The sequence below is a fragment of the Alnus glutinosa genome, chromosome 11 (assembly GCF_958979055.1).
Source record: "Alnus glutinosa chromosome 11, dhAlnGlut1.1, whole genome shotgun sequence".
Classification (NCBI taxonomy): domain Eukaryota; kingdom Viridiplantae; phylum Streptophyta; class Magnoliopsida; order Fagales; family Betulaceae; genus Alnus; species Alnus glutinosa.
Genome location: NC_084896.1, coordinates 7,272,511 through 7,416,689, shown reverse-complemented (window position 1 = coordinate 7,416,689; position 144,179 = coordinate 7,272,511). Strand labels below are relative to the sequence as shown.

General features: G+C 36.3%; 10 protein-coding genes and 1 long non-coding RNA gene across 17 annotated transcripts; 4 read left to right on the top strand and 7 right to left on the bottom strand.

Moving 5' to 3' along the window:
* Positions 1 to 680: 680 nt before the first annotated feature.
* Positions 681 to 1,904, top strand: LOC133881060 (putative F-box protein At5g55150). Its single transcript, XM_062320023.1, has one exon. It carries the CDS (start codon positions 681 to 683, stop codon positions 1,902 to 1,904), a length of 1,224 nt encoding a protein of 407 aa, XP_062176007.1.
* Positions 1,905 to 19,516: 17,612 nt separating this feature from the next.
* Positions 19,517 to 21,268, top strand: LOC133882593 (uncharacterized). The gene is made up of 6 exons (XM_062321798.1): positions 19,517 to 19,606; positions 19,709 to 19,942; positions 20,053 to 20,145; positions 20,266 to 20,367; positions 20,459 to 20,912; positions 21,018 to 21,268. Exons 1-6 carry the CDS (start codon positions 19,517 to 19,519, stop codon positions 21,188 to 21,190), a joined length of 1,146 nt encoding a protein of 381 aa, XP_062177782.1. The 3' UTR covers positions 21,191 to 21,268.
* Positions 21,269 to 32,874: 11,606 nt separating this feature from the next.
* LOC133881802 (histidinol dehydrogenase, chloroplastic) lies at positions 32,875 to 49,222 on the bottom strand. 5 transcript variants are annotated; one of them, XM_062320835.1, is made up of 15 exons: positions 49,066 to 49,222; positions 48,707 to 48,836; positions 42,823 to 42,953; positions 42,653 to 42,705; positions 42,441 to 42,513; positions 42,191 to 42,292; positions 42,009 to 42,110; positions 41,815 to 41,886; positions 41,678 to 41,740; positions 41,525 to 41,566; positions 37,984 to 38,043; positions 37,707 to 37,817; positions 34,623 to 34,793; positions 33,989 to 34,079; positions 32,875 to 33,492 (listed from the first exon to the last, which is right to left on the bottom strand). In XM_062320835.1, the coding sequence occupies exons 2-15, from the start codon at positions 48,828 to 48,830 to the stop codon at positions 33,209 to 33,211; spliced, it is 1,479 nt and encodes a 492-aa protein (XP_062176819.1). In that variant the 5' UTR covers positions 48,831 to 48,836; positions 49,066 to 49,222; the 3' UTR covers positions 32,875 to 33,208. The 5 variants fall into 5 exon arrangements, with proteins under 5 accessions (XP_062176819.1, XP_062176822.1, XP_062176824.1 ...); XM_062320838.1 differs by having other exon boundaries at positions 42,823 to 42,944; XM_062320840.1 differs by having other exon boundaries at positions 42,823 to 42,970; positions 48,707 to 48,822; positions 49,066 to 49,214.
* A 10,822-nt stretch (positions 49,223 to 60,044) lies between these two features.
* On the bottom strand, positions 60,045 to 62,689 carry LOC133882661 (protein DMR6-LIKE OXYGENASE 2-like). The gene is made up of 3 exons (XM_062321866.1): positions 61,927 to 62,689; positions 60,831 to 61,158; positions 60,045 to 60,472 (listed from the first exon to the last, which is right to left on the bottom strand). The coding sequence occupies exons 1-3, from the start codon at positions 62,400 to 62,402 to the stop codon at positions 60,212 to 60,214; spliced, it is 1,065 nt and encodes a 354-aa protein (XP_062177850.1). The 5' UTR covers positions 62,403 to 62,689; the 3' UTR covers positions 60,045 to 60,211.
* Positions 62,690 to 82,285: 19,596 nt separating this feature from the next.
* Positions 82,286 to 84,328, bottom strand: LOC133882632 (protein DMR6-LIKE OXYGENASE 1-like). Its single transcript, XM_062321839.1, has 3 exons — positions 83,818 to 84,328; positions 82,901 to 83,231; positions 82,286 to 82,546 (listed from the first exon to the last, which is right to left on the bottom strand). The coding sequence occupies exons 1-3, from the start codon at positions 84,285 to 84,287 to the stop codon at positions 82,286 to 82,288; spliced, it is 1,062 nt and encodes a 353-aa protein (XP_062177823.1). The 5' UTR covers positions 84,288 to 84,328.
* An 11,529-nt stretch (positions 84,329 to 95,857) lies between these two features.
* Positions 95,858 to 98,302, top strand: LOC133880974 (uncharacterized). Its single transcript, XR_009902471.1, has 4 exons — positions 95,858 to 96,056; positions 96,134 to 96,199; positions 96,939 to 96,995; positions 98,010 to 98,302. It is a non-coding gene; the product is annotated as an uncharacterized LOC133880974 (long non-coding RNA).
* A 600-nt stretch (positions 98,303 to 98,902) lies between these two features.
* On the bottom strand, positions 98,903 to 127,155 carry LOC133882896 (protein DMR6-LIKE OXYGENASE 2-like). Of its 3 annotated transcripts, none has more exons than XM_062322131.1 (3): positions 126,594 to 127,155; positions 99,691 to 100,018; positions 98,903 to 99,340 (listed from the first exon to the last, which is right to left on the bottom strand). In XM_062322131.1, exons 1-3 carry the CDS (start codon positions 127,061 to 127,063, stop codon positions 99,080 to 99,082), a joined length of 1,059 nt encoding a protein of 352 aa, XP_062178115.1. In that variant the 5' UTR covers positions 127,064 to 127,155; the 3' UTR covers positions 98,903 to 99,079. The 3 variants fall into 3 exon arrangements, with proteins under 3 accessions (XP_062178115.1, XP_062178116.1, XP_062178114.1); XM_062322132.1 differs by lacking the exon at positions 126,594 to 127,155 and adding an exon at positions 105,793 to 106,412; XM_062322130.1 differs by lacking the exons at positions 98,903 to 99,340; positions 99,691 to 100,018 and adding exons at positions 115,857 to 116,277; positions 116,628 to 116,955 and having other exon boundaries at positions 126,594 to 127,143.
* LOC133882897 (uncharacterized mitochondrial protein AtMg00810-like) lies at positions 122,981 to 125,975 on the top strand. Its single transcript, XM_062322133.1, has 3 exons — positions 122,981 to 123,080; positions 123,953 to 124,814; positions 124,952 to 125,975. Exons 2-3 carry the CDS (start codon positions 124,795 to 124,797, stop codon positions 125,445 to 125,447), a joined length of 516 nt encoding a protein of 171 aa, XP_062178117.1. The 5' UTR covers positions 122,981 to 123,080; positions 123,953 to 124,794; the 3' UTR covers positions 125,448 to 125,975.
* A 2,220-nt stretch (positions 127,156 to 129,375) lies between the features above and the next one.
* LOC133882420 (protein DMR6-LIKE OXYGENASE 2-like) lies at positions 129,376 to 132,358 on the bottom strand. Its single transcript, XM_062321591.1, has 3 exons — positions 131,751 to 132,358; positions 130,336 to 130,663; positions 129,376 to 129,830 (listed from the first exon to the last, which is right to left on the bottom strand). The coding sequence occupies exons 1-3, from the start codon at positions 132,212 to 132,214 to the stop codon at positions 129,570 to 129,572; spliced, it is 1,053 nt and encodes a 350-aa protein (XP_062177575.1). The 5' UTR covers positions 132,215 to 132,358; the 3' UTR covers positions 129,376 to 129,569.
* Positions 132,359 to 133,083: 725 nt separating this feature from the next.
* On the bottom strand, positions 133,084 to 137,330 carry LOC133882594 (uncharacterized). The gene is made up of 5 exons (XM_062321799.1): positions 136,879 to 137,330; positions 135,996 to 136,232; positions 135,465 to 135,548; positions 134,183 to 134,312; positions 133,084 to 133,706 (listed from the first exon to the last, which is right to left on the bottom strand). The coding sequence occupies exons 1-5, from the start codon at positions 137,148 to 137,150 to the stop codon at positions 133,371 to 133,373; spliced, it is 1,059 nt and encodes a 352-aa protein (XP_062177783.1). The 5' UTR covers positions 137,151 to 137,330; the 3' UTR covers positions 133,084 to 133,370.
* Positions 137,331 to 142,290: 4,960 nt separating this feature from the next.
* On the bottom strand, positions 142,291 to 143,292 carry LOC133881890 (germin-like protein subfamily 1 member 7). Its single transcript, XM_062320957.1, has 2 exons — positions 143,100 to 143,292; positions 142,291 to 142,962 (listed from the first exon to the last, which is right to left on the bottom strand). The coding sequence occupies exons 1-2, from the start codon at positions 143,227 to 143,229 to the stop codon at positions 142,427 to 142,429; spliced, it is 666 nt and encodes a 221-aa protein (XP_062176941.1). The 5' UTR covers positions 143,230 to 143,292; the 3' UTR covers positions 142,291 to 142,426.
* Positions 143,293 to 144,179: the final 887 nt, after the last annotated feature.

Genomic DNA, 144,179 nt, shown 5'->3' with positions numbered 1-144,179 from the left:
ACGGACAGAATTCGGCCATTTTGTCCAGATTCGGCCAAACTTGCTCGCCGGAATCCGTCAACGACGACGAGACGTTGCCGGATTCTGGTAGCATTTGCCAGACTTCGATTTTCGTCTTTCGTAATTTTTTCGTGCGATTCAAACGGTGAAAAATATTTTCAAAAAAATTATTTTTTCTGAAAATGATTTCGCCAAAAACATTTTATGACAGAAATCATTTTACGTCGAAAACAAAAATAGCATTACATTCAAATAATCAAGGCCCAATGAAAACATATATATATATATAGAGAGAGAGAGAGAGAGAGCTGAAATATTCATTTATATATCCTAAGTATTCGTGGAAACTAATAATACTATATATATATATATATATATATATATATATATATATATATATATATCAAAAATATAAAATAAAAGGTACACGTAAACTCAAATAAAGAAAATAAATTAAGACATATATATTCCTCTCTGGAAAGCAGGAAGAAATTTGTTCCAAATACGACTCTGTTTTGAGTCGACTTCTTCCAAAGAGGAAGACCAGTACTTAAAAGACTTGTAGTTGTGATGGAAACCTAGACTGATACGAATTCCTATCTAAACAGATCGAACAGACTTGTCTATATATATTCCTCGATCTCTTTACAACTCCTTTTCTTTCTTCATTGTTAACAACTATGGCTCATGAATTGATAATCAAACTTTACGGTAACCTTGGAGAATATCTTTCCTTCAGTCTATCATCCTTTCTCAAGCAGATTTTCTACCAAAAGACCGACGAGCCAATTGTGTATGCCGGCTGGCACCAACTTCCAGACGATTTGATGGAGGCCATCTTACGGCGCCTGAATCTGATCGACGGCGTTCGCTTAGGCAGTGTCTGTAGATCCTGGAGAGCAGTTGTGAAGCAAGAACACATCCGAACTGCTCCTTCACTATGGCTGCTGCTCCCTCACTGTCCAGACAGCAAATCCTTAAATTTCTTTAGCACGTCTGAAGGCATCGTCCGTACCATAAAGCTACCTAGGCCCGCACGGGGAGGGTGGTGTTTTGGATCTTCCAGAGGTTGGTTAACTTTTGCTAGGTGGGAAAAAGGTAACCCACAAGTTTTTATTTTCAATCCCCTTTCAGGATTCCGACACCATCTTCCATCCTTGACAAAAATCCCATCTTTCGACGATTATGTCGGTGGCGCGCAGGATCGAAGCCGCCTTACATCTTTTATTCGTAAGATTGAACTGTCCTCTACAGACCTTTCAAAATGTATTGTTGCGGCGACGTTTAGGGAGCCGGCTGACGTATTAGCGTTATGCAAGCCCGGCGACAAGGAATGGAGCGTCTTCCAAGGACTAAAGGGGCAAAGTCCTCGTTACTTGGACATCATATTTCATGAAGACAAGCTGTATGCTTTAATGCATAAAGGCGCTTTTTTTGCAAGTTATAGCATAGAATTGGCGGAGAAGCGTGAAGTGATCTTTAGAGTAATTCAAAATATTGTTGTACCCTTAATCCACACATGGTGGCGGCGGACGTTGGAGTCACACTTTGTGGAATCCGACGGTGAATTGTTGATTGTCAAGTCACAGAAGTATGCTTTCAACAAAAGAAGAAGATTTCAAGTGTTCAAGATTGGATTTGGGTATATATTTTCCAGTATCCGCCCCCGGTTCACTAGGCTAACTAGTATGGGTGATAAAAAATTATTTCTGTCAAAAAGCAAATCATTATCTATTTCAGGGCCGGATTTCAATGGGATTGGCGGGAATCGCATTTGCTTTGCTGACTACATTAACGATTATTGTTTGGAAGATGATGATGATCCAACAGTTTCCCGTCAAACCAGAGAAGTTTTCTACCTTGATGACGAGAGGCCGATGTGTTGGTTTTCACCACATCCATGATCCATGCATCTAGATTAATTTGTTGCAATGTATAATTTATTTTATGTTTTTATTTTACTCATTTGGTATTCAATTTATCTTCACCTTTTAATCTGATCGCTATTGCTCGATCTCCAACGCTAATATATATTGGTTTTAAGATTTCGGCTACACCTTTTGCATTGGGGTATTGACTGACTTTTGCCATGACAAAACATTAATGAGTAGAATACTGATCTGTTTATGCTAATCTAATCCTGTTGGATCCATTTATATTCCTAGTTTCTCTGTTTGTGCATGCTAGTTTTTGGCTGCTGATCGAGAGGAGAGGAAGCTTGGGTGGCCAAACCACCCCCACAATCTGTAGAGGTTGCTCGGTGTAAGGGTGATTTCTGTGGGAAGGATATGGAACGGGAAATGGAATGAAGAAGAAGATAGAGTTTTCTGAATAATACTGAAGAGCACTTCGAGAGGCTCAAACTCTCCAAAGATTGATTACAAGCCAATTCCAAGTCTGCTCTCTCCCTCTCTTCAGAGTCTGTTAATTAATAGACAATTCGATCGGTTAGAATATATATTTCTAACCGAATTTAGCCTTTCCCGGCCCTCTCTCCTAGAACGGCTACCGAACTAATTAAACGCATGATAAAAGATGCTTATAAACGCATTTGGATCTGTGTGAAACGCAGATCGATCTCTTAAAGCCTAAAACAGTAAAATAACATAGGTTATTTTTATTTTCTTTACTCGCTTTTCATTTTATTTTTCTATAGCACTATTTTTTCTTTAAGCGTCCCTTATTTTCTGTCACTGATTTTGGTTGGTCCGTATCTAATAGTTTTTTTATTTTTTATTTTAAAAAAAAACAAGTAAATCCCTACCACTCTTGGTCCACATCTAAGAGTTGTTTTTAAGTAAATATCACTTATCTTCTTTAAAAGATTTTGATCCTGAAGAGTAAATAATATTTAAATTTTCAACAAGAAAAAAAAAATTATAATGAAAAAAAAAAAACCGTGTTATATATTTATAATAAAAGGTGATCAGCATCCCAAACATTTTCCTTTTGTATCAATTGTTGAATTAATGGGCTTGCCCCGGTAGATATCAGGCCCAAAGACAATTAAAACCTACCCTTGTTGACAACTGTAGAAATGCTGGCCTTAACAAATTGTAGATAAAACTGATCGAACAACGTACATGAAGACTAAGAGCCATATATGCATGATGAGGATGAAGACTAAGACGTAAGAACTTGTGAAATTAATGTAAAAAATGTGCGACAAAAAAAAAAAAAAAAAAAAAATTGCCCAAATCCATTTTAACTCATAGTATTCGACAAATTGGACTATCCTCATATGCGGCAACATCAGGAATTGGAAGTGTTTCTGTCTCAGACTGCAACAGTGGCACCCCTTTGGACCGTTGGTCATCATCTAGTCTCCGCTCTGCAGCAGCCTTCTTCTTGGCATCCTTAATGGCCAGGATTATGAAATCCACCTCGTCAATCTAATATATTAGGTTAAATCACTAATTAAATGGTCTTAAAAAATGAATTTAATTGTTTAATTAATATTATAAAATTAATTAAAAATCCTAAATTAAAGAAAAAGAAATAGATCGATGATGGAGAAACAATAAATAAATAATGTACGTACGTACGTACCTCTGTATTCATATCCAGTTTCTGACGCTCGAATCTCTCCAAGTGATCAGTGATTTTCAAGGTGGAGAGATCATCATTATCTTGATCAAAACCCCCATGCCGAAAGTCATCCCATCTTTTCGACCTAAACTGCAAACTGAAACAGTCGAGTTTCTTTTCAATTGTCTTGAAGATGTCCATTTCTTGCTTTTTGCTCTCTTCTCTTAGCATTGACCATTCCTCTAACTGCTCATTCAATTCTTGATTCGTTGATAACCACAAAAGAAACTCCGAAGCATCAAACTCCATGCATTTTTCCATCAACTCTCGGATTTGTTTCTTCTTTCGTCTTATTTTTTTGGATGTCTTAACTCCCGAATCTTCTTCTACTTTTAGAGCCCGTTTGCACTCCTCTATTACTTGTGTGTAGTCTTGATATGTCTCGCGTCTTGCCAACTCGTAAAGAAGAGTGACGTGGAGTTTGGCGAAGAATATTGAGTTGGGGGTCGACGCTGCCAGAGCTTGTCTGGCTGAGTCAACCGCCTTCTTCAAGCGCTCATATCCTGCAGTAGAGAAGTCGGTACGAGCCATATTGTACAGAATATTTCCACGCGCGTAGTGGAGGATGCCGCAGCTGTGGCGGGAGAGGGATTCGTCGATTATATCCAGAGCTTCATTGTGCTTTCCTTGAGCGTGGCAAGCATATGCAGCCTCACATTCGCTCTTGATGGAGTAGTTGATGGATGAGGAGGAAGAGGCCGCGCTCATGTTCTTTCTGCAACCCATTTCTTGAAGAAAATTTAATGGCGGGATTTTTTTTTTTAATTTACAGCAGGGTTTAATTGCAAGATACAGGCGTTTATAAATATATATATATATATATATATATATATATATACATCCTTGCCAAAGAAGGAGATGGACTGGGCGGGAGGGGCAGTTAGAAGTTAGAGGCTAACGGACGGATTCTTGGTTTTCTTTACTTCTCCGCAAAAAGTAAATAGGTATTAGTTTTTTTCTTCTTCTTATTTTTGGGGAGGTACAAGTATAAGCAGAGTTCGATCCATTTGTGCGTTTTGTTTTGAAGTATTGAGGGAGCTAGGGTTGCGTTTTGTTGAGTAGTTGGTGTCGTTTTGTCGAGCAGTAGTAGTCGTAGCTTGCGTGACTGAAGTGCATGCAGGATTTAACGTCCACGTGGCAGCAAAAGAATAGAGCTTGGTTCATTGTGGAGAATAGCTAACTGGCTTACTTTAGTATTCTAGAAGCTTGTTGATCAAGCAGGTGTGCAACAAACGCATGGCCACATGGGCTTTTCTCACGCGTGGCAGATTTGAAGGACAGGAAGCAGTCACTTGTCCTTGAAATTTTGCTGCAGTATAATGGTCTAAGGTTATAAACTATTATGCCTGGAATTTATTTACTATATATATATATATATATATATATATATATATAAATATATAAATAAGTAATGCTTTTCATTAAGAGTAATGCTATAGAGGAGACCTTTGTCCGTGCTTCTCTCTTTTCATGATTTTCGCCACCCATCGGAGCACCATCTATAGTTGTTTGGTGCTAAAGTTTAGGCTTTTGTTCGATCTTTTAAGTATTGGGTTTTAGTTTAGCCTTAGGATTTTTCAAAGTTTCGAGCTTTAGTTTATGGGTCATTTTCTGTTGGATCTATCGTAAGGCAGATTTGGTTTCCGAGAAAACTGGGGAAAAGAAAAGGGAAAGCTTCTAGATAAAGCCTTCATAACAGTTTGTGGAAAAGAGTGTTCTCTTTTTTTTCTTTCTTTTATGATTTTAGGTTGTCGCAGTTTTGTGGATTGTTTAGAGCTTTGAATCAACTAATGTAGAAAGTTTGTTTGGATTGCTTGAGTGGAAGTTTTTGTTTCCTTCACAGCAAGTTATGACAATTGTTTCTATTTTATTCATCTAAAAAACATAATGGCTTTTCTTGTTTTTGCTTAAATGGGTCAATTTTTTATATTGGGTTTGTCTTAGTTCCTTAATGCTAGCTATTTGTGACAATTGTATATGTAGTTGCTCATTGTAATCTTGAGTGTGGATGATGAGGTTCGAGAATGAATGACGCAGCACAATCGTAACTTGAAGAATTCTGGAGTCACACCAGAAATCTTGGCGTCACACCAAGAAGTAGTCACTACTTAGAGAACTTTCAATGGAAAACTGAATTGTATCTTCTATATTAAAATAAAAAGGTTACAGGGTCCTTTTATAGTGCTTATTCCAAACCAACGTAAATAAGGAAAACAAAATAAAAGTTCTAGTTCTAGAAGTATTAGGACTACTTTTACTACTTGGAAAAGAAAAGGAATCCACCGACTAATAAAAAAGATGCTCGACACATGCTCTGCTGGACACATGTTCTAGACACATGCTTCGTCATATTCCCTCCCTCTTTAAAAAAAACTCGTCTCTAGCGAGTTACGGGACTGATAGAGATCATAAAGGTCTGGGTTGAGCCTTTGCACTTCTTCGGTTTGTAACCAACAAGAATCTGATAAGGGACGGTTACGCCATTTAACCATAAATTTTTGGTAACCCCCACGCCGAGTAGACACCAACTGATCATCCAAAATAGCTTCAATTTCTTCCTTTGGTTTGACATAATCTGGGATATTGATAGGAGGAGAATTTAGAATAGGGTCTTCCATATGGCCATTATAAGCAGTTAAATCTTCAATATTGAACACGGGACTGATCTGAAGATTGGAGGGAAGTTCAAGATGATAGGCATTTGGACCAAGCTTTTGGAGAATCTTGAACGGTCCGGCACGGCGGTGGTGTAATTTCTGAAATACTCCTTAATTTTGAAAAACATTCAGGTCTGAGCCATATTAAGTCAAGATCACCAGGTTGGAATTCTACAAAACGCTTGTGCAAGTCTGCATATTGCTTATATTTGTTGGAACTGATGGCGAGGCGCTTTCGGACTTCAACGTGTACTTCTTGCATATGTTTGACAAAATCCTCAGCACCCTCACAAATGCGAGGAGGGGTGGGCAATGATGATAAATCAAGGGGAACTTGTGGTTTTGTTCCAGTCACAATCTCAAAGGGAGACAAACCAGTGCTTCGATTAAGGGAGCAATTATATGCGAACTCGGCTTGTGGTAAGAGAAGATCCCAGGTAGTATGATAATTGGTGACTAAACAGCGAAGAAGATTACCCAAACTTCGATTCACCGTTTCGGTTTGACCATCAGTTTGTGGGTGAAAAGCACTAGAGAATTTAAGCTTTGTACCCATTTTTGCCCATAAGGCATTCCAGAAGTAGCTCACAAACTTTACATCTCTATCCAAAACAATAGATTTTGGGAGGCCATGTAAACGAACCACCTCAGAAAAAAAAAGAAAAAAAAAGAAAAAAAAGAAAAAGAAAAAAGAGAGAGGCCACACGTGAGGCATCAAACGTTTTAGCACATGCTAAAAAATGAGCCATCTTTGAAAAACGATTAACTACCACAAAGATGGAATCATGCCCCCTAATGGTCTTGGGAAGACCAAGAACAAAATCCATACTAAGATCTATCCATGGACCTTCTGGGATGGGTAGGGGAGTGTATAACCCAGCGTTTGTACGAGTTCCTTTTGATAACTGACAAGTCCGGCATTGTTTAACAACATTAGAAACTTGTTTCTTCAATTTCGGCCAGTAATAGCGGTCCTCAACTAACACAATAGTTTTATCTCTACCAAAATGTCCTGCTAAACCCCCTGCATGTAGTTCTTGAATCAGAAATTCTCGTATGGACAAATCAGGTAGACAAAGTCTTGTGCCTCGAAAGAGATATCCGTAAAAAATAGAGTACTGGCCGTCTAGAGTATATGGGCCCAAGAGCAATGCTTTGTAGATTGGGCCAAAATCAGGGTCAGCCCTGTAATGTTCCTTAAGATCCTCAAAACACGTAATGTGAGCAGTATGAGTTTGTAAGAGGCAGATCTTGCGGCTGAGTGCATCAGCTACTTTGTTCTCGGTGCCCGCTTTGTGCTTAAGTACAAAAGTATACTGCTGTAAAAAATCCACCCAATGGCCATGCCTCGCATTGACCCTCTTCTGAGAATTAAGATGCCTTAAGGAATCATGATCCGAGAAGATGATGAACTCTCGATGGATAAGGTAATGTCGCCAGGAAAATTAAACATGTGCTAAAACATTAAAAAAAAACACGTGGCAAATTGGTATTTTTACACGTGTAAAAAACATGGATAAGGTATTTTTACACGTGGCAAATTGGTATTTTTTGCCAAATTAAACATTTAAAAAAAAAAAATCAGTGTTGTATTAATTTTTTAAAATAATAATAAAAAAAATTAAACTCATTATCTTATTAATCATACAAATATTTGAAAATACGGTGTACATAACTTATGCACATAAAATTAAGTTTGAAAACTATATGCTATATGTAAATTTTATATTTGAAATTTATACTTTTTAGGTTCTTTATTTATATATATATAGTATACTATATTGTACTATATACATAATTAACCAAATTTGGTGCTATATATCTAATTAAACCAAATAGTTCAAATTAGGGTTCAGTTTTGTACACCATCTACGTTTAGAAACAAAAAAAAAAAATTTAAACATAACAAAGTTAAAAAACCTATAATTAATACTATATATATAGATATGCATGCATGTAAACGGTTTAGAAATTATATACAGTAACCTTTTTATTTATAGCTATATATAGTAAATGCAATTATTTTTAGAATTCTGCGCTACATAATGAATTAAATACTTATAGTTTAGTCCCTCATATAGTACATACATTTAGGGTTTATGACTATATATAGTACATACCCTTAGGGTTAGGGTTTATAGCTATATATAGTATATACACTTAGGGCTAGGGTTTATACCTATATATAGTATATATACTTAGGATTATGGTTTATCGATATATATAGTATATACACTTACGGTTTGGGTTTTAGGGTTTATAGGTATATATAATATATACACTTAGGGCTATGAATTATAATTTAATTGATTTTACGTTTAATGAATAATAATGTCAATATATTTTTCACGTTTCATTATTGTACACTTTTAAATATATATATATATATATATATATTAAATCATGAGCAGTTCAAAATTAAATAAAACCGATATATATAGTATATACACTTAAACTTATGATTTATAGCTATATATAGTATACATACTTAGGGTTAGGGTTTATCGCTATATATAGTATATACACTTAGGGTTAGGGTTTATAGCTATATATAGTATATACTTAGGGTTAAGGTTTATCGCTATATATAGTATATACACTTAGGGTTAGGGTTTTATGTTTTATAGGTATATATAATATATACACTTAAAGCTATGGGTTATGATTTAATTGATTTTACATTTTATGAATAATAATGTCAATATATTTTTCATGTGTTATTATTGTATACTTTTAAATATATATATTAAATCACGAGGATTAGGGTTAGGGTTAGGGTTTATGACTATATACAATACGTACCATTAATTAGGATTGTAGTTTATAGCTATATATAGTCTATGCACTTAGGGTTAGAGTTTAATTTTATGGTTAGGTTTTAGTTTTTATTTTTTATTTAGCTATATGTACGGTATATACATTTCAGGCTGCATGGGTTTGTATTTTTTTTTATGTGGTTAAATTATATAAATACACACACACACACATATATATATATATATATATATATATATATATATTATGCATGCAAATACATTTCGGGACGTGTATTTAAATACACGTCCCGGATTGGACACGTGTACTCAGTACACGTGCCCAAACCCTATAACAAAACAAAAACCCTAACCCTAACCCTAAACCATTTTTTTAAAAAAAATCCCCTAACACCCTAACCCTAAACACGGAACAATAAACCCTTTTTATAAAAAGAAGAAACACCCTAAACCCGTATTTGTTTTTGTTTTTTAAATAAAGAACATTCAACTCTTAAAACAAAACAAAAACTGTATCCCAAAACTTTATATCCTAAAATCATAACCATAAAACCAACACAATAATAAACCCTTAAATAAACTCTGAATCCTACACGTTCTTAAAAAAAAACCCTTACCCTAAACCCCAAACCTTAAATCCTAAACCCTAAAAAATTAAAAATTCCTACACTTTCAAACCCTAAAAACCCTAACCCTAAACCCTAAAAACAAAAGTCCTAACCTTAAACCCTAAACCCTAAACCCTAAACCCCAAAAATATCGTACACTTTCTAAAAAAAGAAACCCTAACACTAAAAACAAAATTCCTAACCTTAAACCTTAAACCCTATACCCTAAAAAAACAAAATATCCTACACTTTCTAAAAAAAGAAACCCTAACACTAAAACAAAATTCTTAACCTTAAACCCTAAACCCTAAACCCTTAAACAAAAATATCCTACACTTTCTAAAAAAATAAACTCTAACACTAAAAACAAAATTCCTAACCTTAAACCTTAAACCCTATACCCTAAAAAAATAATTACCCTACACTTTCTAAATTAAGAAACCCTAACACTGAAACAAAATTCCTAACCTTAAACCCTAAACCCTTAAACAAAAATATCCTACACTTTGTTAAAATTTTTTTCCTAACACTCAAAACAAAAATCATAAACTTAAACCCTAAACCCTAAGAAAGTAAAACCCTAAACCCTAAACCCTAATCCTAGATCCTTAAAAAAAAATTTAAATAAATAAAAAAAATCCTACAATTTCTAAAACCAAACCCTAACCTTAAACCATAACGAACCCTAAACCCTAAACCCTAAGAAAAAAAAAACCTACACTTTCTAAAAAAAGAAACCCTAACACTAAAAACTAAAATCCTAACCTTAAACCCTAAACCATAAACCCTTAAACAAAAATATCCTAGACTTTCTAAAAAAAAAATTCCTAACACTAAAAACAAAAATCCTAACCTTAAACCCTAAACCCTAAGAAACTAAAACCCTAAACCCTAACAATTTTTTACGTTGTTAAATTATATATATATATATATATATATATATATATATATATAATTATTTTTTTTTAATTACATACAATTTCTACAATGGGGACGTGTATTTTAATTACACGTCTCCCACGCGCCGCCATTTTAAAATTCAAAATAATATATAGTACATATACTTAGGGTTAGGGTAGTATAGTATATATACTTATACTTAGTGTCATGATTTAAATTTAGGGTTTATATTTAGTTTTAATTTATAGTTTATGTTTTAGTTTTAAGTCTTAGGGTTTAGCAATGTGTACATGCAGTGCATACACGTTCTGGGTTGCATGGGTTTATATAAAATATATATAATATATTAAATATATATATAATATATAAAAAAAAAAATGAAATTTGGAGACGTGTATTTACATACACGTCCCCAATTGGGCACTTGTACTACGTACACGTGTCCAATTGATTGGCCAGGTACTGCGCGGGAATTCTCCCGCGCGCCACCTGGCCAATCTGAGGATATAATTTAATATTATATATTATATTTAAATTATATATTATTCAAATTATATACTTTTTTAAATATATTTTATATTTTATATTTTATATTTAATTTATATAAAAGAAATTGGTAGCTTCCAGAGGAAGCTACCCATTTCTTACGTAAATCTCTCTCTCTCTCACTCTCTCTCTCTCTCTCTCTCTCTCTCTCTCTCTCTCTCTCTCTCTCTCTCTCTCTCTCTCTCTCTCTCTCTCTCTCTCTCTCCGTCGAGCTCTGGCCAGCGACAGCCCATTCCGGTGCCTCTCTGCCGGCTACCCTCCCTCTCTCTCGCTCTCCCTAGCTCTCTCACCTCCCGTTCCGGCCAGTACTGGCCGGTACCGGCTATCTCTCTCTCTCTCTCTCTCTAGCTCTCTCTCTCTCTCTCAGCTCTCGCCACTGTCCCCCGCCCACCACAGCCCTCGCGTCCGGACCGGTATTCCCTCCACTTCCTCTCACTCTCACTCATCTTCTCAATCTCTCTCTCTCTCTCTCTCGGTTTACAGTGCATATATGTTCTAACATTTTCAGCTCTTTTTTTTTTTTTTTTTTTCTGTCAAAAATTCCAGGTACACGTACAAGCTTGGACTACAAAAATCACTGTGAGTTATTTTTATTTTTGTTTTGAATTTTTTGCTATAAGTTTGTATATTTTATTAATTTTTTTTTTGTGATATTTGTCTAATTTTTTTCATTGTCTAGTTTGTGGAAATATGGAATATATACTTGTAGATTTTTTATTACTGATTTTTTATTACTGAATCATTGTCTAGTTGGTGGAAATATGGAAAATATGGAATATGGAAATATGGAATTTATTGGTGATTATATTTAATTTTTTTTTTTTTATAAACTCTTGATGTGAGGATATTTGAGATATATTTTAGTGTGCTACTATGAATTTAATGTGCTATTGTGAATTTTGGTATTTTTATGAAGTGGCAAAAAGAAAAAATATCCGCTATCATTTTAATTTTATAAAAATATGATCGTGAGCAATAATGGCAAAGTAAAATTAAAATACAAAATTATAATTAACATATTGTGCTATGAATATATATAAATTGTGGGGAAAATAAATTGTGCTACTAATATATATAAATTGTGGTATTTTCGGGAAAAAAAAAAAACAAAAAAACAAATATTCCACTGTCCACCATTTACAATCATATTCGTAAAAAAAACCTTAAAACAAACGTCATAAATCATCAATTGCGACGAATTTGTTTTTTATCTTCCATTTTTAACGTTAACTATTCATGTGAAGAGACTACAGATTTATAACAAGAATTTGGTATCTTCGGATAAAAAAACTAAAAAAAATAAAACTAAAATTTCTCTCATATGCATATATAAACTTTATATCCTAAAATCATAACCATAAAACCAACACAATAATAAACCCTTAAATAAACTTTGAATCCTATACGTTCTAAAAAAAAACCCTTACCCTAAACCCTAAACCCTAAGCCCTAAAAAAAAATCCTACACTTACTAAAAAAAACCTAAACTGCTAAACCCTAAACCCTAACAAACCCTAAACTCTTATAAAAAGAATAAAATAAAACCCTAACCCCTTAAAAAAAAATAAAAACTTACTACACTTTCGAAAAAAAAAACGAAAACCCTAAACCCTAATCCTAAATCCTTACAAAAAAAGATTCCTACACTTTCTTAAAAAAAACTCTTAACCCTAAACCCTAAACCGTAACAAACCCTAAACCCTAAACCCTAACTCTAAACCCTAAACAAAATAAAACCCTAAATCGTAAACCCTAAACCCTTAAAAAAAAAAAAAATTACCTAAAACCCTAAACCCTAAACCCTTAAAAAATAAAAACCTAAAACCCTAAACCCTAACCCTAGACCCTAGACCCTAACAAACCCTAACAAACCCTAACCGTAAACTCTAAACCCTAAACCCTAAACCCTAAAACCCTAAACCCTAAACCCTAATCGCTTAAAAAAAAAAAAACCCTAAATCCTAAACCCTAAACCCTTAAAAAAAAAAAAAATTACCTAAAACCCTAAACCCTAATCGCTTAAAAAAAAAAAACCTAAAACCCTAAACCCTAGACCCTAACAAACCCTAAACCCTAAACCATAAACCCTAAAACCCTAAACCCTAGACCCTAACAAACCCTAAACCCTAAACCCTAAAAAAAAAAAAAACCTAAAACCCTAAACCCTAAACCCTAACCCTAGACCCTAGACCCTAACAAACCCTAAATCCTAAACCCTAAACCCTAAACAAAATAAAACCCTAAATCGTAAACCCTAAACCCTTAAAAAAAAAAAAAAATTACCTAAAACCCTAAACCCTAAACCCTTAAAAAATAAAAACCTAAAACCCTAAACCCTAACCCTAGACCCTAGACCCTAACAAACCCTAACAAACCCTAACCGTAAACTCTAAACCCTAAACCCTAAACCCTAAAACCCTAAACCCTAAACCCTAATCGCTTAAAAAAAAAAAAACCCTAAATCCTAAACCCTAAACCCTTAAAAAAAAAAAATTACCTAAAACCCTAAACCCTAATCGCTTAAAAAAAAAAAACCTAAAACCCTAAACCCTAGACCCTAACAAACCCTAAACCCTAAACCATAAACCCTAAAACCCTAAACCCTAGACCCTAACAAACCCTAAACCCTAAACCCTAAAAAAAAAAAAAACCTAAAACCCTAAACCCTAAACCCTAACCCTAGACCCTAGACCCTAACAAACCCTAAATCCTAAACCCTAAACCCTAAAAAAAAATAACCTACACTTTCTAAAAAAAATACCCTAACCCTAAACCCTTAAAAAAAATCCTACACTTTCTAGGAAAAAAACCCTAACCCTAAACCTTAAACCCTAACTCCTAAACCCTAAACCTTAAAAAAAAAAAAAAATAACCTACACTTTCTAAAAAAATACCCTAACCCTAAACCGAAAAAAAAAATTCCTACACTTTCTAGGAAAAAAACCCTAACCCTAAACCTTAAACCCTAACACTAAACCCTTAAAAATAAAAAAACAAAATCCTACACTTTTAAAGAAACAAATAAAACCTAACCCTAAACCCTAACAAACTCTAACCCTAAACCCTTTAAAGAATAAAAAAAATAAAAACACTTACACTTTCTAAAAAAAAACTAAAACCCTACATAAAATAATCCTACACTTTCAAAACAAAAAATACCCTAAACCCTAACAAACCATAACCCTAACCCTAAACCCTTAAAAATAAAAAATGAAATAATCCTACACTTTCTAAAAAATAAAACCCTAATTAGGGTTATAACCCTAAACCCTAACCCTAAACCCTTTTTTAAAAAAAATAAAACAATTTCTTACACTTTATAAAAAAAAAACAAAACTCCTAAACTCTAACCATAAACCCTTTAAAAGGGAAATAAATTCGTACACCCCATGTTGCGTGACATGCACTATATTTGTACACGTTTATACTGTAAGCCGTATGATTTGTCTTGTCCTCTTAACCCTATACAGATAAACACGGACAAGTCTTGGATGTCAACACCTAGGGGTACGACACGGTATAACGATGGGTGTAGGGCGTTTGTGGCATTTGCCGTTAGTAACTGTACGGCTGGCGATGGAAAAATTTACTGCCCATGCAAGTATTGTCGAAATAACCAGCGTCACACTCCTGAGTACGTTCTTGCCCACCTGACTGGAGGTCGGGGGATGAATCCGGGATACAATTTGTGATATATGCACGGTGAGACTACGACTGGTTCCGCTATTCCTGGTCAGTGTTCGAGTCATCACAGTGGAACAGAGGCCGCTGACCGTAGCACTGAACATGGTGATCATGTCACAGAACAGAAGGGTGTCGCCGTGGAACAGGATGATAACATGCACGCCATGTTGCGTGACGCCTTCGGCGTGCACGATGTTCCTGAAGGGGTCAGTACTCTTCCGCAACAAGTTGATGAAGATACCTCGTGCGGGGACGCATTGAAGTACCAAGAGCTGTTAAAGACTGCCGAGAAGCCCCTTCACCCTGGTACGAAGTACAGTAAATTGAGTGCTACTGTACACATGTACAACTTGAAGTGCGTTGGAGGTATTAGTAACAAGATATTTTCAGACATTCTCGAATTCATCAATCAGTTCTTGCCTCCTTGCGATGAGGCATTGCCAGATAACACGTATGAGGCGAAAAAGTTCCTAAGTGGCATGGGTCTGGGGTATGAGAAGATTCCGGCGTGCCGTAATGACTGTATGTTATTCTGGAAAGACAATAAAGAATTAGATTCATGTATCGTATGTGGAGAGTCTAAGTGGAGGGCTGATACACATGTAGATGATGATGGTGAGATCATATCAGCGAGAAAAAAACGCCCGGTGAAGATCTTGAGGTGGTTTCCACTCATCCCACGGTTGCAGAGGTTATTTATGTCTGAGCATACTGCGCCCCATATGAGATGGCATGCAGAAGGCCGCACTAGGGATGGCGTATTGAGGCACCCGGCCGACGGTGAGGCATGGAGATCGTTTGACATTTTACACCCAGATTTTATGGCAGAGAGTAGGAACGTCCGGCTTGGTTTTACAGCAGATGGATTTAATCCATTTGGGAACATGAGCACATCCCACAGCACATGGCCCGTAATGCTTGTGCCATACAATTTGCCACCTTGGATGTGCATGAAACAGTCGTCCTTCATCCTTTCCATGGTTATCCCTGGACCGAGCTCACCAGGTATGGATATTGATGTTTACCTTCAGCCATTGATTGATGAGTTGCTGGAACTGTGGAATGTAGGGGTACGAACATTTGATGCTTCAAAGAAGGAAAATTTTATTATGCGATCTCAGTTGATGTGGACGATAAACAACTTGCCAGCGTATGCAGATTTATCTGGTTGGCCTAACAGTGGTGTGAAGGCATGTCCTTGCTGTATGCAATCGACGCGTTCTATACGCTTAAAGAACGGATGCAAATTTTGCTATATGGGGCACAGGAGATATCTGCCGCCTGAACATCTGTGGCGGCTTAACAGGAGGACATTTGACGGTACTGAAGAATTTGACAGCGCCCCGATTGTGCCATGCGGATACGAGGTTCTCCAACAGTTGGACGGAGTTGCGTTTGGGGATGAGACCGCGGGTAAGAAGAAGAAACGGAAGAAGCGGAAGAAGGGTGCAGGGAGTTCCGATGTTATATGGAAGAAGAAAAGTATATTTTTCAGATTGCCGTATTGGGAAGACAATTTGCTTCGGCACAATCTTGATGTTATGCACATAGAGAAAAATGTCATGGACAATATACTTGGCACTATTTTGGATATAAAAGGGAAAACGAAGGACAACTTGGCAGCTCGACTGGACTTGCAGGAAATGGGGTTGAGACCTAAGTTGCATCCGTTCACGGCCGCCAATGGTAAAACGTATATTCCCGCTGCCTGTCACCATGACTAGAGATGACAAAGAAAATTTTCTGAAGGTTCTTCGAAATGTGAGGGTCCCGGACGGATACGCCTCGAACATTTCACGATGTGTTCGGCTGAAGGACCGTATAATTTCCGGGTTGAAGAGCCACGATAGCCACATACTGATGCAACAGCTTCTTCCAATTGCACTGCGTAAGTCATTGCCTGATAAAGTTGTTAGACCTCTTGTGGAGATTTCGGCATTTTTTAGAGGCATATGCTCAACAAAGCTATCACAAGAAGATATGGACCGACTGCAGGGTGACGTCTGTATCACTTTGTGCAAACTAGAACAGATATTCCCTCCAGGGTTTTTTACGAGCATGGTCCACTTGGTCGTGCATCTTGTGCGCGAGTGTAGACTCGGCGGACCCGTGCAGTATAGATGGATGTACCCGGCAGAGAGGTAAAATTCGGCGTAATATGTAAATATATAATTTGATTTAAATGTAACCATAATTGACGACAATTAAATTGTCGTGTATGTGTGTACACCAGGAGTCTGGGGCATTTCAAGTCTACTGTGCGCAATAAAGCGGCTCCTGAGGGGTGCATTGCGGAGGGGTACATAGCGACCGAGCTGGTAACGTTCTGTTCAAGGTATCTTAATAACGCACCAACATTCCACAACAGACCTCAGAGGAATCCTGATGGATCCAAGGGGGCGGGCACGCGTGTTACCATGAACCGGTTGATAATGCACCAGATTCATCGTTATATTGTGTTCAACTCTGAAGAGTTTCACAATTTGCGGACGTAAGTAGTGTTTATATATTTAACAGAATTCGAATAACGCAATTAATTGATTTTACTACATAATTGTATACGCTGAATGTAGGATGCACAAAGACGCGCTTAGGCGATCATGCATTAGAGGTCGCATTACGGAGGCTCTTATTGAAGCAGAACATCATGAGCAGTTCTGCGAATGGTACCCTGCATATGTAAGGAAATAGTTGTAATTTTTAAGTTGGATAAATTTATGCGGGTTCAATATAATTACCCAATACACGTGTTTAATATTTGTAATTATAACATAGGTCGATGGCCTTGACGATCAACGTAGGGAGGAATTGGGCCACAACTTGGTTATGCGTTGTAGAGGGCTGAAGGAGACAGCGGTCAAGTACAACAGGTACGTGGTAAATGGGAAATTGTTTCGCACGCTTGCCCATGATGTGGGAAGGAGGACTCAGAACAGCGGCGTATGTGTTCCTACCGTTGAAGGCGAAACGTACTACGGGCAGTTAACCGATATAGTTGAGGTCGAGTACTATGACAGGACTACGTACGTCCTATTTAAGTGCAATTGGGCAGACCCCACGATGGAAAGAGGATTCACAATAGACTAGTATGGCCTAGTGTTTGTCAACTTCAATCACCTCGTCCACAGGGGAGAACTGATTCAGGACGAGCCGTACGTGCTTACATCTCAGGTGGATCAAGTATTCTACGTCGAAGATGGAAGGAACCCAAATTGGGTTTGTGCGGTTAGGACCAAACCGCGCAACGTGTACGACGTTGGCCAGGGGGATGGGAGTAATGAGGATGGTACAACCTACCATGAGTGCGTACCGCTCGTACTAGCCACTGATGACCTACCCGATACGAATGATGAATTCGAGTACGACAGGCCCGACATTGATCTGATTGAAGCTCCCGTGATACAATGATTGATGTATTTCTTGTGAGTATAATTAGCTTGAACTCAACACACTTGACTGATATATATATATATATATATATATATATATATATATATATATATATATTGTTTGTACAATTCGCTTGAACTGAATACGAATTTCTATTATTTGCATAAATTTCGTTGTATAATTTGCATATTCATTAAAAATATATTACAAAAAATTATTCTAATTAATTTGTCTACATTTGTTCGCAGGTATTGATCGACCAGGGACGCCATCCTTATGCATATCGGGCACCTCGCCCACCCGTGCCCCCCATGACCACGCCCACTGATTCGACGCCAGTATATACTGCGGCGTGGCCACACCACCCAGACGGGGCTTATAGACCATTGTTGCCGGGTATGGTGGCCGTGCCCACGTCAGATCACGGGCAGACCAGCACAGCTGGACCTTGCAGCTCTCCATTGTCGGAGCTGCCGACATTATCTCAGATAGGGTTCACCCAACCGGGTAACGCCTATCGATGGTGGGTGCGAGAGGGGATGGGGTCACAGGGTTATGCGCCGTACTTTCCGTATACGTATAGTGGACCGTCGACGTGTAACCCTGATAGTGAGACACAGGATGGTAGATTTCCACTGTCACAGACCGGGGAGATGCAGATGCCGGCTGTGGGGTTGGGACAGATACCGGCACAGGCGGCGATGCAGGGCCAGATTTTGGGGCCGAGACAGATGCCAGCATCGGGGGCGAGTCAGGGCCCGGGGCATGTAGAGAGGCAGATGCCGTTACCTGGTGAGAGCCAGATGCCGCTTTCCGGTGAGAGTCAGATGCCGCTTTCCGGTGAGAGTCAGATGCCAGATGTGGGGGGGAGTCAGACTACCCATGAGGAGGACGTTGCGATGTTGGGTACCGATCAGTTGGCCCCCGGTAGCCCCCAGGGTATGGATTCAGATGATGATCAGCATCCTCCACCAGCCGGAGAGGTTGGCGAGGAGGTTGCAGGCGACCCAGCGACGTAGCACATAGGGACTGGGCAGATTCGGTTGATGGGTAAGTACATATGTAGACATCCTTAAAACTCATATTATGTTACCAAAATATTTTTTTTGGTTTGGAAAAAAATAACTATTTGATTACATTTTGTTTATATATGTGTGTGTGTGTTATTTAGTGTTAACCAATTTAATTAATGTTGAATATATTTTTTTCATTAGGGTACAACCCAGACGGGACCATTTATTATGAGGTGATTGACGACCCAGCGAGAAACTGGGTGCTCCCGAGGGGGAAGAAGGTTGTATTGCAGTACAATGCTGCTATACAACCTGTAGGACGAGCCTGCAATCGTTTTCGGCGGGAAGTGCGCAAGATGATCAGGAGTGGGTCCTACATACACATGCGGGACGAATGGGCGAGGGTAAATAAGCAGATTAAGCAGGCAATGTGGAACGCGCTGATGGTATGTTTATGAATATAATTTAATTATTTATTTGAATTAAACTTGAGCTTAATGTTTAGGTTGAAGTTTTTAAACCTATAATGCTTTGATTGAAATGTGCAGGAGGAGTTCTATCTACCTGTATCAGTAGACATGCGCAGGGCACAACAGGAGGCGTGGAATGATATTGGACGTAAGCACCGCTCGTGGAAGTCGAGGTTCAAAACCCAACTACGAATTGGAGACGGTGACACGCCCGAGAGTATCCGTGCGAGAATGCCGGAGAAATTTTTTGAGGAGTATGATGCAGAAGATGTAGAATTCCTGCTGAGAGATTGGTGCAGAGAGCATAAAATCGTATGTAGGCCAAAAAATTGTCAACTATTTTTTAATAACAGTTCATTTAATTTTAGTTTTAATTTAAGTGTGTCAATTGTTACATGTTTATTTTCATGTTCAATGCGTAGGCAACCTCTGAACGGATGAAGAGGTTGCGGGAGCGGAATGACCTACCCCATTGTGCGGGATCTAAAAGTTATGCCAGATTTAATCACGAGGAGGTAATTAAATATATATGTTTATGTTTTTAATATTTGTTGGTAATTGTTTTTCTTTTTCTTTTTCTTTAAAGTATTTTTATCGCTATCTGTTTGTTATATATGTCAACTGCATGACGATAGACATGTACATCTAGCACGCCCCCCACTCGCGCCGCGTCGTTCGTGAAGACCCACACAAGGAAGGACGGCACTTTCCTGAACGATCGTACACGGGTCTTATGCGTATGCTACTGATTTAGTTTACATATATTTTTAAATTATGTGTGATATGTCATTATTCAATATATGACTTTTTCATGTTGACGACGTACAGGAGAGGATGACGCAGAGTTTAGCCAGTGATCCAGCCGCCACGCAAAGCGTCTCCGCAGACACGGTGCGTTGGGCACCGAACGACGCTTACGAACAGGCGATTGGGAGGCCTGAGTATGCAGGGAGGGTTCGGCAGGTTGGGCCGAACGTCACACCTGTTCCAGGGACATGTTTTTCATATAGGCCTCGGTCACAGGGGGGACCATCTCAGGGGACGTCTCGGGATTGGGCCGAACAGTCTCGGAAGATGGAAGAGATGCAAGCGGAGCTACATGCTGAGCGAGCGAGGAATGACCGGTTGGAGCAACGCGTGCAACAGTTCGACGGCATAGAGCAGCGCTTGCGAGAGATGGAGGTCTTCATGTCCTCCATGGGAGTACCTGCACCATGTGTTGGTAATCAGTCTTCTCCTGCACACGTAGGTAGTACGTCGTCCGTTGGTAGTGCATCTGCAGGTATGATTTATATTGTGTATAGGACAATTAATTTCAATTTGTTTTCATTACCCCTTTAATTTTGCAAGTAATATTATATACTTTAATTGTCTATATTATTTGCAGGTAATTCGACAACGGTTGGTACGTTGTCGCCTGTTGGACGACAGCTGAGCCAGCACTCCACTGTCGCTACACCTTCGCCCGCTACACCATTCATTGCGCAGCAATCGCCGGTGGGCGAGAACACGCCTGGGACGGTACCTCGTGATTCGCAGAGACGCCTTTCAGATTTGTAGATATTTTGTGTAATTATTTTTTGTTCGTAAATATTTGCTTGTTAACGAATATGTTATTAATTATTTGTTTGTGTAGTATGATTTCGTGTTGGTTTTGGGTAAAATAAATGTTGCGTTATTTGTGGTCGAAAATTACAAAATTTGAAAAATTCAAAAAAAATTTTAATTAACCCAAATAAATTTTAAAAAACAATAAATAAATTATTTTTTATTAAAAATACAATTAAAAAATTAAATAAAAATTTTAATTAAATAAAAAACTGAATTTGATTTTTTTTCCAATTAAAAACAGTTTGACATGTGTATAGGAATACACGTGTCAAATTTGACACGCGTATTCCAATACGCGTGTCAAAACATTTTGACACGCGTATTGGAATACACGTGTCAAATTTGACACGTGTATTCAGATACACGTGTCAAAACATTTTGACACGCGTATTGGAATACGCGTGTCAAACTTGACACGTGTATTCCTATACACGTGTCAAAAAAAATTTGACACGCGTATTGGAATACACGTGTCCAATTGTGTAGTTTGTAACATGCACATTTGACACGCGTATCAAACTACACATGTCGAAATGTTTGACACGTGTACGACACTGTACACGTGTCAAACTGCACGTGGCTATTTAATTCGATTTTTGTAGTGCGATGTGTTGGTTTTCACCACATCCATGATCCATGCATCTAGCTTAATTTGTTGCAATGTATAATTTATTTTATGTTTTTATTTTACTCATTTGGTATTCAATTTATCTTCACCTTTTAATCTGATCGCTATTGCTCGATCTCCAACGTACGCTAATATATATTGGTTTTAAGATTTCGGCTACACCTTTTGCATTGGGGTATTGACTGACTTTTGCCATGACAAAACACTAATGAGTAGAATACTGATCTGTTTATGCTAATCTAATCCTGTTGGATCCATTTATATTCCTAGTTTCTCTGTTTGTGCATGCTAGTTTTTGGCTGCTGAGAGGAGAGGAAGCTTGGGTGGCCAAACCACCCCCACAATCTGTAGAGGTTGCTCGGTGTAAGGGTGATTTCTGTGGGAAGGATATGGAACGGGAAATGGAATGAAGAAGAAGATAGAGTTTTTTGAATAATACTGAAGAGCACTTCGAGAGGCTCAAACTCTCCAAAGATTGATTACAAGCCAATTCCAAGTCTGCTCTCTCCCTCTCTTCAGAGTCTGTTAATTAATAGACAATTCGATCGGTTAGAATATATATTTCTAACCGAATTTAGCCTTTCCCGGCCCTCTCTCCTAGAACGGCTACCGAACTAATTAAACGCATGATAAAAGATGCTTATAAACGCATTTGGATCTGTGTGAAACACAGATCTCTTAAAGCCTAAAACAGTAAAATAACATAAGTTTGAGTCGACTCCTCTAGAAGTTTCCTAATGAGTCACCCACTGCTACCAGATTCCTTCCTTCCTTCGTAGCTTCACTGCTCACTGATGGTGTCAAGGCTAATCCACCCACCAGGCCCATAACACTGGCCACCCCCCAAATGCAAAAAAGGGTGACTAAAACTTATGGGTGGTTCGGCCACCCTTTGTTCATATTTCTTTTCTTTTCTTTTCTTTTTTCTTTTTCTTTTAAAGGGTAAATATGGTTTTTCAAGGGTTAAAATGGGGGTATTTTGGATAGTTTGTGGTCGACAAGTTTACATGCAAGCTACATGACCACTTTTTTATCCATTAATTCTAACGGACAGCGCTAACGTAACTTAATTTTATTTTTAAATTATAAAAAATAATAAAAACATATAATTTCAAAAATAACAAAATAAAAAACCAGTTTCATATATTAAAATATTATTTTATTAAGAGCGACATGTGTCGCTTTTTTTATTGGACCTAACGACGCTGACATGACAATCTAACGGTTTCTATCAAGTTAATGGACGGAAATTGGCCACCACTAGGTTTGCCCGCAAGCCACCCCACTCCCCAAAGGAGGTAGCTGCCGCCACCCACCAAACCCTTTTCTTTGTTTTTTTTTTTTTAATATATATTTTAAGTTTTTAATTTTTAATATATTAAAATATTTTTTATTAAGAATGACACATGTCGCGTTGTTATTGGATTTGACGACACTAACGTGGCAACCTAGCGGTTTTTGTTAAGTTAGAGAAAGAAAATTAACTTCAGGGAGTAATTGGTCAATTTCGCCTACCATAGGAAACTCTTAGTTAATGTTTATACCACATAGAGTGATTTATAAATTAGGCGAACCTCAAGAACCAATTTTGCATTTTTCCATTTTTGTTTAATTGTAAAATTAAAAAACAAATAAAAGATAAAAAAGAAAAAAAAAAAAAAAAAAAAAAAAAAAGAAGATGAATTTTAACCTACGGGTCAAACTAGTTACCCATGGGTTAAGCAGGTTGCCAAGAGAGCTTGCCACGTGACATTATACACCAAGGTTGGGGTACAAGCCCCAAAGGTTGGATTTGTGTGATTATTCACAAATGAAGATTTTCTCATATGTACATTGTGCAGTGCTCCTTGAATGTGATGAAATAAATTACTGACATAATACCATTAGTGGGAGTCGTTTAGTGGTCTCAAGGCAATTCTCATTTGGTTAGACACACACTAGGACACGAGTTCAAATTCCGCAATGAGAATCACTCACTCTTTATTAGTGTTAGTCACCTTAAGTCTCATTAATGCTCTGGTTGGGTTGGGTAAGGCTATAATTCAATTGATCTTGAAGGAGCGCATGTGGCTCTTCACCGTCTAGACTCCTCCTGAACAATTTCCAGCGGGTAGGTGCTACCATGGTAACTTCCAGGTAGAGTAGTCACAGGTGATCACCTTCTATTACCCTTTTTATTTTTTTTCAATTTGGCCCCCCAAATTGCAAAAGCTAGCTCCGCCTCTGCCGCCAACTATTGTACAATGCCAAAAGGCTCAAAAAAGTTTACTCTATTATCTAATATTGTTGGCCCATGTGTAGTTACTACCCTAATAATTATGTAAAAAGAACTTTGTAACTCTCTGGAGTATTGTATTGGCATACCTTTTGAGTTACAATTTTTAGTTATAACAAGAAATGATGAAAATCATGAATGTTAACATCTAAAATCTGCTTGAAAATGCAAATATGATTTAACACTCCTTTTGTTACCACAACCCTTGACCCAAAAGACTGACTATCCAATGCAGGTGTAAGAGCTAGTCATGTAGTTACCGGATAAAAGAAGAAAGAGAAAAGGACTGAGAATTCCTTTTCTCAATAAAGTCAAATATCTGTTATTATGAATGAATAGAGATGTCATTGGCAATTTGGGGTCAAATTTAAAAAATAATAATAATAATAATAATTAGGGGGCAAAACTAATAAAAAAAATTAGGTGTAAAATTATAATTTTTTCTTTTTGAAAAAAGTACGGGGCATAGGGGTCCTGGCCCCTGAATAGATCCGCCCTTGTCTCTATTAGTTTCATTCAAAATAGATATAAGTTTACCCTTCGTGCTTTTTCATGATTGGTCATTGTTTTCCTGTATATCTCGTGAAACTTCTTGCCATCCTCAGAGCAGAAATCCAAGTCCACTGAACCATTTGACTTCAAAATAATTTTTCTTTATCAGTAATTCAATTTCATTAGAAAGTGCATAGAGGCGCAACTCTAGCATACAAGAAGTATATAAGAGAAACACCTAATAGGGAGAAAAATAACATAAGTCCAAAAATTCTGAAAAACCAAAAAAATGCAGATTATTGTACGCTAGTGTCCATGTATAGAGGGATTTGAACATATCGTTCTTTAGCTCTATCACCCAAATCTCACAATCTTCAAAACTCCTTGCGTTTCACTCTCTAAATGCACCACATTAAGCACAAAAGTGACATCCTCCAAACTTCTAAGATGTCACGACTTCCCATTTAACCTCTGTTAGAAAATAATCGAAAGCAGAAAAACGAAATGCTCCTAAGGCGCGTTACAACGTCGCTTTCCTTAAGAAATTATTTGCCCCCACCAGAAAGGTATGCAAAAAGGTTACAGCAAATATTTCTCCAGGATACAATGGAGCCCAGAAACCTCTGTTTGTTTAATCTCGTTTTGCACTCACGAAAAATTAAACCCGAACACTCTCAGATTTTTCTATTATATCAAGAGACAGACAGAGACTCTTTTTAATTTTAAAATACAGAAGGTATCAGAAAAAGCATTGAAGATAAAAGAAATTTTATTATTTCTTTTTAAAAACACTGTACAGCAGTTATTTCTGTATATTTCTGATAACTGGACAGCAGTTACTTCTGTATAATATTTAAATAACTGCTAATCTAACCGTCCATAACTGCTTCCATAACAGTCATAAACTGCTGTTTCAACAGACACTTAAATCTGACCATCAGATCAAATAACTGTCTATGATTGATTAATAATAACCATTAGATCGTTATTAATTAATCTCAACCATTAGATCAAATGTGATTTGACCTCACAATTTATTTATTTGATTGTCCAGTAAATCCGACCATTGGATCTACCTAAGAAGCATCCTATGGTTTAGATTAAACCACTAGATCAATTGATCATGACCATCCAAAATCGAAAGGTCATGATTAGATCGCTCCGAGCTCCGATGCTTCGTGCTAAGTGCCAAGTGCGCCATCAAAGCGCCACTAGCGCCCTACAGCCCACTGCCACGCGCGCGCGTGCGTGCGTGCGTGTGCGTCCGGTGCTTCGCACCGTACTATAGTATACACATAAGAGTATACACCTAAGCATTACTTTAAATGCTTAAAGTATGTTGGGCCTTATAAATGCCAACTTCGGTTTCTCTTTTTCCCATGTGGGACTATCTTCATTTAATGCTTTTAAATACCTTCCTTTTAAATCATTCCCAAGACACAAAATAAATATTTATATACATATTAATTTTGAAAATACTTTAACAACCTCTTCAACTTGCCAACAACTCTATTACCCTTCTAGGCATAACCCATTCTACACCAAAAAGATGGAAAATTAAAACCCATAATTCTCTTGCCACTTCACAATGAAGAAGAAAATGATCTATTGACTCCACACTCTTCTCGCACATACAACACCAATCCAACATTATAACATTTATCTTCCTCAAATTATCCAAATTTAAGATCTTCCTTAATGCGGCTATCCACTCAAAGAACACCACTCTTAAAGGGACCTTAACTCTCCAAATACTCTTTCAAGAAAATGGAGAACTAGTAGGAATGGATTTCAAACTTCCGCTTTTCGGAGGGGATCCAACATATTTTATCCACCACCTTGTCTCAATGGAGAACTAGTAGGAATGGATTTCAAACTTCCGCTTTTCGGAGGGGATCCAACATATTTTATCCACCACCTTGTCTCAATTTGAAAGGGTACAAAAGATCGAAGAAAGCATTGACCAAGTCCACCTCCCAATCATGCACTGGTCTGGTAAAAGAATATTTCACTGGACATTTCTATTAAAGAATTGCATATGATCCATGACCCACACCTCCTTACAACTATGTATTCTATCTCTTATAGTTATTGTGGCATATTCAAACTATATTCCACACATCTATATAATGACACATTTGAGCTTTTTTCACACATTCAGTCTCATAGTGGGGAAGATTGGGGGATAATAGATGGCAGTATATATCATGGCACTGATGAAACTTCAATAAAGGAACAAAGCGGATAGACTTAGTAAATTTGAAGAACTGTTTACCCAAATTACCCTAGACTAGTTGAAAGGATATGTCTCACCCCTACTCTCACTACAAAAAACTCTGCATTTAGTGGCGTGTATACAGTAATATACTTTTTAACACTTCGCTAATTAGTGGCGTGTCAAAAGTAACACCTCACTAAAATAATTAGTGGCATGTCTCTCTGACACGCCACTAATTAGTGGCGTGGTGAATTTAGCACACCACTAATTTTTTCGTTTTCCCTCCTTGTTTTCCTACTCACCCCCTATTTATTTCTTTTTCCCCCCATTTTCTCCTTCTATCTTCTCTCTTTTCTCCTACGCAGGTACTCCTTTCTTCATTTCTTTTTTCTTGTCTTCCTTTCTTCTTTTTTGTCTTCCTATTATATGTGTTTAGAGATAAACAAATTTTCAATAAACACATAATTTTCACGATGGGGAGCTATATAAGCCTGTGAAAGCTGACGATTGCTTTTGGAGTTTGGAGGATCAGAAATCAATCCCCATTCTTATGAGCAAGAGAGACCGGACAGACTGGTGGAGGTCTTTGTTCAAAGGGGGCCAAGAGATTGATACCCAGAAAGTGGAACCGGCGCCAAGCAAGTTGTCTGACTTGGACTCAGAAACGCGTTCTGCTGTGGAGAAGATGATGTTTGATCAGAGGCAGAAGATGTTTAATTTGCATATTTATTTCTGATTTTTCTCGTCAAATGGGTGAATGTAACAATGAGGATAATTATATCTCTAAGGAAGAGTCAGAAAAATGTTTTTATTTGAGGAAACGTTTGACTGAATGATGGCTTAGGACGGCTAATGTCAATTTGAAAGAAACAAAGCATACGTTGTTTTTGGTTTTTCCAGAACAATTTTGGCTTCAGTGACTAAGTCCAAAGCATATCCACACAATTGTACAAATCCAAATCTTTTGTTTCTCAGCACTTTTAACTCATCGATAATAATAATTTTTTTTTTTGCCACGCCACATTAGTGGCGTGTTTTTTTGACACGTCACTAAACATATAGTGGCGTGTTGTTCTGACACGCCACTAATAATTAGTGGCGTGCCAAAACAATACGCCACTAATTAGTGGCGTGCCAACCAGTGACACGTCACTAAATCTGAATTACTGACCTCCTGATTACTGACCTTCTAGAAAGGCCACTAATCAAAGGTCACTATTTTTTAGTGACCTTTTAGACATCTTGAAAGGCCACTAAAACTCTGTCACAAAACTCATTTATTTTTGTAGTCTCTTCCTTTTTCTTTCTCATAAGTAACGAGCCTAGGAGGCAAAGCCCAAGTACAAAAGAAGCTTAATTACAAGAAAAGACAATGAAGACAAACTAAAGTTTGGAAAGTTAATTAAGTCTAGGAAAAAGAAGAAGAAGAAAACATGAAGTTCAAAGAGAATCCACCAGCCACACATATAAGGAGCAGAAAAAGGCAACATTACAGTGTGTTTGGCAATTTAAGTTAATTGGGAAGAGAAGTGAGGTGATCCGTACGAGGTGATTATATATATAATGCTTTTCATTAATAAGCGCGTAAGGGTGCAATCCCATTATGCCTGGAATATTATACAGCAAAGTGAAATATGTAAGCCAAGTTGCAATCTTTGAGGTTCCAAATCAATAAACCAGTTCCTCCAACTATTGTATATGCCAAAAGGCTCAAAACAGTCTAACTCTATTATCTAATATTGTTGGCCCATGTCAAGTTACTACCCTAACAATTATGTAATAAGAACTTTGTAACTCTCTGGAGTATTGTATTGGCATACCTTTGAGTTACAATTTTTTAGTTATAACAAGAAATGATGAAAGTTTTGAATGTTAACATCTAAAATCTGCTTGAAAATGCAAATATAACACTCCTTTTGTTACCACAGGCCTGGACCCAAAAGACCGACCATCCAGTTCAGGTGTAAGAGTGTATTTACCTGATAAAAGAAGAAAGAGAAAAGGACTGAGAATTCCTTTTGCAATTGGCGCATTTGCTAAAATTCATATACTAATACTTAACTTGATTAAATCGTATTTTATTGAATTCCTCATATGTTTATGCTTGATCATGATATACATGTGGTATGAACTTGTTATTTATGTTAATTTGGATGGCTGAGTCTTGGGCATAATAGAGTAACAAAAAAAGTCCTATCATAGGTTCTTAAATTAATCAATATGAAAAACCGGAAGTAGATGCTATGCTCTTGCTTCCATGTGTTTGTCGATCTCCACAATTTTATGATGTCTTAAAGACGTTAGAGTAGATACCATGCCTAATCCATTAAGAAAGAAAAGAATTAGAGTAGATGTCATGCCTAATTCATTTCCTAGGGAGATCAATAGCCTAAATAGTAGATGCCATGCCCTTAGATATGATTGACAACATTAAGTATCAAGTTATAAATTGTAACATTAGCATTGTGAATCTTAATTGAGTATGATTAGCGGTGGATATCGAAACCCTACCTTACTTCTTATTATATCTCATCAATATTTTTATCTCTTTTCTTATTATATCTCATTAATATTTTTATTTCTCTCATTCATCTCTTTAAGCATAATTTGACAATTCGCGTGGGAATGATCTCGTATTTGTCTACTATACTATTGTTTTGATCTTGTGCACTTGCGAGTAAAATGTACAAGTATTTATCTATTTATTTAGGTAGATATTTTTCACAACAGTTGCGAGTAAAACTTGAGTGGGACGCTGGTAATTATGGGTCGTGGGTACGTAGTGTGAATTTTGGTAGGAATGGGGGGGGGGGGGGGGGGGTTGGTTTTGGTGGAGGTGGCTGAGGAGGCCATTTGGTGTTGCTGGGGTGTTTGAAGAAAAACTACAAAGAAGAAAAAAAAAAAGTGCAAGGAGAGAAAGGAGGGAGGAGACGACATGAGTCGCTCGTTAGGGCTATGATACCATAAAAAACTAAGACCTCGTTTGGTTCGCGAAATAGATCCTTGAAATGGAATGATTATTCTTATGGAATATTCATTCCTACGTTTGGTAGGGATCTATTCTTTGGAATAGTTATTCTCATTGGAATAACTATTTTCTTACGAAAAGGAATATCTATTCCTTTAAAAAACTATTCCAATGGGAATAGACTAGATTTTCCAAAAAAGAAAACACTGTTATTTTTTATTTTCTTTCAATTTTTTTTTTCATAAAAAAAAAAAAAAGAAGAAGAAGAAAAGAAACCCCAACCCCCCTTTAATAGTGGCTGGCCGACCACCCATTGGGGTGGTCGGCTAGCCATACATGGCACCGGGGGTGGTCGCACCACCCCCGTCGCCATTTGTGGGTGGCACAGGCCACCCCCGGAGACCACTACGGGGGTGGTTGCGGCCAGCCACTAGTTATTTTCAAAATATATATATATATATATATATATAATGTGGGAATTTTTTAGTAATTTTGATTGGATTCCAATTAAAGTATATGAGTTGTTACCAAACTACATATTAGGAATAACCATTTCATTCCACCACCTTCTATTCTCAGGAATAGCTATTCATTTTCCTAATGGAATATATAGCAATTTCGCAAACTAAACGATGCCTAAGATAATTTGAAGAATGTTTTACACTGTTGTTCCATTCCATCGTTGGTTAATATATACAAGATATTTGATGTTTTACAGAAGGGAAAATAGTTCATGCAATATATAGAATTGATGAGGCTAGCCGTTGGTGTTGATTTAATTGGTGAGTAATGATTCAATGCCACCCAAAGATACAACTTTTCACCATCTTACCTATGTGGCAAGGTGGTCCCCTACTACTTTTTGAGTTTTTTTATTTTTAAAAAATAAATTAAGGTGGAGGACTACCTTGCACATAGGAAAGGTGGTGAAAAGTTGTATATTTATGTGGTAGTGAATCATTACTCTTTAATTAGTTGCCTTTTGTAGATGATGTAGCCGTTGAGTTGATTTGATTTCCTTCTTGAGTTAGTGCTAGCTATTGTGTGTTTATTTGGTTGCCTTATATGGAGTGCTGACTTGAAGGGTCCTGGTTTTCCTTTGATATTGTTGATGGATCATTAAGAAGGAAGGAAGAAAAAAATAAAAATAAAATAAGGTCGTAGCCGCCGGTGGTTGATGGGTGGTTGTTCATCTTTCTTTCCTTTGATGTTTGTTCTTTCTTGGAAATTGTAATTTCAAAAGAAAAAGGCAAAAAAAAAAAACCCGAGAAAAAAAAAAAAAAGAGGAGAAAATTTGGTTGAAAAAGAAAAAATCAAAAGATGCCTGGTCCCTATTATTTTGGCCGATTACTTAGTATATTATTAGTCATGTTGTTGACCTAGACTCATCTCTTGGCCTTTGTGGTATTCTTTTAAAGAGCTGGGCTTGGACTTTGGCCCATCTTTTTTTCTTTTTTCTTTCTCTTTTTCTTTTGGCATTTTATGTTATTGTGTAAAACCCATGCCAATTTTAGGCCAATTAGTTTGATTTTGGCCCATAGTTAGCCTATTGAAATTTAAGACACATTTCTAATCACCGTTGCTGACCACCTCGAGTTATTGTTGTCGGCCATCGATCGGAAGGAGAAAAAGAAGAACTTATTGTAAACTCATGCTTTCAGATTTTCCACCTTGAAGAGGATGTTAGAGTATATTAAAATATTTATCATATGGACGTAGATCATACACCAAATCACGCAAATCCTTATTTTTATTTTCTTTATTCGCTTTTCATTTTAAATTTTTATAGCATTTTTTTTTTTTAAGCGTCTCTTATTTTCTGTCACTGATTTTGGTTGGTCCATATCTAATAATTTTTTTAAAAACCTGCACCTTATGGGCAAGCTGCTTTGAAAGAGTGGGTAATGTAATAGAACCATTAGTAGTGGATGGCTGGGTTTTAGTAGTAGGTTGGATGGGATTGGCCCATTTCGATTGTTAGTTTGTTAGGTTAGGGGCTATGTGTATATAAGGCCTAAGAGTCTAATTGTAGGAATGTCAAAAATGGATAATTGTACCATTAATCCCTGTGGTTGGCCTAAATTACAAATCACTCATTGTGGTATCAACATGATTTCAGAGATCCCTCTGGTTAGCTTAATTTACAAATCGATTCCTAGAATCAAATTCTGTTAAACGCAATGTAAGCGTCATATTAGCGCTAATAAGATGGTGACACGTGTCCATCTTAATAAAAAAAAATATATAAAATATAAGATCAAATCAAGGAAGAGAATCTTTTGGGATCCAAGAGATGGAGAGTACATCAGGGGTGAGATATTCCCAAACACCAGGCCTTGGATGAACCGGTTGTCTGTGACTGATGAACTTAACGGCAAGAGAGAGGGAGTGACAGACAACTCAGACAAACAAAGTGAGAGTCTGAGAGACCGAGAGAAGAACTGAAACGGCATTTTTTTTTTTATTCAAAAACATGTAGTTAGTAACAATAGTTGCTTACTTTATTTTAGATTTAGTGTTATTTAAAAAAAAAAAAATAAATAAATAAATAAAAATTCCTAGTTTTAGCATACGGGTCAAACTGATCACCATGGATTAGACTCCAAGGTTGGGGTTCAAGCCCCTAAGGTTGGATTTGTGTGATTATCCACAAATGAAGATTTTCTATGCGTACATTCTCATCAATGAAGTGGCAAGAGTAGTGCTTCTCGAATGTGAAGAAATAAATTACAGACATAAGTCCACATGTGGCGATGGTTCAGTAGTCTAATGGCAATCCCTATGTGGTTAGACATGCACTAGAAAGCGAGTTCGAATCCCACAATGAAAATCATTCTCTTAATTAGTGTTAGCCACCTTACGTCCCATTAAATACTTGGTAGAATTGAATTAGGTTATGGTTCAATTGGTCTTGAAGGAGTGCATATGGTTCTTCACCGTCTAGGCTCCTACTGAGCAATTTCCAACGAAGTAAGTGTTACCATGATAACGTCCAGGTAGAGTAGCCACAGATGATCGCCTTCTCCTACCCTTTTCATTAGGGAAAAAAAAATCAATAAATACTGAATATATATAATGGAAAACATACCTATTTTGAAGTCAATCATCCTTTCTGTTTAAATAAAAGATGTATAGATATCTCATTAAAATACATATGACCACCAGAAATGCAAAGCTGTCTCGACATTGGATCAAACTACATATGGCCTTAACCAGATATTTAACTACATATGGCCTTAACCAGATATTTGTTTGAAAAACCATTGTTACCCTGCGTGGCAACAGTCCAACACCCCAGGGGTGGCAACAATGTGGCCAAGGAATTTGATAAAGGTGAAGTTCATAAAGGTCTCATCCCGAAAATGACAACAGTTCAGAATTGGCAGTTATCTCATACCGGAAACCTGCCTAGCTTCAATATCCTGAAGCCTCAGAGTTACAGCTCTTTTGTGGCCTTCCAATCCCTCGACTTCAGCCATTGCTGCCACATATGGGCCAAGGTTTTTCAGACCTTCCTCTGTCAAAGATTGTACTGTCATATACTTCAGGAAGGAGTCCAAAGACACCCCGCCGTACATCCTTGCATACCCATACGTTGGAAGGACATGGTTCGTCCCGCTTGCATAATCTCCCACGCTCTCTGGCGTCCACTGCCCTAAAAATACAGAGCCTGAAAAAGTATTGGACAACAGATTAATTCTATGAGAGTTACAGGGCAAAGATGAAGATAGTGCTGACATTCTCTGCTACAACTTGGATCTTCTAGAAACCATTAACTTGTTTCCGAAGGATCTATTGATGGTCCTTTACTATAATTAGGATACTCTTATGAGAAATCTACCCTCAACAGTGTTTCTAATATCACAAGAAAATCAAAGGGGCTGCGGTAGGAATTGTGAGCGATAGTGGCATCAAATGCAGGGTCATTGCCTGGTGCAATGGAAAAATTTCAGGCTACAAGCACAATACAATGGCTTGAGTCTTCAAAGCTGCCACTTGAAGAAAAAATGTAGAAGGATAGTTTGTATCCAAGCATTCCTTGGAGAACTTCACTTAAATGGAATCAACCTTGGGAAACAACCCTAGTGCGCTAAAGTGGTTGAACATACATAAAGATGAAAAAGTAGCGTAAAAACAATTATGATGTTGAAATCACAAAAGTTCACCTGCGTTCTCAATGAAACTCTCCCACTTTTCTGCATCCTTCACATTAATGATCAGATGCTCAGGTGCATATAAGTTTGAAAAAGCGATTGCCTGAAAATGCCAATTTGATGTTATTCCAAATAATCAAATCTACAAGTTAAAAAATATACAAACAAACAAATTTTAAGTGCAAGCGCATGTAAGTTTGTGTGCACTCAAATCAATAATGATAAAAAAGGTTAAAGTAAAGACTTTCTCATATTTTACTTGCACGTTTAAATTTCAAAGTATAGCTGGAGTATATATGTGGTCTGAAAGGATGTAGACAATCACAATTCACAATTGGGCCTGAACATAGGTTCCACTCGTGGGCACTAAGCTAAAACAGACAGTTTTTGTAAATAAAAGAAAAAAGGTCAAGAAACTTTGACCTGTCAAAGCAACAAAAACCAAACTGATACTCATTTGATTAATTTATTCAACAGAACACCTTAACTTCTGAAACCTTTTAAGAAAGTTTAGCATTTTATTCACAAAAATGGATGCTACAACAATAACACCACCCCAATGATGACGCAGAATGGGTTTGCAACAACGCACACATAAAGGTTTGATAAAGGCTTGGAAACATCCAGTCATGATAAAAGGACTAACCTCAACCATATCACGGGCAAAGACCGTGTAACTGTGGCTCAATGCTTTTAAAGCAATCTCTCCCCTTGGAAGGCTTTGGCACTGCTTGCTGATTTCCTCCTCTATGGCTTTTAAATCAACACCATCCCCAGAAACAACAAGAACAACCTGACTGTCAGGACCATGCTCGGCCTGACAATTGACTCAAGGCATCATGGTAACGTATGGGCATTAAACAAACAAAAGCAGGACCAATTTTTTATGCATGTGTTGTAAAAGGACTACTGAAAAACATGTCAGGCAATAAATACAAATGAAGAGAAGGAGTGTCCATCTCAAGACACAAAATTAAGGTTTTGTGAGAGATCCAACATTGATTATAGGTGCACATGACAACAAAACGCATGTCATACACATAAGTAAATAAAATCTAGAAAAAAATTGGTAGCTGTTGCAAATCAAATCAACCTCAACTGTACTTAATTACTGTAGTTACATTACAGACACATACAAGGCCAATTAACTACAGTTGTAATAGTCCTATTTCATATCTCAAACCAGTATCATTTTTTTTAAAAAAAAAAGCATTTAAGTACTTGCTATAAGATTCAGGATAATAGGAAGAGGGAAAAAAGAAAAAAAAGAAAGAAAAAAAAAGGCGGTTCAGGATGGTCTAAGGTTATAAACTATTAAGCCTGGAATTTATTTACTTTATATATATATATATATATATATATAAGTAATGCTTTTCATTAATAAGCGCAGAAGGGTGCAACCCCATCATGCCTGGAATATTATACAGCAAAGTGAAATATATAAGCCAAGTTGAAATCTCTGAGGTTCCAAATCAAAAAAGCAGTCCCTCCAACTATTGTACAATGCCAAAAGGCTCAAAACAGTCTAACTCTATTATCTAATATTGTTGGCCCATGTCTAGTTTCTACCCTAACAATTAGGTAATAAGAACTTTGTAACTCTCTGGAGTATTGTATTGGCATTCCTTTGAGTTACAATTTTTTAGTTATAACAAGAAATGATGAAAATCTTGAATATTAACATCTAAAATCTGCTTGAAAATATATATATATATATATATATATAACACTCCTTTTGTTACCACAGCCCTTGACCCAAAAGACCGACTATCCAGTGCAGGTGTAAGAGTGTATTTATCTGATAAAAGAAGAAAGAGAAAAGGACTGAGAATTCCTTTTCTCAATAAAGTTAAATATCTGTTATCATGAATGAATTGAGATGCCTCTCTATTAGTTTCACACAAATTAGATATAAGTGTACCCTTTGTGCTTTTTCATGATTGGCCATTGTTTTCCTGTATATCTAGTGAAACTTCTTGCCATCCTCAGAGCAGAAATCCAAGTCCACTAAACCGTTTGACTTCAAAATAATTTTTCTTTATTAGTAATTCAATCTCATTAGAAAGTGCAGAGAGGTGCAACTCTAGTACACAAGAAGTACATACAAGAAACACCTAATAGGGAGAAAAAGAACATTAGTCCAAAAATTCAGAAAAACCAGAAAAATGAAGACTATTGTACGCCACTGTCCATGTATAAAGGGATTTGAACATATCGTTCTTTAGCTCTACCACCTAAATCTCACAATATTCAAAACTCCTTGCGTTTCACTCTCCAAATGCACCACATTAAGCACAAAAGTGACATCCTCCAAACTTCTAAGATGTCACGGCTTCCCATCTAACCTCTCCAACTTGCCAACAATTCTATTACCCTTCTAGGCATAACCCATTCTACACCAAAAAGATGGAAAATTAAAACCCATAATTCTCTTGTCACTTCACAATGATGAAGAAGATGATCTATTGACTTCCCACTCCTCTTGCACATACAACATCAATCCAACACTATAACATTCATCTTCCTCAAATTATCCAAATTTAAGATCTTCCCTAATGCGGCCATCCACTCAAAGAATGCCACTCTTGAAGGGACCTCAACTCTCCAAATACTCTTCCAAGGAAATGGAGAACTAGTAGGAATAGATTTCAAACTTCCGCTTTTTGGAGGGGATCCAACATATTTTATCCACCACCTTGTCTCAATTTGACACATTACGAAAGATTGAAGAAAGCATTGACCAAGTCCACCTCCCAATCAGGCACTAGTCTGGTGAAAGATATGTTTCATTGGACATTTCTATTAAAGAATTGCATATGATCCATGACCCACACCTCCTTACAACCATGCATTCTATCTCTTATAGTTGTTGTGGCATATTCAAACTATATTCCACGCGTCTAATGACGCATTTGAGCTTTTTTCACCCATTAAGTCTCATAGTGGGAAAGATTGGGGGATAATAGATGGCACTGATGAAACTTCAATAAAGGAACAAAGCGGAAGTACTTAGTAAATTTGAAGAACTGTTTACCCTAGACTAGTTGAAAGGGTATATCTCACCCCTACTCTCTTCCTTTTTCTTTCTCATAAGTAACTAGCCTAGGAGGCAAAGCCCAAGTACAAAAGAAGCTTACAAGAAAAGACAATGAAGACAAACTAAAGTTTGGAAAGTTAATTAAGTCTTGGAAAAAGAAGAAGAAGAAAATATGAAGTTCAAAGAGAATCCACCAGCCACACATATAAGGAGCATAAAAAGGCAACATTACAATGTGTTTGGCAATTTAAGTTAATTGGGAAGAGAAGTGAAGTGATCCGTAAGAGGTGATTTTATAGGGCTTTGATTTTGTGCTGCTTGTTTGTATGTCCAGGTAAGAAGTGAGAAGTGAAATTTAATTTTCTTGATTAGGAAAACTGAAACGAAGTGAACTTGATGTGATTGAACTTAGGTTCTAACTAAAACTTTTTTTTTTGATAACTAAAACTAGACTTGCCATAATGTAGAACTTCATAATGCAGGTTGCAGGATGGCCTTCAGTCTTCATGCAATTGAACCTTTCAGCTTCAACGTTTAAATAATTTTGAGAGACAAAAAAAAAACACAAACAAAATGAAGCAACAGCATCAACCTTTCATTATGAAACTGCTCCATCAGAAAGGAACAGAACCATTTCAAAGCAAGTAAGCACCTGGGAAGTTCAAAGACCAAAAAAAATAGAAAGGTAAGCACCTGCGAAAGCAAATCCGAAGCTACATGAACAGGATTGGCATGTCTGTCAGCAATGACTAACACTTCTGAAGGGCCTGCGGGCATGTCAATTGAAATCATGGCTTCACTGTTCTGCAAGGGAAATCGAAAAGGAGAGAGAGAGAGAGAGAGAGAGAGAGAGAGAGAGAGAGAGAGAGAGTCAAATTGAGATGAGAAACATATGCATATATAGTGGGAGTGTTCACTTATATTTAAATATCAAATTTATACAAGTTGCAGCCATGATAAGTGTGCATACTTGGAGAATCATTTTTGCAGCTGTGACATATTGATTTCCAGGGCCAAAAATCTTCTCGACCTGCAAATTATAAGAAAAAAGAGAAAAAGAACTGTAAAAAACTTTAAAATATATTTAAAGAAATTAAAGAATTCTAACAAATATAAAAAGCTTTTGAAGTTTTTGTTGGTATTTTTCATTAGAATGGACCAATTGTCTTGTGCAAATAACAGAATTATCACTCCAAAATAACTCATTAGATATTGTATTCCCATTTAGCGATGCAATATTAGTACTATATTTTACGACATGGTAGGATATAACCAGTTGGAAGAGGTCACAGCCGTGCAAATCAAGAAATGAAGACAAACAGTAAGGTAGAACGAAAAATTTGTCTTGCTTGTGGAACTACCTCATTACATCTTATCTCACTACCTCATTACATCTTAACTCCTACACAAGAAATCTAGCCAACTTATCTCGTCCAGCCTCCATTTGTGCCACATTCATCGCTACGCAACGTAGGAGTTAAGACAAACTCATTCTCTATTCCGCTCATCAATGCAATCAACTTTCCAGGCAAACTTGACGCAGCTTCTTAAACTTAAGCAAATAATACATGAGTACATTCTACTAAGTGTAATGTGTTTGCGCGTCTGAGTTGTGTATTGGTGTATGGACAGTTAAGTAAATGAACCTCCCTCTGTCTGTTATATGCTTTCTTTTCTCACCTAGTCTCATTTTTCTCCCCTGACGCTAAAATTCTCATACTTGAAACTCTTATAGATCCTCAACACCCCCACCCTACGGATCACGATCCTCACTATTTCAAGTGAAATGGAGAGGATCTATTTCATGGTCCATAATAGATTTCACAATTTAATAATATATATGTTGCCATATGATGAATATGTTACCATGTCATTTAAAAATTTAAATGGCGTGGCAACATGTAGACCGTAGATGCAACCAGCCAAAATCTGGACCGTGAATGGATTTTCTCCATTTCACTTGAAATGGAGAGCTTTTAAGAAGCAGAAGATGATGCCAACAAAAATATCATATTCACTTTCGCATTGCAGAGAACTCGAATCAACTCCAATTTTGGCTGATGATATTAAGATGGGCAGATTGGATCTATGTTTTAGAATTCAACGTGACCTAATAGTCAAAGGCAACATCATGCTTCAAATCACTCATTTCTATATTTGATATGTGCCTTCCACTTATCTAATCAACTCGAGCCCACTCAAGCTCAACAGATGAATCCAACGGAAACTTGAACAAGTCAGCGTAGTGGTTGGGTTTATTTTAAATCTAGGCTCCCATTCATCTTTCTCTTATAATTACCTTGACTACTGCTGCTTTACTTGTCTGCTAACACTAGAATGAAAATTTCAAATAAGGATCCTAACCCTCCATACCTGTGGAGCATTGAGCACATATCCTGAATAAGGTGTCACTTAGCATAACCTATTGCTGTCTTAAATTCCCAAGTTGGTAAAAATTAAGGAGTCAATTTTTTCTTCTTTCCTATCTACTTACAAATATCATGAATTGCTAGGCGCATCTCCTTCTGCTTCTTTTTTTTTTTTTTTTTTAATTTTTCTTTTTGATAAGTATGAACCAGGGGCATCTTCCATAAACTAAATACAATTTGAGATCCAAGGTGTAGTAAAGAAGAAACTAATTGCAAAGAGCAGAAATTATATCTAAAAGCTGTGAATTTGATGTTAAATCCTATCATAAACCCTTTGGGTAGGATTCAGGCATTATTTCTTTATGGGAATGAAATTTGGCATTATTTGAGAAGCAACCATAAACTAGTGTTCCTTACTTGGATAGTTTCTCATTAGAAAATTCTAAATAAAGACAACTTAGCTAAGGAAAAGCAAACAAATCACTAACAGTAACAATAAATGGGAGGATGAATTAATCAATCATCTCCTGTTGCATTGCACTTTCACTTGCAAATTCTGCTAAATATTCTGTGACATCTCGAAAGTTGAGTCCCACATTAAGTGGGTAGATTGTAAAGGTGTTGCATGGTGCTAAGTCCACATTGATTTCTTACTAGGTAAGATTGAGCTATATAAGTGACTCTAGGAGCTCCAATTGTAACATTGACTAATCTTTTTGGGATAATAATATTGATGTGGCTAACATTTTTCTGAATCGTAATAGATGGCATCAAAGTCAATCTAGTAACATTATGTGGCGCTGAGATATTGCAATGTGATTTAGGCCCTGATGAGGATGTTGGGGATTTGAGTGGGGAAGGCAGTGACACATTAGAAAGTTAAGTCTCACATTGAGTGGGTGAATTGTGAAGGTGATGCATAGGTACTAAGTTCTACATTGATTTCTTACTAGAAGAGATCCTAATACAAGCGACTTTAAAGAGCTCCAATTATAACTTTAACTACTTTTTTAAAATGAATAACGCAGGTATAACTAGTGCTTTCCCTGGTCATGACATGTTTTACTCTTTCAGTGATTTGGATTTTGCTATAATAGTTTTGAAAAGATTTACACCTAAACTTACATTTTTATGTACTTTATTTGCTTGAATGGAAGAGCTTGCCCATTTCTCTCATTTTTCTCTTCACAAACTCTTTACATTTTTATTTTCTTTTTCTCACTAAGGCGGTTTTTTTCTGTTCTATACTTCTTGTTTCTCTCTATGCACTCGCTCGGAATCTTTTTAATAAATTTCAGACTTTCCGAAAAGGTAGACCGTGTAACTTCATGAGCTAATAGGGTACTCTCAACGAGCAATACCAAACACGCTCCCACTTCCCCACACCCATTTTTACACTCCCATAGATGGTTTTACAACCACCATTGGATTAAAATTCATTAAAGACTCATCCCAAATCCAATGATGATTTTAAAGCCACTTAAGGGAGTGTGAAAATAGGTGGGGGAAAGTGGGAGTGTGAAAAATTACTCCACTTTCAACACTGTTCACATTCCCATGACAAATTAATACAACCATCCATCCTTCAGCACAGAGAAGTGCACGGGTTATGAAAACTGACAAAAAAATTTATATTCTAGAGAAAATTCACATAGATTATATGTTGGACTGATATGTTAAACAGTATACATAGACACTTCTTATGCACGGGACCCTCATAGTATCCCTAAGCATCAGCTTGATAAGCAAATACCCCAAACAGCTTACAGGACAAGTTCAACGCTCACCCAGGGAGGAAAAAAAAAAAAAAAGACCAGCTCAAAGCAAGAAAGGTCTTTTTTTTTCTTTTTTTTTTGATAAGTAAGAGAAATTTTATAAAAGATAAAGGCTTTAACAAGAATAAAAAGCACAAAGGTCTTACCACTGACATTTACACTTATATGTGTTAAAGAAAAAGTATAAATGCTACTTGAATTATCTATAAATGATTAATAAAAGGACATCATATATTATCAGCACAAGCTAATAGTAGTGGAGGGACAAATTCTTAAAAATAAAATAAAACTACAATTTTTTTATTATTATTATTATTTAAAAAATAAATAAAAAGGAGAAGAGAGAGAGAAGAAGAAAGAAGAGTACCTTAGGGCAGGATTCTGTCCCCCAAGCCATGGCAGAAATTGCCTTTACAGAAAAAATTTTAAGGCTTTAGAATTCAAAGTATGCAGAAACATAAGTCTGCGTGAGAAAACAGTACTCTCAACACACATTGGCATTGTTTTAGATATTTCAAACCTGAGCTCCTCCAGCTTTAAGGATGTGGGTCACACCAGCCTTCTTTGCACAATAGAGCACCTCCTACAGAAAAACATTCATCAGCACTCAATATGTAATCTCCTCCTAAGAAATTTTCATCTAAAGTAAACAAATACCTTGCATATATTACCATCATGACTAGGAGGAGTTGCAAGAACAACAGTTTTACACCCAGCAATCTGCGCTGGCTGGAGTGCAAAATAAAGTAAATGTCAATCAAATCTGATGACCTAGATAGTCGCAATAATAAAATTATAAGCTGAAAACCATTGAAAAAAAGTAATTGAAACAATCCATCCAATCAACTTACAACTGAAAGCATCAGAGCAGTTGAAGGTAAAACTGCAGTTCCCCCAGGAACATAAAGACCTACAGATGAGATGCTTCTTGCAACTCGTTTGCATTTGACACCCTGGAAAATTCAGTAAACTTAAGAATTACATAAATAGAGAGTAAGGTAACTGCAATAACCAATAAGCAATATCGACATACTTTCATGTTCTCAACACTTTTCTCAACAGATTTCTGAGCAACATGAAATGCATATATATTGTCATATGCCACATCAAATGCTTCTCTTACAGTTGGATCAAGCTGCGATCGCACAAAGACTAGAATGTGTAAACATTAAGAACAACAAAACCACTATTTTAACAAGAAACCTAAATCATATGTAAATGGCTAGATATTAGACCATAAAGATTAAAAACTTTCTTGCATGAAGAATGTCTATTTAATATACCATTGGATCTGGGAGCTCAGATACATTTTCAACTATCTTTTCCAGTTCAACTTTGTCAAACTTTGCAGTATATCTGGAGAAGAAATACAAACATCAAATTGTCTCATGACTAAAGGAGCTTCACAGCGAAGTGAAGCCTTGGTAGATAACACAGAAAACATGGCGTAAAGCAAAAATGTAAAAGGTAACAAAAAGGAATGAAGAGCACCAACTCTTTAACTGCAGCATCGCCTCTTTTTTGAACATTATCAACAATGGGCTGGACCTGATAGTAGATATAATCAATCTATCAAGTACTTCATAATGAACACACAACAAAAAACAAACTTTTTAGTTATTAATGAACTTTAATTCAGACTATAGGAAAAAGCCGAAAGCTTACTGTGCTGAAAATGGAAGAGAAATCTATACGAGGACGAGCCTTTAGGTGTTCAACCTCAGTTTGAGTAAGTTCTGATAACTTGTAAGACTTCATTGAACACTTTATCCCGTTATAAATGAATCCTGTCACAACTAATAACCCTAAGAAACTGAGAAAAAGAAAAAAGTATATGAAGACACAATTATTCATCATTGAAGGGTCTTAAAATAGAGTAAGGATTTCAAAGCAAACTATCTTCACATAAAACAAAACTATATAAACCTCAAAAGCCTATTTTTGAATTTTGTCCACCAAATTGTGCTCCCACACACAATAATGTATAGAGATACTATTATAGTGGGAGAAGAAGTCGCCTAAAATGTTTACAATCTAAGGATAATTCTTCCCACAGGCATCAATTTTTTATTATTGGTAAGTTACACATGCACTAAATGAGTTTTGCACCCATGACCTTGCCCCCTACCTTGTTCTTACAAGGATAGGAAACATCATTGGAGCTAGAGCTGATTAGAATGCCCCCTGGCATCAATATTGACATTCAAATAAAAATAAAGTGAAAAACTTTTCTAAAGATAGCTGAAAATTTAATAATTTATCAATACCTACTCTTGCTTTTTTACAGGTGTCTTCCACATCTAATCATAGACATCTACTGATGTTGTACCTTTACAAACAAAATTAGTTAGTGAGACCAAAGGGATAATCTACAACCATCCACCCTATCCAAAAAGCAACCTTTTGGTGCTCAAGTTTGAGGTACATTAAACTATACCCACGACTAGATCTCTATCACGCCACAACATTGATATCTTGAAACTTTGTATTCTCCTAAGAGCATTCCTAGTAGCCTCACTAAATTTTACTAACCAAAATAACTAAAAATCATTTTTCTCTATTTTAACCATCAACTTTTTTAAAGCACCCCCAGCAGCCTCACCATTCTAGCTATCCACTATCACTATTCCATTTTAAAAATATTTTTTTCAGATTTCTTTATTCTTTTTCTATAATCTTTTTTGAATGTTTATCTTTTCCTAATGATTATTTTTAAAAAAAAAAATTGGTCATATTTATGAATACGAAAATGTACTCTCATATTAGAATTCCAGAAAATTTCTGTTTGGATGCTAAGAAAAACATAGGAAAAAGCCTCCCAACTAACTAAAACGACCCAAGACCTCAAAAACCGTAAGATTAAAAAATATATTCAACTTTTTCATCAATTTTCTCATCAAGACATTACTCAGCAATCAGCATTACAAGCCCTAGATGCCACAATATCAAGAAGCCGTAAATGAAAAAGAATAAAAATCGGAACATGTGTTTCATATGACTACAGTTGAATGCTAAATTACATATACACCAAAGACATTTGAGTATCATTTCCTATTAGAAGTCAAAAAATAAAAAATTGAATTCAAAATCGCACATGAACGCGCACACACTCACAGACGTTCAAGTAGCAATTCCAACCAGAGCTGGAGAACATACATATACAAGCATAAAATCAACTAAAGCTGAACGCCAAATAACATCTCCACCAAATAGACATTTCACTCAATTTTTTTTTTTTTTTTTTCTTTGTAAGTTAAGCAAATTCATTAAAAGCGCAAAGGGACACAACCCAAGTATCCATGACCTATACAATAGAAGTTTTTGTTTTTATTTTATATATATATATAAGTAAACGGAATATCATTAAAGGTGCAACTCAAGTAGACAGGGTGTATAGAAGAGAAACACCTAGGTAAAAGATAGAACAAGTCAACAAAATTATGAAAACTAAGCAAATTAAGATCTAAAACAGCTATCCAATGGTAAAGAGCTTTTTTGATAAGTAAGAAGAAACTTTATTAAAGAAAGCGTAAGGCGCCCCTAAGTGCACAGGAAGTATACACAGGAACAACTAATGCTAACCCGCAAAAACCCACAACACCAAGGCCCCAGAACATGAAAGAACCAAAAACAAACTACAAAAGAACCCAACTAAGAACAAGACAACCCACTACCCGTCAAGGCACAACAAACCTACAACATGTGTACCTTGCCTTTCCTACGCCTAGAGGGATAGTTTGCGTCACCATAATTGATGGAACTACGCAAATTCAGAAGCTCCCTTTTTCTTTTAGACTTCTGGCGCGCAAAAAACTGGAACTCCTCTTCCATGGCATCCCGAATAGCCATAGCCTCCTCCCCAAAATCCCCATCCATCACCCAATCTAAGGGCAAACCATCCCAATAATCATCTTCTTCCTCTTCCCACACCACAATCTCTCCGTTATGATCAAAACCAACTGACCAATTCCGAGATTGGGAGAAACCATTTAAGCAACCACTCGAAGGGGAGGGAGGAGGTACCACCCCGTCATTGATGTCCACCTGAGGCGACACTGGAGGGACTGAAACTATCGGGAGAAGGTTGAGAAACCCCTTCCTAAAAAGGCCCTGATTCACTGGCATCACTGACCTTCATTGCAGGAGGCTTTGCACCCGTAACCCTCTTATCACCCTTGCCAAAAGACATCTCCATGGCTTCCAGGGAATCAGAAAGTAGCACATCACTTCAGAGACTGCTCTTCCCTCAGTTTTTTCGCCCTCCTGTAGTAACACTGAAAAAGCTTACAAACCACCACAGGGAGGGGAGAACGCTCACCCAAAATAGCTGCTCCAGCGAGAGACGGAGGGGCAGAAAAGGTTTTAGGAATCTGAAGCGTCCCCAATGGAGTGAACTTAAAGACAGAAGCCGAATAAGGAGCAAGATCCCCCGTAAAACCCAGATCCGGTGCCGGAGAAGGGGGGAAACCGAAAAGATTAGAGGCTAGAGTCCGGCTAGAAAACACCAGAACCACCTGGGGACAGCTCGACTCACCCCCAGAAGAAGATTCCATCCCTGTTACTGCCGTCGACGAGGGCTCCGATCTAGAAGAACCCCCAACAAAAACCGAAGAAGCTGGACTCACGCCTGCTTTGGCTCCCAAGGCTATAACCTCCAAAACCCCAAGAGGAAGCCAATTCAGAACCAACCCAGAAGACACCTCCATTGTTGTCTCCGGTGAGGATGGCAGCGGACAAGAAACTTTAGGTTTCCGCATGAGTTGGGCCACGCAAAAACCTAAGGGTTTTCGATACAGCCCCGACCTGGCAAACCGGGCCAGAAGTCTCCTAACAGCCCGGCCCAATGCCAAATAAAAACCGGGACCCAATTTACGCCACGTTCGCAATCTCAAATTTTCAAAATTCAAACGAGAGTACTTACCCTGTGGACGTACATTCTGGTCTTTGTCCAACAGATCAAGCGGGTGAGACTCCAACGAGAAGCAATCCACCGCCGATCTCGGATCAACCTCTGCATGCCACACCGCCGGAAGAAGATCAAGCTCGCAAGGTTTCGCCAACGAAGCCCTTAACCAAGAACGACCATCACCCACTATGGGCATCGTCTTCGCAACAGTGGTTGAATCCGACCTCAAAACCTCCACAAAAGAAGGCCCCGTCCACTTTGGAGCCAATCCCAGAATTGGCCGAACATCCTTCACAGCCTTCTTCTCCGATGTAGATGAGGAACTGAGCCCGCAACCCACCAATACTAAGAGAAAATCTACAACCTTTCTCAGCTCGTCAGAGAATTTAAGCCATCCCCACCCTCCACGGCCCTCGGGGATAAGAATGGACCCTTTCCGACCGCCCAACCAAAACGTTGTCGCCTCTAAGAAGCGCCCAGCTTTATTCCCACCTCTCCGAGCAATTAGAACCTTCGATCCTTCTCTGAACGACTTAACAAAGTCTTGCTCTTCCGAGAAACCCAACAACACTTCCAACGTCGACGCAAGCCACTCAAAGCTCTGAGAATTCAAGATGACCACACCCAGGAAATTTTTCCTCTTCTCCTCCACCCTCAACGTCGATGTCCCACCCAAGACCGAGAAGGTAAAAGACTTTGACTCCACTATGAAATTCTTATCCATCTCACGACACACCCGGGACTAAGACGAGCAACCCAAAGAACTACATCGCCAAACAAAGAACCACCCAACAAATCAGAGGACCGAAACACAAAACTTGAGGACCAAGCAAGAGGCTATAAGAGATAGAGAATGCGAGAGGACAGAAAAGAAATTGAGCCCCTAGCTGGACGCGCTCTCACGCACCGTCACTAGAGCAGAGGGAGAGAGAGAGAGAGAGAGAGAGAGAGTCATTTTAAAAGACTTAAGTTCCGCCATCGTCCTCTCACGATTTTCAAAACTTCTATCATTTTTTTTCCTCAAAAGGCAGGATAGAACAATCTTCTACACTGCTACACTCTAAGAACTACCTCCCAGCCCTCTCCAACAAGCAAAAAGGTCTACTACTCTTTTAGGCATGACCCCAGCTAACCCAACATGGCTGAAAATAGCACTCTACATGGCACTAGCTGTAATGCCCCGGTCCCATATTGGAAGGATAGGTAGTCTACATAAAGTAGATAGTTTATAAAGATAATCATGAGTGTTAAGTCTTACATTGCCTAGTTACTAGCTGGAATTGGCCTTTATATGAGATTCTAGGGGAGCTTCAAATTGATTAATATTTTTAAGTTGATTGCTTGGATGTAACTAGCGCTTTTCTCTAGGTTGTTACACTAGTAATCTCATAATGGAGGAGAAGATGATCCACAGACTCTTATTCCTCTTACAGATACAACACTAGTCGATCACAATAAACATGTATTTTCCTTAGTTCATCCATGATGAGGATCTTCCTTAGGGTGGTTGTCCAAGCAAAAAACACAGCTCTTAAGGAGACCTTATTCTACCAAAAACTTACAAGAGAAATACACCCAACAAGATCGGAAAGAGAACACAAAAATCTACAAAGGTAAAGATATTGAGAACCCGTTGACAGAGATCCATTCAAAGAGTGATTTAAGAAAACAAAGTTGTACCTCTGAGCTCGTTGTCTTGCAATCTTTTAACTTTGAGCATTCCCTTTTGTCCAAATGTACCACATTTAACAAGAATAGATTACATTCTAGACAATCTTAAAATCATTCCAACAAAACCCCCATTTCTAGCACACTAAGAGCTCCACCACCCATTTGGGCATAACTCACTCTACCCCAAACATCTGAAAACCCAAATCCCACAACTCTCTCTAAATATCACAGTGAAGAAGGAGTTGATCAGGTGTTCTCCCACTTTTTTTACACATACTACACCAATCCAACACTATGATGTGGCGCTTGCAGTTTTGCAGAGATTATCCATAATGAGTATTTTTCCTAAAGATGTCCAAGTGAAGAAAGTCACCTTGAAAGGAGCCTTAGACCTCCAATTGGAAAATTGGGAACCCCTATATGTCCAAAAAGAAATTAAAAAAAAAAAAAAAAAGTCCCCTAGAAATTGAAATCATCCACTATCAAAATATCGTGAACCGCGTATCCACAACGCCCACCAAAAGTACAGGAAAAAAAAAAAAAAACACTAAATGAATAAAGCAAAATCAGTCTTAATAAAATCTTACAATGACATACCCAAAGCAATCAAATACACATCCAAAACCCATTCAAAAACCAAAATTTCAACAGGCCATTCCACATATCATCCAAAAGCAATAAGTAGAAGGAAAAATCCAAACCGACCAACGACACCACCGAGAACTCACAGAAGGAAAAGCCACGTTTTCACTTTAAAATATTTTACCATCACCTAATTCCCATATTCACAAAAGCGAAATCCGAAACAATCTTAGGTACCCTTTAGACATGCATACAATCCCATTAAACGAAAATCACTGAGAAAATTGGAAATCTTTACCAGGATTCAAGCATTTTTCAAGTCAGCATTAGAACCAAAAATCAGATGTTTTTGAAATAGAAAACAGAATCAAAATGAAAAAGCAATTATACCTGCAGGGAAGCGATAAGACCGGCTTGAAATTTTTTTCGGAGTACTGATTTGGTGAAAAATTCGGATTGGGTTGGGTTTAAGCGAAGAGATGGTCCGGTTCAAGCAGAGAAGCTGGCTGTCCATAACCACCTTCAACCAATCAATCAGTCAAATGTGTAACACTACTACACAGAAGTATTACACACAAAAATAAGAAGAAGAAGAAGAAGAAGAAGAAGAAGAAGAGTAATTACCCTACAAAGACGTATCAATAAAAAATTAAAAAAAAAAAAAAAAGACGTGGTCAATTTGAGGTTGTAGAGACTAGAGAACGAGACTAAAGGGTGCAATTGATCGATTGCTGCATGAGCTGGGTTACCTGGTGGCCCTTAGGGCAGAAAACTGAAGAAGTGAAAAGGGTGCTCTGCTTTTGCTTACTGTCTGGCCTCTTCGGTGCTGCCCAGTCCAGAGCGGCAAAAAACCATTTTATTCTTCTTAAGTTATTTGATTTCTTTTTGTCGCTCACACCTTTAAACCAAATTGTGCATTTCTTATTAGGAGTTGCACGATTTTAAAACTTAAATTACCACGTAATTAAACGCTTAACTATTTTTTAAAAATTAAAATTACATTTTCAAGTTATATGTTTTAAATGCAAACCCAAAAGGTTAGTTGTTTATTTAGTTCGAGTACATGGCACAAAGTTTCGTCCGAACTCGCTTGATGATTTAAACGTGCGATTCTTATAGGTGCAATTTTTAATGTGGGTTAAATATCTAATTGGTCACCTTGTTTTCAAAAAGTATCACATGGATACCTATCGTTAATGAAAATACTCACTTGATACTTTCCTCTAGGTTTTTTATTTTTTATTTTTTTTTTATTTTTTTTTATGGCCATCTACGTCATCACCCTTAAAATGGTGACACATGTTCCGATTGCCACATATTTAATCCAACTCAGACTATCATCCTATGAGTCGTGTATCACAAATGATACTTATGCTTGTACTGCTAACGAATGATGAAAAAAAATATTTTAAAAATTACATAAACTTTTTTTTTAAAAAAAAATAATAATAATTAGGAACAAAATAATGGGGGTGGCTCAAGCTACCTTCATTTGGCCTGGGGTGGGTTCGGCCACCCCAGACCGAGCGGTGGCTTGGCCCCCCATATCTCTTGGAGGTGGTTCGACCACTCTCAAAATACCAAATAGGGGTGGCCAAGGGGGTGGTTTCGGCCATCCCCAATAATTTGTTCCAATTTTTTTTTTCATATATTTTTTTTTTTAAAGTTTATGTAATTTTTTTTTTTAATATTTTCTTCATCATACATGACAATAAAAGCATAAGTATTACCTATGATACACACCCAAGTTGGATGATAATATGAATTGGCTTAAATATGTGGCAATTGGTACATGTGTCACTATTTTTAAGGGTGATAACGTGAATGGCCAAAAAAATAAAAAATAGAAGGAACCTTGTCAAAAGTACCAAATAGGTATTTATATTAACAACATGTACCACATGTGATACTTTTTAAAATACTCACTTGATACTATTGTCTAGATTCCATCTTTTTTTTCTTTTTTTTCATCTTTTTTAATTTCTTTTTTATTTTTATGGCCGTCCATGTCATCACCCTTAAAATGGTGACACATCTCGATTGCCACATATTTAAGCAAACTCAAACTATTATCCTGCGTGGTCGTGTATCACAGATGATACTTATGTTTTTATTGCCATGTAGGATAAAAGAATATTTTAAAAATTACCTAAACTTTTTTTTTTTTTTTTTAAAAAAATTAGGAACAAAATATGGGGGTGACCAACTACACCCATTTTGGCCAAAGGGTGGCTTGAGCAGCCCCCATTTGGCCTGGGGTGGCCTCTGCCCCACCCCCCCCCCCCCCCCAATGGCCCTTGGGGGTGAATCGGCCACCTTCAAAACATCAAATGAAGGTCCCCAAGGCACTTGGGGTCATTTTGGCCATTCACAATATTTTGTTCCAATTTTTTTTTTTAAAAAAAAAAAAATTTAGGTAATTTTTTTAAAAAATATTTTCATCATCTTCCGTGAGTGTAAAAGTATAAGTATCATTTGTAATAGATAGCCAGGTTGGATGATAATTTGAGTTGGCTTAAATATGTAGCACTTAGTACATGTGTCAGTATTTTAAGGGTGATGACGTGAACGGCCGTTAAAAAAAAATAAAAAAAATTGAACGACGTACACTTAGGCAGAAGTATTACCAAATAGGTATTTATATTAATGACAGGTATCGCTTGTGATACATTTTGAAACCGAAGCGAGACCATTTAATTTTGACCCTTACCACAAGTATTTGCGAGATATTTAACCCTTTTTAATTAATAATACGGTCTATTAGTTCTCACAAATTTTATCCACAGCTTTAGACAATCATGGCACCAATCATGCACAGACGACAGACCGATGAAAACGGGAAGATTTTCATGGAATGACGAAGCAACAGCCGCCTTTGAAATCATCAACGAGAAGTTTAATTACTACTAAACTTCGTTACTCGTGCTGCGTGCTAGATTTTTTACAACCTTTTGAGTTGCAATGTGAAAGTTGGAATTTGAGCGGTAAACCAAGGTGGGAAGCCGGTGGCTTATTTTCAGCAAGAAGTTGAGCTGCTCAAAGCTTAACTGTAGCATCTACAACATGGAATTCTATGCCTTGATATAGGCCTTAATTAAAGCATTGGAGTTTATACTTGGTCGCCAAAATATAATATATTTTTTTAGTGAGTTAATATTTATTTTGGCTGCTTGATAATTCGGCTATAAAGAAATTCTTCTCACAAATCCTGCAATATATCACTATATAATACAATGTGATGACGTATTAATACTAATACATAACATTGTTAACTCTAAATTCCCACTTATCTGTTATATTATTCAAGAACTAAAACCCATGAAAAATTCATAAATTTTTAGGGTTCCATTTATCAACCTAATAACTTATAATGTTAACCCATAAGATTATCTTAGGGTTAGACACAAAATTCATCATCTTAAAATACTTAGATAAAAATTAGGGTTTTGAGTCTTACTTTGATTTCTTACCAAAAGTGAAATCCAACGCTTGGAGATGACTTAAAACACTTCAAAACATACAATACTTAAAGAAAATTGAGAGATCAAGCTTGAACTCTCAAAAATCAACACAAATCCAAGGAAACTAAGATTTTCGGATTTACCTCAAAACGATAAGTGAAAACGTATATCTTGCTATGATGATCACATTTTCGGTGTCGAATTTGAGTTTGAAAGCTTCAAACTACAAGAATCTAGGGTTTAAGATCAAATCCTAGGAGAAAGAAGAGAGGTTTTTCGGAAAAATTGGAAATGAGGCGAGAAAATGAGCTGAAAAACTCACTTAGCTAATTTTTACCCATGCTTGTTTGGACACGCACTGAAGAATATTGACTTTTTGCCAAGCTTGTCCGGACATAGAATTGGTCCGTCCGGACACACAACTCAAAAACTCAATTCTAAATGTTTTGTAATTAAGTGTTATTTTTTCTCATTTCACCTAATTGTTCAATTAATTAGTCTAATTCATATTTTTAGCACTTAATTAACCTCTTGGACATTACACCATGGGTCGCCATTGTCCACAGTTTCTGATTGGTGCACACAGTTCCTTAGCAATTTTTTACAGGTGCATGTGGAGACTCTTTTAAAACTAAGCTAGAATTTAGTAGTTTCTATCGGATCCGGCTTCGGTGCTGTAGTTTTAAACTACAGCACCTGTGCTGTAATTTAATAAACGGCCCAGATTGTAGCATATTTTCTGTAATTTAATAAAGGGCCCAGATTATTCCAAAGTTAATGTCATCGTTTTTTGTAAACTCAAAACTTCTAAAGGAAGCCTAGACTTGACGCCGTTTGAGGGTTGGGAACGTGAAAAGCCTTATCTCTTTCGTCCCCTTCAAAACCATCCCCACCGCTTTACCCATGCTACCACCACCACCACACCCAAACAGTACATTACCACCACCAAGTCATTCATCGGTATGTATTTTCGTCAAGTTTAATCTTGCCTGGACAGCACCGGTGCCCGACCAGTATGTCACGAATTCATTATATTTCTCTGTTGCCTTGGACAGCACCGACCCTTTCCATTTCTTTCTCTGTAATTTATTCTTCCACCTTCACAAAAGGTTTCATTGTTAAAAGTAAAGCTTAATTTTTGGTACGAATACTTGAGGTCTGTTTTAGAGTTTCGAATTAGGTGTTGAATTTTCATCTTTCCTCCACACACGAAGAGTATATACTTCTTCCTGTTTTTGTTTCTGAATTCCAACCATAGGTTCTCGACACAAAAGATAGCAAGAGCCTAAACAATCATGGGTTTTGATTGGGTTAAAAAAAAAAAACAAAAAGTTGAAAAACAAAAAGCATATCCTATAATCCTAAGATCTTATTCCCTGGCACCATGACCATTAGCAACAACGACAGCATCAATGCTTATATTTATCACAGCTGTAGCATTAGATCTGCTTAATGAAGAATTAGAACAAGAGAAGAGGATGACGACGATGTAGATGAAGATGAAGAAGCTGAGGCCGTAGCTAAAGAACCAAGATAAGGAAAATTCTTGGCCATCAAAATTCTAGCATATTGAACCGTGGACCTTGCTGGGTCCTGCAAGTACCACCAAGACTAACCCAAGACCCAACTCAAATTCAGACTCATCTAGGCAAGAAGAAGAAAATTACAATGGCAGACCAAGAGGGCATGACCACGTGTGAGATGGTCATGGAGTGTGGCCTCTGTTGCTGGGCTTGCGCGTTGCGCCAAGAACCAGATTGCACAGATGTGGACTCTTAAACGGCGTCAAACACAAGACCGCAAGAAACGTTTGCTTCGATCAAGTTTGAGTTTACCAAAAACGACGCCATTAACTTTTGAGCAATCTGGGCCCTCTATTAAAATACAGAAGATGTGCTACAATCTGGGCCGTTTGTTAAATTACAGCACCAGTGCTGTAGTTTTAATTACAACACTGAAGTCGGATCCGTTTCTATCATCCTCGAACCGATGGACAAATAGAGTTGGTCAATCAATCTTTGATCACTTGAAGTCATGAGATCAGAAGTTGTATCAAACAAAATTTGCCTACAACTGATCTACTAATCGGAGCACCGGGTTTAGTCAATTCGTCATTGTATTTGGATTTAATACTTGGGCACCGTTGGACCTTGCACTAGTTCCTAATTTGAAGATGGTACATGGAGAAGTTAAAGACCTAATTACACAACTTCAGGAGATTCATGAAGCGACTATTCCTAGTTTACAAGATTTAGTGGCAAAGTACGAGCTAGGCAAGTGCAGACAAGAAGAGGCGAGCTGTGGAGTTTGAAGAGGGTGATTTTGTATGGGTTTTCTTGACAAAGGATAGATTTCCATTGGGTGAGTATAACAAGGATGTTGCTGGTATGATTGGATTGGTGGAGATTATTGAGAAGATAAATTCAAATGCATACCGGTTGAAACTACCAAGTCACATCATGAAGGCCGATGTTTTTAATGTCAAACATCTTGTCTTGTTAATGGGAGATACTTCTAATGAGGACGTGTATTCGAGGGCAAAATCTCTCAAACTTGAGAATGATGTAGATTGGACTGTGAACGAGTTTATGAAGAAGACCGGAGTAGACACAAGCATTCGAATGAGGTCCCTTACTTGTTCGAGCCAGCTAAATAAGAAGTTGCTGGAAACTTCCAGTAGAGTGCATTCCAAATCTCAGTTCAAATTGGATTTGGAATGAGGTGCTTCATGGGACTTCCAGAAGCGCGGGTTCCAAATCTCAGTTCAAATTGGATTTGGAATGGGTGATCTAGGGGAGTTACAACAGCACGTGTTCTAAATCCCAGTTCAATTTGGATTTGAAACGAGCTAAGTGATCAAGGGGAGTTATAGTAGTGCGCATTCCAAATCTCAGTTCAAACATGATTTGGAACGAGATGAAATTTTTACTAGTTCGAACTAGTAAATGGTCTAGTTCAAACTAGTTGCAACAGTTTTTGTCAACTAATTAACTTAATTATCTTAGTATTCTATTAGGTTTAGGAATTTGTTTACTATAAATACATGTTATGGGTGACCTAAGTGTTGGAAACTAAACAAATCAAAACGTAAGAAAGTTTTAAAGCTCATAAAGTTTCTTTAATAAATAATAACCTTTAGTTTACTAAACTCATGTTTTTGGTCTCTTAAATTGAAGTATTAATTTAGGGGAGTTATTGGTGTTTATTGTAATAAAGAGGGAGAAGAAAAGGCTTGACGTTTGCTTGTTTTGTATGCCTATATATATGGGCTTTGTAAGGTGTTTTGAAATATAAGAAAAAGTGAAAAATATTTCCTCTACTCTTATCTATTTTCTCTACTCTTCTCTAAGTCTTATTTTGTCTTCTAGTAATAAAAGAGAGAAAGAGTGAAAGAGAGATAGAAAGGTGACTAGTTAGTAAACTAGTTTTTCTTTCAAATTGGTATCAAAGCCCTGTACGTTCCGCCAATTCCCATTTTCATCCATTCTAGAAATGGGTTCCAACGTGGTCCAGCAACAAATCCCTAGATTATCAAAAGATAACTATGGGTCGTGGTCTATCCAAATGAGAGCCTTGTTTGGGTTTCAAGATCTGTGGGAAGTCATAACCGACGGATTTACGGAACCCACAAAGGAGGAAGAAGCTGAATACACAGCTGATGAGAAGAAGGCTCTTAAGGAGCAGAGGAAGAAGGATAAAAAGGCTTTGTTTCTACTCTATCAAGGGTTGGACGAGCATACCTTTGAGAAAGTTGCTGAAGCAACGACAAGTAAACAAACATGGGAGATTCTAACTTCCATTTTCAAAGGAGATGAACGGGTGAGACGGGTCCGTCTCCAAACATTACGAGGCGAGTTCGAGGCTCTTCACATGAAGGATGGAGAATCGGTGTCCGATTATTTTTCATGATTGTTGGTAATCGTCAATGGTTTGAAAAGAAACAATGAGAAGGTTGATGACATCCGAGTCGTCGAAAAGGTACTTCGATCCCTTTCCTCTAAATTTGAGCATGTAGTTGTAGCTATCGAAGAGTCTAAGGACTTGGAGAATCTTACAATTGAGGAGTTGTTGGGTTCATTACAAGTACATGAGCAAAGGATGCAGAAGAATGTTACTTCTGGTGTATTAGAACAAGCACTAGAGTCAAAAATGACTCTAAATGATCAAGGCAAATTCAGCTCCAACCGTGGTCGTGGTAGAGGCCGAGGGCGTGGTATTTCTCAACAACCACGTCAAAGTCAGCAGGAGACTCAAAGCTTTAGAGGTTGGGGACGAGAAGACTACCGAGGAAGAGGAAGATCCACATATGGACGTGGAAACTCCAAGAATATTCAATGCTACAACTGCAAGAAGTTTGGACACTATGCCTCAGATTGTTGGCACAAAGATGATGAACAAGCCAATGTTGCAGAAGCAATAAATGAGGTTCGTAGTGATTCTATTTTACTTCTGGCTCATGATGATTCAAATTCAATAGATGAGGTTTGGTACCTTGATTCTGGCGCAAGTAATCACATGTGTGGGAAGAAAGATCTGTTCGTAGAACTCACAGAGGGAGTTCACGGAAATGTGAACTTGGGGGACTCCTCCAAACTATCAGTTGAAGGCAAAGGGAATATAAAATTTTGCCAAAATAATGGTAAGAAAGGGTACATTTCAGATGTTTATTATGTGCCTAATATGAAAAGCAATATTCTTAGCATTGGGCAACTGCTCGAGAAGGGGTACACCATACATATGGAAAATTACTCTATCATTTTGAGAGATACACGTGGAGGTATTGTGGCTCATGTTCCAATGGCCAATAATCGCATGTTCCCGTTACATCTTAACATAAAAACCGAGAAGTGCTTCTATGGACTCAAGGAAAGTGAGTCATGGAAGTGGCATCTTCGGTTTGGTCATCTACATTTCAGCGGCCTAAAGCTACTATCATCATCTGGCATGGTGCATGGGTTACCAGTGATCAAGCCAACGAGCAATGTTTGTGAAGAATGCATACTTGGCAAGCAGGCACGACTTCCTTTTCCCAGCGGCAAATCTTGGAGAGCATCGTCACCATTGCAGCTGGTTCATACTGACATATGTGGACCAATAGAACCCATGTCATTAGGAGGTAATAGATACTTTATTACCTTTATTGATGATTTTAGCAGAAAACTTTGGGTTTATTTTCTTAAAGAAAAGTCAGCTGCCTTTATTGTATTCAAGAACTTTAAAGCTCTTGTTGAAAATCAAAGTGGTCACAAGCTTGTAACTCTCCGCTCAGATCGAGGTGGTGAATACACCTCAAAAGAATTTAACAAGTATTGCAGGGAACAAGGAATAAAGCATCAGTTTACTGCTGCTTACACACCATAGCAAAACGGGATTGCAGAAAGGAAGAATCGTACAATTCTCAATATGACTAGAGCCATGCTCAAGGAGAAAGGACTGCCAAAACAATTATGGGCAGAAGCTGTGGCATGCTCAACTTATCTACTCAATCGATGTCCTACCAAAAGTGTCAAGAATATGACACCTCAAGAGGCGTGGAGCGGTTACAAGCCAAGTGTTGGACACCTTAGAATCTTTGGGTGTCTTGCATATTCTCAAGTTCCCGAATCCAAGAGGAAGAAGCTTGATGATCGTGGTGAGAAATGTATCTTCCTTGGATATAGCGAAGAGTCGAAGGCGTACAAGCTCTACAACCCACTAACAAAAAAATTAGTGGTTAGTAGAGACGTTATCTTTGATGAAGAAAGTGTGTGGAATTGGAGCGATGAAGACAAGGCCAAAGAACAAGTGTTGGAGGAGCCTGAAGAGCTCTCAACAGAAGCTCCACCAAGTACCCCACCATCTTCTCAGCCTACCACACCGTCCACAACACATAGAGACTCTACACCTTCTATGGGAGGTAGCAGCAGCAGATCCTCCACAAATCAAAGTAAGATGAGAAGTCTTAGGGAAATCTATGAGCAAACTGAAGAAGGAGAGACTAATCTTTTCTGCCTATATGCTGATCATGAGCCTCTTACCTTTCAAGAAGCTGTTGAAGAAGATTGTTGGAGATCTGCAATGGAGGAGGAGATACATGCTATTCAAAAGAATGACACTTGGGAGTTGACAACACTCCCATCAAACCAAAAGGCTATTGGTGTCAAGTGGGTATACAAGATCAAACGCACTGCAGAAGGTGAAGTTTCTCGATACAAGGCAAGACTAGTAGCTAAAGGCTACAAACAAAAGTACGGCATCGACTATGAAGATGTTTTTTCACCAGTTGCGAGACTTGACACAGTAAGACTGTTGATCGCACTTGCCGCTCATCATAATTGGAAGATATACCAACTTGATGTCAAGTCAGCTTTTCTCAATGGCATCCTTGAAGAAGAAGTATTTGTACAACAACCAGAAGGCTTCATAATGGAAGGAGAAGAAAGGAAGGTGTACCGCCTTAAAAAGGCGTTATATGGCTTAAAGTAGGCACCAAGAGCTTGGAATGCACGCATCGATGGTTACCTTCATCAGAATGGTTTCACCAAATGTCCATATGAGCATGCTGTTTATATGAAGAAAAACTATCGAGGTGAATTTCTAATTATTTGCCTATATGTTGACGATCTGTTATACACAGGAAATAGTAGTGAAATATTCAAGGAATTCAAGCAATCAATGTTTAGGGAGTTTGAGATGACAGACAACGGGTTGATGTCCTACTTCCTTGGCATTGAAGTGAAGCAACAACATGATGGAATTTTCATATCTCAAAAGAAGTACATGAAGGAGATATTAGAAAAATTCAAGATGGAAAGCTGCAACTCTGTGAGTACTCCAGTTGAAACAAGCATAAAGTTGTCAAAAGAAGGAGACGATCGAGTTATTGAACCAACTCTTTACAAGAGTTTGGTTGGAAGTCTGAGATACTTGACGATCACAAGACCAGACATTGTCTATGGAGTTGGACTTGTGAGTTGATACATGGAGAAACCAATGCAGACTCATTGGCTAGCTGCAAAAAGGATTCTAAGGTACATCAAAGGTACTATGAATCTTGGTTTATTCTATGCGTATGGTGATGAAGCAAAATTAGTTGGTTACTCAGACAGTGATTGGGGATGTGACCAAGATGAGAGGAAAAGTACTACTGGATATGTGTTCTATTTTAGTTCTACAGCATTTTCTTGGACATCCAAGAAACAAGTAATTGTAGCCTTGTCTACCTGTGAAGCGGAGTATGTGGCGGCTTCATCAACTGTTTGTGAAGCTATATGGCTAAGGAATCTCTTGAAGGAACTAGAACATCCACAAGAAGAACCAACTGTGATTTATGTGGATAACCAATCGGCAATAAAGCTAGCTAAGAATCCAGTACAACATGGGAGGAGCAAACATATTGACACTAGGTTCCATTTTCTTAGAGACCATGTGAAGCAGAAGACAATAGAGCTCAAATATTGCCGCACCACTGTACAAGTAGCAAATATATTTACTAAGCTATTATCAGGTGCAATTTTCATGAGGCTAAGAGACATGCTTGGCATGAGGACAGTTTTGATTTGGGGGGGCGTGTTGGAAACTAAACAAATCAAAACGTAAGAAAGTTTTAAAACTCATAAAGTTTCTTTAATAAATAATAACCTTTAGTTTACTAAACTCATGTTTTTGGTCTCTTAAATTGAAGTATTAATTTAGGGGAGTTATTGGTGTTTATTGTAATAAAGAGGGAGAAGAAAAGGCTTGACGTTTGCTTGTTTTGTATGCCTATATATATGGGCTTTGTAAGGTGTTTTGAAATATAAGAAAAAGTGAAAAATATTTCCTCTACTCTTATCTCTTTTCTCTACTCTTCTCTAAGTCTTATTTTGTCTTCTAGTAATAAAAGAGAGAAAGAGTACTGAAAGAGAGATAGAAAGGTGACTAGTTAGTAAACTAGTTTTTCTTTCACTAAGAACATAGCTTTCGAATATTTTATCAGTTTTCTAATAAGAAATACTCGGTGGTTGAGTTTTTTCCTATTTTGCCGTATGTAATTCCTTTGTTGAATATTCTTGGTTTTTAGAAGAGTTGCGAATCTTGTGTTGTTTGTCTTTGTGAATCCACTACACCACGCTACATCACTTTCAGGGGTTATATTCATGGTGATATGATAAATTTGAATATATTAAGACCAAATTTCTTGAAATTAATGTACTGCGGCGCAAACATTGAGAACTTCTATGTCCTGCTATTATACTTCATATATTATTATCTCATAAATAATAACCCAAATGATTTTAAGAGGCAAGTCAATATTGAAGCATAGTCCATTATTCTTATTTACAGCATTGCTTATATCTGCAACGTAACGAACCACATCATGCTTCCAAAGTCTCTACTCCTTTGTATAACGTAGTACTACAAGAAGCTGAAATTTATTGCTTGGCAATACATAATAATACTGCCTCCAATCAGCTTACTCTGATATCCTGAAATGAGAGATTTGGATGTTTTCAACATTGAGCTTCTGGAAATTACTGCGCTTTCTGTTAGTTATAAACTTTCCCCAGCTGTATGCCCTATATTTTGCAGGCTTTTGCTCATTTGTCAGCTCCTCCAAGGGCTTAACCATGGTGTAGTGTGCAGGGTTGAAGAAAAATGGAATGGAGAACCTTTCCCTCTTTGAGTTCACCATCACCCTGTGTTCGACGCTCTCATACTTGTCATTGCTCCAAACCTGAATAATTGCCATTCCCTATATAAGTGAAACTGGCCAACAATAAAATTGCCTCCAAAGACAATATAACAATTATATCAATAAATTTGAATATATATATATATATATATATATATGCATGCATGTATGGACTGCGCGCATAGGTCAGAAAAAGTGATATACTTCCATTACACGTACATATACTTGGATTGAGACATTGTAGACAACTTTCTTCTGTCAAAGTGTTCTCATTTCCTGTTATGACAATATTATAAATTTGCCAAGGAACTTGCTTGTAAATGAATCATTGGGTACTTGACAGCAGAATCTTGGCTATTAACAAAATGTGAATGATTTGGAGATTGAAATTAAATGGTACCTGAATGATGTCTCCGACATTGATGATATAAGCATTCGCGGTGGGGTTGACCCGAAGCCACTCTCCATCCGTTTTGCGCTTGACTTCCAATCCTCCAACATCATCTTGAGCAAGGATGGTTAAGGCACCACCGTCCTTGTGTCGACCAAGGCCAAGCGCTAATTGAGGGGCAGGGCAAGGCGGATAGTGATTGAACCGGATAAAGCTAGTTTGGTCTTTGAAAAAGCCATGGAACTTATCTCCTGGCAAGCCTAGGCTCAGGGCCACAAGTTCCATTAACTTGTAAGCTAGTTTTACCATCTCTTGAGCATAGTCCTGGCATGCCTCCCTGGTAATTAAGTGGCATGGTCAAGGGAGTCCATCAAATCACATAGATGTTAGTTACTTGGATTAGGCCTCAAACCAGACATTAATTTCATGATTTTTTTAATTGAAAGAAAAAAACCATTTTCTTTTGTATAACATTTCCATTTAGTTAGTAGTATTAATAGGATGATTGACCACACTCCTTCAAGGGGGAAATGATAGGCGACTACTCGCTACCTTACCGACCACTCCCAATCACTCCAATGAGGTTTTGACCACTTTTTAAAGGATAAAATGGTACGTGGTTGAACACTCTTAAGTAATGGTCCGGCGACCCTTTAATTACTTTATTTTTTAGAACTTTCATGGCACAAACTAGATAGTTTATTTTGAATAATTGACATGGATATTTAGAATTGTAGACCTGATTTGGCCGGAACCTCAAATCCCTTAAGAGGGTTTCTCGATCATCACCATGGACTAGACATCAAATGAGCAAAGTATGATGCGTACGTGTACGTGTTGGCAAAATTGATGCAAAAAAAAATTCTTTTTTATTTTTTTTATTTTTTTTTATTTTATGAGCATATTCACCTAATATATATATATAGGTTTGAGCACTTATCTCCTACATTTTAAAAACTTTTAATTTACTATATGTTTCAATTTTTTTCAATTTCTTTTAATTTTTGCTAAATTTTTTAAAATATCCATATTTTAAAAAGGATATGAACCTACTCTTAAAATATGGATTATGCGATTTAAAATATGATCGTGTCAAATTAATTACCTCAACTCAGGCGGGTAGTCAGGCCACTGATTAGTCCACTCAGTCACTTCCTTGTCATCAGGCTCATGAGAAACCGGGATTATGGTGGGTTCCTCAATAGTAAAATCAAACACCTCCTTCCAGTCCCTAACATTCTTGGTGTGCTCAGTGTCATAGTAGCCCAATACCTCCTTGTCGTTCCTTCTCACCTTCCTCTTCTCCTCCAAACTCTGCGCAAAGAATTTCCTCGACAGATCCTCGATCCTCTGCCGCTTCTCCAAAGGCACGCCGTGGTTGATTACCTGGAAGAAACCCCACTCCTCGCATGCATTCCCTATCTCTCTAACAACGCCCTCATCAACGGCAGAAACTCCGTCGGAGGAGGGGTGTAGAGCTATGGGAGAAAGATCGATCAATGGGATGCCTTCAGCTTCGGTGAAGGAGATTCTGGGCCTGTGTTCAGGGTCTTGGATGAAAGCTGGATCTACCTCTCCCATGGTTGGTGATTTTTGTTAGTGCAAGGAGAAAACAAATAGATGGTTTTTCTTTTTTCCTCCAGTACGAAGAGGAATGGTGGGTTTTATAGCGTGAGATTGAGTTTGCTGTTCATTAATTGAACCTGGACGGGTTTTGGTATTGTACGAGGAGATGGTGACTAGGTTACTTAATTTGTTTCGAGTACTTCTGCTATTTTAAGGTCGTGTGACGTTTGCGCTTGCATGGCTATGTTTTGGTATTCCAATCCCCTTCTTCCTGCTCGTATTATTTCTGCGTCCAACAACACCCAGAAGAATCAGAGCCACCACCTCTTCAAGTTGAAAATGAAGTCATTGAAAATGAAGGGAGCAACGAGTACGTATGTAAGATAGAACCGTGTTGGAACAGAAGTATTAGAAGAAGATAAGGGAACATCTCACCAACCTCAAGAAGGTCAACATACACACGACAGATAAGGATCGGAGCAGAGACAATCTGCTGTAGTGTATAGTAACGAAAATGAAGATGTGGTTGTATTCGTCCAAAAAAACAAAAGGAGAATGTGGTTGTCAAGTTGATGATTTTTACTCGCCTAATAAAATATCCAAAAATCTTTCTTTCCTTTTTCTTCTTCTTTTAATTTTTTTTCACTTTGAGTTGTCTTTTATCCTAAAAATACCAAGAGAAGCATTTTTTCTTCGTTGAAAGTTATCGTCGCCCTCATCTTCTTCTTTTTTTTTTTTTTTCGACAACTGTGTTTGGGATTACAATTTTGCAATGATAATCTAGGATTTTAAGAGAAATTGCAAATTATGAAGCGTTTGGATTTGCATTTTAAAAGTTGAAAGTTCTAAAAACGTGAAAATACCGCGATTTCTAAAAGCAAACTGAGGGTGCTTATTCAAAAACAAGGGATTTGAAACCAAAATTACGATTTCAAACAGTCAAATATTTATAAAGATTTCAAGCGGGGAATGAGACAATCCAATATATATATATTAGTGGCATGACTACATACCATGAATCAAACATCAATTCTAAATGTCTCATAACAGGAGTACATCATATTAGAGAATACACATAGCATCAGAAATACCTGTAATTATTTTAGACTATGAATTGACCTAATAAATATATCAATAAACTAACCGGAGCCTTTGTATCACTACTCAACATCATTACATCTCAATATACTATTACAATGAATAATCACTACCACATAATGAGGGATTGACTTAGATTAAGTCAAAGCCTCACGAGACAGCAACTCGAAGGAATCCCTTCAATGACCTCTAAGCTCGCACGTGAACTATGACCTACGACACACTTACCTGCAACATAATCAATATCTATGCAATCGTGGAACCCCCAAAAAAAAAAAAAGAAAAAAAAAAGAAAAAAAAAGAAAAGAAAAGAAGAGCTTTTCGAACCGTTATTGTTGGAGCCGTTTTAACAAAACGGCAAAGTGGATCCAATTAATTTGAGCCGCTATTCTAAAACGGCTTTAACTAGAGTCGCTTTTGAAACGGCTCCATTTTGAGCCATTTTAAAAATTAAAAAAATAAAATAAAATTGGCTTCATTTATAATAACTCTAACTCTATATACTATATATAACATTAATTAATATATATAGCACTAATTATATATATATAGAGTGATGGAGGTAGAAAAAAAAATGGATTCATGCTCTGTTACATATACCCATCCCGTGATTCCGAATCAATAGACCCCATTACCATTATATGTATAAACCTATATATATATATATATATATATATATATATATATATATATATATATATATAGCACGACATAAGTTGTATTTACGGTTGTAATCATGACAAGGCGAGCTTTGAGATTTCAAGTCTGACTCATTTATAATTTGAGCTTAATTAAATAGTTGATCTCGAACTAGAGCCGATCATAACAGGATCATAGGATCAATAGAAGATCTGATACGAATGTTTGATCAATCAAACTTGACACAGTGATGGTTCGATCTAATGTGCGATTGAACTTAAGTACTAGTCCAATCGATCATGATAGGATCATAGGATCGTGCGATTGATCCTAAATACTAGTCTCATCGATCATGATAGGATCATAGGATCGATAGAATCATCCAATCGATCCTTGTGTATTACTCCAATCGATCCTAGTACATTAGTCTAATCGATTGTGATACAATCAAATGATTGATCAAACTTGACACAATTGAAGGTTTAATCGAATATCTAATTCATTGTAGTGCATAGGTTCGATCTATTGTGATACAAATGGTTGATCAATCAAACTTGACACAGTGAATATTCGATCTAACGTGCGATTGATCCTAAGTACTAGTCTGATAAATTAAAATAGGATCATAGGATCGATAGAATCATCCAATCGATCCTGGTGTATTACTCCGATCGATCTTAGTGCATTAGTCTAATCGATTGTGATACGACTAAATGATCGATCAAACATGACACAATTGAAGGTTTGATCAAATATCTAATTCATCCTAGTGCATCGGTCCGATCTATTGTGATACGAATGTTCGATCAATCAAACTTGACAAAGTGAATATTTGATCTAATGTTCGATCGATCCTAGTGTAATTGTCGAATCAATCATGATAGAATAATATGATCGATAGACCATCTGATAAACCCTAATTAAGTAACTATAATTTTAGCAAGTAGTAAGTCTAATATATTTTATATAACTAAGTAGCTATAGTGTTAGCAAATAGTAAGTCTAATATATTCTATATAACTAACTATAATATAAGTATAATGTATATGTATAACTAATTATGTTATATACTAAGTATTAATAACTAATTAATATGTTAGTTTAATATACGATATAAATACTATTATCAACGTATTATAATTAATATGTAATACTATATTTAATTATCTAGTATACTATATGCTTATTTAGTAGAGATATATATTGAATAAAAAAAGAAAAAAAAAGTATATGTGTATATATATATAAAAAAAAAATTAAAAAATAAACGAATTAAAAAATAAAAATAAGTAATTGGAGCCATTTTTGGCAAAAACGACTCCAACTAGAGTCGTTTTTGCCACAAAACAGCTCTAGTTAGAGCCTTTTTTGACAAAAACGACTCCAAGTCGTTTTGAGGGGGCGCGCGGGACATGAAAATTTCGTGTCCCGCGTGCACCCTCCATCTTTTTGTTCAAAAATTTTCAAACTCCTTTTATTTCTACTTCTCTCTTCTTCCTTTCTCGCTGCCCTTTGTATAAAATGTACCCACTGGCCACTGCCTTTATGAAATTCACGCAACTTCTTTCTCTCTTCTTTCTTGTTTATCCTCTTCTCGCCCGAACATAGAGAGATGAAAGAGAGAGTTTGAGAGAGGGTGAGACTGAGAGATAGAGATTGAGAGAGAAGAGAGTCTAAGAGAGGGTGAGACGGAGAAGGAGAGACTGTGAGTGATGGAGTTTGAGAGAGAGAGCTGGGAGCCAGGAGAAACGGAGGTTGGAGCAGAGAGGAGATCCGACGAACCAGTGGAGCCAGAAGCATATTTCCGGCAATTAGGAGTGATTTTCGGCGATTGGGCAAGGGCTCAACGGCGACAGAACCAATGGAGGCTTTCGGTGGAATTTTCGGCAGCTTGAGACATGACTTTTGGTTGATTTTCTAGGAAAACCATCTAGGTAAATAACTCTTGTAAATTAGTTTGATTTATTAGTTGATTTTATGATTTAGTGTTTTGGATTTCGATCAGCCATGTAAGATTGTTCGACCGATTACTTGTGATGGCCGGTTGGGTTTTGTTGGTTGTATGTGGATTGGACCGAATAATTGGATATTTTGGTGATGCCCCTGATTTGAGTTGTTATTTTGGTTGTTTGTTTTTAGCATGATGTTTCTTTGTTTTGGGGTTCTTGATGTACTGAGTCGTGAATGTGATTATGGTTAATTTGATGGTTTTCTGGTGGTGTGGTGTTTCGACCAGTTGTATATTGTCGGTTGTAGTAATGTAAGTAACCTAATGGTCTTGATGCTGCGATAAATTTAGATGAGTATTTGTCGGTTTGGTTTGTGACATTTGTTGATGGGTATTTTGATTTGGGGTTATTCTTGATCGGATATATAGTGTACTGAAAAGGGGTTTTGATATATATATATATATATTATTTTATTTATTTAGAGTCGTTTTAGAGACCCTAAATCGGCTCTAAAAAAAATAATGGTTTTTTTTTTTTTTTTTTAAAAAAAAATAAAAAAATTTAGAGCCTTTTTGGGGTTTGAAAATAGTTCAAACCGGTTTGAGCCGAACCGTTTTTACCAAAGCGGCTCAAACCGGTTTGAGTCGTTTGTGCTAAAACGACTCGAACCGATTTGAACCATTTTTACTAAAGCAACTCAAACTAGTTTGAGCCGTTTTTGTTAAAATGGCTCAAATTATAGCCGTTTTAGTTCAAAACGGCTCAAACCGAGACTTTTATATGCGATATGTTGAGCTGTTTTGAAAACGGCTCAACATATTTTGAGCCATTTAAAGGCCTTAATACAGCTCCAAAAAAAGGGTTCAAAACACTTGGTGTTTTTTTTTTTTTTTTTTTTTTTTTTTTTTTTTTGTAGTGTAACATATGCGAATTAATGAGTCCACGGTCTCAATAAGTATATAAACTACTAGGTGTTTGCATATGATAAAGTCCATATATTGATCGTTACTCTTCTACAAGAAGGTACCTTAAGGGAAGAGGTTTGCTCAAGTCTTATAAAGCTCACAACCCATGCATACGTTGGCAATGTGGAACTCTTAACACGCCCCCTCACGTGTGGCACTATTGTCCAAACACATGTACAACGGAAGGGAAAGCCCAACATTGTTCAAAGCATTGAAGCTTTGATACAATGATAAAAGTCCATGGGCCTTACTTACTCTCAAAAGACGCCTTAGAAAAGTGAAACACTTAACACGCCCTCTCACATGTGGCACTAATGTCTAAACACATGTATAGCACAGAGTAGCAGTGGGAGGGAAGGGCCAATCATCTCTCTAAGATGCTTTAAGAGTCCCACATTGCCAAGGTATACCTGGGTTGTAGGCTTTATAAGCCTTGAGCAAACATCTTCCCTTAAGGTGCCTTTTGTGGAAGAGTATGGCTCAATGAACTTTATCAGCATAGAGTCGACTTTTCTTTCTTTTTACCATACGTTTACAATTTACCATATAGATTATGAATACATCTCTTTTAAAAGGTTTCGTATAGCTGATGAGGTAAACACTGCATTTTTTCAAATACGCGAAAGCATATTACTTAGCTTTGAATATATGTATATATTCCAGTCTTCCGCTTGGAAGCATACACATATAAACTCAACTATACCATACATGTCTGTACATCATATGTCTCAGTTATACTCATATACATGCACTCCATGACTTTTGAGGAATATAAGCATACATGTATATCTAAGCAAGAAACAATTTAAATCTTCATATGCAAACCAGCATATCGATACATCTAGCATGAAATTTCATATAAAATATAACATATAACTTCATCATATAATACTATGCCATGTAGTGGTGGAGTTAGGATTTAAGTTCAGCTGGGTCAAGACTAAAAAAATAAAGTTGAACAAAAATTGATTAAAAAAAAAAATTGAAAATAAAAGTAACGAAATAAAGAAACAATTCAACAAAATTTAATTATTGTTTAAAAGATATAGATAAATGTAACTTACATTTTTTTTTTTGGTCATGCCAAACAAATATTTGTAACTTAGATTTATCGTTATAGAAGACAACATTTTATGATAGTAATAATAAATTGAGTAGGAATCCACCAAAAGAGAAAAAAACGTTTTACAAATAATTATTATATCAGCAGATATGCAAACCTTGGCCGTCCACAGGGGCGGAGCCATTCAGGGGCTTGGGGGGGGGGGGGGGGGCGCCTAGCCCCCTCAAGCCCCAAGGCTTTCCCAAAAAAAATTAAAAAATTTATCCCTAATTAATTTTGCCCATCTAATTTTTTTTTCTTTAGTTTGACCAACCCAAGTTGCAAATGCTGGCTTAGCTCCTGGTCGTCCATTTTGTTGCGAATTTAACCCTCGGGTTTAATTTTATTCTTTCAAACTTTTTCAAATTGAAATAGCAACTATTTATATATGTAGTATACTAATATGTCGATCATCTTTTTATATTTCACTTTTTAAGGACTCACGGGTTTAATTTTAATATGCCTAATTGTCACTTCACTTGCTTTAAAGAAAAAAAAAATGCCCTTCACTTTTTTCACTTTTTAACTTTATAAAGACTCACTGTTTAATCCTAAAAAGCTAAATGAAATGGTGCGTTTTTTACTCTTAAATTGTCACTTCACGCAACGAAATTCTTAGCGCAATAATAACACACACAACAATGGCTTTAGAGAGAACAATTCAGCTCAATAACCTCACAATATAGCTCTCTAAGCACTAATGGAATTCAATACCGAATTCTTGCAGTTCTCAAGCCCAGGGACCTCTATTTATAGGCTGAGGGTTCAAGTGAGCATCTGGCTTGATAAAACTGGGCGCCGTCTGGACGGTGGTCATGGGCCGTCCGGACGGACAGTTGTGGGACCGAAATTCCGAAAATTTTGTTGAAAATCTTTCCTGTTTGAGAGCCGCGTCCGGACGGTGTTGCCCTATTGTTCGGACGGTCGCACTTCTGCTGCAAGGAATTTCCTTATAAAGGCTTTGCGCATCCGGACCAGGAGGATGGCCATCCGGATGGTTGATCTTCTACATGCAATTTCCATATTTGTTGAACGCGCGTCCGGACCATGGTAGACTGGCGTCTGGACGGTTTGATTTGAATTGCGATACTTGCCTTATGGATGAGTGCGTCCGGATGGGAATCCACGTCGTCCGGACGGTTGCAGCAATCTTCCCATTCTGTGTTTGGAAAGAAATCCTGAAACTTGATCGAACACTGAGAGTCGTCCAGAAGGGTTGCTGAAACGTCCAGACGGATGCAAGCTGGAGCAGTTTGAAGCTTCTCGACACAAAGGAAGGTCCGAACGGGAATCCACGTCGTCCAGAAGGATGATGCTATGAACACTCTAGCATCCGGACGGAAATCCACATCGTCTGAACGGATGGTGCTATGGACAGCTGGGCGTCTGGATGGTATGACACGTCGTCCAAACGGCTGGCAGAGAACCGAATTTTCTGACTTGCAAACTGTGCAGAATCTTCTGGAAGCACTTCTGAATGGCAGAATCCTTGTTAAAAAACATCATTACAAAGAAGTGATTTTGTCCAACAGAATGTGGCCAATTACAAACTAACATGGGTTTTTGCAGGTTAGCGTTGGTTGTTCCTGTGTACTTAGGAGCGCCTTACGCTTTCTTTAATAAAGTTCTTCTTACTTATAAAAAAAAAAAAAAAAAAAAATACGACTGGAGTACCTACAGCCAAAGAAACATTATTTATACAGTTGTGGGGGTTGCCACATCCATATAGGTGAAAGAATGAGTTCATCGTCTCAGTACATAATACCGACACCTCAATGATATTAAATTGACTGAGTTTTTGCAAAGAACTAACTTTTCCTTTATAGCCTTGTGAGCACTATAAAGGCTACCAATTTTATAAACTTTTGTTTGAAAAACTCCTATAACTGATATAGCAAACACCGACTAATAGAAAATATTTAAAGCATACTATGTAGCTGTGAACATATATAGAAGTTTCTGTCATTCCACCTTGGAAGCTTCTACATATTGACCCATCTACAATATATTAGTTTGTGCTTTGTTTGCTTAGGTTTACATACACGCGAGGTCATTCGCATGCACATAACCCTCAGGCTTAAAGAATGACATTTAGTCTGTTGCATCAAAACACAAGCATCCAATGCATAAGAATTACTAACACATTGTACATTGCTGCTCAAGGCATATCTATACAGTGAACTAGCATCCTTAAGTTAATGAAACACCTGCCTCCCAATACATTGGAGCTTAATATATTTTGGAAATACTAAAACAAGACATTTAGCTTAGCTATACAAAGACATTTGCATCCCTAGTTATTGGTAACACACGTTTGAATACATTGAGACTCATTGCCTTTGAACGTCAGTGTGATCATGCGAGCATGTTTGCTAAAGAACAAAGAACAACTACCTACTATACCAAGACATAACATTCCAATCTCTGAACAATGTGAACATCTAGGCACAACCAAACTCAATGCTTCTTAAATCATGCAACTACTATGTCTAGCAAAACTACAATACACATATAATGAAAACAGCACACACAAATACAACACGATACAAGTATGCATATGTAATGTTCCTAGAGCCCCTGGCTCAAAAAACCGAGTCCCTGACTCAAGAAGTCGTGTCCCAGACACAAATTGCCGAGTCGCAGACTCAAATAGCCTTGTCCCAGACACAAATAGTTGAGTCCCAAACTCAATTAGCCGTGTCCCAGACACAAATATCCGAGTCCTAGACTCAATTAGCCGTGTCCCAAACCCAAATATTTGAGTCCCAGACTCAAGTATTCGAGTCCTTAAGATTGTGTAACCATGTACCAATGCAATATGCTCCCAAAATGGTTTATGATAACATTCCCAAAATCCACAAACATGTTACAACACCAGTTTCTCAAACACCATTTACAATATTCAAAACTCTCAACTGCAGCACACACTCACACGATTCATTTCACACTCCACATACAATATTCAATTCTCCAAAATATCATTAATAAAGTTCAACATACTCGAAAGTACTCAAATCATCCAAAACAGTTTTATTTAACATACAGTTTGTTCGAATTTATAAAACAACATATATATTTTACAATTCATTAATATGTGAAAATAATAGTTTTTCAGTGAGTAGAATACTCACCTTGGTTGCATTAGACTCTTGACTTGAACATCCCTTTGAATTCTAGTTACACAAACTCTACATTGGAGAATCAATTAAAGCCTCCAATCTGGACACGATTATGCAAATATTGGTATCGTTAGATTATACTATTGAACCTATACTCTATGACACATATATACTACCCACATGTTCACACGTTGCGTTACCCGCTTCTATGAGTATTTAGGTATCCTAAACTATTATTAGGTTAATCATTGGTTGTAGGCTCACATCTTATCTTATTTATTTATTACGATCATACCTTATTATCATTGTTAACCCTTTAGCTTGTTTATCCTCTTAAATTAACTAAGTGCATTCGGTCCATATACATATATGTATACACATATACATATATGTATAGAATGCTTATTAAGCTAAGCACCACCTCATAACGCACTTAGGTATTTTATAATACATAGATAAACGCAATAGTTATATAATTACTTTGTCAAGTGGCTTAATATCCTAAATAAGTGTTTCGAAAATACCACATACTGATTTCTAATGCCTTAGAGTTATATTGCATAAATTATATTTCTATGACATTTCCATTTTAAAGAATTTTATTAAGTACTTTATTCTTAAGTCAACTAATCATCTAAGCATCATTCGGTCCTCCCTATGTGCCACACTATAAGCCACACTTTAATCAAGGAGAATCCAATATAGTTAGCCATCCTATAATCTTTCTACTAATAATACACACACTATCACTTATATTGCCTAGCCACCAAAACAACATCAAAATTGAAAGCAAGCCAAACATCTACTCAAACTCAAGCTACCCATTACTAATATTCTTCTACAAAGCTAACATCCTATACTCCCCAATCGGTATGTCAATAAGAGAGAGCCAACAATCTCAAAAGGAACACCCAAATCCTTAGATATCAATAAATCCTATATAGGTTCAATCCTCTAACACCACACAAGGATTAACTATGATTTGACCCCCCTCTAATTTTGTAAACAACAACAATTCATCTAGATTAAGCCATTCACACAAGAATAACAATTACAAATGCAATCTTCCTTAATAACCCAATAAGCATTTGGCCATTACAATGATTCCAACCTCTTAACACAAATGTCACTTCTCTATACAAAATCAACACACCTAAACTCAAAACCTTCACAAACTAAATCCAAGGAACCCATAATTACATTGTAAGCTTAAGGTACCAAAAACATAAGCATCCTTAATCACTTGTTCACTAAAAAAAAAAAACCAGAGGGAACCTCAATCCAATAAAACCCAAGCAATATTCAACAATTAGCACCATCATCCAGCAAGACATCAATAAAATATGTTAATCCACAATAACAAATCATCTCAATAGTACAACAAAATCCTTAACCCCATCAGCCAAGGATTACCAATCCAAAACACCCAATGTCCACAGCCAAGAAACACCATCAAAATCAATTCAACTCAGCCTATTAAAATTATTCCCAAGTAGCATTTCGGCATTTCAACCAACCATGAGCATCAACCAAAACAGAAAATTAATCCAAAGACCCATTCGAATTTTGCAATCAAAAACCCTAAACAGAAATTGTAACCAAATCTCCAAACAAATCGGTACCAATCAACCAAGAAAAACCCATTAATCCACAATGATCAGTTCATATTTTAACAAGAATAAACCAAATAACCCAAAATCAAACTCCAACCAGTTGGTACAAAAACCCCAAAGAGGAAGACCCATTTGGTCTAACCAACCAAAACACCATAAAATTATTCAAACACCCAAACCGTCTCCTCTCAATCACCAAAATAGGGGAAATAAATTAAGCTCCAAAACCTGCAATGATTTGGCCAAGACCTACACAATCCTAGAAATTTCATACCCAAAAATCCAAACAAGAGAAAATCCATTTTGAGACCTAAATCTTAGAAACAAAAAATCTATTTCAAAATCCATATCCAAGAGCTAAAGGGGAAACATGATTTTTACCTTGCAAAATATCGGATTTGCTTTTCTGATTTCGCTGGAAGTCAGCTCCTAAAACCCATCGGAAATTAGTTCTAGCTGATGACCCAGACTGAACCGCCAAAAAATCGGGTAGATCCACTGAACCCAGCTCATGATCGGCTGCTCATGGCTCACGGGTTCACCCAGGTCGACGGGTCCTCGCACTTTCTTCTCTCCCAGGTCTCCGTTTGGGTCACTCTCTCAATCAAGCTCTCAAATCTCTCAGTTTGTAAAAGAAAAGGAAGAAGGGATGGGTTTCAGTTGAAATGAAGAAACTAGGGAGAGGTATGTATTTGTGCGTGAACTGAAGAGAAGAGGAGGAAAGGGAGAGGGAGAGCTACTAGAAACAAAGCAAGGCTAGTTGCAAAAGGGTACTCACAGTAGCTTGAAGTTGATTTTCATGATACTTTTGCTCCTGTAGCTCGCTTGGATACAGTAAGAGCTCTAATTTATTTAGCAGCTGAAAAGAGTTGGTAATTGTACCAAGCTGATGTCAAATCGGCCTTCTTAAATTGAGAGTTGAAAGAAGAGGTGTATGTTGAGCAACCTCAAGGATTTGTCATCCAAGGAGAAGAAGAAAAAGTATACAAGTTGAGAAAAGCTTTGTATGGGCTAAAACAAGCTCCTAGAGCATGTTATAGTCACATTGACAACTATTTCAATGAAAGTGGTTTCAAAAGGAGCAAGAATGAGCCAACCTTGTATGTAAAGCATCAAAGTATGTGAATTTGCTTATTGTTGCACTATATGTTGATGATTTGATTTTGACTGGAAGCAGTACTGAAATGATTGAAGAATTCAAGAAAAATATGGTGAAAAAGTATGAGATGAGTGATGTGGGACTGCTACACTACTTTCTTGGTATTGAAGTGTATCAAGACAAAGAAGAGGTGTTCATTTCTCAAAAGATGTATGCTGAAAAAATTCTGAAAAAATTAAAAATGCTTGGTTGCAAACCAATGGCTACACCCCTTGCTGTCAATGAAAAACTAAAGAAAGAGGATGGAGGAAAAAAGGTGGATTGCTACACTCTATAGAAGTTTGGTTGGAAACTTGCTATATCTCATAGCAACAAGACCTGATATTATGTTTGCAGCAAGTTTGCTATCAAGGTTCATGCATTCTCCAAGTCATTTTCACTTTGCAGCAGCAAAAAGAGTGCTTAGATACATTCAAGGCACCACAAGTTATGGAATTAGATTTTGCAGAAAATCCATTGTGAAGTTGATTGGCTTTTGTGATAGTGATTGGGGTGCATGTGTTGATGATATGAAAAGCACCTCAGGTTATGCTTTTTCACTTGGATCAGGTGTGTTTTCTTGGTCCTCAAAGAAGCAACAATCAGTTGCTCAATCTTCAGCAGAAGCAGAATATATTTCAGCAGCTATAGCAACATCTCAAGTTATTTGGTTGAAAAGAATCCTTGAAGATATTGGTGAGAAACAAGAAGCGGCTGTATATTTGTATTGTGACAACAAATCAGCTATAGCAATGGCAAAGAATCCAGTTTATCACATCAGGACTAGACACATTGCAATCAAGCATCATTTCATTAGAGAAGCAATTGAAGAAGGAGAAATAGAATTGAAATTCTGCAGGTCAGAAGAACAAGTAGTTGACATTTTCACCAAAGCTTTGCCAAAGGAAAAGTTCCAGCAACTCAGAGAAGCATTAGGTGTTCAAGAACAGCACATTAAGGGGGAGAATGTTATCTACTAATGTGCTTTGACTAGTTACTTGTTTACCTTGGTTGTGTTTTTTTTCAAACCTTGGTTTGTAGTAGGTGAAAATAAGTGGGTGTTATGTATCCCCGTAGGCTTCTAGAAACATGTTTGTAAAAGGCTCTTTTTGTTTTGTATGTAAATGAAAGAAGCTACTGTATGGATATATGAAAAAAAAAGGAAGACTCCCGAGAATAGAAGAAGAAAAATTCTGCAGAAAAAACCCCTTCCACTTCTCTGTTTTTAGCTCTGTTTTTTTACCTTTGTTTTGTTCACTTTTCTGCAGAAATTCTGCACCAACCTTCCCTTATTATCTTGTATTTTCATGTCATAATCTGCAGCCCTTTGAAGTGAGTTTTGCTGGAAACATTCAGCCAACACATAAGCTACTGCCCTTGAAGTGTGTTCTGCTGGAAACAACCGGCAAACGTATTATTATCTCATAAATAATAACGCAAATGATTTTGAGGCGATCGAGTCAATATTGAAGCATATTCCATTATTCTTATTTACAGCATTGCTTATCTCTGCAATGAACCACATCATGCTTCAAAAGTCTCTACTCCTTTGTACAACATGTTAGAAATAATTAAATAACAATTATTTCTTTAACCTAACATGCGCAGCGGAAAATAAATAAGACAGGATTCAGGCTTACCTCTAGCCATATTTGCTCAAGCTTTTCCACGATCCATCTGAAGAACAAGAAAAGATTATTTGAGGGATCTTCTAACCTATGCCTATTGCTTGATGGCTGTACTGATGGTGTACACAGGCACTCTATTTATAGGCTAGGTTAGGGACCCTCAAAACGGTAAACACTGTATTGTTTCCTTCCATCAAGGAAACAATATTGTTAATTGATTTTTAAAATCAATTAACCGATTCCATATTTACGGTAATCTAAATTAATAGAAATAATCATAATACCGATTCCATATTTACGGTAATCTAAATTAATAGAAATAATCATAATACCGTATATGTTTATTAAAAAATAATAAACATAGCAAACACCGTAAATGTGATATAAAGGCCACATAAGGGAATAATATCTTACATTCTCCCACTTGGCCTTTATGACACATGACCTTATGGTATTAGGTTCTTTAGTTTGGCCAATCACTTATGGAATCCTCCCACTCAGATAAGAAATGTTTCACACGAATCATGGAGGTAAAACCATTATAAAATTAGGTCGTCCCTTCCATGTATCACAATGTAAAACACTCCTTACATGAGTACCTTATGGATAATCAAGCTTTATGAATGAACTTCCTATAAGTCATTCGGGTCCAACTTTATTTATCCTCATGGATAAAATAACAAATGTGCACAAAATCTTTATTATCATAACTTTATGTCTATAGACCAAAAAGAGACAAACCAAGCGAAAATGAATTAATGAGTCTCATATATTCCGCATGACTTTATCCTTTCTTTACCGGTAAACTTTAAGTCATGGGATCCACAATCATTAATTCAGTACTTATATGCTCAATAGACCCTTTATGTCTCTTAATGTTATCTCTCGTACTGAGATACTTGATGTCGATTTACTTCTACTTCTACTCTTTATTCTTATAAAAGAAGATTATAGTAGAATTACCGCAGAGTATCTTTATGGTCTAACTGTAAAATCGACAAGATTGAGACTTTCAACAAATGTCTCAACCATCATGCATGTGTACTAAATTCATAGCACGCTAGACTTTTAGCTTTCTTGGTAGACGTAGCAACTATAGTCTGCATACTGCATCTCTAGGATATATCCTTCAATAAAAAGATATATACCCTAAATTAGACTTTCTACTATCTACACAATCAGCAAAACTCAAATCTGAACAACTAACCACCTTCAAATGGAAAGTGTATCCTTAGGTTAAGTTGTACTTCTTGGTTCCTTGCATATACCGCAAGACTTTATTTGCAGCACTTTATTGACCCAATATTCTTATTTTCAGTCATATGGTTATGCATAATGCAGACGCTTTAAAAAACCCTTTTATCTGCCCTTATTCCAATACCTTTTGGGACATTAATCTGTATATAATTGGTCCCTCTTAATTGCTACTGAAGGTGCAAATCCTTCATTCTAAATTTTTCCAAAACTTTTTCAATGTAGGCCTTCCGAGACAATGTTAATATTCTTTATGTCTCTGTGAATCTCTATGTCAAAAAACATAAGAGGTTTCACCCAAATCCTTCATTTCAAAATTTTGTGAAATGAACTTTATGTAGCAAACCTAAATCACCACTTGCAAAAAATAATATCTACATATAGGACTAGAAAGATTACTGTACTCCCACTGACCTTAAGGTATATATACTAATTAACAAGGTTTTCAATAAACAATAAAACAATAACCTTGTAAAAAGTATATTACCATTGAGAGATCTATCACAGCCCATAAATAGAATTCTTTAATTTGCAAGTTTTCTGACTGTTATTTATAAAACCCTTTTAATTGTTTCATGTAAACCTCTTACTTGAGATCCCTATTCTCAAAAGTTGTTCTCACATCCATTTGATGTAGCTCTAGGTAAAAAAATGAGCTACTAATGCTATGATTATCTTGATGAACCATTCTTAGACACTGGAGAGAATGTTTCACGATAATCAATGCCTTCCTTATGAGTAAAACCATTGGCTACTAGTCTAGCTTGACTTTTGAGCAATGGATTTATCTCTTACTTCATAGCACTAAATCTCAATGTGGAGTTTTCTCCACTCATAGCATGTGAAAACAAATTTGAATCATCTTTATGTCCAATGTCAACATCAGACTCTGGGAGATATACTACATGATCACCTAAGAATTGTTTATCTCCTTATTCTATAGGATTTTTCCTAATTCTACTTCCTCTGCATTTTGCAATGGGAGAATAAAGTTTGAACCTGTTCTGTATGAGTTGGTTGTTCTAGAAGTGATTGTGGCTCAGGATAATCAATCTGATTTTTCCTGAATACAATCAATCATCCTTTATGAGGAGGAGATTTGGCCAACTCTAGTGCTTCCTCAAATTCTAATTTATGTGAATGAGCACTCCCACTAGGTTCCGTATCCTCTAGAAATTTTACAATCAACAACTCTAGGCTTATATGAAGGATAATAAAACATTAAAACCCTTTAAAGTTTACTAGATAGCTTATAAAAGATCCGCTGGTTGTCCTTGAATCTAATTTCCTAAGGCGAGGATTATAAATCCTCTCTTTAGCAAGGCAACCCCATATGTGTAAATAATTTAAACTAAGCTTCCATCTATTTCATAAAATGTGTCTCAAGGACAACCTTAGATGGAATCTTGTTTAACATATATACAACAGTCTTCAAAGCTTTACTCTATAAGGGTAATAACAGATTAGTATTACTAATCATTTCCCTTTTGTGTATACCTACCTTAATACTCTATGCCTATATTAGATCTTATGATCTTCATGTTGTTTCTCCTCTTCTTCCTTATAGGTATTAAAAACATTCAATACCACAGCTTTAATATTTAGAAGATAGAGATACATAAACTTTATATGGTCATCACTAAAAGAGATAAAAATATATCTGACCATTTAGGCAATGAGTATGGAAAGGTTAACACCTTTCAATGTACATGATCTCAAGAATTTTAAAAGGCTCTCTTTGGCACCTCTAATGGTCTTGTTGGTATGCTTTCCCTTATGCAGTCCACACAAGTACCAAAGTCAGTAAATTACCGACTTTTATTTTCTGTATAGAGATATATTTCAATCTCCAAAGCCATAACAAGAGTATTTTTAAATTCTCAAAGACTCTACTTTACGTCAACATCAGTATGCAGAAACAAACAAATAATTTTGTTTCAAAAGTTGGGATGTAGGTCAATTTTAAATAGACTTTAAATAAACCCCAAACTAATATTCCACCCAAAAATAAAAAAAAATTCAAGTTTAAAATAAAATTGAAATTTTTAACAAACCAAACTAGAAAATAAATTTCTAAAATATATGGAATATAAATCATTTTTGAGGTAAAAAAAAAAAATATAACTAAATCTCAAAATTAACCCATAGATCCCAACAACCTCAAATTATAAACACGTGTTATTCATTTAAAAAAAAAACTCTACATTTGTGTTGACAACGTGGATTGTTAAACCATAATCAATCCACAACATATTTGAATGAGTCACTAAAAGAGATTCACGACATACTAGATATATGAGATTATCTTTATTTTAAGTCATTTCTCATACTTCACGCAATCTTTCTTTATATGCCTTTAATTTTCCTTATTGCATGAGAAATAGGTATCTTGCTTGCCATAATACTTTATTGGCACCTTATTCTCATGCTTTAAGTGTTTGGCATGATTGCATTTATCGGTCTTTCCCTTAACATGAGTAATCATGTGAACACTTTATAGATTCTCTTGAACACACATGGTTAGAAGTTCACTTACTAACCATTTATCCTTATGTGTATTAAAAGATAAAATTCTACACTTAGAAGAGAGAATTCAAAAATGAAATAGACCAACAATGACTCAAAAATCTTAATCTTTAGGAACTTAGGCTAAGCTATAATATCCTTTATTCCCATAATGAGATTATAAACATTTTAGAAACTGTAAAAGGTTTATCTTTAAAGCTTTTTCTATTAGGGTTCTGGCCAAGTTTTATTTGAACTTACTAAATGTTCATAAACAACCTTTATAAAACTTTGGCTCTAAAACATTCAGGAATAAATCCCTGATGACTTTAGTGACATGAGATTTCATGATCATCTAACTTAAGTGATTAAATCACTCCCACCGTTCATGCTTAATAATCTCACGCGGCGTACTTAATTCCGCGGGAGTAGGTGGTTTGTCCACACGGAGCACCAAAATTTTTAACACCCCAAATGAAAAAGCATATTAATATTTTTTCAGTCAGAAAAAATATTACCATAATGTATTGGAATATGAAACTATCAAGGTAGAGTAATATGAATAGCTGCAATAACCCAAAAATAAAATAAATACTTTAATGCTATGAATTAACTTTATTTTAAATTAGCCAATGCCAATTTAAATAGTAAATTTCAACCTACCTGTGGGCAGAGGTTGCATCGCGCATGAAATTTACTCTTTATTAATAAGACTAAAGCAAATTTAAATATTAATAAATAAAATTCTCCGTACCTGTGGGCAACCGAGAGAAATTTTACTTTCAATACTAAATTTGTCATCTTATTCTAATTAAGTCATAAAAATAAAAACTTCCCTGTGGGGATAAGTAATTAAATTTATGAATTAGTTACAAGACGATATTAATTTTTCTATATGAAGTTCACGTGTACGATCTTTATGCAATTATTATAAAATCGAGATATTGTGGCTCTCCCAAAATCATAATAATCATGCTGTAATTCATGAACATCTAATAAATCTTTATGAGGTTCATGCGTGTAATCCTGATGTAATTATCATTAAAATTTGGGATGCTGTGGCTCCCCAAAATCATAATGATAATTACGTGTGTGTGTAATCTTGATGCAATTGTCATTCAAAATTGGGATGCTGTGGCTCTCCCAAAATTATCATGATAATTGCTACTTCATTAACATCTAACAACTTTATAGATGCCCCCTTAATAGCCCCAGGAATATAACAAACCAATACTTAAATGGGGTAAACAGCATTTTCCAAGGTGCAAGCAGATGAGCTCCCAGGAAAGTGAGGGGGGTCACACCGGACACACTTAAATCCCAAGACTTTCCTTGCCAGAACTTTCCCCGACATTGCATTCTTAGATATTACTGTAAACACACCAGTATATATGGTATTGTTAATTATTCTTAGGTTTAGGCATCAAGCAATTTATATTTAAACAATATAAATTTAAAAATATATTCCTCAATTCATGTATTAAATAAACAATAATTTTAATACACAGTACTGTAAATAATAAAGGGAATAAAACCTTAATGTGAAAGCATAAAACTAGGCTCAGCTCAATGGTTTGAAGCTTGTCACTTTATGGACAAGAAGGTCCCAAGTTCGAACCCCATATGAGCCAAATCTTTTATTTTATTGCTACTGTAATGGGCTACTATATTGGGTTGGGCTTCTGGGTCACAAGACTCCAAATGGGCTACTGTATTTGGGCAATTGGGTCAACCCACTTAATCGGGTCAGGCCTCTGGGTCTATGTATAGTGCTGGCCCAAACTAGGTCAGCCCACTTAAATAGCCCAAAAACTGCATGGGTTTTAAAAAAATCCTACCCGAAAAATATATCCAACCCAGAAACTTTAATGGGTCGAAACCCTACCCAGTCACCAACCAACCCGACCCGTAATGTTCCAGATGGGTTGAAAACCCTAAAAATGGAACCCTAGCCGCCACCTCTTTATGAAAATACCCATATCAAAATTACAACAACTCAAAATTAAGCAGTATATCATAATACACAAAATAGTGATAAAACAAAAAATAGTTTTATCAAATTTATGGGTTTTCACAAACAGTACGTGAACAACAAATATTCACAAAATAATCGCTAATTGCGTTTCTATCATATCACAAAAGACGAAATATTGCTCAAACAATATTGACAAACAGAAGTGAACAATACCAAATAGAATATACTTGATTCAATATTGATAACAAATAAAAATACTTGATTCAATATTGATAACGCATAGTAAAATTATATGCTAAGCAAAATAGCACAGAGGTTGGCTCTGATACCACATGTTAGAAACATATTGCTTTGATACCACATGTTAGAAATAATTAAATAACAATTATTTCTTTAACCTAACATGCTCAGCGGAAAACAAATAAGACAGGATTCAGGCTTACCTATAGCTATATTTGCTCAAGCTTTTCCACGATCCATCTGAAGAACAAGAAAAGATTATTTGAGGGATCTTCTAACCTATGCCTATTGCTTGATGGCTGTACTGATGGTGTACACAAGCACTTTATTTATAGGCTAGGTTAGGGACCCTCAAAATGGTAAACACCGTATTGTTTCCTTCCATCAAGGAAACAATATTGTTAATTGATTTTTAAAATCAATTAACCGATTCCATATTTACGGTAATCTAAATTAATAGAAATAACCATAATACCGATTTCATATTTACGGTAATCTAAATTAATAGAAATAATCATAATACCGTATATGTTTATTAAAAAATAATAAACATAGCAAACACCGTAAATGTGATATAAAGGACACATAAGGGAATAATATCTTACACAACATAGTACTACACGAAGCTGAAATTTATTGCTTGGCAATACATATTATACTGCCTCCAATCATCTTACTCTGATATCCTGAAATGATAGATTTGGATGTTTTCAACATTGAGCTTCTGGAAATTACTGCGCTTTCTGTTAGTTATGAACTTTCCCCAGCTGTATGCCCTATATTTAGCAGGCTTTTGCTCATTTGTCAGCTCCTCCAAGGGCTTAACCATGGTGTAGTGTGCCGGGTTGAAGAAAAATGGAATGGAGAACCTTTCCCTCTTTGAGTTCACCATCGCCCTGTGCTCCACGCTCTCATACTTGTCATTGCTCCAAACCTGAATAATTTCCATTCCTGAAGTGAAACTGGCCAACAATAAAAGCCTCCAAAGACAACAGTTTACATATATGTATAGTAATTTTAGTTCGACCAGTAATTATATCAATAAATTTGGATACATACATGCATCAGCATGCATGCATGGTTTACATATATAGAGAAAAAGTAATATACTTGTATTGAGAATTGCAGACAACTTTCTTTTGTCAAAGTTTACTCATTTCCTGTTATGACAATATTATACATTTGCCAAGGAATTTGCTTGTAAATGGTTCATTGGGTAATTGACAGCAAAATCTTGGCCATATATATATTAACAAAATCTGAATGATTTGGAGATTGAAAATGGTACCTGAATGATGTCACCAACATTGATGATATAAGCATCCGCGGTACTGGAGTTGACCCGAATCCACTCTCCATCCGTTTTGCGCTTGACTTCCAATCCTCCAACATCATCTTGAGCAAGGATGGTTAAGGCACCAATGTCCTTGTGTCGGCCAACACCAAGCGCTAAGTGAGGGGAAGGGCAAGGCGGATAATGATTAAACCGGATAAAGCTAGTTTGGTCTTTGTAAAAGCCATGGAACTTATCTCCTGGCAAGCCTAGGCTCAGGGCCACAAGTTCCAATAACTTGTAACCTAGTTTTACCATCTCTTGAGCATATTCCTGGCATGCCTCCCTGGTAAGTGGCACGGTCAAGGGAGTCCATCAAATCACATAGATGTTATATACTTGGATTAGTTAGGCCTCAAACTAGACGTACATTTCATGATTTTTTCCAATGAAAGAAAAAACCATTTTCTTTTGTATAACATTTGTTAATCGGATGATTGATCGACCACACTCCTTCAAGGGGAAATGATAGGCGACTACTCCTACCTCTTTTTAAAAGATAAAACGATGCTTGAACACTCTTAAATAATGGTCCGGTGACCCTTTAATCACCATGGACAAGACATCAAATGAGGAAAGTATGACGCGTTCGGGTTGGCAGAAGTGATGCAAAGTTTTTTTTTTTTTTTAATGAGCATATTCACCTAAAATATAGATTTGAGCATTTATTTCTTAAATTTTAAAAACTCCTCATTTTAGTGTACGTATCTAAGTTTTAATTAATTTCTTTCACTTTCTCTTGACCTTGGTCATTTTTTTTTTTGTTAAATCGTATCAAAATACTTAAAATTATGATATTTTAAAAAGGGTATGAACCTACTCTTAAAATATGGATTATGCGTTTTAAAATATGACCGTGTTAAGTTAATTACCTCAACTCAGGCGGGTAGTCAGGCCACTGATTAGTCCACTCAGTCACTTCCTTGTCATCAGGCTCATGAGATACCGGGATTATGGTCGGTTCCTCAACAGTAAAATCAAACACCTCCTTCCAGTCCCTAACATTCTTGGTGTGCTCACCGTCATAGTAACCATACACCTCCTTCTCGTTCCTTCTCACCTTCCTCTTCTCCTCCAAACTCTGCGCAAAGAACTTCCTCGACAGATCCTCGATCCTCTGCCGCTTCTCCAAAGGCACGCCGTGGTTGATCACCTGGAAGAAACCCCACTCCTCGCATGCATTCCCTATCTCTCTAATAACTGCAGAAACTTTGTCGGAGGAGGGGTGTAGAGTCTGAGCTATAGGAGAAAGATCGATGAATGGGATGCCTTCAGCTTCGGTGAAGGAGATTCTGGGCCTGTGTTCAGGATCTTGGATGAAAGCTGGATCTACCTCTCCCATGGTTGGTGATTTTTGTTAGTGCAAGGAGATAACAAATAGATGGTTTTAGTACGAAGAGGAGTGGTGGGTTTCATAGCGGGAGATTGAGTTTGCTGTACATTAATTGAACCTGGACGGGTTTTGGTATTGTACGAGGAGATGGTGACTAGCTTACTTAATCTGTTTTGAATTCTTCTGCTTTTTTAAGGTCGTGTGACGTTTGCGCTTGCATGGCAAAAGAAAAGACAGTAATGTTAGGTAAAGATATTTTTAAGTATAATATATATATATATATATATATATATATATATATATATATATTTGAAATAATAATAAGAAGTTATTGATGTGATATAAAATAAAACAATTTATATAGAAAAGTGAAAAATTTTATATTATAAGAAATTTTTTTATTTAAATAGTAATAAAAAATTATTGATTTGATATAAAAAGTGAAAAAAATTAGAATGTTTGAAGTGATTGTTTTTGAAAAAAATAAAAATAAATAAGACAGTGGCAGAGCCAGCATTGAATAGATCCGCCCCTAGTCCCTGAATAGATCCGCCCCTGAAATAAGGGCAATTGTTATGTTGCTTACCAAACATAAAGCTGACTTGCCCATCAGCCATAATGGGCAAGTCAGGTTCACTTATTGATTTTGCCCAATATACCCATTTACCTAATCATCATTTCCACGGTCGTATATAGGGGTAAAATGGGAAAAAAAATGAGTAAAACATTTTTTTTTACCCATTCTACCCCTGGCAAGAAAAAAAATTGTAAGTGTAAACAGTTGTGTACAAGGGTAAAACAAGAAAAAAAGCATGGCCTATCTTGAAAAAGTTGGTTGATTTTTTTAAGCCTTTGCCAAAGACTTGTCCTGTCAGGAAGCACGTGAGGAAATGGAGGAAGGAGATATCAAACAAGGCTATAACCATGAATACAAACTTCTCTTCTGTTGGGACAAACAGTAGCTTTGTTTTTAGATTCTTCTAGACCAGTTTGACAAGAAAAAGAAAGAACATGCTCACTGGGATTCGACCCATATGAAGGGAAACTTTCACGTATAGTTTGAAAGAGATACGGGCTAGCCGACAGCTCAACTCGCGTAAATGGTATTTTAATTCTTCCCTATAAAGTAACAACCAACCATAGTTTATTACATTCTAAAAGGTACAAACTATCACGCTTTTTAGCAAGCTGTGACTCAGACTAGCAATACTCACTACAAAATAAGTTGCATTTAGTGACGTGTCTACAGTAATGCACTTTTTGGCATGTCACTAATTAGTGACGTGTCAAATTTGACATGTCACTAAATTTTACACATATTTTTAATTTAAACATATTGAAATTTAAATAATTAGTGACGTGTCAAATCTCACATGCCACTAATTAGTGACCCTGTCAGATTAACATGTCACTAATTAGTGACTCGCTAATTTGGCACGTCACTAAATTAGTGACGCGTTAAATTTTACACATCACTAAATTTTACAAGTATTTTTAATTTTAAAAAAATATATTAAAATTTTAAAAATTATTGACGCGTCAAATTTGACACGTCACTAAACCTCATCAGGAAGGCACAGGCCAACTACCTCCCTTCCCCACCCCACCCCACCCCCCCCCCCCCCCACCTCCCTTTTTTCCTTCCTCCTCCCGATGCCCCTTTTCTTCTTCTCTTATTTTCTTTTTCACTCTTCTGTCTCTTCTCCCCAACTTTTTCTTTCTTCTTTCTTGTCTTCCGTTTATTTTTTCTTTTCCTCCTTCATTTCCACTTTTAATTCTGTAATTCTTTTTCTATTTGTAGGTTCTTTTAGACATCACATTAAGCTGATCAACATGAGGCAAGTTCCTTTGCTCTTTACATTTTGCTTCTTTTTCTTTTCTGGTAAACTTTGATAGAGAACTAGGGCTTGCTCTTTGTTTGTGTCTTTTGCATGCAGGGCTTGATCTATTTTTCACACACACACACACACACACACGCACATATATACTGTTATTTTCATGGGTTTTGTTTCACGGGTTTGTTGAAAGTTTGGATTTTTTGTCGTGGGTTTTATCGTAAAGATCAATGGCGAACGTATTAAAGGGCCAACAGGGGCCACGACCCCTGCAGGAAAAAAAAAATAGTAATGCACTTTTCCTTTGGCTACCACCTTTTTCTTACTTAATGTAAGGTCTGGCCCCACCAACTTGGCACATTTTCTTTGTTTTTCTTTTTGTAACAAGTCATTAAGTGTAAGACCAACTGGTTGACAGAAAGGCTTCTCTTATTCCCCAAATCGACACCATTTTTTTTTTTTTTCCCTTCCCTTGCTTTCTACTACCTAATCCAAAACTCAGGCAAGGCCTCCCCATAAAAGTTCTCAAAGTTTTGGTAAGAGGAAATATCAGTTTTTCATGGGCCATGGCTAGGGTTGTATTCGAGCCGAGTTAAGTCGAGTATTGAATGTTCAAACTTGACTCATTCAATTTTATTTCGAGCACGAGTCGAGCTCGAATTTAACACTGAACGAGATATTCTATTCAAGCTTGGCCGTTTAATTTTATTTTGAACACGTCAAGCTCGATCTTATCACGATCGAGCTGCTTAATTAACTTATTTAGTTCTTATATAAAGTAAATATCATGATTGTTTACATTTTCGTAAATCCATACTAATCATTAATTAATTAAGTATTGTTAAAATTTTATCACTTGAGTTCATTAAATAAATTAACTTGAGTTCATTAAATAAACCCTAAATGAATTCATACAAGTTTATCCGAGTCGAGCCAAGTTTATACGAGTATATCTCGTTTAATATTCGAACATATTATTGTGTTTACAAACAACTCATTTATTATTCAAATCAAGACTGAATCGAGTTTAACCGAACCGAGCCGAATGCATGACCAGTTGGACTCATCTGACACCCTAACCATGGCCCCTCCAACCACAATTATCTGGGTCCACCACTGGTAAAGATGATGCTTTTTTCTTGAACACTGAGTTTGGTTGCAGAATAATCTTGAACAGTGTTGATTTTTGGGTCCTTTTTTTTTGTTCATTTTCTTTGATTTTTGTATTGAATTTCTTGGTGTTTTTTCCATTTCGCGTTTAAGCTATTTTTGTCCAAAGTTGAGATTTTTTTTTCGGTTTTGATCTGAGATTTTGGGTTAGTATCATTGAGAAGGGATTTATAGGGTTTGATTGTCATTTGTTTGGGAAGACAGGGTTTAGAACTTCCGGTATTGAACTTCCATCTTCTTCTTCAAAAATTGGCACGTTACTAAATTTAGTGACGCGTATAAAAAAAAAAATCAAATCAAATTAGCGACACACACATTAACCACGTGGCAGACACGTCACTTTTTGCCCGTCGTTAACATTTAGGGACGTGTTAGAGCTCTTGACACGTCACTAAACCCACGTTAGTAAATTAATATTTTTTTTTTAGTGACTTTGAGCATCTTCTTTCTTTTTCTTGTCAAACTGCTCAATAGGGATTGGTCACTTCATTTAGGGCTGTCAATTGTTAACATGACAAGCGAACTTGACACGAAATTAAAGGGTTAGGGTTAAATTTAAAATGGTTCGGGTCATCAAAGAGTCAACCCATTTAATAAAATGATCATTAACATGTCAACTCGTCTGACCCATTTGATCCGTATGCTAATTTTTTTTTTTTTTTTTAAAAAAAAAATATAGAAGAAATAAAATTTTATAGTTACCCCTCTCTTTCAAAAGTAACAAGACGCTAGAAATACTCATAAAACACAAGATATACACACTTTTAGTACATTTGACTTTCAATTTTTCACTTTTAGTTTTAAAACTTTTCACCCACTTTCATCACTTTCCAACTAGATTTTACTTTTGCTTGCAAGCCTTGCATGATTTCAACAAGTTTTCACTATGTTGCCTACGGCCTACGCACACGTCGCACAGTAACACGCCTATCAAATAAGACAAATATCCATCAATTATCAATCTGAAAGTTTGATCACCTCGACCTTGAGCCTTGTTTCACGCAGATACACAATCTCTTAGCTGAGAGTTCAAGTCTTCGAGACTCTTCACTTCTTCAGTCTTCTCTAGTTCCCCTTTACACTTTCATTTCATCTAGCTTTTTCTTTGTTATTTCTTGCAGATGGAGCAAAATTCAGATAGTAAGCCAGGAAAAGTTGATCGCAAGGAAACTCTCCCTTTCTCTCACCGTGACTCAGCACTTCTATGGCACTGTGGGTGTCTTTGGCTGTTTGTCTAGACAAGTTAATTTTTTTTGTAATATTTAATAGCATATTAGCATTTTAATGACAAAGGTAATCGCTGATAGTTGGCTCTTTATAGCCATTTTTTTTGTGTTGAAACAATGAAACGTGCAAGTAGTAGCTTATCTTTTTTAGTTTATATTTGTCTTTCTTTTTTCTTTCTTTTTTTTTTAAATTTTTTTTTTATTTTTTTATTTTTTTATATAGAGTTTATTATATAATGGGTCAAATGGGTCGTGTCAACCCTACACGACCCGTTTAATAAACGGGTCAAATGGGTTGTATCGTGCCAACCCGTTATTTAAGTGAGTTGTGTTAGGATTGAAGGGTCTGACCCTTTTAGCTAAACAGGTCATGTCAGAGTTGATCCTTAACGGGATGGCCGGTCAAATGGATTGTGTTGACCCGTTTTGACAACCCTAACTTCACTCCCTTTAAGCCAATAAACATATTTTACAAACTATTCTACCAGTAGTTCTCTCTAAAAAAAAGCAACAATAGTAGGCAAAGGCATGACATGGACAGAATAGTGAGTTGTTAGTGAGTAGTTAATTTTGAAATTATAAAAAGTGATAGATGTAATATAAAGTAAAAAGTGTTTGTATAGAAAAGTGAGAATTTTTATATTGTAGTGAAATTTTTATTTGAATAGTAATAAAAAATTTATTGATGTGATATAAAAAGAAGAAAAAGTTGAAATGTTTTGATGTTGATTGTTATTGAAAAATAAAAAAATAAAATAAAAAAATGTAAACTCTCTCTCTCCCACTACTCTGTCCATGGCCTGCCTTTGTCAAATATAGCCAATATGTTTTGGTCTTCCAATCCCCTTCTTCCTGCTCGTACATATTATTTATGCGTCCAACAACACCTAGAAGAATCAGAGCCACCTCCTCTTCAAGTTGAAAATGAAGGGAGCAACACGTATTACACAAGTATTCAACCCATGCTAAAATGACTCCCAATGCTTGGGATGTTGACTTGTAAAGCAACGCAAATATTATTCGAGGCAGCAGTTCACAACTTCAGTCTGCCCATCAGTTTGCGATTGATAAGTGGAACTCATTTTTAGCGTTGTACCTTGAAGTTTGAAGAACTCCTTCCTAAAAGAACTGATGAAGATGGGATCTTTGTCACTTTCAATGGAACGAGGTACACCATGGAGTTTCATCATTCCAGAGAAAAAAGATTTTTGCGATTTTGTTAGCCGAGTAGGGGTGACTCAGTGCATAGAGATGCCCATATTTCTCTCTCCCTCTCTCCCTCTCTGATTCCTCTTCGTCCCTCTCTGTCACTATTCATCCCTCTCTGTCACTCTTCGTCCCTCATCTAACAATGGAAGCAACAGTATGAGCCCCAATCTTCCATGGATCGACGATGGGTGATGTCCGGTGGATGGGTCAACGCCAGTAAAGCTGGAGGTGGATTCCGCCAGGGTCTTGATCGGCAGTATGAGCCCCGATCTTCCATGGATCGACGATGGGTGACGTCCGGTGGATGGTTCGACGCCAATGAAGTTGGAGGTGGATTCCGCCGGGGTCTTGATCGGCTTCAGTTGTGCCCTTTTTTTCGGTGGATTGGTCTTGATCGGTGCTAATCAGTGGTTCCGTTGCTCTGGCCGTGGGTGGATCGACGTCGTGTGTGCGGTGGTTGAACGGCGTTGATCCGGTGGTTGAGTGGTGCGGTATTGAAGTAGAGAGTGTGGTGCGGTGGGTGCTTCTTCTTCGTCGTAGTGCAGTGGGTTGGGGTTGGGGGAGACCGGGGAGAGTGAGAGAGAAATGAAAACAAAAATTAAAGAAAATGATTAAAAAATAATATTTTAAAAAAGTAGAGAGTGAATTGTTGGAGAGAAAATAGGATAAACAGTGGTTAAAGTAGAGAGTTGTTTTTTTTAATAGCTATTCTAACTTTCATTGCTGGAGATGGCCTAAGGAAAAGTAACTCCTCCCTTACCTTGTAGCGAGGCATTAATTCTGGATGTTCTTCAATAATTTTTTGTAGAGGCCAAGCAGGTATGGGTCAGCCACGTTGAGTTGTTTTAAGGGAAATCCTCTATTTTCCAAATTTTTATCCCCAAAAGTGGTTCCTAAATGATGGATGATGACATACTTTTCAAAATGATAGATCACATTAGACTATGACACATCATTTGAGAACTAAATTTTGAGAAAAAAATTTGAAATGTGTAGCACTTCCGTTGTTTTAAATCCTCCTATAAACTCAAGTGTGGTTCAAATATGTTGTCAATTGATGGGGCTGTTATGGACAGCAGGAGTGGGCTGTGTTGCAATCGAGACATGGCATCTGCTGCTACGTTGGCGCAACCTGGGCGATACACGATCTCATAGTAAAATCCCACCAATTTGGACACCTATTTTTGTTGCTCAGAAGTGACAATGTGTTGCTGATCAAGAGGAATTTGAGACTTTTTTGGTTAGTTTTTATTTGGAATTTGCTGCCCAGCAAATACGTTCGCCATGTTCATATCGCTTCCATGATAGCTAGTATTACTGTGGAATAGATTGACCATGCTCGTTTATGGTACGTTTGGGAATTGAATTTTTAGAACTTAGAATTGAATTTTAATTCACTGCATGAATTTCAAGGTTTGATTTTGTGAGATAAAATTTAAAAAAATTTGAAAAAGTTGAATAAAATATGATTTATTTTTTAAAAAAGTAGAAAAGAATAGAGACCATTAATGGGCCCAAGAACCTTGCTCAGATGGGCAATGGGTCGTCCCCTTTGGTCGAGATTGCCCCCATTCCATAGTCTGATGCATTTTTTCTGAAAAATTCGGTAAGGCCAAGATTTGCGCCGTCACCATTGCCATATTTACACACCCAAAATACAGGCTCACAAAATACATATGCCACGTAGGGCATGAGCCAATAAACCAAATACCCAAAATGTGGATTACCCATGAGTCCGTGATTTATGACTGTCGCGATATGCTCCAATCATAGCATCTCATACGCTAAGTATGCCAGTCTTCATCTATATCTGCTAAACCTGCAACCAAAGCATCAATGTCTGCACGGTTACAGGGGGTTGCTGCATCCGCACATGTGGAATTATGAGCCCACCATCTTAGTATAAAACATACCGAGACCTCAGTGATATTAAACTAATTGAGTTTTCGCAATGAACCAACTTTTCTTTTTTTTAGTCTCGCGTACATTATAACAGCTATCAATTTATAAACTTTTGTTGAAAAACTCCAGTAGCTAATGTAGCAAACACCAACTAATAGAAAACGTTAAAAGCATACTATGTAGCTGAAATTAAACGTAGAAGTTCCGTTGTTGGGAACAACTACATACATTCTCACCTACTATAATACTTTTATAATTGATAGCTCAATGGTACAAAGACACAACATTGCCAAATGTGAGTAACTTCGTGTCGAGTGCATTACAGTGGAACTCTAATATGCAAGCACGTCTTTACTAAAGAACAAATGACATTCCACCTATCTACCGCAAGACACTTACATTACCAAAATCCAGTAACGTAGTAATCTAAGTACATCAAGCACAAATCAATGGCATCTTACTCAGCAATACAAGGATAAAGCGTTGCCAAATGTAAGTAACTTCGTGTCGAGTGCATTACAGCTTCGTGCCTTGCTGATCATGCGAGCACTAGAGTGGAACTCTAATATGCAATCACGTCTTTACTAAAGAACAAATGACATCCCACCTACCTACCGCAAGACACTTACATTACTCAAATCCAGCAGCGTAGTAATCTAAGTATATTAAAGCTCAATGTCTTTAAATCATGCAATAGAAATATACATATCATAAAAACAGCACACACATGTAAACTTTGCTATGCATGCTCATGATAGTCTTATTATTCTTTGTGAGGCTTACCCTCTCGTCATTATTATGAGGCTTACCCTCTCTTCGTTATTAAGTTCATGCTTTATGCTTTACAATTCAAATTTTATAACCCACTCTTTGCAAAATATGCTTTTTTCAAACAATAAATCAATCAACATGCATTGTTATCATTCTACTTTACATAATTTAAATTCCAACCGCAGCACACATTCAAAAACTTTAAATCAATTCAACACCTTTCATTCATGCATCATTTCATAACATCATTGGTATGATTTGAACATAATTGAAACTATTCAAATCAACCAAACTAGATATATCAACATACAGTCGGTTCGGATTTATAAAACTATATATATATATATATATATATATTGCAATTCTATAATACATAAAAATAATAATTTCTAAGTGAGTATAATATCACCTTGGCTGCGCGGATATTAAGCACTAGGTTTCATAGACGCCACCTTGCAATGCGTCACTGAAAAATAATACATTGCACATTACTTGACATTTTTTAACAGTAGACTCACATTTAGTTCTTAAATTGCCTAAGAGCTAACCCATGGAAAACCCATAAAAATTATAGGGTTCCAAACATCTACCCATAAATTCTAGACACTAACTAAACTCAAATAATACTAACCCAAAGTATTTACTAAGGGTTAGACATTAAAATCACTATTAACTATTTACTCATAATATTAATTATTAACAAGCAAGTAATTTCACTAGCCCCTAAATTATCTTCACTAACATTTTTATAATAATATTAGCCCAAAAATATTTTCATTAATCTCTTTTTATAAAAATTATAGCTAATTTGGGATTAATCATCACAATAACCACAATTAATCTACAAATTAACAATCTAGGTTTTAATTACTTTAAAAACCCTCAAATTAATTTAACCCATCAAATTAGGGTTTCCAAACTTAAAACCATAATTTATTTTGGACTTTCAAAATATTCTCTTGCATTTTTAATACACCTAATTAAGTTTAATCAATTATTTACTCAAATATTTATACTTTAATTATTAAATAATGTCTCAGACATTACAATTGTGGCCTAACTTGAGTGTTCATGTATTGTGTATGCTTATTAGGATGTTTTATAGAGTAGTAAGGTAGGGAGCATTAATCCTCCACACCTTTGGTAGGGTAATTGTTTTTTTTCATTGTGGTTTAAATCTTTACGTGGTAAATGTTTGATGTGAAACTAGGTGCTTTATTATTACGTCTTAACAAAAGTATTTTCATGTCGAGGTCATCGTATGGTTAACACCCATTACACGCTCATATCATGCATGTTAGGAAGATCCGTTTAGACTTTAAGCATTCCATTGGTTGATGATTTGATAAGATCATTATCCTAAGTTTTCTTTTAAGTTTGTTTTCGTTTTTCTTTTTTTATCACTTTACTTGTAGCTTTAATTCTATAACCTTTATCTTTTTTCTTTTATCTTTTTTTAATTTATTTTTAATTTATTTTTAATTTTTATTTTTAAAGTTAGATTGAATACGGTTCCTTGAATATCCCGTTATGCAAAACAATCCATCAATCCTTGTGGTTCGATAACTCTTACTATAGTACAATTGATTCATGCTATTGCGAATAGTAAAACATATAAATTTAAAATTCACGTAGTCGAGTCAACTACAAGCAGTGAAAGAAGAGATCTAGCAAAAAGCTATGGAAGATGAAATTGAAGTTGTTGAGAAAAACAAAACATGGAAGCTGGTTGACAGACCTTAAGACAAATAAATTATCAATGTGAAGTGGATTTACAAGGTAAAATACAATGTAGATGGGTCAGTTCAAAGAAACAAAGTAAGGCTAGTTGAAAAAGGGCACTCACAATAGCCCGAAGTTGATTTTCATGAAACTTTTGCTCCTGTAGCTCGCTTGGATACAATAAGATCTCTAATTTCTTTCGCAGCTCAAAAGGGTCGGTTATTGTACCAACTCGATGTCAAATCAGCCTTCTTAAATAGAGAGTTGAAAGAAGAGGTGTATGTTGAGCAACCTCAAGGATTTGTCATCCAAGGGGAAGAAGAAAAAGTATACAAGTTGTGGAAAGCTTTATATGGGCTAAAACAAGTTCCTAGAGCATGGTATAGCCACATTTCCAACTATTTCAATGAAAGTGGTTTCAAAAGATGCAAAAGTGAGCCAACCTTGTATGTAAAGCATCAAGGTAAAGTTGATTTGCTTATTGTTGTATTGTACGTTGATGATTTGATTTTGACTAAAAGTAATACTAAAATGATTGAAGAATTCAAGAAATATATGATGAACAAGTATGAGATGAGTGATATGGGGCTGCTATACTACTTTCTTCGTATTGAATTGTATCAAGACCAAGAAGAGGTGTTTATTTCTCAAAAGATGTATGAGGAAAGAATTCTGAAAAAAATTCAAAATGCTTGGTTGTAAACCAATGGCTACACCCCTTTTCAATGAAAAATTAAAGAAAGAAGATGGGAGATAAAAGGTGGGAGAAAAAAGGTGGATGCTACTCTCTATAGAAGTTTGGTTGGAAACTTGCTATATCTCACAACAAGAAGACCTGATATCATGTTTGCAGCAAGTTTGCTATCAAGGTTTATGCATTCTCTAAGTCATTTTCACTTTGCAGCAGCAAAACTAGTGTTTAGATATATCCAAGGCACCATAAGTAATGGAAATAGATATTGTGGAAAATCCACTGTGAAGTTTCTTGACTTCTGTGATAGTGATTGGGGTGGTTGTATTTATGATATGAAAAGCACCTCAGGTTATGCCTTTTCACTTGGATCATGTGTGTTTTCATGGTCCTCAAAGAAGCAACAATTAGTTGCTCAATCTTCAACAGAAGAAGAATATGTCTCAACAGCAACAGCAACATCTCAAGCTATTTGATTGAAAATAATCCTTGAAGATATTGGTGAGAAACAAGAAGAATCTGTATACTTGCATTGTGACAACAAATCAACTATAGCAATGGCAAAGAATCCAGTTTACCACAGTAGTACCAGATGTAATGTCCAAGACATGTTGTAGTAATTAAAACATGAAATATAAGTAAATAATTGATTAAACTTAATTTGATGTATTTAAAATGCAAGAGAATATTTTTAAAGACCAAATTTTATAAAATGGTTAATTAGGATTAAATAAAAATAAGTTTATTTAGTGTGATAAAATAAAATAAAGTATTTTATTTTTATCCTATTGACTTGTAAATGGTAGCCAAGAAAATAGATTGCTAAAGAATATTTAAAAAAAGAAATTGAAAATGGAAAATAAAAAAAAAAAGAAATAAAAATAATTAAGAATATAAATAAATATATATATAAAATAAAAGGAACGTGGGGCGCAGACCTGCGCCCCACATTCAAAAAGAAAGAAAGTGAAGGGCATTTGCCCTTCACACAAAGTGACAAGGCCATGTGGCCATTAAAAACAAGAAGGCCGAATAGTGTTTTTTTTTAAAGGTGGACAGCATCAGTTTTTAATAAAGGGCAGTGACTCCATTTTCCAAGTGCAGTCCGGATCTCCTTTACCATTTCTTATTTTCTCTTTTAATTTTTCACACAAAAGCGTTGATCCACGAAGATCCAACCGTTCAAACTCAAATATAATTTCAGAAACGTGATCTACGAGACCCGATCTACGTTTTTACCGATCATTTTGAGGTAAAACACTATATTCATGATTTCGTAATTTTGGGTTAAAATATTGAAATGTGAGTTTAATCTAGTGTTTTCTTTAGGTAATAGGTTACTTGGAACTTGCTTGAGACTACCCAAACCATGGGTTTTGGTTTGGTGAAATTTTGGTAAGTTCCCTAAAGCCTAACTTTCGGGTATTTAATTTTAGTGGTGTTTTTATGTGATTAACCCTTAGTAAATGCTATTGGGTTAATAATATTGTTTTTGGGGTAGTGTTTTATAATTTTGGCTTTAAGATTAGAAACTCTAGTTTGATGGGTTAAATCAATTTTGGGTTTTCAGTATTTAAAACTTAGATTATTAATTTGTAGATTAATGGTAGTTATTGTAATGATTAATCCCAAATTAGTTATGAGTTTTGTAAAAATAAGTATTTATGGGGATAGGTTCTAATGTTAGTAAAAATAAATAATTATGAGTATTTAGTTTAAATAGTATTTGTAGGTTAACCCTAAGACTTTCTTGTAGGTTAATGCTATTTTAAATGTGTTAATAAATTATGTTAATAAGTTAATAATTATTGTAAAAGATTAATGAAAATAATTTTAGGGTTAATAATATTGAGAAAATATTAGTGTAAATAATTTTAGACTAGTGATTATAATTTGGGACTAATATTTGGTGTTATAGGTAATTATTTTAGATGATGATTTTAATGTCTAACCCCAAGTAAATACTTTGGGTTAATGTTAATTGAGTTTAGGTAGTGTCTGGATTTATGGGTGTGTAATTGGGACCCTTCAAATATTATGGGTTTTCCAAGGGTTAGCTCTTGAGTAATTTAAGAGCTAAATGTGAGTCCAATATTAGAAGTTGTCAATAATGTGCAATGTATTGTTTTTACAGTAATGCATTGTATGAGGGTGTCTAAGAGACCTAGTGCTTAATATCCGCGCAGCCAAGGTGAGTATTCTACTCACTGAGAAGTATTATTTTCATAAATGATGAATTGCAAAATATATATTGTTTTACAAATCTGAACCAACTGTATGTTGATTATGAATTGTTTTGGATGATTTGAGTACTTTGGAGTATGTTGAAATATTGATGATGTTTTGAACTATGAATATAATTGGTGAGTTTAAAGTGAGTATAAAGATTTAAGTTATGCAAATTGTTAAAGAAATGACATGTTGAATTGATTATGTCTTGTAAAGAAAGCATGTGTTAAAGTCATGATTATGAAATTAAATGTATAGTATTTGAGCACGAGCATTGAGCATGGCACAAACAAGACCGGGGTTCAATTCCCTTAGGCATACGATACGAACAAGACCGGGGTTCAATTCCCTTAGGCATACGATACGAACAAGACCGGGGTTCAATTCCCTTAGGCATACGATAAGAATAAGACCGGGGTTCAATTCCCTTAGGCAAACGTACGACACGCATGCACAGCATTTGTTCCATGATAATTGAATTGTTTTCATGTTTTTGATATATACGGTAGTTTTGCTAGACGTATTAATATGCATAAGAATCTCAATGGAAAAGAGCTTATGTATGTTTCTATCGGATGGTTGTATGTTTTATATATATGGTAGTTTTACTAGACGTATTAGTATGCATAAGAGTCTCAATGGAAAGGAACTTATGTATATTTCTATCGGATGGTTGTATGATTTAAATGCTATTGTTTTCTATAACAGAACTTCTACGTATAATCTTAGTTGCCTAGTATGCTTTAAATGTTTTCTATTAGCCGGTGTTTGCTATATCAGCTATGGGGGTTTTCAAACAAAAGTTTATAAAATTGGTGGCTGTTATAGTGTACTCACGACTAAAAAGGAAAAAGTTGGTTCTTTGCGAAAACTCAGTGAATAGTATACCTCTGAGGTCTTAGTGTATTGATTTATGCTAAGGCGGTGGGCTCATAATTCCACCTGTACGGATGCGGCAACCCCCGCAACCGTGCAGACATTGATACTTTGGTTGCAGGTTTTGCGGATATAGATATTGACTCGTCCACCTAGCGTATGGGATGCTATGATTGGAGCATATCGCGACAGTCATAAGTCACGGACTCATGGGTAGTCTGCATTTTGGGTGTTTTATTTATGGCTCGTGTCCTACGTGGCACATGTATTTGTTGCGCCTGTATTTTGGTATGTAATTAGTGTAATGTGTTTATAAGCCTTAAATAGATAGACTTGTAAATGGCTCTTGTTGTTGATAACAGTTATGTATTAGATGTAATTCCGCTATTGATATGTGTTCCGCTGCACATTGGTATTTATATTCCATTGTGTTAGATGTAACTCTGAGTATCAGGTACATGTTATGGAACGTGTACGTTATGTTGGCTGAGCGACAAATAGTCGTGCCACTGTGAAGATCCGTTTGTATGTTTTCAAAAAAAAAAAAAAAAAAAAAACGGGTCGTCACACCAGATACATTGCAACCAAGCATTGAAGGAGAGAATGTTACCAATTAATGTGTTATGAGTAGTTATCTTTTACTTTGGTTGTGTTTTGCTAACCTTGGCTTGTGGTAGGTGAAAATGTGTCTGTCGTGGACCCACGTAGTATTCTAGAAACTTGTTTGTAAAAAGGCTTCTCTTCATTTTGTATGTAGAAGCTGCTGGAAAATAATTGTATGTGTAAAAAAAGAACCGAGAAAATAAGTAGAGACCAAGTTCAGAAAATTTCTCTTCCTCTCCCCTTTTTTTTTTCTCTGCTTTTCTCCTCTGGTTTGCTCATTTTCTCATTATTATCTTGTTTTTCATTACATAATCTACTGCCCTTAAAAGTGTGCTCCGCTGGAAACAACCAGCCAACGTATTATTATGTCATAAATAATAACGCAAATGATTTTAAGAGGCAAGTCAATATTGAAGCATATTCCATTATTCTTATTTACAGCATTGCTTATCTATGCAATGAACCACATCATACTTCCAAAGTCTCTAATGCTTTGTATAACATAGTACTACAAGAAGCTGAAATTTATTGCTTGGCAATGCATAATAATACTTGCCTCCAATCAGCTTACTCTCGTATCCTGAAATGATAGATTTGGAGGCTTTCAACATTGAGCTTCTGGAAATTACTGTGCTTTCGGTTAGTTATAAACTTTCCCCAGCTGTATGCCCTATATTTAGCAGGCTTTTGATCATTTGTCAGCTCCTCCAAGGGCTTAACCATGGTGTAGTGTGCCGGGTTGAAGAAAAATGGAATGGAGAACCTTTCCCTCTTTGAGTTCACCACCGCCCTGTGATCGACGCTCTCATACTTGTCATTGCTCCAAACCTGAATAATTTCCATTCCTTAAGTGAAACTGGCCGACAATAAAATTGCCTCCAAAGACAACAGTTTACATATATGTATAGTAATCTTAGTTGGACCAGTAATTATATCAATAAATTTGGATACATATATGCATCAGCATGCATGTATGGTCTACATAGAGAAAAAGTGATATACTTGCTTGTATTGAGACATTGTAGACAACTTTTCTTTTGTCAAAGTTCACTCATTTCCTGTTGTGACAATATTATAAATTTGCCAAGGAATTTGCTTGTAAATGGTTCATTGGGTAATTGACAGCAAAATCTTGGCTATTAACAAAATCTGAATTATTTGGAGATTGAAAATGGTACCTGAATGATGTCACCAACATTGATGATATAAGCATCTGCGGTGGGGTTGACCCGAATCCACTCTCCATCCATTTTGCGCTTGACTTCCAATCCTCCAACATCGTCTTGAGCAAGGATGGTTAAGGCACCACCATCCTTGTGTCGACCAACTCCAAGTGCTAAGTGAGGGGAAGGGCAAGGCGGATAGTGATTGAGCCGGATAAAGCTTGTTTGGTCTTTGAAAAAGCCATGGAACTTATCTCCTGGCAAGCCTAGGCTCAGGGCCACAAGTTCCATTAACTTGTAAGCTAGTTTTACCATCTCTTGAGCATATTCCTGGCATGCCTCCCTGGTAAGTGGCATGGTCAACGGAGCCCATCAAATCACATACATTTTAGTTACTTGGATTAGGCCTCAAATCAGACATTTCATTTTTATTTTTTTTAACTAAAAGAAAAAAACCATTTTCTTCAAAAACATATCTTTTAGTAGTATTAATTGTATGACCGACCACACTCTTTCAAAGGGTGAAATGACGGGCGACTCCCGAACTTACTGAGACCCCGACCACTCTTATGAGGTGGCTGATCACTTTTTAAAGGATAATATCAGATATTAGATTAGTGTTCTAGTTAATCTGTTAGATTGTTAGTTAGTTAGTTCAGATTAGTTATACACGTGTAAGTTTATCATTTGTTCTTCTCTTGAATAAATATAGTTTTCAGTTGTAATAGTTCATTCATTCAATAAGATCGGATTTCATTTCCTGATTCACTTTCATTCTCTCGAATACTTTCTCTAACTTTCTTCCTTTCTTCTTCATCATTTCTCTGCATATTGAGAAACTGATATGGTATCATAGCATTCGAACATCAGTGATTCTTCCGCTACTTCTGTTCCAATCTCGAATGAGAATTTTGCAAATCTATTCTTCCTTCGCCATGGCGACAGTCCAAGCACGGTGCTCGTTTCTCAGATGTTGAATGGCAACAACTACAGCACATGGCGTCGTTCCATGGAAATGGCTTTAACCACCAAGAACAAGGTCAGTTTCATCGATGGTACTATTCTCAAACCATCTTCTAATGATCCTTCCTTTCTTGCTTGGGGGTGGAGTAACACGATGGTTTTATCATGGATCTTGAACTCGGTTTCCACAAAAATAGCAAATAGCGTAATCTTCATTGATTTCGCCTCTGCTATGTGGTCCGATTTGCAAGAACGCTTTTCACAAAGCAATGGTCCTAGAATTTTTCAATTACAAAAGAAAATTTCTACTCTTGCACAAGGAAACAACCCTGTTAGTGCAAATTATACACAGTTGAAGGGACTCTGGGATGAACTGCGTTTTCGTCCAGTCTCTAACTGAACTTGTGGAGGATCGAAGGTTCTTGTTGATAATCACCATCAGGAATGTGTATTTCATTTCCTTATGGGATTACACGAGTCCTTTGCTAATATTAGAGGCCAAATCTTTTTGGTCGATCCTTTGCCTCCTATTAATAAGGTATTTTCTCTTGTAATTCAAGAATAGAGGCAAAGAGAACTGTCTCTCTTCTTCATTCGTTCATGATACAACAGTCTTGTTATTTAAGGCTGACACTTCGTCATTAACTTGACCTTCCAAACAATCCAACACTCGTAAGGAAAGGCCACTCTGCACTCACTTTAGTCTTTATGGCCATATTGTTGAAAAATGCTACAAGTTACATGGATTTCCTCCGGGATTCAAGTTCAACAAACCACGCCTTGCTGGTTCTGCTCCTGCAAATACTTCTGCAAATTTTTCTGCACATTAGGTTCAGAATTCAGCTCAGCCTCATGATCCAGTCCAGCTGTCTGTGACTTAGGAGCAATGCCAACAGCTCCTTGCATTGCCTTAGCCACATGAGCTTCCCAATGCCTCTCCAGCAAGTACTTCTGCTGCTACTGCTATTGCTACAACTTCACAGGACAATATTTTCTCAAATATGGCAGGCAATCTCAAACCACTCACCTATGCTTTTTTTCCTTTAGAAAAGAAGTATTATGTTTTTTCATGTAATTCACATGTTAAAATTCAAACTTTTCGTCATATTTGGATCATCAATACCAAAGCTACTGATCATATGATCAGCTCTGTCTCTTTATTCACCTCTATTACTGCAATTGTTTCTCATCAAGTTAAACTACCTAATGGTCATTTTGTTGAGGTAACACACATCGGCACAGTAAAACTTTCCAAACATCTAGTTCTCACAAATGTTCTCTGTATGCCTTCATTCTCTTTCAATTTGATTTCTACAAGTCAATTGTTCAAAAATATCAATTGTTGTCTTATTTTTATTGCTGGTTTCTATTTCATTCAGAACTGGCACACTTGGAGGACGATTGGAATAGGTAGAGAGCAGGGTGGCTTGTTCCATTTATTGCAATTATCCAAGGCATCTACTACTTCTGATTCTGTATCTCCTCCTGCTATTAATTCTGCCTATGTTTCTGATTCTGTGAAAGCATTAGTTTCTAGTACTGTTAAAACTGTTCCTGCCGATGTTTGGCATTTTCGTTTAGGATATCTGTCTCAGTCCAGAAAGTCTTTGTTGCATGATTTCATTTCTTCTATTCCTTGTAAATCCACTACTGTTTGTACAGTTTGTCCTTTAGCCCGCCAACGTAGACTTAGTTTCTCAATAAGTACCTCTGTTTCAACCTCAGTGTTTGAACTGATTCATGTAGATATTTGGGGACCTTTTTCGGTTCAATCAATAAATGGCAGCTCTTATTTTTTCTTACAATAGTGGATGATTTTAGTCGTTTCACTTGGATTTACCAATTACAATCTAAATCTCAAGTTCAAAATTTGCTTCAATCTTTTTCTCATTTCATTAAAACTCAGTTTCAGCCCGTGTTTAAAGCAATCCGTTCTGATCATTGTGCTGAATTTTGTATGCCTGAGTTTTATTCTTCAAAAGGTATATTACATCAGCTTAGTTGTGTTGAAACTCCACAACAAAACTCAGTTGTGGAGAGAAAACATCAACATTTACTTAATGTTGCTCGTGCATTAAGGTTTCAATCTCATTTACTTCTACAATTTTGAGGAGATTGTGCTTTAACATCTGCCCGCATTATCAACAGAATTCCTACCTCTAATCTTTCAAATAAATCTCCTTATCAGATACTTTTCTCAAAGCTGCCTTCTTATCTTCATTTAAGGGTTTTTGGTTGTTTGTGTTTCTCTTCTACACTTAATTGAAATAGGTCAAAATTTGATGCTAGAGCTAGACCATGTATTTTCATTGGTTATCCTTCTAATTCTAAAGGATACAAACTGTTTGATCTAGTCTCTAAATCTGTGTTTGTTTCTCGTGATGTTATTTTTCATGAGAATGTGTTTCCCTTTGCTTCTACTCTTACAAATTTTAATTTTGATGGCTGTCTTGTTATTCCAAACCCTATGTCTGATCACAATATTAATTCTCCTTCATCAAATATTTCTTCGCCTAATGATATCCCTGTTGATATGTCTCTGCCCTCTCTTAGTCTTATTAGACAATCTGGTCATGATATCTCTTTATCATCTCCTCATCCTCCTATTAGACATTCAACTCGGATTAGATGTAGGCCTGGATACTTACAGCATTATCATTGTAATCTAGCAACTCAGTCTACTATTCCAATCAGTTCTACAAGACTTTTTTCAGGTAAGCAACATGATATTTCCTCTGTTCTTGATTACCATGATCTTTCCACCACCTATAAACATTTCTGTTTTTCTGTAAAATTTCCTCACTGGCGTGCTGCTATGGCTACGAGATCAGTGCTCTTGAAGCCAACAACACTTGGCTTGTTATTGATCTTCCACCCAACAAACATCCCATTGGGTATAAATGGGTGTACAAGGTGAAACTTAAAGCCAATGGAGAAGTTGAACGCTATAAAGCCCGGTTAGTGGCCAAAGGATACACCCAATGTGAAGGGTTGGACTACTATGATACATTCTCTCCTGTTGCCAAGCTTACTACAGTTCGGTGCCTCCTTGCTCTTGCTGTAGCCATGCAATGACATCTTCATCAGCTTGATGTCAACAACGCATTTCTTCATGGCGATTTGCTTGAAGAAATTTATATTAAGCTTCCTCCTGGTTATGATAGCAACAGTGCCTCTAAATTCTGCAAATTGCAGAAATCTCTCTATGGTCTTAAGCAGGCGTCTAGGCAATTGTTTGTCAAGTTCTCATTTACTTTGATCTCCCATGGCTTCACACAATCAAAGGCTGACTATTCACTTTTTACTCGAACAAAGGGTTCATCTTTCATTGCTCTACTTGTTTATGTAGATGACATTGTCATAGCAAGTAACAATGTTGAAGAAGTTTCTGCAGTAACTATTTTTCTTAATAGTGTTTTCAGCCTTAAGGATCTTGGTCCATTAAAATACTTCCTTGGTTTGGAGGTGGCTCACAGTGCGAAGGGCATTGTTGTTTCTCAAAGGAAGTATGCCTTGGAAGTCTTAGAAGATTCTGGTGTTCTGGGTGCTAAACCAGTTTTCTTTCTTATGGATCCAAACCTCAAATTATCTCGCACTAATGGTGAGTTGCTGTCTGATCCTTCCAGTTATCGTCGGTTGGTTGGTCGCTTGGTTTACTTAACCATTACCAGACCTGATCTTTCCTTCTCAGTACAGCTTTTGAGTCAATTTATGGACTCTCCCCATAAACCACACATGGATGCAGCTTTTCGGGTGTTAAGATATTTGAAATCTTCTCCTGGTCAGGGTATATTTTTTGCTTCTGATTCTGATCTCAAGTTGAAAGCTTTTTGTGATTCGGATTGGGCTGGATGCCCGGACACTCATAGATCAATTACATGTTTTTGTGTTTTCTTAGGAAATTCTTTGATTTCCTGGAAATCTAAGAAACAGCATACTGTTTCTCGATCCTCTGCTGAGGCAGAGTACAGATCCATGGCTTCGGTTACTTGTGAGTTAACTTGGCTTCTTGCTTTACTCAAAGATCTTCAGCTTCCTCTTTCGCATGAAGCTTTGATCTTCTGTGACAGTCAAGCTGCTATACACATTGCAGCCAACCCGGTTTACCGTGAACGTACAAAACACATAGAAATAGATTGTCACATTGTTCAGGACAAAATTGATCAAGGGATGATTTGCACTCTTCATGTCAAGTCTGCTCATCAAATTGCTGATCTTCTAACTAAAGCTCTACATAGACCTGTTTCCCAGGATTTATTGTCCAAGATGAATGTAATAAACTTATTCCATTCCTCTAGAGGGGGCCTATCAGATATTAGATTAGAGTTCTAGTTAATCTGTTAGATTGTTAGTTAGTTAGTTCAGATTAGTTATACACGTGTAAGTTTATCATTTGTTCTTCTCTTGTATAAATATAGTTTTCAGTTGTAACAGGTCATTCATTCTATGAGATCAGATTTCATCTCCTGATTCACTCTCATTCTCTCGAATACTTTCTCTTCCTTTCTTCTTCATCATTTCTCTGCATATTGATAAACTGATAGATAATACAGTGGTTGAACACTCTTTTAGGAGTTGTCTTGGGACCCCCTTTAGATACTTTATTTTTTAAAACTTATGTGGCACAATATTCTAGGTAGTTTATTTTGAATAATTGACATGGATCTCTAGAATTGTAGCCCTGAATTGGGAACCTCAATCCCTTAAGAGGGTTTCTGATCACCCTGGAGAAGACATCAAACTGATGCAATTTTTTATTATTATTATTTTTTTCCAGAGCAAAGTTATTCGCCTAAAAGATAGATTAGAGCACTTTTCTATTTTACTATTATCTCAATAAAGATTAGGGTATCATGATGGGTGTTGGAACAAGTGATGATGGGTGTTGGAACAAGTGATGCAAATTTCTCACCAAAAAGAGAAGTACTCCAACCACATCAATGAGATGAAAATGGCACTTTTTTAATGTACTATTCTCTCAATTAATTTTGCAAAAGTGCTTACAACAAAGCCTAAAGTACACTTCTAAAAGCAAGAAGGCGCTTAGTACTAACTTTATATGCATCACAATTCACAAATGGATCAATTTTTTTTTTCTTTCTTTTTCCCAAGCTATGTTAATTGAAAAAATAAAAATCGTGTTAAATTAATTACCTCAACTCAGGCGGGTAGTCAGGCCACTGATTAGTCCACTCAGTCACTTCCTTGTCATCGGGCTCATGAGAAACCGGGATTATGGTGGGTTCCTCAATAGTAAAATCAAACACCTCCTTCCAGTCCCTAACATTCTTGGTGTGCTCAGTGTCATAGTAACCCAACACCTCCTTGTCGTTCCTTCTCACCTTCCTCTTCTCCTCCAAACTCTGCGCAAAGAACTTCCTCGACACATCCTCGATCCTCTGGCACTTCTCCAAAGGCACGCCGTGGTTGATCACCTGGAAGAAACCCCACTCCTCGCATGCGTTCCCTATCTCTCTAACAACGGCAAAAACTTTGTCGGAGGAGGGGTGTAGAGTCTTAGCTATAGGAGAAAGATCGATCAATGGGATGCCTTCAGCTTCAGTGAAGGAGATTCTGGGCCTGTGTTCAGGGTCTTGGATGAAAGCTGGATCTACCTCTCCCATGGCTGGTGATTTCTGTTCGTTTTTCGCCCGTACAAAGAAGAATGGTAGGTTTTATTATACCGAGAGATTGAGTTTGCTGTACATTGAACCTGGACGGGTTTTGGCATTGTACTTAATTTGTTTTGAATACTTCTGCTATTTTGAGATCGTGTGACGTTTGCGCTTGCATGGCTTTCTTGTTTGATATACTTGGACATTTGGCGTAAAGGACTCTAGGAGATTTCTAATTAAAAGAAGATAAGAGTTTTTAATGGAGTTTTTATTTGAAAAATGTTTAATGTAGAATGAACTCAAACTATTTTCCTTTTCTAACGAAGACCTTTTGATATCCTTTTGATTTAGATGGTGGTAGAGCAACACTTCATCGTTAAAAAAAAAAATATATCTACACTTCTTTTACAAGTTTTACTGACGGACGCATTAGCAATTGATTAGAGTCACGTTAATCATTAATTAATTAATTAATTTATTTTTATTTTTATTTTTTAACACAAATCATGAATCACATGTTAACATGTATTAAAAAGTTGTGCAAAAGATTTGTGCAAAACATGTTAACATTTTTCTTTATTTATTTATTTTTTTTTTCCTTTTAGATACAATATAATAAAACAAACAAACCAATAACAAAAACTAGAGAAATACATAATCAAATACATGCAAATCAACAGATACACCAAATCTAGACAGATGTTTAGCACCTCACTGTGGCAGCTCTTGACCGGAAGTGCTAACAAGAGAACCCATAAAACTTAGCACCTGACCACCCGATAAGGAAACTGTAAAGGCCAAAACGTGTATATACAATAGTTGAGAGATCTCTTACAAGGATTGTGAGTCTTACGCTCAACTATATTATAAGTTGTTTGGACACAAATCCAAATCTGAAAATCTGAGAACTAGAAACGTTCTTTAAAAAATAGCAAGGAGACCTTGGAACTGTTTGAAAAGATCCATGTCATAGGTGGCATGTGTAGCCCACACGCGCCAAGGAGGTGCATGTGGTACACCAGCAAGGCTAATATATCAGAAAAATATGGTGCAAGGGCTTCCTACTATTATTGAAAACATGAAGTTTGTAAATGTTGTACTCTTGGGAAGCATCATCAACAACCATTCTCCAAAGGAATAGCATGGAAAGCTAAAAAGATTTTGGAGTTGGTGCATACTGATGTTTGTGGACTGATGCAAACCCCTTCTCATTCTCAAAACTATTACTTCATTCTCTTTATTGATGATTATAGTCATGCGACTTGGGGGTTTATTTTATGAAACAAAGATATGAAGTTTTCAATATCTTTAGAAAGTTTAAATGTTTTGTTGAAAGGCAAAGTTGTTGTCTTATTAAAGTCTTGAGAAGTGATAGAGAGAAGGAATATACCTCAAGTCAATTTCATAAATTCTGTGAAGATGAAAGCATGAAAAGGCAGTTGACAGCTTCTTATATTCCACCAACAAAATGGGGTATCCGAAAGGAAGAATTAAACAGTAATGGAAATGGCCAAATCAATGTTGCATGAGAAAGGTTTACCTAAAACTTTTTTGGCTAAAGTTGTATACACATCTGTTTATTTGATGAATAGATGTCCAATTAAGGCCGTGTAGAGTAAAACACCTTTTGAAGCTTGAAGTGGAAGAAAGCCATCAATTAAGAATCTTAAAGTATTTGGTTGTATTTGTTATGCTCAAATTCAAAAGGAAAAAAGATACAAGCTGGATAAGATAAGTGAGAAGTGCATATTTGTTGGCTATAGCTCAATGTCAATGGGCTATAGGCTGTACAACTTGAAGACCAACAAAGTAATCATCAGCTAAGATATCTTATTTGATGAGAAATCAAAATGGAATTGGGAGCAAGGTCAAGTTGAAGATTAACTTGTTCCCATGATTGTTTTACATTAAAGACCGGCCCAAGAAAATGAAAGCAATGATGATAGCACTCACCCATTATCAAGTTCAACTTCATCATCAAGCTCACCATCATCTCCAAGCCCAAGTTCAACATCTCCATGTTCAAGTCTAATGAAATTATGGAATTTCGATGATATTTATGTAAGATGCAACTTTTGTGTTGTTAAACCTTAAAACTTTGAAGAAACAGTTGATAAGTCTTGAAATATTCTATTTAAGACCCCTTAATTTACATTTGTTATACCTAGTTTGTGTTGTAAATATAATATTTTGTTGTAGTTTTGTGTTTTGTTTTATTTTCAGGTTTTAATTGAAATCTAATTCAAAACACCTGAATTAGACCTGAAAGTACATCAATGGTATTTTAGTCATTTCCAGAGTTCAATATTGTTCCTGCCAGTTGAAGAATCGGCCAAGGCAATTCGATCGATCGACTTTATAATCGATCGATCGACACTTATCAATCGAAGAAGAAATTGAGCATGCGAAGATGCAATCGATCGACTTTATAATAGATCGATCGACTTCGGCATCTTCCAGAAGATCAAATATTTCCAAATCTTTGTGCGATCTAAATTAAAAGTTGGATTTTGTGGATTGAAATGGACGTCGACACTCCCTCTTTGTGCAGCTAGAATTGATTCTTGATGATAGTTTGTAAATCCTAATTTCTATAAATATGAGACGATGGATTACGGCTTAGGGGATGCATTACTTGCGTTTTTGATTTTCCAAGGCATCATTAGCATGTTTTCATGCTTTGTAGTTCCTTTGATGCACTCTCTCTGGGCCAAAATCCAGAGAGCAACTTCTTCTTCTTTTTCTTCTTTGTTCTTTATGTTCTAGCTTAACTTTTATTTTCTTTTTGTAATCCGATTTTTATAATTTTAATATAGTTGTTTTTGATTTTTTTTTTTAGATTTAATGTTTAAATTAGCTTATTTCATGTCTAGCTTAATTTGTTTTTAGGGTTTTATCAAAATCTCTTTTGTGGAGTGTTCTTGATGTTCTTGAGTTTTTCTTGATATATTTGATGATTGTGTAAGGCTAGAGGATCTCAAAACTCATGCTAAAAAGTTTTGTTTTCAATATTCCAATCCATTTATTCATGAAAAAGAGTTATACTTGTCTATAAGTTTTTTTGCTTTCTTGAGTAAAACCAACGTTCTTGAAAGATAACGATGTCTTTTGCAATGGTTCTATTTGACATGATACATGTTTACTTATTAGAGTTGCCTTACAGGGTATGCCAGGGAGCACCGGTCATTTCATACCTTTGGTTGTGTAAAACATATTTCCATTGTAGTTTAACCTTTACATGTAATAGATCGATGTGAAACTAAAATACCTTATCATTGTTGTGATGACCCTTTTTTTTTTTTTTTAAACATACAAACGGATCTTCACAGTGGCACGACTATATGTCGCTTAGCCAACATATGGCACATGCCTCATAACATGCACCATATAATCAAAGTTACATCTAACAGTGGAATATAATACACAATGTGCAGCGGAACACATATCATAAGCGAAAATACATCTAATATATAACAGTTATCAATAACAAGAGCAATTTTTTACTAGTCTATTTGGTTAAGTCTTACAAAATATTGAACCATAATTTACACACCCAAAATACAGGCTCACAAAATACATATGCCATGTAGGGCACGAGCCAATAAATCAAATACCCAAAATGAGGACTTCTCATGAGTTCGTGATTTATGACCATCGCGATATACTCTAATCATAGCATCCCATACACTTAGTATGCCAGTCTTCATCTATATCCGCTAAACCTGCAACCAAAGCATCAATGTCTACATGGTTCCATGCGGTTGCTGCATCCGCACAGGTGGAATTATGAGCACACCGTCTCAGTATAAAACATACAAAGACCTTAGTGATATTAAACTAATTGAGTTTTCCCAATAAACCAAATTTTCCTTTTTTTTAGTCTCGCGTATACTATAACAGCTACTAATTTATAAACTTTTGTTTGAAAACTCCCATACCTAATGTAGCAAACACTGATTAATAGAAAACGTTAAAAGCATACTATGTAGCTGAGATTATACGTAAAAGTTCCGTTGTTGGGAACAACTATATATATTCTCACATACTATAATGCTTTTATGATTGATGGCTCAATGGTACAAAAACATAGCGTTGCCAAATGTAAGTAACTTCGTGTTGAGTGCATTACAGCTTTGTGCCTTTGAACAACAGCTGATCATGTGAGCACTAGAGTAGAACTCTAATATGAAAGCACGTCTTTACTGAAGAACAAATGACATTCCACCTACCTACTGCAAGACACTTACATTACCCAAATCCAGTAGCGTAATAATCTAAGTACATCAAGCACAAATCAATGGCATCTTATTCAGCAAGACAAAGATACAGCGTTGCTAAATGTAAGTAACTTCGTGTTGAGTGCATTACAGCTTCATGCCTTTGAACAACTGCTGATCATGCGAGGACTAGAGTGAAACTCTAATATGCAAGCACGTCTTTACTGAAGAACAAATGACATTCCACCTACCTACCGCAAGACACTTACATTACTCAAATTTAGTAGCATAGTAATCTAAGTATATTAAAGCTCAATGCCTTTAAATCATGCAATAGAAATATACAGATCATAAAAACAGCATACACATGTAAACTTTACTATGCATGCTCATGATAGTCTTATTATTCTTTGTAAGACTTACCCTCTCATCATTATTATGAGGCTTACCCTCTCTTCGTTATTACAAGGCTTACCCTCTCTTTGTTATTAAGTTCATGCTTTATGATTTAGAATTCAAATTCTATAACCTACTCTTTGCAAAATATGCTTTCTTCAAATAAGAAATTAATCAGCATGCATTGTTATCATTCTACTTTACAAAATTTAAATTCTAACTGCAGCACACATTCAAATACTTTAAATCAATTCAACACCTTTCATTTATGCTTCATTTCATAACATATTGGTATTATTTGAACATAATTGAAACTAGTCAAATCCACTAAAACAAATATTTCAACATACAATCAATTCAAATTTATAAAACTATATATATATTTTGCAATTCTATAATAAATAAAAATAATAATTTCTCAGTGAGTAGACTATCACTTTGGCTGCACGGATATTAAGTACTAGGTTTCCTAGACACCACCTTGCAATGAGTCACTGAAAAATAATACATTGCACATTACTTGACATTTTCTAACATTAGACTCACATTTAACTCTTAAATTGCCAAAGAGCTAATCCATGGAAAACCCATAGAATTTCTAGGGTTTCAAACATCTATCCATAAATTCTAAACACTAACTAAACTCAAATAATACTAGCCCAAAGTATTTACTAAGGGTTAGACATTAAAATCACTATTAACTATTTACTCATAATATTAATTACTAATACGCAATTAATTTCACTAGCTCCTAAATTATCTTCACTAATATTTTTATAATAATATTAGCCCTAAATTATTTTCACTAATCTCTTTTTATAAAACTTATAGCTAATTTGGGATTAATCATCACAATAACCACAATTAATCCCCAAATTAACAATCTAGGTTTTAATTACTTTAAAAACCCTCAAATTAATTTAACCCATCAAATTAGGGTTTCCAAACTTAAACCCATAATTTATTTTGGACTTTAAAAATATTCTCTTGCATTTTTAATACACCTAATTAAGTTTAATCAATTATTTACTCAAATATTTATACTTTAATCATTAAATAATGCCTCAGACATTACAATTGTGGCCTAACTATGGTGTTCATATATTGTGTATGCTTATTAGGATGTTTCATAGAATAGTAAGTTAAGGAGCATCAATTCCCCAAACCTTTGGTAGTGTAATTGTTTTTGTTTTTGTTTTTTTTTTTTGTTTTTTTTTTTTGTTTTTGGTTGTAGTTTAAATCTTTACATGGTTAGTGTTTGATATGAAACTAAGTGCTCTATTATTACGTCTTAACGAAAATATTTTCATGTCAAGGTTGTCGTATGGTTGACACCTATTATGTGCTCATATCATGCATGTTAGGAAGATCCGTTTAGACTTTAAGCATTCCATTGGTTGAGGATTTGATAAGATCGATCATTATCTTAAGTTTTCTTTTAAGTTTGTTTTCATTTTCTCTTTCTTTTTATTTATTTATTTATTTATTTATTTTTTATTTTTTATCACTTTACTTGTTGTAACTTCAATTCTACAACTTTTATCTTTTTCTTGTTTGAAGTTAGATTGAATACAGTTTCCTTGACTATCCCGTTACGCAAAACAATCCCCCAATCTTGTGATTCGATAACTGATGTGTTTTAAAATAGTTACTCGCAAGTGCACGAATCGTTTTGCAATATAGCGTTATGCAAGTGCGAGGTCGATCCCACAGGGAATTATGTTGCGAAAATTAATCTCTATTCAAACTAATCCTATTTTAACCTAGTTCCAAATTTAGGGGTTTTTGATAAAAGAAAACATGAACAAAAATAATGAAGATAAAGGGGTCTAGGGTTTTGGAATCCACACTCACCAAATCATATCAACCTAATCTCATGCTCATTACACTTATTCGAGGTTGTCACGTATAAATCTTAGGTATGCTCTACATTGCTTCAAAAATCATTTAGATCATTCAATGATTTCGTTCATAGCACAAATCACAAAGAGTACCAATTGAAATCCAAACATCCAATGTATCATTCAATCACAATGGATATCTTCATTCGAACCGATAAAACAATGTATTAGTCAAACGACGCACAATGAATGTCCAATGTTTTGATAGATGAAAAACCAAGCAACCGATTTAATGAAACTTATTCCACATCATCACTTGTATCCGGAAACCACAAGAGATATCAAAACATCATTTCAAGAAAATCGAAGTAGAACAATGAGAAATCAAACCCATAAACTCAAATAGCATGAACAAGCAAGAAAACTCGGTTTCTCTTCAATGGTGAGGTTTCATCCTCAACCCCAAACGAAAATATTAGCTACACATGATAAAATAACTACAACTTAAAACATTAAAAGCATAAAAATCAAAGAGTTGCAAAAGGAAAGAAATAAGCTACAAGAAGAAGAGAAGCAAGAAGTTATGTACAAAGAGGCTCATGCCTCCTCTCCTCTTTTGATTTTCAGCCTTGGTCTCCTTTTATAGCCAAGTGGTTTGTGTGGAATGGGTGAGTGGGTGTATGAGTGGAGAGATGAGTGGTGAGTGTTTTATGGAATGAGTGGTGAGTGTTTTATGGAATGAGTGGTGAGTGTTTTATGGAATGATGTTGAGTGGAAAAAAAAGTGATTAAGTGGCTGAGAATGTGGAGAAAAACGAGTATTGGCTCTAGCTTTGGGGAGACAAGGGATGAAGCAAAAGAAAAATAATAAGAGAGATGGTTCCGGATTTTCGGGATGATCCGATGACTGAAATTCAAACAGTCATATCTTTTTCCACGCATCTCCGAATTGGCTGAAAATTGTTGCGTTGGAAAGTTGACATCTTGAAATTCAATTTAGACCTAAGAAACTCCCAAAAAGGATATCTTTTGGTCCTGTTATGATCAGTCTAAATGTACTGGTCTGCTACATCCGAATTTCCTTGTATTTTGCTTGAATTGTATCATTTCTCTCTTATTGTCCTACAAAATATAAAAACACTAAAACTAACCAAAGCATTAGAAAATAACAAAGCTAAAGGTTTAACTAATGTAAATTAAGGGGTCCAAATACACAATATTTGGTACTCATCAATAACCCTTACTATAGTTCAATTGATTTGTATTATTACGAGTGGTAAAATATATAAATTTAAAATACACATAGTCGAGTCAATTACCAACAGTGAAAGAAGAGATTTGGAGAAAAGCTATGGAAGATGAAATTGAAGTTATTGAGAAAAACAAAACATGGAAGTTGGTTGACAGACCTCAAGACAAATAAATTATCAATGTGAAGTGGATTTACAAAGTAAAATACAAAGTAGATGGGTCAGTTCAAAGAAACAAAGTAAGGCTAGTTGAAAGAGGGCACTCACAGCAGCCCAAAGTTGATTTTCATGAAACTTTTGCTCCTATAGCTTGCTTGGATATAGTAAGATCTCTAATTTCTTTAGCAGCTCAAAATGGTCGGTTATTGTATCAACTTGATGTCAAATCCGCTTTTTTAAATGGAGAGTTGAAGGAAGAAGTGTATGTTGAGCAATCTCAAGGATTTGTCATCCAAGGAAAAGAAGAAAAAGTATACAAGCTAGTGAAAAGCTTTATATGGGCTAAAACAAGCTCCTAGAGTATAGTATAGCCACATTGACAACTATTTCAATGAAAGTGGTTTCGAAAGATGCAAGAGTGAGCCAACCTTGTATGCAAAGCATCAAGGTAAAGTTGATTTGCTTATTGTTGTATTGTAAGTTAATGATTTGATTTTGACTAGAAGTAGTACTAAAATGATTGAAGAATTCAAGAAATATATGATGAACAAGTATGAGATGAGTGACATGGGGCTGCTACACTACTTTCTTTGTATTGAAGTATATCAAGACCAAGAAGAGGCATTTATTTCTCAAAAGATGTATGCGGAAAGAATTCTGAAAAAATTCAAAATGCTTGGTTGTAAACCAATGGCTATACCCCTTGTTGTCAATGAAAAATTAAAGAAGATGGGAGAAAAAAAGTGGGAGAAAAAAGGTGGATGCTACTCTCTATAGAAGTTTGGTTGGAAACTTGCTATATCTCACAACAACAAGACCTGATATCATGTTTGCAGCAAGTTTTCTATCAAGGTTCATGCATTCTCTAAGTCATTTTCACTTTGCAGCAGCAAAACTAGTGTTTAGATACATCCAAGGCACCACAAGTAATGGAATTAGATATTGTGGAAGATCCATTGTGAAGTTTCTTGACTTTTGTGATAGTGATTGAGGTGGTTGTATTTATGATATGAAAAGCACCTCAGGTTATGCCTTTTCACTTGGATCATGTGTTTTCATGGTCCTCAAAGAAGCAACAATTAGTTGCTCAATCTTCAGCAGAAGCAAAATATGTCTCAACAGCAACAGCAAAAGCAACATCTCAAGCTATTTGGTTAAAAAGAATCCTTGAAGATATTGGTGAAAAACAAGAAGAAGCTGATACTTGCATTGTGACAACAAATCAACTATAGCAATGGCAAAGAATCTAGTTTACCACAGTAGTACCAGATACATTGCAATCAAGCATTAAAGGGGAGAATGTTACCAATTAATGTGTTATGAGTAGTTATCTTTTACTTTGGTTGTGTTTTGCTAACCTTGGCTTGTGGTAGGTGAAAATGTGTGTATGTTGTGGACCCACGTAGTATTCTAGAAACTTGTTTGTGAAAAGGCTTCTCTTTATTTTGTATGTAGAAGCTGCTGGAAAATAATTGAATGTGTAAAAAAAGAACCGAGAAAATAAGTAGAGACCAAGTTCAGAAAATTTCTCTTCCTCTCCCCTGTTTTTTTGCTTTGCTTTTCTCCCCTGATTTGCTCCTTCTTTTTTTTTTTTTTGCAAAAATTCTGCATTAACTTTTCTCATTATTATCTTGTTTTTCATTACATAATCTAATTCCCTTGAAGTGTGTTCCGCTGGAAACCAGCCAACGTATTATTATGTCATAAATAATAACGCAAATGATTTTAAGAGGCAAGTCAATATTGAAGCATATTCCATTATTCTTATTTACAGCATTGCTTATCTCTGCAATGAACCACATCATACTTCCAAAGTCTCAAATGCTTATGTATAACATAGTACTACAAGAAGCTGAAATTTATTGCTTGGCAATGCATAATAATACTTGCCTCCAATCAGCTTACTCTGGTATCCTGAAATGATAGATTTGGAGGTTTTCAACATTGAGCTTCCGGAAATTACTTTGCTTTCGGGTAGTTACAAACTTTCCCCAGCTGTATGCCCTATATTTAGCAGGCATTTGATCATTTGTCAGCTCCTCCAAGGGCTTAACCATGGTGTAGTGTGCCGGGTAGAAGAAAAATGGAATGGAGAACCTTTCCCTCTTTGAGTTCACCACCACCCTGTGATCGACGCTCTCATACTTGTCATTGCTCCAAACCTGAATAATTTCCATTCCTTATGTGAAACTGGCCAACAATAAAATTGCCTCCAAAGACAACAGTTTACATATATGTATAGTAATCTTAGTTGGACCAGTAATTATATCAATAAATTTGGATACATGTATGCATCAGCATGCATGTATGGTCTACATAGAGAAAAAGAGATATACTTGCTTGTATTGAGACATTGTAGATTACTTTTCTTTTGTCAAAGTTCACTCATTTCCTGTTATGACAATATTATAAATTTGCCGAGGAATTTGCTTGTAAATGGTTCATTGGGTAATTAACAGCAAAATCTTGGCTATTAACAAAACCTGAATTATTTGGAGATTGAAAATGGTACCTGAATGATGTCACCAACATTGATGATATAAGCATCTGCGGTGGGGTTGACACGAATCCACTCTCCATCCGTTTTGCGCTTGACTTCCAATCCTCCAACATCATCTTGAGCAAGGATGGTTAAGGCACCAACATCCTTGTGTCGACCAACACCAAGTGCTAAGTGAGGGGAAGGGCAAGGCGGATAGTGATTGAGCCGCATAAAGCTTGTTTGGTCTTTGAAAAATCCATGGAACTTATCTCCTGGCAAGCCTAGGCTGAGGGCCACAAGTTCCATTAACTTGTAAGCTAGTTTTACCATCTCTTGAGCATATTCCTGGCATGCCTCCCTGGTAAGTGGCATGGCCAACGGAGTCCATCAAATCACATACATTTTCGTTACTTGGATTAGGCCTCAAATCAGACACTTAATGTTTTTTTTTTTTTTTTTTTTTTTTTTTTTTTTTTTAACTAAAAGAAAAAACCATTTTCTTCAAAAACATATCTTTTAGTAGTATTAATTGTATGACCAACAAAACTCTTTCAAAGGGTGAAATGACGGGCGACTTCCGAACTTACTGAGACCCCGACCACTCTTATGAGGTGGCTGATCACTTTTTAAAGGCTAATATCAGATATTAGATTAGAGTTCTAGTTAATCTGTTAGATTGTTAGTTAGTTAGTTCAGATTAGTTATACACGTGCAAGTTTATCATTTGTTCTTCTCTGGTATAAATATAGTTTTCAGTTGTAATAGTTCATTCAATGAGATTAGATTTCATTTCCTGATTCACTCTCATTCTCTCGAATACTTTCTCTTCCTTTCTTCCTTTCTTCTTCATCATTTCTCTGCATATTGAGAAACTGATATGGTATCATAGCATTCCAACATGAGTGATTCTTCCGCTACTTCCGTTCCAATCTCGAATGAGAATTTTGCAAATGTATTCTTCCTTCACCAAGGCAACAGTCCAGGCACGGTGCTCGTTTCTCAGACGTTGAATGGCGACAACTACAGCACATGGCGTCGTTCCATGGAAATGGCTTTAACCGCCAAGAACAAGGTCGGTTTCATTGAAGGTACTATTCTCAAACCATCTTCTAACGAACCTTCCTTTCTTGCTTGGGTGCGGTGTAACAGGATGGTTTTATCGCGGATCTTGAACTCGGTTTTCACAAAAATAGCAAATAGCATAATCTTCATTGATTTCGCCTATGCTATGTTGTCCGATTTGCGAGAACGCTATTCACAAAGCAATGGTCCTAGAATTTTTCAATTACAAAAGAAAATTTCTACTCTGGCACAAGGAAACAACTCTGTTAGTGTATTATACACAGTTGAAGGGACTCTAGGATGAACTGCTGAGTTTTCGTCCAGTCTCTAACTGTACCTGTGGAGGATCGAAGGTTCTTGTTGATAATCACCATCAGGAATATGTATTTCATTTCCTTATGGGATTACACGAGTCCTTTGCTAATATTAAAGGCCAAATCCTTTTGGTCGATCCTTTGCCTCCTATTAATAAGGTATTTTCTCTTGTAATTCAAGAAGAGAGGCAAAGAGAACTGTCTCTTCTTCATTCATTGCAACCTTGTTATTTAAGGCTGACACTTCCTCATCAACTTGACCTTCCAAACAATTCAATGTTCATAAGAAAAGACCGCTCTGCACTCACTGTGGTCTTTATGGCCATATTGTTGAAAAATGCTACAAGTTACATGGATTCCCTCCGGGATTCAAGTTCAACAAACCACGCCTTGCTGGTTCTGCTCCTGCAAATACTTCTGCAAATTTTTCTGCACATCAGGTTCAGAATTCAGCTCAGCCTCATGATCCAGTCCAGCTATCTGCAACTTAGGAGCAATGCCAACAGCTCCTTGCGTTGCTTAAGCCACATGAGCTTCCCAGTGCCTCTCCAGCAAGTACTTCTGCCGCTACTGCTATTGCTACAATTTCACAGGACCTTATTTTCTCAAATATGGCAGGTAATCTCAAACCACTCACCTATGCTTATTTTCCTTTAGAAAAGAAGTATTATGTTTTTTCATGTAATTCATATGTTAAAATTCAAACTTTTCATCATATTTGGATCATCAATACCAGAGCTACTGACCATATGATCAGCTCTGTCTCTTTATTCACCTCTATTACTGCAATTGTTTCTCATCAAATTAAACTACCTAAATTACCTAATGGTCATTTTGTTGAGGTAACACACATCGGCACAGTAAAACTTTCCGAACATCTAGTTCTCACAAATGTTCTCTGTATGCCTTCATTCTCTTTCAATTTGATTTCTGCAAGTCAATTGATCAAAAATATCAATTGTTGTCTTATTTTTATTGCTGGTTTTTGTTTCATTCAGAACTGGCACACTTGGAGGATGATTGGAATAGGTAGAGAGCAGGGTGGCTTGTTCCATTTGCTGTAATTGTCCAAGGCATCTACTATTCTGATTCTGTATGTGCTCCTGCTATTAATTTTGCCTATGTTTCTGATTCTGTGAAAGCATTAGTTTCTAGTACTGTTAAAACTGTTTCTGCCGATGTTTGGCATTTTCGTTTAGGATATCTGTCTCAGTCCAGAAAGTCTTTGTTGCATGATTTCATTTCTTCTATTCCTTGTAAATCCACTACTGGTTGTACAGTTTGTCCTTTAGCTCGCTAATGTAGACTTAGTTTCTCAATAAGTACATCTGTTTCAACCTCAATGTTTGAACTGATTCATGTTGATATTTTGGGACCTTTTTCGTTTCAATCAATAAATGGCAGCTCTTATTTTTTCTTACAATAGTGGATGATTTTAGTCGTTTCACTTGGATTTACCTATTACAATCTAAATCTCAAGTTCGAAATTTGCATCAATCTTTTTTATCATCTCATTAAAACTCAGTTTCAACTCAAGATTAAAGCAATCCGTTCTGATCATGGTGCTGAATTTTGTATGCCTGAGTTTTATTCTTCAAAAGGTATATTACATCAGCTTAGTTGTGTTGAAATTCCACAACAAAACTCAGTTGTGGAGAGGAAACATTAACATTTACTTAAATCTCATTTACCTCTACAATTTTGAGGAGATGTGTTTTAACATCTGCCCACATTATCAACATAATTCCTACCCATAACCTTTCAAGTAAATCTCCTTATCAGATACTTTTCTCAAAGCTGCCTTCTTATCTTCATTTAAGGGTTTTTGGTTGTTTGTGTTTCTCTTCTACACTTAATCGAAATAGGTCAAAATTTGATGCTAGAGCTAGACCATGTATTTTCATTGGTTATCCTTTTAATTCTAAAGGATTCAAACTGTTTGATCTGGTCTCTAAATCTGTGTTTGTTTCTCGTGATGTTATTTTTCATGAGAATGTGTTTCCCTTTTGCTTCTACTCTTACAAATTTTAATTTTGATGGTTGTCTTGTTATTCCAAACCCTATATCTGATCACAATATTAATCCTCCTTCATCAAATATTTCTTCTCCTAATGATATCCCTGTTGATATGTCTCTGCCCTCTCTTCGTCCTATTAGACAATCTGGTCATGATATCTCTTTATCATCTCCTCATCCTCCTATTAGACATTCAACTCGGATTAGATGTAGGCCTGGATACTTACAGCATTATCATTGTAATCTAGCAACTCAGTCTACTATTCCAATCAGTTCTACAAGACTTTTTTCAGGTAAGCAACATGATATTTCTTCTGTTCTTGATTACCATGATCTTTCCATCAACTATAAACATTTATGTATGTAAAATTTCCTCACTAGCGTGCTGCTATGGCTACTGAGATCAGGACTCTTGAAGCCAACAACACTTGGCTGGTTATTGATCTTCCACCCAACAAACATCCCATTGGGTGTAAATGGCTGTACAAGGTTGTAAAGACCAAGAAAATAAATAGGAGATTTATCAATTAGTAAATTGTATTCATTAATAGATGGGCTTAATAATTGTATTCTAGATAATAATAATAGTGTTATCAAAATAAATTAAGCCTAAGGTAAAATAATAGAAAGAATAATAATATTATAGTGTGGTTTAAATAAATATGGGGTTAAATATTAATTCTAAAATGATAGAAATAATATAAAATGGGATCCTAATGTAATTTACATAAGTTGGGGCATTAAATAAAATGTAATCCTCTTTACCATGTGTCTGCATTTCGTTGGCTATGAGAAGATAACACTATCTTCTCCCAACCACTCACACATGGACACATGTCCCACTCACCCTCTCTCTTCCTTTTCTCTTCCTTTTTCCTTTCTTTTCTTTTCTTTTTCTCGCCCTTTTTCGGTGGACAGCAGCAGCCCCTCCCTTTTTCTTTCTTTCCTTTTCTCTCTTCCCCCCAACCTCACGCACACTTGATTTCTTCTTCTTTCTTCTTTTTCTCTTTTTCTTTCCTCTTTCTTTCTTTCTTCTCTCTTTCGTTTTCCTCCTTCCTATTTCTCGTTTTCGCCCGAACACACAGATAAAGCCAAGAGATTGAGAGTGAGATCGGGAGAGATGAAGGAGAGACCCGAGTTGGACCCGATACTTCTGGTGGTCCGGTCGGCAGCGGGTCAGCGGTGGTCGACGCCGGCGGAGCTGAAGGTTCAAATTCCAGCGGTTTGGAGGTGCGAAATCCGGCGAAATTCCAGTGGTTCTTGGGCTTTGTTTTAATAGATAATTTTCAAGCAAATTCTTGGATTATTCTAAGTGTTTTGGATTTAATATTTGGGTGTTTTAGATTGCTTTAGATTTCCATGAGTTTGTTCTAATACCGAATGGGTTTCTTAGAGTTTAATGTTGTCTATGTCTTTGGGTTGAATCCGAAAATGGGTATGGATTTTATGGGATTTGATTTAGATGATTTTTGTTGATTGGGTTGCTATGTTCTTGGAGAGGTCCGAATTTAGGGTTCTTTTTAGGTTAAAATTTATGGATTTTCCCTTTAGGTCTTTGTAGCAACCGATTGGATAAATTCTATGGGTATGTTTGCGGAATTGTTGTTCTTCTTTGGGGTCTCGGCAGAATTAATATTGAAATTTCTTTGGGGGCTTTAGATGCAATTTTAATGGGTGTATTTTGGTTAAATCGGAAATTGGAAGTTGGATTTGTGGGTATGTGGTTAGATGATTTTTGGGGTTTTGGTTTGAGATGAAAACCTAGGGTTTTATTTTGATTTTGGAGAGGATGGCTGAATATATGTATGTGGATTTATGGAGTATTGTGTGTGTATTGGTAGTGTTAATGGATAGTTTTGGTGGTAGTTTAGGGAGGTGTTTTTGATGATGTTTAGTTGGAGCTTTGATGAGTGTATTTTGTTGTTGAAGATTGAATTTAATGGTTGGATTGATATTGAATTTGGGTTATTGTAGGATTGGTTTCTATAGAGCTTATTTATTGTCAATTGTTGATGGAATTTGGTTGTGAATGAGTGGTTGTTACGGAGTAATTTGGATGGGCTGATTTGGAGGGACTTTGATGGAGTTTATGGCTACGGGCTTTGATCGAGTTAATGAGCGATTTTTATGGGTGTTTTAAGTGGAACCCAAATCTGATTTTGGGCTAGTAATTCGATGAAATTGGTTAGTTATTTAGAGGTTTTAAGAGGAAAAATATACCATTGCCATTATGTAAATAAATTGAGTTCAATGGTATATGAGATTTTATTATTATGAGATGGATTTCTATGTGGTTTTAATAGAAAATCTATGTATATGCCTCAAGCGTTAGTGTGTGTATATATATATGATTGTAACCTAATCTAAAATGAGTAGTTAAATTGATATGTTATAGAAGATTTATGTTCTATAATCTAAACTACCTAGATGGTTAGTTACTAATAAAAGATAAAAGTATTGAATATAATAACAATGGTGTTTAAAGGTAAGGAAGAAATTAAGATATAGACTTAGAGCCTAAGACTAATATCATAAGAGACAAATATTATGATGTAAACTACCCAAATAACCCTAAGTTAATAAGTATAAGTTAATAAGCTTATAGGAACGCATAAATGTAATATGAGTCCATTATGTGGCAACATAGTAACTAATCCACCTATACAAGCACGCATGATATTTATGTGTCATCGAATTAAGTTAAGCGTTGTATGTGTGTGTGTGTTTGTGTATATATATATATAGGTTAAATGTATATTGTTAACTTAGTAAATAAGTAACTAGTCATTAATGGGTTAACAATGACAATAAGATATAATAATAATAAATAAACAAGATAGGACACAACCCTATAACTAATGACTAATCTAATAATAGCTTAAGATATCTAGATAGCTTTAGAAGTGAATGACGAGACGTGTAATTAAGCGGGTAGTTTATGTGCCATAGAGTTTAGGTTCAATAGCATAGTCTAATGTTACCAATGTTTGCAGGCTTGTGTCGTGATTGGAGACGTAGACTTGTTCTATAATGTAGAGTTCAAGTAACGAGAACATGAGGAGTATTCGAGTCAAGAGTCCAATGCAGCCAAGTGAGTATTCTACTCACTGAGAAAAGATATTTTTCGTATTTTATAGAAATGCAAATGATAGATGATTTTCTACTGAACCGACGATATGTTAACATGTATGCTTTAAATGTTTTAAGTAATTTCAATTATGTTGAAATATCAATGATGTTATGAAATGATGCATGAATGAAAGGCTTTGAAATGATTTAAAGTGTCTGAATATGTACTACAGTTGAGATTTTAATTATGCAAAGAAAAATGATGAAAAATTTCATGTTGATTGGTTTATTGTATTTGAAGAAAGCATGATATGTAAAGAATAGGAGTATAGAGTTTGAGTTGTAAAGTATAAAGCACGAACATATAATAACAAAGAGAGCGTGAGGCTCATAATAAAAAAGAGAGCGTGAGGCTCATAATAACAAAGAGAGCGTAGGCTCATAATGAACAAAAAGACTATCATGAGCATGCATAGCATTGTTTAAATTGTGTGATGTTTTCAGGATAAATATATTGTAGTTTTGCTAGACGTATTAGTATGCATAAGAGTTTTATATGGGAAAGAACCTATGTATATTTCTATCGGATGGTTGCATGATTTAAATGTCATTGTTTTCTACATCGAATCTTCTACGTATAATATTAGCTACCTAGTACGTTTAAATGTTTTTTAATTGTCGGTGTATGCTATATCAACTATGAGGATTTTTAAACAAAAGTTTATAAAATTGGTAGCTGTTATAGTGTACGCATGACAAAAAAGGAAAAAGTTGGTTCTTTGTGAAAACTCAGTGAATAGTATATCTCTGAGGTCTTAGTGTATTTATTTATGCTAAGATGGTGGGCTCATAATTCTACCTATACGGATGTGGCAAACCCCCACAACCGTATAGATGATGTTCCTTTGGCTGCAGGTATTCCGGTCGTAGTTGATAGCATTGTAGAAGGGTACTTTGAATGTTATGACTGAAGCACGCCGCAACAGTCGTAATTGGTGGACCATGGGTTGTCTACTTGTTTATAGGTTTGGTTTATGGCTTGTGACGTTTGTGTCACTTATTTTTGTAAAGCCATTTCTGATATGTATTTATTATGAGGAAAGACTTAAACAAATACGTGTAATATGGCTCTTTGTGTATGATTATTTATGATAAAAGATTATGTTATGATTTCTGCTAGTTAGGTTTATGTTTTTTGCTGCACAAATAGATAGATGTTATACTCTGATTAATGGGTACATGATATGGGGCATGTGCCATTTGTTGGCTGAGCGACATATCGTCATGCCACTGTAAAGATCCGTTTATATTTTAAAGGGACTAATGTTTATGAAATGTTTTGTATTTAAAAAAAGAAAAAAAAAGAAAAAGGGGTCGTCACAAGGTGAAACTTAAAGCCAATGGAGAAGTTGAACGCTATAAAGCCCATTTAGTGGCCAAAGGATACACCCAATGTGAAGGGTTAGACTACTATGATACATTCTCTCCCGTTGCCAAGCTTACTACAGTTCGGTGCCTCCTTGCTCTTGCTGCAGCCAAGCAATGGCATTTTAATCAGCTTGATGTCGACAATGCATTTCTTCATGGCAATTTGCTTGAAGAAATTTATATGGAGCTTCCTCCTGGTTATGATAGCAACAGTGCCTCTAAAGTCTGAAAATTGCAGAAATCTCTCTATGGTCTTAAGCAGGCGTCTAGGCAATGGTTTGTCAAGTTCTCATCTACTTTGATCTCCCATGGCTCCACACAATCAAAGGTTGACTATTTACTTTTTACTCGAACAAAGGGTTCATCTTTCATTGCTCTACTTGTTCAGGTAGATGACATTGTCATAGCAAGTAACAATGTTGAAGAAGTTTCTGCACTAACTATTTTTCTTAATTGTGTTTTCAGCCTTAAGGATCTTGGTCCATTAAAATACTTCCTTGGTTTGGAGGTGGCTCACAGTGCCAAGGGCATTGTTGTTTCTCAAAGGAAGTATGCCTTGGAAGTCTTAGAAGATTCTGGTGTTCTGGGTGCTAAACCAGTTGTCTTTCTTATGGATCCAAACCTTAAATTATCTCGCACTAATGGTGAGTTGCTGTCTGATCCTTCCAATTATTGTCGCTTGGTTGGTCGCTTGGTTTACTTAATCATTACTAGACCTGATCTTTCCTTCTCAGTACAGCTTTTGAGTCAATTTATGGACTCTCCCTGTAAACCACACACGGATGCAGCTTTTTGGGTGTTAAGATATTTGAAATCTTCTCCTGGTCAGGGAATATTTTTTGCTTTTGATTCTGATCTCAAGTTGAAAGCTTTTCGTGATTCAGATTGGGCTGGATGCCCCGACACTCATAGATCAGTTACAAGTTTTTGGGTTTTCTTAGGAAATTCTTTGATTTCCTGAAAATCTAAGAAACAACATACTGTCTCTAGATCCTCTGCTGAGGCAGAGTATAGATCCATGGCTTCGGTTACTTGTGAGTTAACTTGGCTTCTTGCTTTACTCAAAGAACTTCAGCTTCCTCATTCGCATGAAGCTTCGATCTTTTGTGACAGTCAAGCTGCTATACACATTGCAGCCAACCCGGTTTACCATGAATGTACAAAACACAGAAATAGATTGTCACATTGTTCGGGACAAAATTGATCAAGGGATGATTCACACTCTTCATGTCAAGTCTGCTCATCAAATTGCTGATCTTCTAACTAAAGCTCAACATAGACCTGTTTTTCAGGACTTATTGTCAAAGATGAATGTAATAAACTTATTCCATTCCTCTAGAGGGGGCCTATCAGATATTAGATTAGAGTTCTAGTTAATCTGTTAGATTGTTAGTTAGTCAGTTCAGATTAGTTATACACATATAAGTTTATCATTTGTTCTTCTCTTGTATAAATATAGTTTTCAGTTGTAATAGGTCATTCATTCAATGAGATCAGATTTCATCTCCTGATTCACTCTCGTTCTATCGAATACTTTCTCTTCCTTTCTTCTTCATCATTTCTCTGCACATTGAGAAACTGAAAGACAATATGTGGCACAATATTCTAGGTAGTTTATTTTGAATAATGGACATGGATCTCTAGAATTATAGCCCTGAATTGGGAACCTCAATCCCTTAAGAGGATTTCTGATCACCATGGAGAAGACATCAAACTGATGCAATTTTTTATTATTATTATTTTTTTCCTGAGCAAAGTTATTCACCTAAAAGATAAATTTGAGCACTTTTCTATTTTACTATTATCTCAATAAAGATTAGGGTACCATGATGGGTGTTGGAACAAGTGATGCAAATTTCTCACCAAAAAGAGAAGTACTCCAACCACATCAATGAAATGAAAAGAGCACTTTTTAATGTACTATTCTCTCAATTAATTTTGCAAAAGTGCTTACAACAAAGCCTAAAGTACACTTCTAAAACCGAGAAGGCGCTTAGTACTAACTTTATTTGCATCTCAATTCACAAATGGATCAATTTTAATTTCTTTCTTCCTTTTTGCCAAGCTATGTTAATTGAAAAAATCAAAATCGTGTTAAGTTAATTACCTCAACTCCAGCGGGTAGTCAGGCCACTGATTAGTCCACTCGGTCACTTCCTTGTCATCAGGCTCATGAGAAGCGGGGATTATGGTGGGTTCCTCAATAGTAAAATCAAACACCTCCTTCCAGTCCCTAACATTCTTGGTGTGCTCACTGTCATAGTAGCCATACACCTCCTTCTCGTTCCTTCTCACCTTCCTCTTCTCCTCCAAACTCTGCGCAAAGAACTTCCTCGACACATCCTCGATCCTCTGCCGCATCTCCAAAGGCACGCCGTGGTTGATCACCTGGAAGAAACCCCACTCCTCGCATGCATTCCCTATCTCTCTAACAACGGCAGAAACTTCGTCGGAGGAGGGGTGTAGAGTCTTTGCTATAGGAGAAAGATCGATCAATGGGATGCCTTTAGCTTCGGTGAAGGAGATTCTGGGCCTGTGTTCAGGGTCTTGGATGAAAGCTGGATCTACCTCTCCCATGGCTGGTGATTTCTGTTCGTTCTTCGCCCGTACAAAGAATAATGGTAGGTTTTATTATATCGAGAGATTTGAGTTTGCTGTACATTGAACCTGGATGGGTTTTGTTCTGCTATTTTAAAAAGGTCGTGTGACGTTTGCGCTTGCATGGCTATCTTGTTTGATATACTTGGACATTTGGCGTAAAGGAATTTCTAATTAAAAGATAAAGAGTTTTTAATGGAGTTTTTATTTGAAAAATGTTTAATGTAGAATGAACTCAAACTATTTTCCTTTTCTAACACTTCATCGTTAAAAATAAAAAAATTAATAATAATAAAAAAAATCTACTCTTCTTTTACAAGTTTTAATGACAGTTGTGTCAACAATTGATTAGAGTCACGTTAATCATTAATTTTTTTTTTTTTTAACACAAATCACAAACTGTAAAGGCCAAAACGTATATATACAATAGTTGAGAGATATCCTATGAGGACTATGAGTCGGACGCTCAACTATATTATAAGTTGTTTGAACGCAAATCCAAATCTGAAAATCTGGGAACTATTTGAAAAGATCCATGTTATAGGTGGCATGTGTAGCCCACGCGTACCAAGGAGGTGCGTGTGGTACACCAGCAGGGATAAGATGTAATAACTCCAATTCTAAATTAAAATAAAATTGTAGATTTGACCAAGTAGATGGGTTAATTAGTGTGATTTATTTATCTTAGTTAAATGCATCAAAGCAGCCTTAAAACTTAAAAATAGATATTTTTATTTTAAATTCCTATATTGAATGACATAATTAATTCAATAGTTAATTAGCAAATTGAATACTAAGTGGGCATAAGATCGAATCTCAACAAAGCAAAATTTTATTTTGCGTGCACATGCAAATTTGACTATTTCCTTACAATTAAGGAGATTTTTAGTTCTAAAAGTTCTAGCCCCCATGGATATTAAAGTCTCCAAGTCTCAAGTTTAAAATTTGAAATTTATTTAAGGAAAAGCTATAAATTGCATCAATCAAATTTAATATTCTTGTCATGAACCTATACCCTACATTACATTCTCATTCAAATAAACAAAATTGGATAGTATTAATGAATCCCATCACATTTAAAAATTCCATGGATTGAAATATTTTTCTTTTTAATCTTTTATTATCACATGCAAATATTTCTAATAGCACATATGATACCATATTTGAGATTAACCATAATTATCTACACATGTACGAGTAAGTATGAAAATATTTTTATTACGTTCATTCTTGCATCAAAACTTTTAGGAAAATGTTAGATTTACAACATCAATACAACAATTGCACAACAACCCTCACATGAGGGTAGACCCCACACACTGGGGCCCACCTTCATGTGAGGGGTTGTTGTGCAGTTGTTGTGATGGTGTAGTGTAAGAATCAAATCCCAAACTTTTAGGAGCACATGCTATATTCGTTAAGAAATTTAAATTCAAAATTTTTTATCCTAAATCATCTCATGTAGGGACGGAACTAAGGGTGGGGGGGGGGGGGGGGGGGGGGGCAGCCCCACCCCCCCAATTCTAAAAAAGAAAAAAAAATTAGGTAAAAAAAATACTTATAAGGTAAAAGAAGAAAAAATTAGTCTATTATTCCTTATTAACAATTTTTTTTTCTAAACATTTGGGGGGGGGGGGGGGGGGGGGGGGCAGCCCCACCCCCCCAATTCTAAAAAAGAAAAAAAAAATACTTATAAGGTAAAAGATCAGAAGAAAAAATTAGTCTATTATTCCTTATTAACAATTTTTTTTTTTTTGACTCCTAACCCATGTTCATAACTACTCCTAGCTCCGTCCGATTCTTGGCTGAGGTACAAGAAACTTAGCCCTTCTTTCTTTTGCAAATTGAGCTCCAATTACGAAATGGAAGATTCCTCTATGGTCGTGACATTTTTCTTTGATTTAATCTAAAATTAGTTCAATGATGAATGATAATGGTTCCCCTTCCTCCTGTGAATAGAAAAAAAAAATAAAATAAAAAAAGGAACGGCGTGTTGAACCATGTACCACAAGTTGGCAGTACGCCAACATCAATGACGAGACCTTTTTTGTGTTTATTTTATTATTCTGCTGTTTTTCTTTAATTTCCATCGCCTTTACGTTTTCTTTCACCATTAACGGTAGAAGACAAAGGCATAACAACAATGATCAGATTTTAATATCATAACATAATCAAATTTTGATATCATTAGAGGGAAAAAATCTCTCTTGTATTTCAACACTTGTAACCCTTCTGTGCATACAGTACTATAAGCTCACAAAATAAGCGAAAAATAGATGCTTCTATGTAAGTTGAGGAGAACGAGAAATATTTATTTGCCAAAGTTCTGGTATGTACAAATCCGAACCCTCCTGCCACACTATAAGCAAGAGATTACAGGATGATGAAGACTGAAAGCCTGTCTTTTTATTAGCATGGCAATTGCAAGAAGCTATAAGAGCACTTTATTGCTACTATATACTTGAATACTATCACACTACCACAACTAATCTGATACTCTAAAATGAGAAATTTGGATGTTCTCCACATCGCGCCTCTTGAAATCACTGCGGTTTCTATTGACGAAGAACTTTCCCCAGCTGTATTCCCTGTATTTGGCAGGGCTCTGCTCATTTACTAGCTCCTCCAGAGGCTTCACTATGGTATCGAAGGCTGGGAAGAAGAAGAATGGAATTGAAAACCTTTCCTTCTTAGAATTGACCACCACCCTGTGCTCCACACTCTCATACTTGTCATTGCTCCAAACCTGTATAAACATGCCCATCATCTCACTACTTGTTGAACTGTAAATGATTTTGGACCAAAAGAGAAGGGAGGGGAAAAGGGGGAGGTCTCTTTCTGCAGATAATTTGTATGTGATCAATTTCAATCTCTTCTTCAACTTACTCATACAGGATTGAACTCAAGCTTACCCTCCATCCCTTATTTATGGGGAGGAGATGCATATGGTGTTAGATTTTAAGAAAGAGTGAATGCAAAAGAGATGGAAGGATTTTTTCTGTTAGGGTGGAAATCTATGAGGACAGAGAAACAAAAATGGCAGAGAGAATTATATGAATGACATTCTGACCACATTCTATTTATTAATAAGAGTTGCATTGGTTCTCTTTTCATAACCTTTCATTGAGATGATTTGGTGTGGGGATGAGCACACTTGTTATGGTGTGATCATCCCTGCATCATCATATGGCCCAAATACCATTCTCGATGATAAATTTGCACATTATATCACCTATGATACGATATAGTACCTGAACAATATCACCAACATTAATGATATAGGCATCCGGGATAGGCGTCACCGGAATCCACTCTCTGTCTGATTTCCGCCGAACTTCCAATCCTCCAACATCATCCTGGGCAAGGACAGTTAAGGCACCAGCATCCTTGTGGTGGCCAACACCAAGAGCTAGGTGGGGGAAAGGGCACTGAGGATAGTGATTGAGCCGGAGGATGCTGGTTTGGTCTTTGAAGTAGCCATTCAAACGATTAGCTGGTAAGCCTAAACTCTGGGAAATAAGTTCCAACAACTTGTAAGCCAGTTTTTCCACTTCTTGTGCATACTCCTCACATGCTTCCCTACAAAATCAAGTTAGGACACACCAAAAGTGGTCATACAAGATGGAAAATAATTTCACTTTCAAGAGAGAATCTAATAAAATGAACTGTGGCTGATAAAATTTAGTCTTATATCAAACATCAACACTATCTCTTAATTTCCCATGTTTCACATCAAAATTTTTTAGAAACTAAATCCCAACACAATCCTTTCCAGGAAAATCAAAATCAAAATATGATTAAAAAAAAAAAGGTTATCTGATAACATACTCCTCAACTTAAGAACCCATTGAACTTCTTTCTTACTTATCAAAAAAAAAAAAAGAACCCATTGAACTTCTCCTATGATTCTCAACTTAAAAACCCATTTCCTGGGAGAATAAGACTAGAACATTTGGAAGGGCTGTTGCCTAACTGGAATATTCTTTTTGCTGCTTTCAATGGACTTAGAGAAGATGAGGACATCATCTATGTAAACTATAGAGAATTATATATATATATATATATATATATATATATATATATATTATTTATTTATTTTTTTTAAAAAAAAAGCCTAAAGGCCTGGCTGTGGATCAACAAATGTTTAGATTTTCTTAAAAAAGAAAATTAAAAACGGGGATATTTTGATTATTTTGGCATCTGTTAAATCTCAAGGGAATGGTGGAATTAACAGGGTCTAAAACATGGGAAACATATACATTCCAAAGTTTCTCCTAAAATCAACTAGACTTACTTTCCTCCCTGCTACAACTCATCAACTAGATTAAAATAACTTTAAAAAAAAAAAAAAAAAAAAAAAAAAAAACAAAGATTAAAATGATAATAATAATAATAAGAAAATCTAGAATTATACTACAAAGTAGCTAGTTTATTGATGTAATTCATCCAAAAGAAACTAGTTGATTATTTTAACGCTTACAAATTTCCTATGAGAAAGTAAAGCCTCTGTTTGTTTGTTACTGAGTATGGGGAGTATTTCTTGTTTTTGTTTTTAAAAGTATCTTGATGTTTGTTAAGGTGAAATTGTTTTTGATGTATCTTGATGTTTGTAAAAAACAGAGAAAATGTTGCTGGAAACAAACGTGGACAAATAGCTTTAAATTACCTGAAATCGGCCGGGAACTGGGGCCACTGATTGGTCAAAATCCTTAACTCCTTGTCATCAGGTTCATGCGACGCCGGTATCTGTGTTGGATCTTGGACCAAATAATCAAACACCTCCTTCCAATCCCTAACGTTTTTTGTGTGCTCGCTTTCGTAGTACCCCATGGCGTTCACCTCGTCCCGCTTCACCTTCCTCTTCTCCTCCAACGACCCGTCAAAGAATTTCTTAGCCACCGCCTCCACTTTTCTGCTTAGCTCCGCCGGGACCCCGTGGTTCACCACTTGGAAGAATCCCCACCTCTCGCATGCGCTGCCGACATCGGAAATAACTTTTTGGGTGTTGTTGTGAGCGGGGTTGAGGATGTTGGAAAGGTCGATGACTGGGATTTCATCAACCACCTCGACGGGTCTGAGCTTCGGCCTGTGCTCGACCGCTTGGATGAACGCTGAGTCTACCTCTCCCATGGCTGAGATTCAAACACAAAAGAGTGTGAGAAATGAACCCCGGCTAATGCTATATAAGTACATCAAGATGAACGCAAATACTTGTGTTCAAGAAGTATTTTGCTTCTTTTTTTCCCCTACTTTTCAATTTTTTAGATTCATTGAATCTTCTCGAGTTTTTGCCTAAGAAAAGGCTTAGTTGGATTCATGGAGACTGTTTGATACGTCATTGTCCATGTCATTATTGAAAAACCATATAATCTCTGTCACGTGGCAAGGACGGAGCCGAAAAAAAAAAAAAAAAATTGGTCAAGGTTAATAGGTTAAATTTTTATTTTTTACTTTAAATTTTTTAATTTTTTACAAATTTTTTTTTCTACCCTCATAATTTTTTTTTTAAAAGTGGGAGAAGGGGGATGCTCCCCCTATGTCACTGCACATGCATATATCTAATCGAGTTGAATTTATATGATTGTGTTTTATTTAATAATTGAACTTAATTTTGTATCAATAATTTGCTCTTTAATTAAATGAATCAAGACCGAATCAAGTATATCTAAGTGAGTTTGCAAGTAAAGTTGTTCCTTTAACCACCCTAATTGTATCTTCATTAGCGAGAAAGTTCTAAAAGTTATGAGATACGCTTCATTGAAGCGAGTTAAAACCAAGTATAAGGCACGAATTCACCTAAATTTGAATCAAGGCGTAAAAGTATCATGACAAAGAAAAATATCAGACTTTTCAAAATTTTCTTCCGAGATAATAGATCATATGAGATTGTGATACATAAAAATTTTAGGATGTGTAGCATCACTCCATGACAAAAGCTTGCATGCCCTTTAATTGAGATGGGTATTAATATAAACGACATTTGATAACATGGTAATATGTTCTTGGCACTTGAAAATATATCAAATAACTATTAAAGCACCAAGGGTCAAGCTTCAACATGCAATTGCAACTTCCCCACAACAAAAAAACACATACCGATACAGCCAAGGATGCAGAGGAGAAGACCCATTCAAGGGAATGATTCCTTGGCAAAATCAGCAACTTCACAAAATTTTATACATTTCTTGCTATGTATACAGCTCACAAAAAGAAGGTACATTTGTCTCCATATGCACGAGTTTCTCAGTCTTCAAGCAATGGATTCAAAAGTAGTTTGGTGGAAAGTTTAGGCTTCTACACACGGTTCACAGATGTCCTCTTGCTTTTTCTTCATCTCATCAGTTTTTTCAACAGCATCATCTTTGTCACAATTTTCATCGACATGCTTCTTGCCAACTAAGAATTGCAGTTCATCCTTTACCTTTTCTTCCATATTGTCAACTATATAATCTTCTGGTTGAGGCTTTGAGAATCCATCAGGACTCTTGTCTGTGTCAAGTTCAGAAAGCTGTGATGCCACTGGAGAAGCCAAAGTTTCATTACCTGAGTCTTCCAAGTTTGTTTGAGTGCGACGACTCTGAATGAGATAATGTGCCACAGACTTGAAGCCCAGTCTTAAAACCTAAAAGATAAACAAATTTAGCTATGTCTTCTGCTCCAGATGCTGATTTCATATGTCCATCACATACCAAACTAGACAGCCAGTACAAGCCGAGTGATAGTAACAGATCACCCGCAAGAAATAAACCCTTTTAAGTGATAGGATAATTGCATCCAAATGCATCAGCTGACTCAACTACTAAAGCCTCTTACCAATTTACCATGGCACTAGGAACCTAGAATTGATCCCACCAACACTAAGGAAGGGGGGATTTCAGGGAAAAGAGAGGGTCCTAATGGCCCTGTTGGGCCTCCAGTGGACCAAAAGACAAGAATTTATAACACCCATCTGAGCAGGAATACAATAAAATGTGATTGTTAACTTAACGAATCTAAGAAGCCTGTGATGGAGGAGATTATTGTCTGTTTACTCAAAATAAATGGGAAAGCATAAAGATTCTCACACTCATGCACATATACAGGCTTGATAGTGCTAACCTTCCTGTAGAGGGAACCAGTGGGCATCCACCCTTTTCCCTGACGGCAAAGACTGCAGTTGCAAATTCCTCGACAAACAGGGCATATCCAATTGGGATTTTCATTGGCTTCTATCACATTCTCTCCATATCTGAACAAGATAATAGATTTCAAACACAGACAACCAACATAGTTTACCATGACTGATACTCTCATGGGATGGACACTTAAATCAAATATACTTCAGGTTTAACTATTCCCAACATAGTTTAGTAGTGCATGCTTAGAGCCACAGTCAGGAATTTCAATAGCATAAAAATCATTTTGCTACAATTTTACTGTGATAAGGTGCTCCAGATTTACTGAATAACACCATATTATTTTATCATTGTTATCGAAGAAAGAGAGAGAAAAGAGTTGGAGAGGGAGGTGGTCGTAGTTTAGTAATCTATATACTTGTTCAAACCATATTTGGAATGCTACAAATGGTTGGAACAGAATATTACAGCTTAAAACACAAACAGGAATGTTAATAAACACTATTACTAACCGTCAGTCAGGACTTGCTATCTATGCTTGTCTCCCATATTGTCTAAAAGAAATTTGATTACTAACTAATTATATGGGTCTGTGGATCAGGATTATAGCAAATATATCTACTAAGTGTTGTTTGCCTTTGGTAGTCCCTATACAAGCCTTAGGTAGAACTCACCATTAAAAACCAGTTTGCAAAAGGAGGATACTCAAGGTCTTATATACGCATAGTTAAAATTGCACTTAAACCATGTAGGACACTTAGGATTGTAACATACCAACACGCTCCGTAGTCGACATCCACTACGGCTCACTCTATCGACACTGAATCGATAGTAACCCTTTCTCTTTTGGTAGCTCCACTCCCCTACCAATATTTAATGACTTAAGACTACGTCCATACATAATACAAAGACATTTTAATCTAGCCTATAAGTCGCCCCCTTCGTGACTTGATCACAAAGCTGCAACCTATTCAAGACCATGCTCGACGAGCTGTGTTCGATTTCATACTCGACGTGGTTACTGACTCTAATACTAAATGATACAAACCTCAAGTAAAACTCACCCTTGAAAACTGGCTTGCAATGGGAGGGTGCCAAAGAACTTATATGCATATGGTTAAGATTGTACTTAAGTAATGTGGGAAACTTAGAATTGTAATAGTCCCAGTGGAGTTACCATAGGCTTTTGCACTTTAAAGTCACATGAAAGTACCTTTTCTATAAGCAAAGTAAAACAGGAAGCAGTGCAAATTAAAGTTAATTACCTCATGTATAAGCAATCCCCACAAAACTGCCCCTGGACCAAGTTGCATTTGATGCAATGGGTATGCTGACCAAGCGTTTTCTGTCTGCAAAGAAACAGGCCACCATTAAGCTTGCTTTACCAAGTACCACCAAGCAATTAGTGAAAAGGAAGATCTTATAACAAAAGATACCTTATACAATTTGAACAATCAACCACAATAGGAAAACAATATAGTTGAAAACTTCTGCTATTGACTTGAAGGGTACTCTCGCAGTGGTATAACAAATTTTGTGAGTTGACCTTTTGAATTATCGCTCATCCTTCAAACCACTTCTCGATTCACAACCACAAAATCATTTGACAAGAGGAAGAAGCTATATGCAAACCGGCTGACGGAAAGCAGCATTTAGTTGGAGGCTTAAGGGTTAGCAACAACATGTTACTCATTGCTACTTAATTCTCTAAACTTTAATCTTAAGATAAAGGAATTTGCTACTTAATTCTAATAAAGCATTATAATAGATCAGAATGAAGGAGAAAGAAAATGCACCTGCATTGATGGCATGTCTTTCCCTTCACCGGATCATATATGCGCTTCCCATCCTCGCCATATCCATCCACAAACAGTGTCCAATTGTTCTTACAATCTCCCAGAAGCTTATCATGTTCTTCTGAGTAAATTTCTGGTTGTAAACCTTCACGTATGTGAATCTCATCATTCCCCGAGGAGTTCCTCTTCTTTTTACCACGGATTTCCGAGTAGCCAACTGGAGTCAAACTCTTCAACCTAAAACCCATAATGATTTTCTAACAAGTTTAAAACATATGCCCAGAGACTATGTTATTTGGGCCCAAGCAAAATATAGTCGTTCATTTGAGTGACCTACTACAACTTTTTGACATGATTGAGAAGAACGTCATCTCGTATATGGAGGCCAAAAATGATTTAAAAAGCATAAATGAACACTTCGAATCTGAGGTCTTAAACATTTTTTTTTTCAGAGATTAAAACAAATGAAAGTATGAAACCCAGTACACTAGTACAGCATAAAAAAGGATGATAAAGAGATGAGAAATTCATATTCAATTTTAGAGGCCAAAGCAATGGAGAACATAAGCACGGTCCTTCTCTTTTCTTTTCCTTCATTCTCAGTAACCAATGAAGGGGTAAACCACAAAATATGAAGAAACCCACAAGAAGATTAAAAAGCTCTGTACTTCTCTCTCTCTCTCTCTCTCTCTCTCTCTCTCTCTCTCTCTCTCTCTCTCTCTTCAACTTTATGCTCGTTTTAAGAAACCCAGCCAAAAGGACAAAAGCTTTCTTTCACTTTCCGTTCCTTTCCTCATTTTCCCACCAACCAAACATATTCTAAAGTAAAAAAAAAAACAAAAAAACAAAAAAATAAAAATAAAAATAAAAGAAAAGGAAATACCTAGAAGAGCGCCTTGGGGAGGCGGGAAGGGGCAATGGGTTCTGGGTTTTTCTCTGAGAAGGGTTTCTTGGGGTTGTCTTGGCAGAGGAAGTTTTCGACTTGAGCTTCTGAGAGAGGTCGGGAATCCCTAGTTTCTGCATTCTCTCCAAGTTCTCTTTGATCCTCTGGTTCCTGAAATGCTCGTACCCTGAAACCTCCCCGTTTCCATTCCCTGTGGATTCTTCATTGTTGTCCTGTTCATTGCTGTCCCGAGCTCTCTTTCTCCAAGGCATTGTGGTTAACCCCCCTGTGTCACTCTCTGAGTTCTGAGTGAGAGTGAGTAGGAGACTTTAAAACGGTCGACTCCAGAAATGAAAAGACATGCACAGCCCACGGCCTCTAGGGTCCAGCGCCCGCAGGCCCCACCATTTATGGGCAACGGAAATGCTGTCGTACACTTGAAGGTCCGAGGGTGTAACTCTCAAGTCTCAACTCTCAAGAAGATGACTTTTTTTTACTATATACGTCCGATCCGAGTGCTTTAAGGGTAATACTTGAGTGTAGCAAAATTTTTGAAATTTATTTGGAAATTTGGCTTATGAATAATTACAAAAATGCCATCTATAAGCCAAATTTCCGGATGAATTCCGGAAATTTTACTACATCGTAGCACTGCTCGTGCTTTAATGCTTTGAGCACTGCTACGGAGTAGCAAATTTTCCGGAAATCATCCGGAAATTTGGCTACTCAATGGCATTTCTGTAATTATTTATAATTATAGAAATACCATTGAGTAGCCAAATTTCCGGATGATTTCCGGAAAATTTGCTACACTCAAGTATTACCCTAATGCTTTTATGTTTTGTTATTGATGGTTAAAGATCAAGATTAACTTTTGTTCGAAAACTTAATGGGAGTCTACTTCACTGCTGCTAAACCTATTTAAAAAGTTAGACATCTGTCACAGATGCCACTAGACACGTTCAACATAACTAAATTAGTGGCACATAATTAGGGAGGTAAATAAATTAATCCGTTTGACAACTCGTTCGATACTCGCTCGGTTTAGTCTGATCCAAACTCGAGCTCGATACTATAGAAACTCGATCGTTACTGTAAAAACCCGCTCGATTAATAAGTGATATATACCCAACTCGCTCGATAAAACTCGATATGGGCTCGCGAGCTCAGCTTGTTTAAAGCTCGACCGGATCGCTCGCCCGGCTTGTTAGTTCGACTCATTAGCTCGTTCATATCTTACATATATATTAGTAAAAATAGTAAATATAGTATTACATATTAATTATAATACTTTGATAACAATATTTAGTATGTTAAATTAACATATTAAGTTATTAATAGTTAGTATATAACAATATTAAATAGTTAGCATATATATATATATAAACACATATATCACATCACACATGGTTAACAATAGTTATATATTATAGCTACTTAGTTTTATAGAATATATTAGACTTACTATTTGTTCACATTATACATATATCATAGTTTATACTCTCTAGTTATATATAATAACATATTGTTAATTTGGTACTTATAAACTATAGTTATGTACTATATTTTATAATATGCCTTATATAGTTACATATTATATATTTATGTTATTAATAAATGTATAGAGGTTGTTCATAAATTGGGGCTTGGATTCTGTTTTGATCACTCATTGAAAAATTTAATAGTCTACCTACAGCTCTAGATAAGCTGAGCTTGTCGAGTAATCCGACTCGGCTCAAATGTCATTTTCAACGAACTCGAGCTTGAGCTCGCCCGAATTTTAAACGAGCCAAGCTTGAACATGCAATTTATAGCTCGGCTCGAATTCGAACTCGACTATTTAATCTCGACTCATAAACAAGCCAGTCTTGAAATCTTCAAACTCGGCTCGGCTCGGCTCGGCTCGGCTCGATTACATCCCTACACATAATGAATTTAACCCATGTAGGTGTCCATTTTCGTCTTCCTTACCACAATTTCCCTCGATTTCCCAAAAATGCATGAACCCTAACTAGTTCCGGTACAATCGTTTCTCTCCAAATCGAATGAAGAATCTGAAGCAAAAGAAGTGGAAGTAACTTCCTTTGGACTATTGTAGCTGCGCGGTTTGTTTGCCCAACAATCCCACATTCAAAGGCACAAAAAGACAAAATGGCATCATCAAGTCGCCTACAAAATTTGAAAGGAAATGAAGTTTCTCGTGGAATACATTAGGTATGTTATTAATCCCTATTTATAAATTTGGTTTTTGGGGGAAACGGTAGAATAATTATTATTATTATTATTATTTTCGAAATAAACAAAATCATCATCTGGATCTTCGTCGGTGGACCATGGTGAGATGTTCTAGGTATGTTTTTGCGATTTACCCACACCATTGAAGATTTCCTGGACTAAAGAAAACCTGACAGTCAATTTTGAAGTTGTGTCACCTACGATTCAAGAGTAAATAGTTTTATGATTGAAGTAGTTTGAAAATATCGTTATATTGAAGCCTAATCCATTCTGAATGAATTCTTACTTTATCTTATTGACAGTGTTAGTATTTTATATTGGCTACATTCTGGATAAAACAAAAATACTTTATGTAATGGTTGCGTTTTAACAGGATGATCAGTTTTCAATTCAGAATCTTCATGTATTCAGACAATGATCAAATCAAAGACAATAACTGATCACAAGCTGCTTAAAGATGTCCATGAGGAGTCCTTGCGAAATCAAAGACAAAAACAACCGGTTCCTGTGCAACCTTCCGAATGAGCCTTTGAAGGCGTCCGGACGCTCCTCAGTGTCCAACAGATAACGATGAAGCTGTTCGGATGTCAGAGCAACACCGTCCTAACGCTAGGTCAATCAGTATTCAACAAGGAGTTTGATTTCAGAATTCGACACTGTTTAGGAAGTCTCTGCAAGCCGTCCAGAAGACGTGGCAACACGTCCGGACGATGTCCAATAGTTCAGAATATTCCAGAGTTCCTTTCGAACGCCGAAAGGATTTTAGCAAAGACCGTCCGGACGCTCGGTCAAGCGGTCCGGACAAGAACCTGATAAAGATAGAATTGCGCTGTTTCTGAAAGGATATCGCAGAAAACCGTCCGGACGAGGCTATTTTCCATCTGGACACTCGCTAGCTAGAGTCCGAATCTCAACAGTTTTTTAGGTCTCTTGAAGCCTATAAATAGGGAGCTCTAGACTAGTGTTTTGTACATAATTTGACAGTGAATTCCATAGTGCTTTGAGATGATGTTTAGGGAGAATCGAAGATCCGTTAGCTCTCAAGCCGTTGCCGGTGTGTGCTCAGTTGTTCGTGTGAAGTCTATCTTAGAGGTCGGCCCTAGGGTAAAGGAATTCATCAAAAAAACCTTCAGGTGGAAAATCTGGTTGGGAAGCGTTCGTGTTGGGTTACACGTCAGAGTTAAAGGTATGACTACTGCATAGGGTTATGTGAGTACGAGTGTCTTGTAAATAGCTTTGTGTTTTGGATAGTGGATTTCTTGGGTTTGGCTGTTCCGGAGTGATTTTTTTCTTTTTATAGAGTTTCCACTTCGTAACAAATATCTTGCCTTATTTAAATTCTGCATTTAAGATATTTGTTTGCACACACGCGTGCGCGCACACACACACACACGGTTTAAATTAGAAGTCAATAAATATTTTCAGACATGTATGCTATACTCCAACATAGAGAAAAAAGAAGCATGCCGATTTTTCAAATGGCTTGACAAACCAATTTGTGCAAGGGGTATGGAGGTCTTAGGTGAGCTTACAACGAAGGTTAAGAACCTGGAGGATGAAAATGACAGCTACATGGCAATGATTAAAGACCAAAGGCTTTTGGGGATGGCTGAACCACCCCTAAGGGCCATGAGGGTGGTTCGGCCACCTCCAGATGGGCCATAAGGGTGGCTCGAGGCACTCCTTTTAAAAAAAAATAAAATAAAATATTTAATTTTTTTAAGGTTTTAATATTTTTAGTTTTTTTTTTTAAAATGTTTTATTGTTTAGTTTTATTTTTAAAAGGGCATATGACACGTTTTAGTTTCTTAAGGGTGTTAACGTGGACTTCCGTCAACTTTTAGAAGGAAGTTACATGGAAGTACATTCTCTATCTTTATTTATAAACGATGTACTATCCGATATTAAGTAGCAGCCAAAAATTTGTATCCATTTTTCATGATATTATGCATGGATCATATATATCATGGCGAATTCTTCAAAAAAAATTGTGTGATACGAAATAAAATATAGGGACAAAAAATAAAGTCTTTAAATTATTGGGAAAAAAAAAGTATTTAACCCTAGTGAATATATCCTAACTACTCTTTGGGTGTTACGGTCCTCAAATTGTATGTGTTGGTCTGTATCGAGTATAAAACCCGAATTTGAGAGTCTCTCACGTCATCAATGCTTCACTTTCCCAAATTCCCAATAATGGTTATTTGATGAGCTTTTAGACGAGTTGAGTGGAGCCCACATTTTTCTTCCCAAATTGGACATTCGATTTGGTTATCAACAAATTCGTATGGCGAAAGAAGATATTGAGAAAACAACATTCGATACGAATCAAGGGCACTATCAATTTCTCATGATGCCATTTGGTTTGACCAACGCACCGTCAACTTTCCAATCAAAAAACTTTCCAATCTCTTTTGTATGAGACTTTCAAGATCGAGCTTCTCACAACATATGTGCTTGTATTCTTTGATGATATTTAATTTATAACAAGTCGTGGGCCGAACATTTAGAGGATCTTAGGATTTTTCTACAACTTTTGAGGGATAATCATTTAATATTTGTGAAGAAGGAAAAGTGTCAATTTCGTCAGAAACATGTAAACTACGTACTTGGGACATGTAATTTCCAGCCAGGATGTATCAATGGACCTTGAAAAGATAGCAACGACGACAATGGTGCCATGGCCCAGGCAGGGTTTCAGGGGCTCACATGTTACTACCGATATGTAATGTTTTTGCCATGCATCAAAGATAATATTTTCAACTTATTCAAAAATCATGGAGAAGATTGTGGGCCTTCCCCAACATCTATTCACCCCTCTTTAGGCCTGATAGATTAGGAAGTTAGTATTTTGCGATATAAAGACTAATTAATAATGTTGTTTCATTATAATTGATAATGCGGCCTCAATATAACTTACTTAGATTTAAGAGAAAATATGACCAAAGGTTTACTTTTGATTTAAAGAAATATTTATTTGTTGTCGAATTTTAGTTTTTCTAAAAAGAATATTTGAAGGGCATGTATCCAGAGAAGTTAGGAGTGATATCTCAAACATTGTGGATTCAAAATGTACTTAACTTTAATCATGCACTTGTTCTACCTCCATTATCACTCCGTGACAAAGAAAAAAAAAAAAATAGAGAGAGAGAGAGAGAGAGAGAGAGAGAGAGTGTATATATAAAAAAGAATTTATTTCATTGAAGTTATTGATATGTTGTTACAACAAGGGAATAATGCATGGCAAGCATCATCCGAACCATCTAATGATTCATTATTTGCAATTACAAATATTTATCTAATAATTGTCCCACTAGAACTTTTTCTGAAGATAATTAATCACATTTCTGTCTAGTTGGAAGGCCTTGGCGAGAACATCAGGATTGATTGGAGGATTAGATCCAAAGACTGCATTTGCTATGGTGATGACCCCAGGATTCTGGCTGCTGAGACCGGCAAAGGCTACGGCATTGGTATGCCCAGAATTAAACTGGAAGTGTATGAGGCCAATTGGGAAGACAAAGACGTCTCCAGCATTAAGAACTTTGGTGAAGAGACGGTTATCTGTGTTGGATGTGACAAAACCAACTAATAGAGTACCCTCTAGGACTACAAGAATCTCGGTTCCACGAGGGTGAATGTGGGGAGGATTTAGGCCGTATGGTGCAAAGTCAATGCGAGCCAAGGATATGCCTAAAGTGTTGAGGCCTAGTATTTTGTCCACATTCAGGAGAGTGACGGTCGATCCAAGTGGATTTGATGTATCTCTGGGAATGTTTAGTCCGGAGAAGAAGAAGTCATTGGCAGAGACAAGTTTGGGGTCCTTGCAGAACTTTCCATTCACAAATACTGCATGGAGAAGGAAAAGCTTGTTATATAAAAAGAACCGAGAATAAATATATTTGTATGTAGAGTACTGACAAGAGGGGCAGGGTAAAAAAACAAAAATACAAGATTACAGATAGATGCTTCAAATGACTTCATACCTCCATATGCAGAATCGTTGGTTGAAACGCAGAAATCTTGAAGAGGACTGGGGTCATATGCAGAGGCAAGGGAGCATGCCAAAGCCAAGACGAGCACGGTTACCAGATACCTAGGAACGCCTTTCATCATTTTTGAGGTTATCTCCACCTTTGAGTACTATGCTGTGTATTCTTGCTTATTGGGTGAGGGGTAAGAAATGTTGCATTGGAAGGCACGTATTTATGGATTAGAGTCACTGAACAGGTCTATGTTTTAACTTCCACGGAGAAGATATTAGACTTGGTAAGTCTTCAATGGTTATCAATTTTTTATTTAATGGGGGAACAATTCTTTAAGAACTACGTAATGAACGACGCATATATATGTACTAAGAGAACATGCAGCCAAATTTGACGGTTTTGGTTAATGGAATAGTTCAGTTCTACTATTGTTGCTTTGGCCAATTCCTCATTAGTGAATTTTACATTGATATATATATATATATTATGGGTATATGGAGTTGACCCTGTCCCTCATGATTGATCGAGAATATGTGATGTTAAAACAAAAATGAGTTGAACACGTCAGTGGAGTCCTAGAGACAACATATCCTCTATATGTCTCTCATTTTGACCAAATCAACATTAACGTACGTGTATTGGAACATCCCCCTTAACTCCGTGTCTTTTGCATATCGATCTGTTCTTATTTTGATGGGAGTTGAAATGAGAAACAACTAAGCGTTTTCTTCTCTTGCATTGAATCGTCCCAACATAATTAATTAAGATTGCGATTTCGTATGCCCAAGTGATTTTGTATGCACTTTATCACTACATAATTAATTAAGATTGTTATTATTATTATTATTTATTTTAAAAAAAAAGGCCACAAATTTTCAATTAATAGTGGTGGTTACACAAAGTCGCTAATAAAAACCATTTTTTCCAGTGTTTTTTTTTGTGGTCACTAACGAAAAACTCGATGAAAATATTAACCGAGCTGAACGAATAGACAAAGGATTTGGCAAAAGTTGTAAGTAAAGTTTTGTAAAGCGACGACATAAATAAATGGTCGATAAGCAGAATAATCGCATATTCCAC

Coding starts and splice junctions, on each gene's coding strand:
- LOC133881060 (XM_062320023.1), top strand. CDS start 681: ATGGCTCATGAATTGATAATCAAACTTTACGGTAACCTTGGAGAATAT.
- LOC133882593 (XM_062321798.1), top strand. CDS start 19,517: ATGATCAGGAGTGGGTCCTACATACACATGCGGGACGAATGGGCGAGG. Junction 20,368..20,458: donor ATCGTACACGGGTCTTATGC/GTATGCTACTGA, acceptor GACGACGTACAG/GAGAGGATGACGCAGAGTTT. Junction 20,913..21,017: donor CGTTGGTAGTGCATCTGCAG/GTATGATTTATA, acceptor TATTATTTGCAG/GTAATTCGACAACGGTTGGT.
- LOC133881802 (XM_062320835.1), bottom strand. CDS start 48,830: ATGGACAGCCAGCTTCTCTGCTTGAACCGGACCATCTCTTCGCTTAAA. Junction 42,111..42,190: donor AAAGTGTTGAGAACATGAAA/GTATGTCGATAT, acceptor TGAATTTTCCAG/GGTGTCAAATGCAAACGAGT. Junction 41,887..42,008: donor CTGCTCTGATGCTTTCAGTT/GTAAGTTGATTG, acceptor TTTGCACTCCAG/CCAGCGCAGATTGCTGGGTG.
- LOC133882661 (XM_062321866.1), bottom strand. CDS start 62,402: ATGGGAGAGGTAGATCCAGCTTTCATCCAAGACCCTGAACACAGGCCC. Junction 61,159..61,926: donor GACTACCCGCCTGAGTTGAG/GTAATTAATTTG, acceptor CTTAATTACCAG/GGAGGCATGCCAGGACTATG. Junction 60,473..60,830: donor ATGTCGGAGACATCATTCAG/GTACCATTTAAT, acceptor GCAATTATTCAG/GTTTGGAGCAATGACAAGTA.
- LOC133882632 (XM_062321839.1), bottom strand. CDS start 84,287: ATGGGAGAGGTAGATCCAGCTTTCATCCAAGATCCTGAACACAGGCCC. Junction 83,232..83,817: donor GACTACCCGCCTGAGTTGAG/GTAATTAACTTA, acceptor GCCACTTACCAG/GGAGGCATGCCAGGAATATG. Junction 82,547..82,900: donor ATGTTGGTGACATCATTCAG/GTACCATTTTCA, acceptor GAAATTATTCAG/GTTTGGAGCAATGACAAGTA.
- LOC133882897 (XM_062322133.1), top strand. CDS start 124,795: ATGGCTCCACACAATCAAAG. Junction 124,815..124,951: donor ATGGCTCCACACAATCAAAG/GTTGACTATTTA, acceptor TTGTGTTTTCAG/CCTTAAGGATCTTGGTCCAT.
- LOC133882896 (XM_062322131.1), bottom strand. CDS start 127,063: ATGGGAGAGGTAGATCCAGCTTTCATCCAAGACCCTGAACACAGGCCC. Junction 100,019..126,593: donor GACTACCCGCTGGAGTTGAG/GTAATTAACTTA, acceptor GCCACTTACCAG/GGAGGCATGCCAGGAATATG. Junction 99,341..99,690: donor ATGTTGGTGACATCATTCAG/GTACCATTTTCA, acceptor GAAATTATTCAG/GTTTGGAGCAATGACAAGTA.
- LOC133882420 (XM_062321591.1), bottom strand. CDS start 132,214: ATGGGAGAGGTAGACTCAGCGTTCATCCAAGCGGTCGAGCACAGGCCG. Junction 130,664..131,750: donor CAGTTCCCGGCCGATTTCAG/GTAATTTAAAGC, acceptor TTGATTTTGTAG/GGAAGCATGTGAGGAGTATG. Junction 129,831..130,335: donor ATGTTGGTGATATTGTTCAG/GTACTATATCGT, acceptor ATGTTTATACAG/GTTTGGAGCAATGACAAGTA.
- LOC133882594 (XM_062321799.1), bottom strand. CDS start 137,150: ATGCCTTGGAGAAAGAGAGCTCGGGACAGCAATGAACAGGACAACAAT. Junction 134,313..135,464: donor GGGGATTGCTTATACATGAG/GTAATTAACTTT, acceptor TATCTTGTTCAG/ATATGGAGAGAATGTGATAG. Junction 133,707..134,182: donor CTGGTTCCCTCTACAGGAAG/GTTAGCACTATC, acceptor TTTATCTTTTAG/GTTTTAAGACTGGGCTTCAA.
- LOC133881890 (XM_062320957.1), bottom strand. CDS start 143,229: ATGATGAAAGGCGTTCCTAGGTATCTGGTAACCGTGCTCGTCTTGGCT. Junction 142,963..143,099: donor CAACGATTCTGCATATGGAG/GTATGAAGTCAT, acceptor TTCTCCATGCAG/TATTTGTGAATGGAAAGTTC.